The sequence below is a fragment of the Oncorhynchus nerka genome, linkage group LG25 (assembly GCF_034236695.1).
Source record: "Oncorhynchus nerka isolate Pitt River linkage group LG25, Oner_Uvic_2.0, whole genome shotgun sequence".
NCBI classification, from domain to species: Eukaryota; Metazoa; Chordata; class Actinopteri; order Salmoniformes; family Salmonidae; genus Oncorhynchus; species Oncorhynchus nerka.
Genome location: NC_088420.1, coordinates 44,671,467 through 44,786,404, shown reverse-complemented (window position 1 = coordinate 44,786,404; position 114,938 = coordinate 44,671,467). Strand labels below are relative to the sequence as shown.

The 114,938-nt window shown below is 42.6% G+C and overlaps 3 protein-coding genes and 1 long non-coding RNA gene across 8 annotated transcripts; 1 reads left to right on the top strand and 3 right to left on the bottom strand.

The window, feature by feature from the left end:
- Window positions 1–12,404: 12,404 nt before the first annotated feature.
- LOC135564542 (uncharacterized) lies at window positions 12,405–15,970 on the bottom strand. Its single transcript, XR_010461128.1, has 2 exons — window positions 13,780–15,970; window positions 12,405–13,638 (listed from the first exon to the last, which is right to left on the bottom strand). It is a non-coding gene; the product is annotated as an uncharacterized LOC135564542 (long non-coding RNA).
- Window positions 15,971–16,265: 295 nt separating this feature from the next.
- On the top strand, window positions 16,266–23,555 carry LOC115109556 (guanine nucleotide-binding protein G(s) subunit alpha-like). Its single transcript, XM_065009803.1, has 3 exons — window positions 16,266–16,354; window positions 18,073–18,888; window positions 22,242–23,555. Exon 2 carries the CDS (start codon window positions 18,077–18,079, stop codon window positions 18,875–18,877), a length of 801 nt encoding a protein of 266 aa, XP_064865875.1. The 5' UTR covers window positions 16,266–16,354; window positions 18,073–18,076; the 3' UTR covers window positions 18,878–18,888; window positions 22,242–23,555.
- LOC115109555 (liprin-beta-1-like) lies at window positions 22,887–106,687 on the bottom strand. Of its 5 annotated transcripts, XM_029634564.2 has the most exons (28): window positions 106,493–106,686; window positions 87,249–87,333; window positions 83,177–83,388; window positions 76,108–76,197; window positions 75,452–75,565; window positions 75,190–75,315; window positions 72,744–72,836; window positions 72,409–72,501; window positions 71,237–71,354; window positions 70,470–70,514; window positions 66,201–66,262; window positions 65,927–66,011; window positions 63,001–63,146; window positions 62,467–62,576; window positions 61,335–61,395; window positions 61,189–61,221; window positions 60,497–60,665; window positions 48,240–48,399; window positions 46,337–46,474; window positions 46,022–46,172; window positions 39,878–39,989; window positions 39,518–39,606; window positions 29,706–29,828; window positions 27,604–27,729; window positions 27,209–27,397; window positions 26,840–26,998; window positions 26,411–26,476; window positions 22,887–25,999 (listed from the first exon to the last, which is right to left on the bottom strand). In XM_029634564.2, exons 2-28 carry the CDS (start codon window positions 87,310–87,312, stop codon window positions 25,916–25,918), a joined length of 3,018 nt encoding a protein of 1,005 aa, XP_029490424.1. In that variant the 5' UTR covers window positions 87,313–87,333; window positions 106,493–106,686; the 3' UTR covers window positions 22,887–25,915. The 5 variants fall into 5 exon arrangements, with proteins under 5 accessions (XP_029490424.1, XP_029490425.1, XP_029490426.1 ...); XM_029634565.2 differs by lacking the exon at window positions 70,470–70,514; XM_029634566.2 differs by lacking the exon at window positions 72,409–72,501 and having other exon boundaries at window positions 106,493–106,685.
- An 874-nt stretch (window positions 106,688–107,561) lies between these two features.
- si:ch211-245j22.3 (uncharacterized protein LOC563798 homolog) lies at window positions 107,562–110,971 on the bottom strand. Its single transcript, XM_029634569.2, has 5 exons — window positions 110,875–110,971; window positions 109,324–109,456; window positions 108,810–108,959; window positions 108,364–108,469; window positions 107,562–108,132 (listed from the first exon to the last, which is right to left on the bottom strand). Exons 1-5 carry the CDS (start codon window positions 110,943–110,945, stop codon window positions 108,008–108,010), a joined length of 585 nt encoding a protein of 194 aa, XP_029490429.1. The 5' UTR covers window positions 110,946–110,971; the 3' UTR covers window positions 107,562–108,007.
- Window positions 110,972–114,938: the final 3,967 nt, after the last annotated feature.

Below are 114,938 nucleotides of genomic sequence, written 5' to 3'. Positions count from 1 at the left end.
TGTTCTTGAAGAAGAAATAGGCCTACTTAGAAGGACAATTACAGCAACTTGACTATTAGGGAAAAAAATGTTGGCCAAGAAAACACCCCAAGCTCATTTTCAGGGTGTTTAATCTCCACCAGACCAGTGGCATCTTGTCCTGAAAGGCTGAAGCCTCCACATCACTGTTTTAATGTATGTTCCTGCAGTACTATTAAAAACCACAGGGGGTCTTGGGGGTTACTGGCTTTGTCCGTGGTCCCCCCAGAAAGGCACTGCTGAGTAGGACCAATAAATCACTGCACTGGTTATTAAGGTCCCACACAGATGGTGCAGGGTTACGGGCTAGTAGACTCATTCCCAGCACCCAGTCCCCTGGCATAAGACATGGTATTACAGTCATATTCAAGTAAAGAAACAGCAGAAGCAAGAAACAGCAACGAGAGTGTGTGTGCTGATGTTGTTTGCCCTTTTTTGTGCAAAGGGGCATTCCAGAGAGCCATGATGAAGAGGGAGGGCAAGTTTCATTAGGGTGGAATGATTGGGGACAATAAATTAAGCAGTAGGCTGAATGCTTCATTGGTCTTCTCCCACACATATAGCCTGCCTTGTGAACAGAAAAGTGGGTTAATTACAACCATAACTCACCTCAACACATTCATGTCAACATACCTGATGGCTGATCTTATTAAACCACATGACACTGCTCTAGAGGAGGACCAGGATAAATGGGGACTTAGTTTAGACCTCATGAAAATTGGTTGGAGAATTTGTATAGATAATGTGATCGTATGAGCTTAATACCTGAAAATCGTTAACTAGGTCTTTCTTAACTTTAAAGAATGAGTAGCCTATCCATTCAATAGTAAAGAAAGGCCTAGTTAAGGATATGTTAAGTATGAATCTCAGAGAAAGATTATCACACTAAAACGAAAATGAACGTAAATATAATTGTGGTCAATTTCACCTTCAACTTTAGCACAGGTTAGTCTAATAAATGCTAAACTAGATCAGAAAACAACAGCTACAGTGGGAGGTTGAATGGTAATGTCCAGCTGATACATGCTCCAGAGGTCCGCTCTATTGTGAGTGAGGGGGGAGAAAGTTGTCTTGTGCTAAAGAGACTTAACTAGCCTGAACATGGGGGCTTAACTCCAAAGGGGAGGGGAAAACCAACATGGTCGCCGGGGTTGGAGGAAACCATGGTGAGGAGGTTAGCAACCGGCTGTCAGTAATGGAATGAGCAGCCCGATAGAAGCGGTAACTAGACACTGGGGGAAATACACAGAGTTGACCCAAGCGACGAGAGAGATTGGGAATAATCGGTCAGCTGTTTGTGTTGACAAATTGATTATAATTTCTTTAGCCTGGGCCTGACTGGCAGCACAAGTGCAGCAGGTGAATTCCAATTCACCGTATTCATGGGACATAACCATCCATAACACCTCTGAATATAGACCCAAACACAGAAAAAATATATGAATACCCAGTGCCTTGATACTCTCTCTAGCTAAATGGGTTAGGCTACATTGAATGGCCAGGAAGGACTCTTATTATATGTAATTATGCTACTTGATGCTGCTCTGATCCCATGATTGTTCTTTAATGACTAATAAATCCCTGTATAAATGACAAAAGGTTTAGAGAGGATTTGAGAGCCCTCGACATGGCCTATGAGTTGGGGCAGCTACCTCTCCCCAGCCTAAAGCTCAGTCTCCCCTGTCCCAATCCGCTCCCCAGTGCCCCGGTCTTGCCTCAGTGACGGGGTGGGGTGCAGGGACCACCAGGGGTGAGGTGGCCCCTCGTATGGTGGTTACAGTAATCTAATTAGAGCTGTCCTCCAAAACTGGGCGGTGCCTCAGCACTCTGCTCTGCCCCCCCCCCCCCCCAACAAAAAAAACATGTAATGTAGATCCAGCCAGAATCCCACAATAGCCTATACCCGCTACTTCACAAGAAAAGTTTGCCTTATGTGGAGAGAAAAAAGTGCCACACTAATTATGCAATATCAAAGATGTAGCTGAACATGGTGTTTTACTAAAGAGACACTGTGAGAAGTTGAGAGAGAGAGAGCGTCGCAGAATCCTGGTGTGTTTTAACGAATACTCTGCACGCTAATAAACCAGAAGACACAATCAGAGGCCAAAAGACAGGCAGTAAAAATGTTACTTAAAATCATTAATCCTCTGGTTGCTGCCAAACGTCACTTCTCCCCGGCCAACCTGTCGATCAATGCTGCCCCTCTATGGCAAGGATCGGAATTGACAGGCAGGTCAGTCACCATGGAGACCACTTGAACACTTCTGAAGAGGCAAAAGGGTCCGTCGTTGTCGTCGTCCCCCCTGCACTAATGACATATAACTTAGTGTTGCATCTGTGTTGTATTCTCAATTGGCACAAAGCAACTCATTTGTGTTGGGTATATTGTTTGCTCAAAGAGAGAGAGAGAGAGAGAGAGAAGGGAAGGGAAGGTTGGGAGGGGGAGAGCCGCGTTGCCTAGTAGTGTGATTTCTAAGTCAACACAAATGACTACCACCTCTGACTCGTTACTTCTTTTTTTTTGTTGACTCCAGTTACTTTTCTAATGAAGTTCTGCCAGCAGAATGAATAAAAGGCATGGATTTTCTTGCTCTCTGTAGTTCTAGGACAGAAAGAGCAGTAACTGGCTTGTTGGTATTTGATACATCTTCACAAAAGTAAAGCTATTGTTTTTAACAAACAAGTAATGCTTGTAGGCAAACCAAAATCAAACCAACTGAGAATGGACAGTATAATAAAGGGAGGTTCAAAGTGTAAGATTAAGCACGATGGTCATTAGTTGCCTGTTTATGCTCATCACAATTTTCAATATGGTCCACTCTGGAAAATCTTCAAAAATTTGACCACATGAATAACTCAACCACTCAACAATCAGGACTACTAGCAACTTACTTACTTACTTACTGGATACGGCTCATTGGACTGGTATGTAAACTGTGGAACTGTGAAAACTGAACTTGATGGTTCACTTATGACAGAGGCTGTTAGAATGCACTGTCATCTGCTGGCCTCCCAGGATATTACAGGTAAAGGTGCAGATATTGGATAGGAATATGATGGCTAGTGCAGATGTGATGATGGTGGCCGTATATCTATTGTTCTTGGTGTGACAGTCATTTTGCATGGTTGATGTCCAGGAGTCTTCGTATACATTTTAAGTATAACAGAAACACGCTCAATCCAACTGCAGCTTGAGGCTGCAATCTCTGCGGTATATAATTTGTAACCAGGCTCCAGAGTCAAACTCCAGGTAGGCTATCAGTAATTCCAATGATTCTCAATCCTTCCCAATACTACTAACCTGGTTACACAGATCTGTATGTACCATATATGCATTAGATTAGTTAAACTACAACTCCTCAAGATGGTGTTTATTTTGGAATAATCACTTTGAGTGTGATTTAGAATGAAGATACATAAAGTTATTGTTGCTGTGTCATAAAAAGCTAAGAACACTGAACAAACATACAGGCTAGCTACATAGAAAATATATGAAATACCAAACCCAGTGGTGTGGTGCCTGGAGAAGTGGGTATACTCTAATATTGCCCAAAATGTCCCAAACGGCAGGAAAGGCACCCCGTGTGGAAAATTCTATAAGAAACAGTTACATACACTCGGAATTAACTAACATGATAAATCCCATAATAGTCTTTCACGGTCAGGCCAAGCTTTACTGTGCAAGCAGCGGCGTAGTGCTTCAGGAGCGCGGAGGAGCAGTGCTCACTAAATGTATTTCAATTTGAGCTGGTTGAAACTATTATACTATAAACCCAGAATGATACCTATAAACCCGAAGTGATAAAAACTTATTCAGTTGATATTGTATCTGGACCAAAGAGACGGTGTTAGCCTAGACTTTGAATCTAATCTTAACAGCGAAGTAATTTATCATAAGTAGTTAGAAAGGGACCTTTCTAAATTGATAAAAAAGTAACTGTTTGAAATAAAGGATCTGATTCAGAGGGGACCTTCAGCGAAAGAGCATTTTTTAAAAAGGTAAATAATATTTTATATTATTTGAGGAAGTGTTTATGCATTAAAGTAATAAGGCATTAAAAGTGGCATAAAATAATTGCATTGCTTTAGAATATAACGCTGTAATAGAATAGGAGCCATTGAAACATTATAACCTGTAACCATTGTGATTTTATTATTGTATGTGATTATAAAGACCAAAAACAGAGTGATTTAATAAAAGCTAAAAACTGACTAGAGACCAAAGGAACAATCTGGGGAGATAACAACTCTGACACTCCCGCTGAACAGAGAGCGATTTTGGTTGAAGGTTGAATAGCTATAGCATAAAAGACAAAGCAACAGTGTGGAGTACCATTACTTTGCCTCTATATTATAATTATTCTGCACGATTCTTGTCATATTATTCTAGTGATAATAGTTGACGGACACTGTTTAGAAAATATAACTTAAACAGTTCACTAAGCAATCGCACAGTAAGAGAAAGTTAAAGGTGAGATAACTAAACAATACGGACTCTATCACTTTGAAAACGTACCCTAAAACCGAGCAATAGTAAGTGACAAGGAAAACGTCTAGTGTACCTCCGGATCACGTAAACAAGAAACACTAGCAGGGTTACACGAGCAGCCCTGATTATTGAGTAATAATCTTAAGCATCTATAGTGCCCTGTCCAATCCAGGGAACGGAGCGCTGAGCTAACAGATCACTGCTGGCCAAAGGGTGATCATAAAAATATAACAAGTTAGTTCTCGTGTCGTGACATTTGGCGCCCAACGTGGGGCACGACAAAGTGACGACGAGGTAAAAATCGTTAAACCAACAGGCTCAACGGTAAAGAACCCAGAAAAGTAGACCCAGAAAAAAAAAATGGAAAAAAAAAACCATTGAAAAATAATGGCTGGAACATTAGTAGCCTATGAGGAGGGATCTCGCGGAGCTGCAATTGGCGCCAGTGAAGAGGCGATAGCCGAAAGCGTAATGGCCTCCCAGATGTAGGGGCCTGCCTAGTGGTCCCAGGAAGGCCCTGACAGTCTCTGAAAAAAGCCACAAAAGAGGCAATTAAGCATATACTAAATTCCAAAGGAAAACAACATTGCTGGGATAATAAGCAATTCATTCCCAGGAATCTCTCCGACCACCTAATCTTAGTGAGAGAGTACAAAGGTTGGTGTCTGATAAAAGTAGATCACAGGGAAGGAGAAACCCTAGACCAGTTGAATTTAAGAATTGCCATAGTTAATCACCTAATACGACCATGGTGGATAAATTGTGTCGACATAGTCTGCCCGGGAGGCGACCAAAAGAAAAGAAAGAACATAGTTGCTTCTATGAACCTCTCGGGGGATAACCTATTGGAACCCGAGGATATTTTGGATAACGCCGCCGATTCAGACTCAGAAGAAGAAGGTGTCACAATGGTGCGGAGAACTCTCTCACCACCCCGAGGGCAAACACAGGAAACGCTAATCCCCCGCCAAGCCCCGCCCCGGGAAGGGCACCCACTCCGTTTGTGCCCCTACCAGGCCCCATACCCAGGCCAAGGGATAGGGACCCGATCAGACCCCCAGGAACCCCTTAGTATTTATACAAGATTTAAACGGGGGACTAAGAATAAAAATAGTACAGGGCAATGTGTTAAACGAGCCCTGCAAAGGGCTAACCAATGCAGCCAACGGGCGTAGAGCCCATGCCGGAGGATTGGCAAGAGCGATTGCAGACAGATCCACCCCAGAATGGGTGGTGGAGGAAAGACAAAGAGGTAGAGACCACCCCACCCCCGCAGGACAAGTAGCCAGGGGACCCACAGGATGGTGAAACCCAGAAAGGGAATACGCGGACCACATCCTACACGCGGTAGGACCAGACGGGAACGAGGGAGGAATGATTTTCACAATCTGCTAAGGCAAGTTTGCGAAAACCTATGCAACTTCCTCCCCAGCAGCCAGACAATAGCTACAGCCTGTCTTAGTTCAGGGAACTTTGCGGGACCATATGGGACCCAAGAGCTATTCGTCGAAACACTGTGTAAAGCAGCAGTAAGGTGGGACCAGAACCACTTCTTATCTGGGGCCAGAGAATTAATAATCGTTCTAGATCCAGGGTGGTACCCTCCAGACATAGGAAAATTAGATAATTGGACCTCTCCTCCGGAAGTCAAGACTAGAGCGTTCAGACCGGCCAGGGGAAGACCGGCCTACGTAGACCCCGAAGCTCGTGCAGACCAAACAGAGGCACAGGCCGACAATAGGCACCTGGGGCCCTGGTTTGGCCAGAACGTTTACCCAGTCACGGGCCCATGGAGTAGGGAAGCCAGCCTAGAGGAAGGCCCAACTAGAATGGTAATCCCGGAACAAACCCTCTAAAAAGGGCTTGGAAGAGAGTGTCCCACAGCCCCACCTCTAGGGATATTATGGAAAATAATAACCTAGGGGGGCCAGGAAAAACGACACAGTTGAGAGCAGGACCCGACAGTCACCAGAGAGAAGGACGTAGGAGAGTAAGGGTGACTCCCCCAGGGCCTCGGAGGGAAGTTGAGCACTCCCTCCTTACCCGGGAAGAGGAAGGAGAGAGCACGGATGAGGAAGAAGTACCAGAACCCTCGAGCCAAAGAGTATCCCGACCCCCGATGCCCGAGGAAGAAATAGAGGAAGACGAGCTCTTCCTCTCAGCCCCAAGGACCCCAGTTAGACCCCCTCTGCTGGAAAGAGTAGCTAGGAGAAAAAGCCACTCACCAGGCAGATGGGAAGCGCTAGGAGCAGTAACCTCTCATAGTGCTCCCCAACCCAGGACAGACACGGGAACAAGTAATTTAAAAACACTAATGACAGAACTAAAGTTCCTTAAAGAATCTGTCCCAGGTTACCAAAAAGGATCCAACATGCTGGCCTACGCGAAAAAAGTAGGAGTAAAAGGAGAAGACCTGCAGAAAAGGCTAAGCTGACATTCCTAAACAAAGAACTGGGAACTAGACTAAAAGGAACATGGGAACAATGCTTGTCTAGTTTAGGCAACCCAACTAAGAAGAGAAGGGAAACAAGAGCTAGGCTATTAGAGGAAAGGATTCAAGGACTACCCTGGAAAGTGTGCTTCCTGCATGCAGAGGAAACACTGGGAACCTACGAGGGCCTGGAACTAGTGGTAGAAAGAGCAGAAACAGACAATGACCCCTGCGCCAACCTACTGGAAAAATTGGACGCAGATGGGGGAGAGGCAGAGTGGAGTTTTCTATGGAAACAAATAGTCCAGAGAGAAACTAAAGCCCAAAAAAGGGCCCAAGACAAACCAAAAACAGTGGCCAGGGTAGAAGTAGTACACCCAGTAGCGAACGAGCAGGGAGGAGACACAGAGAACCCCAAATCCGCCTCAAACCAATCCTAGGATAAATAAACCTAACCCTAACCCTAGAGGAGCAGGGAAGACATGGCCCAAAAAAGATCAGGCAGTCAGATATACCGGGCCATCTGGACCACAAAAGCCAGCCTACCTAGACGCAGAGGCGTTCGCAGCTCTCTCGATAGAAAAGGAAGGCAGACTTTGATGCTTGGAAAGCTGCAAATCCTAAAAAATAGGACAGTGCAAACTGGACAAAGGGAACCCTGGAGAGAAATTTAATAATGGATGTTGAGAATACTAAATTCTTAGTGGACACAGGGGCCCAGTGCAGCATGACCAATCTACCAGGGACTCCAGTGGGTACTAACCCTAAAAGATGCCAAACAGCTCCACCAAGTGGGTATGGTAAAAATAAACGACTATAAACCAGTAGACATAGAGGCCCAGAAAAAAAGGATTGGAAAATAGTCTAATTTACCCAGGCACTGCGTGGATAAACTAATGGAGACATTGGACAAAATAAAGGTACAAAGATACAAAAATGACTGTGGTCAGCTGGGAGAGGATTTCGCACACACTATAGTGGGAGGAATACACAGCCCAGAAGTACAATATCAGATAAAAGGGGAACATCTTAAGGAAGCCATGATTACAATTACAGAATTGGAAGCGCAGGGAAAGATAGAAAAAAAGAAATGACCCTGTCACCAACACTAATATGTTTTGTGTGCCCAAACCCGACGGTACCAGTAGACTAGTGTTTAATTTTAAATCCCTGAACCGCTTAACCACCAGCCATAAGGGAACTTTCATAGATCCCAACATGGCCCTGACAGAAATGAAAATAAAAACGTTTAAAATCTGCATAGACCTAGCAAACGGGTTCTATGCAGTCCCCTTGGCAAAAGAGAGTAGGAGCAGGACTGCTTTTACTCCCAATAGAGCACAGGCGTACCAAAATATTTGAACTCTCCTAATGTCTTCCAGGAAGCAATGGGGAAAATCCTGATGGGAATAGAATGCGAAATATACATAGATGATGTATACCTTACACATGACGATGCGGAGGAGCACACAGCAGCTGGCATAGAGGCCCTGCACCGCTTAGACGATGCAGGCATGAAGCTTAACCTCAAAAGAAGTCAGCTAGGCCAGGAGGAAGTGAGCTTTCTCGGTTTCACAATTGGGAGTGGAATCGTTGCTAGTAAAGACTACTTAGCAAAAATACAGGACATGACTAAACCACATACTGTGAAACAAATGCAACAACAGCTAGGGAAACTAGGTTATGTGAGAAACCACATACCAGGGTACAGCAGGGTTGCTAAGCACTGTTACAGAGGAATAACAAGACAGCCGCATCAGATGCAAATGACGCACAAAGAATATGGCAGGCAGCCCCTACAATGGGATGACAAAATGGAAGAAGCCTGGTTGAAACTAAAAGCCATGGCAGCGGTAGCTCAGGAAAATGAACCCAGGAATCCAGACATACCTTTATGGTTATGCCTAAAACTAGAATGAGAAGATATAGAGAGGGATGGATACATATGGGTATCGAATGAGGGAGCTGCAAAAACAGTAAAATGTTACAGTAAACAGCTTAAAGGACCAATCATAAAATATTCAGAGGAAGGTGCAAAAATGGCGCTGCTAGAATTGTATTGGAATAAAATAGTAGCACTAGCATAAGGACAACTAATAATTATTAAAGATAATCAGCTTAATAATTTATGGGCGGCAAATAACACTAAAAAAATGGGGGCGTAACCACCACCACTTGGGACAAGTGGAGGAATGTACACGTAACCAAAGGAGTCATCTTTGGACGAGGGATGGGATCAAGAGGATCCCGGGCCTAAGTTAACTAAGATGAAATACAAAAAAATGGAGGTTGAAAAACATAGGGACATGGTTGTGTTTACAGATGGTAGCGAAAAAGGCGAAGTTACTTGCTGGGGTTTTATCGTAAAGAATAAATCCACAGGGGAAACACTCACCAAAAGAGCTAAAAAAAATAGCAAGCACATGGAAAAAAGCAGAAGTAATGGCAGTGTTAGAGGCCTTGCTCCAATCTAAGAAGCATCGAGGTAGTGACTGACAGTCACTATTGCGCGCAGGCCATGACTTCTGAGAAAAGGATTTGGCAAAACAACGGGACCCGAGGTGCCAAAAATAAACCAATCCAGTACGAAGGGGAATGGAAAAAGATCCATGAGTTAATGGATACCATGGATATTCTGATCAGTCATCAAAAGGCTCATACTGCAGACTCAGCAAGTACAGAAGCAGACTTTAACCAGTTAGGAAACAGAGAAGTAGACGAACTAGTCCAAATGGGTAGGATAGTTCTATACAAAACAGACAAAGATAAACTAAAGGCTTTACATATAGATTGGGGACATTTGGGAGCCCAAATTTTTATGAAAAGACTCAAAGCAGAGAACATAAATTACGGCCATGCAGAGGTCAAGGAGATTTGTGATCAATGCACCTCCTGTCAAGAGCAGAAAGTGAGCAATTTGGGAAGACAGGCTGGTCAACACATCAAAATCACATCACCATGGAAGCTAGTAGCATTAGACACTATGGGAACCATGCGGGTGGCCACCCAACTGGGTCATAGGTATGCTATAGTTGTGGTGTGTATGGCTACAGGTTATTCAATGGTTGTGACAGCAAAACATTGCAATGCGCTGCCTGTATTACAGATGTGTAACCTCCTTACCTTGGCTCTAGGTCCATTCCAAAGTCTGAGAACAGACAATGGAACGCAATATAAGAATAAAAAGGTGGAAGAGTGGTGTGTGGAACATGGGGTTCGGCATATTTTCTCTCCACCCTACACGCCCCAGGCAAATGGGTGTGCAGAAAGAGATTGGCAGGGATTGATGGAAATATTGGAGAGGGTGTAGCAAAAATCAAAAGAGATTTTCCAGAAACCCTGCCCCCAATAGACCAGGATAGCAAAGAGCCAGTCACAGTTGAGTCAGAAATCCAAACATGGGCATCCAACGCACCACCACTACCACAATGGGCAACGGAGGACACCGACGGATGCCATACGAGTGAACAGAGCGAAGCTCGTCCGAGAGAGAGTGGTACGAAGCACCACCACTACCCACAAACGACTTGGACTCCGAAGAACTATGGAGTGATATCATGGAAGCATTAAAAATAGAATAAGCAATGTAGCGACCATGGTCGCCATACTATGTAATTGTTGAAGCTGTCCAAGGTTTCCTCTGAAAGAAAATAGTATATATAGTGGAAGAACTCAATGCTAAGGCATGACTTCTCCACCATAGTGATTTGGACATTACTTAGAGAAATCATCCAGCAAAGAAAAGTAAATTACACTGTACTCTTTAATGCATTTACAAAGACAACGATTGAGTAGCTATTTCGTCATTTGCAAACGCCGGTTGTATTTTTTAAGTGATTTGAGGAAGGATTGTTGGTACATTGCGGGAAGTATCTGTCTATAACGATTCCAGCTGGGCTAGCCCCGCTTGATGTTATAACAGTGCTTGGCATACTACAGACAAGACGGGTCTCAAAACCCTAGAAATACTATACACCCGGTAGAAGTCTAGCAAGACGAAGTGATAAAAACTTATTCAGTTGATATTGTATCTGGACCAAAGAGACGGTGTTAGCCTAGACTTTGAATCTAATCTTAACAGCGAAGTAATTTATCATAAGTAGTTAGAAAGGGACCTTTCTAAATTTATAAAAAAGTAGCTGTTTGAAATAAAGGATCTGATTCAGAGGGGACCTTCAGCGAAAGAGCATTTTTTAAAAGGTAAATAATATTTTATATTATTTGAGGAAGTGTTTATGCATTAAAGTAATAAGGCATTAAAAGTGGCATAAAATAATTGCATTGCTTTAGAATATAACGTTGTAATAGAATAGGAGCCATTGAAACATTATAACCTGTAACCATTGTGATTTTATTATTGTATGTGATTATAAAGACCAAAAACAGAGTGATTTAATAAAAGCTAAAAACTATTGACTAGAGACCAAAGGAACAATCTGGGGAGATAACAACTCTGACACTCCCGCTAAACAGAGAGCGATTTTGGTTGAAGGTTGAATAGCTATAGCATAAAAGACAAAGCAACAGTGTGGAGTACCATTACTTTGCCTCTATATTAGTTGTGAGGTGTCCTACTTAAATCAGTTCACTTGTAACAACTTAATCATTAATAAACTTCTATTTGATCAAATACGCAACACGTAGCAAATAAGCCATTACATTTTTTGTTAACCAAATTCAACACGCTCTCATTGAACTCCATACAAGAACTGAACTTTTGAAAGCTGATGGGATGGAAGGCAAAGTTGAAGTTGTTGTGCCACTGCTACAAGGGAAGTTCTACATCAAAATGCAGATTGTGACGTCCCAACTTGTACTTGTCCAGCTCCGATGAAAGTTTACATTTATTTCTGTGTTTGTTTTGTTACTCCACTGGCGTCTATATTCTATCACGTGGCATCATTCATGGAGAAGGAAGTATGTCACTTCCAGATTTCAGTGCGGGAAAATCCCTCTCTGTGCATAGAAGGGTTGGTTGTTTTGCAACAAAACCAATGCGTGTACAACTATGGGGCAAAACATACAGGGTTGGCTTAGATTGTTGACAACGTGTAAGCTATATTTTGTCTTCAAATGTTTATTGAGGACATAAATACATTTGCACATTGAGCACTTGTTCTCTCAAATACATCGTTACAGTTGTTGGTTAGCTAGCTAGTGAATTTCAACCATATTAGCATTGACATGAAATCATTCAAAACACCACAAAACAAGACATGAGTTGTGTTTGAATACTTATACTAACCATATTATTTGTGACAAATTGTGTATGTAGTATGCTGATTGGTCATAGTGTGGATATAGTTAGTATGCCAAAAGTTCCCGGATGTCATACTACATTCGCCAAAATACAAAGGGTATTCAAGCAGTGGACACTATTTCTGTGCTTTTAAGGCCCATAATGCAATTCTTCAGAAAATCGTTTCACAACATTTTCAGATTTGAAGAAAATCTGCTGAGAGCGGATAAAAATTAATTGCTTTAATTAATTATGACAAATGTTAAGAAAATGTTGTGCAATGTAAAAAAGGAATGACTTTCAAATAAGTTACAGGTTGTTGGCTGACAATTTGTTAGCTACGCTAGCCTTACAAACCACATAGCAGTTGCTTGTATGTACCGGTATGTTAGCTAGCTACCTAACGTTAGTTGACTACTATTACATCGAAATTGCCAGTATATTAATGATATGCTATCTGACTAACTACCCAACGTTTATAAACCTGACTATTGACCTTCGGTCAACTCTGGCCTCTCCTTAGCACGGTGTCTCCGATTAAAGTCTCCAGTTTGCGTTTGTTTCAGCCGTTTGTCCCTCTCAGCGAAGGCCTTCCTGTTAGGCCCTCGGTGTTTAAGCTGAGCCGGCGAGACAAGCAATGGGGAACGCAGCCTCCTGCCCATCAGGAGCTCGGCAGGCAACGGCCCATTATGCAGTGGTGTAACTCTGTAAGCTAACAAATCAAATCAAATCAAATGTATTTATATAGCCCTTCGTACATCAGCTGATATCTCAAAGTGCTGTACAGAAACCCAGCCTAAAACCCCAAACAGCAAACAATGCAGGTGTAAAAGCACGGTGGCTAGGAAAAACTCCCTAGAAAGGCCAAAACCTAGGAAGAAACCTAGAGAGGAACCAGGCTATGTGGGGTGGCCAGTCCTCTTCTGGCTGTGCCGGGTAGAGATTATAACAGAACATGACCAAGATGTTCAAATGTTCATAAATGACCAGCATGGTCGAATAATAATAAGGCAGAACAGTTGAAACTGGAGCAGCAGCACAGTCAGGTGGACTGGGGACAGCAAGGAGTCATCATGTCAGGTAGTCCTGGGGCACGGTCCTAGGGCTCAGGTCCTCCGAGAGAGAGAGAAAGAAAGAGAGAATTAGAGAGAGCATATGTGGGGTGGCCAGTCCTCTTCTGGCTGTGCCGGGTGGAGATTATAACAGAACGTGGCCAAGATGTTCAAATGTTCATAAATGACCAGCATGGTTGAATAATAGGGGGGAGCCCTGTATGGCTCCTTGTTCTTTTTCAGCAGTCCCTTGACTGTTTTCACAGCTGTCTCTACCTCACCATTACTCTGTGCATGGTAGGGGCTACTGGTCACATGTATGAAGTCATATTCTGCGGCAAAAGCAGAAAAGGAGCTCGCAGAGAACTGGGGAGCGTTATCTGTAACCAGGACCTCAGCGACCCCTTGCCTGGAAAAAAATTGACTTTAATCCATTGATAACACTAGCTGATGTGGTTATGGGTGTCTTTGCTATTTCAATGCATCTTGAGTAGTAATCTACCACTAGCAGATAAGTGTCATTTTTCCAATAGAACATATCCACCCCTACCTTTTGCAATGGCCGTTTTGGCAGCTCCGTTGCCATCATTGGCTCCGGATGACAAGGTTGACATTTTGTACAGACCTCACACTGGGCCACTAGCTTGGCAATCTGAGTACTCAGACCAAGCCACCACACTGACTGTTGAGCCCTCAGTCTGCATTTGGTTATCCCCATGTGTCCATCATGCACTCTGTCTAGCATTTCTTGTTGTAGAGTCTCTGGGATAACTATCCGTTGTCCTTTCATGAGAAGGTCTCCATTACAGTGGAAGTCACTTTGGTGCACCCAATAGGGCTTCAGCAGTTGAGGCAGTTCCTCCTGCCTGGGCCATCCCTTTTTTTCTGTTGGCAGATATGGTCTCGTTGTTGCTCCTCTGCAATCTGCTGCAGTTTGGTCTGAGATGCAGGTAGACTGTCCCTTATTGCATTAATGGACACCTGTACCTCACCCTCTAGCCATTGCTCCTCCTCTGATAATGGACGTTTAATTGGGGCCCTGGAGAGTTCATCTGCTGTGATCAGTGCCTTCCCTGGCACATACACAATTTTGTAATCTCAGTAATCTGAGGCGGAAGCGCAGAACTCTGGGAGGCAAGTCGTCCAGTGCTTTTGTCCCTAACAGAGCCAACAGCGGTTTATGGTCAGTCTCTGCTGTAAACTGCAGGCCAATAAGGTGTTGGCTGAGCCTTTCACATGCCCATGTGATAGCCAACGCCTCCTTCTCCACTTGAGCATATCTTTGCTCTGTGTCGGATAAGCTTCGGGAGATGTAAGCTATTGGACGCCACTCCATGTTGTCCTGCATCTGTGTGAGGACCGCCCCTAGCCCAAAGGATGATGCATCTGTGTGAGGACCGCCCCTAGCCCAAAGGATGATGCATCTGTGTGAGGACCGCCCCTAGCCCAAAGGATGATGCACCTGCTGATACTTTTGTCTTAGTGTGGGGACGGTACTGGGCCAGCACTCTCTGTGAGGCCAGATCTCCTTTGATTTTGTCAAACGCTACCTGTTGCATGTGACCCCATAACCAGTCATTCTCTTTGGCTAGTAAGTCTCTCAGAGGTTTGGTTGTATCTGAGAACTGTGGGAGGAACTTACCCACATATGTGGCCATGCCTAAGAAGGTCCCGACTTCAGCCAGAATTCTGGGGTCTGGGCATATCTGTGATGGCACTGATCTTCTCTGGGTCCGGCTCTATTCCAGCTGCACTGATTTTGTGTCCCAAGAACAAGACCTCTGATTGTGCAAAAGTTCATTTTTCATTGAGTGTCAGGCCAGTCTCCTGGAGTTGGTTCAGAACTGCTGTGAGCCTTACATCATGTTCTGCTCTGTCCCTTCCGCGTGGACTATGAAGCCACTCAGCCCATCCAACAGCTGGGACATGAGTCTTTGGAAATGCTCAGGGCCGGAAGCGATTCCAAATGGCAAAACATTAAAACAGTAACGGCCAAACGGTGTTATAAATGTCGTGAGTGTCCTACTCTCTGATGACAGCAGTATCTGCCAGAAGCCTGAGCGGGCATCCAGCTTTGTGAAGACTTGTGAGCCATCCAACTGAGCCAGTGACTGCTCCACTGATGGCAAGATGTGTCTCTCTCTGCAGAGTGCCTCATTCAATTTAGTCATGTCCACACAGATCCTTATTTCCCCATTGGCTTTTGGGACCACTACCATCCCTGCACACCAGTCTGTGGGACTCTCTATTTTAGACACCGCCCCAATGTCTTCCATCCTCCCCAACTCTTCCTTTACTCTGGCCAATAAAGGGATAGGCACCCGGCGGGGGGTGGTAAGGGCATAGGGGACAGAATCCTCTTTCAGGCGGATTTTGTAGTCACCTATCCTTCCTAGACCAGAATTTCTTTTTAAAAACCTCACCTGGGTCCTCTAATTCGCTCACACTCTCAATGAGTTGCAATGCTTCAATTGCTGGCTGCCCCAGCAACGGTCTGGCTAGAGAGTCAATGACGAAGACAGGCTGGATGGCACTTTTGTCTTTACTCTCCAGTTTAATCACCAAGTGCCCTACCACTGGTAAAATCTTATTACTGGGCCCGTACAGTTATTTGTTTGTAGAGCAAAGGGCCAGCTATAGCTATACAGCCTAGTTGGGATAGCTGTCACTGCTGCCCCAGTGTCTAGTTTAAATGACACAACCTCCACATTGAGTTTAATGTCTGAATGCCAGACAGCATTGTTTCCCTTTACTTCTCCCAGAAAGATGCTGTCCTGCTGTGCCTCCTCTGAGACCTCATGCATTTGCTTTAATCGACAGACAGTTGAAAAGTGTCCTCTCCTGTGACATTTCCTGCATTCCGCATCCTTTGCTGGGCAATCTTTCCATCTGTGGAAAGGGGATTTCCCACATTTGCGACAAACACTTGAACTAGCTACTGGTGCTGTCTGTGATTGTTTTCTCCACGTCTGTCTCTGTTCCGTGTTCCCCTCCGTTTTTTTAGCTCTGAAAATGCATGTATTTCCTCACTCTCTTCGTTCTGCGAGGAGCTGCTGTCGCGCAGTATCGTCTGATGTCTTTTTACTGTCTCACTCTGCATAACCTGGTTTACAGCTTTGGACAAGGTAAATTGGGAATCCAACTAACTTTTCAGAAAATGATATATTTCTTATTCCGACTACAATCCGATCTCGGATCAGCTCTTCCTTGAGCGCGCCAAACTGACAATGTTCTGCTAGTTTGTGAACAGCTGTGATAAAACTGTCGGTGGTTTCACCCTGCTCTGTTAGCGCATATTAAACCTAGCTTTCACAAAAATAATGATGTGTCTCCCTACAAAATGCGTTTCAAAACAGTCTTTAACGGCACTGTAGTTAAGTTTCTCTTCCTCGGTCAACGTTGAAGCATTTAATATATCCTCGGCTTCATCACCCATAGAGTAGATCAGTGTATTAAACTCGAAATGCCTCATTTTTCACGTTTCAGCCTGATACTACCCTGTACCTTTCAAAGCGCCTGATCCATTTCGGACCGTTTTTAATGTCCATACAAACAAAATTATCCGGGGGACGAATGCGAAATCCGTCAGCACTAGCCACAGGGCCTGTCCGTGTTTGCGCCAGAGCCCGTTGAACTTGGGAGTCGCAAACACTGAAATCCGGCTAGCTTCTTCCTCTTGCAACATGTTGCTTAGCAGTAACTTACTCCTTGCTCGTTAGCTAGCAAAATAATGATACGCGCTGTTTTTGATCTCCAACACTGTGCCCTCCCTGCTTTGAAACAGCCTGAATGTATGATTTACTTGGTACGTCCTTCACGTTTATGTTAATTTTAAAACCACTTCTGACACCATGTAGTATGATCTAAAATAAGGACGCGCGACAACCAGGTTCTAGCTCCAGCATGTTTATTAACCTAACCCTCGCATGTCCTACATAGGTGAGGATACCCCCAAGGGACATCCTACTACAGTGCAAGTAAGAACTTTGGACCTAGGTACTCCTTGCGAAACACACATGACTCAGAGGAAGGAGTTGAATGTTATAGTAGCTAAACAGACTAAGTTTCCAGGCTACTTTGAACCATATTTGTCTCGATTCATATTCTAAAAGAATTACTGCCTTGAGACTAATCCAAAAATCAAACAACGTGACAAGAAGTGAAAATAAAAGCGTGACTAAACCAGAATAACGTGGTAAGGCTACAACAAAACACTCGGAAGAAGGTTGGTCAAAATGAGCTTTGGAACATGGCGCCACGACAACCATTGCCTCTATGTTCGTGAGAGTATGCAGCTGAACGGCGCCCTGGACTAGAGCTAGGTCTGATTCATCTGCTGTGATATTCCATTTGTTTTACCCATCAGGCTGTGGTGGAGGGAATGTCGCTTTTTAGAACTACAAATGTTTTTAAAAAGAAAAATAGTACATCTTTGATGAAAAAGTCCTATAACAGTGTTTCCCAAACAGTGTTTCGGAGTGATATTGTCGGGGAGGGTGGGGTCTTTTTTTGTGTGCCATTTTCTCAATTCCTCATAATCTGATTGAAGAACACGTTTTTCTTTTACACCTGTCACAAATCTTGAGGAAGGTGGTCTTTTCTTGGATCAGTCTAGCAATTAGCATAATTAATGTACCATTTCCCCTCCTTTTCATTTTCTCCCTGTTTGGCACTCATTAAATGGATTAGGGGGAAGGCCCTGCAATAGACTAGTGTCCTGTCCTGTGTGTACTTGTACATCAAGCTGCCTCACACTACAGAAATAGGCTCCTGCCCTATGGGCCTTTCTGGCTCAGACAAGGCTACTTATTACTTTACCTCCTTTTATTGTATTTTTTTTTAGGAAGATGGCTTGTTTTGGCATTGGTAATAAGACCAAAGGCAAATGTGGAGAAGAAGAGGAGAAGGCACGGAGAGAAGCAAACAAAAGGATTGAGAAACAGCTTAAAAAAGATAAACAGCAATACTATAAATCTCACATGCTCCTACTACTAGGAAATTGGGACTCAGGGAAAAGCACAATATTCAATCAGATGCGATTGTTGGACACAGAATTAACTGCAGAGGAGAAATACATGCAATACATGCAACACAAAAATGCTTCAGGCATTTTTGAGACATATTTCAGAGTAGGAGAATACGTTTTTTATTTGTTCAATGACAGAGGTGGATGGAGATCCATAAGGAGAGTGTTTTGGGACCAGTCGGCCTATATTTTAGTGGTGGACAGCAGCAGCTATGATATGGTGTGTCGGGGAGACAATCAGACCAACCAACTGCAGGAGGCACTAAACAACTTAGAGAACCTCTGGCGCAGAATGCGGACAATGCACCGTTCTGTCTTCCTCTTTTTGAACAAACAGGACCTGCTAGCAGAGAAGGTGTTGGCGGGGAAATCTAAAATAGAGGATTATTTTCCAGAGTTTGCACACTACACTTCGCATGAACATACAACACCAGTACAAGGGGAGGATCCAAGGGTCACCAGGGCAAAGTACTTCATACGTGACAAGTTTTTGAAGATCACAGCCAGTGGAGATGTGGATATGCACAAATGTTTTCCTTTTTTCACCTGTGCAATCGACTTGGAAAACATCCAGCGTACCTTCAGAGACTGTGGAGATAAGTTAAGCTTTTGCTCGTCATGAATGCAACAAAGGTGAGTTAGTTTGTGTTTGATAAATGTCTGAAACCCTGTAGATTATGTTTAAAAATACATTTTTTTATCTTGCATATATGAAATGACAGAACTGGTCTTCTCTCCTTTTACAAATGAATTGCTGTTTGATGTGAGGACATTCTGTTTGATTCCCTGTGAACCATGCCATATTTATTTATCCTTTCTGCACTCCTTTGATAGTATGTATTTTTAACGTTTTTAACTAGCATATTACGTTGTCACACTAAATATCTGCATGTGCCATTTCTGAAAAGAATATGTATGTCTAAATATATTGATATTTATAAACTTGGCACACCCCATACATACGGATGTTTTCCGCTTATAAATCCAACCCATCCTAACACTGTGACTGCATGAACAAGCATTTTAACTGCCTGGAAAACGCCCTTCATGCACCATTTATGTGACAATAAGCCCTTTATTTGCTGTATAACTTGCAAATATTGGAATTAGGCCACGGCAGTTTCTAAAAGAAAGAGAAATGATCAAATTTTGTAGAAGTGTGGGCAGAATGTTTTGATATTTAGCAGTAACTTATGCTGTATTTGGCAAAGGACTGACAGCTCCTGAAAGTGAAAAGAATGACACATTGTTGTGGACCTGTCAGCAGAACGTTTCAATTCAACAATGTTTCTCATGGACTTTCCCCCAACCTAAATATGCTGGACTGCCCGCGAATTCTGAAACATCGTCTAGGATACAGATATATATATATAATGAAATTACAGTAGGCTACATATGTAACGCCTGTCGTCGGAAGGAGTGGACCAAAGCGCAGCGTGAAAAGTGTTCATGATTTTTTTTATTATCAAAAAACACTCGAACAAAGTAACAAAACGAAAGCGAACAGTTCTATCAGGTAACAGAGACTAAACAGAAAATAACAACTTATATTATCCCCAATCAGAGACAACGATAAACAGCTGCCTCTTGGGAACCACACTAGGCAAAAACAAAGAAATAGAAAACAGATTCTCCCACCCGAGTCACACCCTGACCTAACCAAACATAGAGAATAAAGGATCTCTAAGGTGACAACATACAGTAGTAGCATTCATACGTCAAAGTATAAGATAAATGGTCTGCATGTTCACCTGTCTAATTCAACTGTAGGTTATAGGCCTATTATAAACTGTGCTGCCTATGGAATATCATACAGCAACATTTGAAATACGTACATAGCTTATCTATTTACTAGGCTACTATAGGCCCAATGAAATGAGAGATGAGTATGGTAATTTGTTGTATGGATACTTCGGAAATATGAATCCATCATGGCCAGAAAACATGAGGAATTTATTCTGCAATCGTTATGAAAATAAAATAAATGGGAAATAGATTCCTGTCTCATTTTATATTCCATTTATTTTAGAGAATAGATTTTCGCTGATGTGAAATCGCTACATCTTGTCATTATGTTTTCCTTTTTTATAACTCAAATACACCACTTATTCATCATATCCACCATTTGCATAAAATAATTACAGTGCCTTCCGAAAGTATTCACACCCCTTGACCTTTTACACATTTTGTTTACACACGTTACAAAGTGTGATTCAAATGATTTAATGATCCCTTTTTGGGAACGATCCACACACAATACTCTAATCTCAAAGTGGAAGAAAAATAATAGAAAAAAAGTAATGAAAAATAAAAGTGAATATATCTTCATTAGATAAGTATTCAACTCTCTGAGTCAATATATGTTAGAATCACCTTTAGCAGCGATTACAGCTGTGAGTGTTTTGGGGTAAGTCTCTAAGAGCTTTATATACCTGGATTGTATAATATTTGCCCACTATTAATTGTGACTTGACGCAAAAGTCCCAACTTTAAATATTCGTCATAGTTCTTATTCTTCTTCTTCTGCACGCTACTCCTCTTACACCGTTTAAGCTATAAACGCCATTCAAACTTTAAGGTAAAGACTGATCTGGAATAGTGTGCTTCCATTTAACTTTTTGGATAGCTTTTATACTATTACACTTGTTGCCCTCCATCCACTTTAGATTGTTTAGGAAATCCCATTAAAGGGCCCATTGTGACATCATGACTTCAACATTCAGTGTAAACAATCACTTTTGACACAAATCAGCTACTTTGACCACTTTTCCAACAAGTTACAGGATATGACATGTCTACTTCTCTGCTATTCAAATCTGAAATAGGAACACAAATATATTCATAGGATCAAACGATTCAGCTGTTTTAGTAACCACATCAACTTTTACAAACACCTGCCATTTTGACCACTTTCCCAACAAGCTAGACAAACTTAGCGGTTATGACACCTTGGTCTACTTCTCTGCTATTCACATCTGAAATAAGAACATAAATATCTAACACCAATCAGGAGGTACAGCTGTTTTAGTAACCACATCAACAAATTTAGCTAACTTCCCACTGTTGAATAACTACCATGGAACTTGAAAATTATAACAATGGGGGAGCCATTTTTTGTCAAATATTTTTTTACAACAATGCCTCCTTGTCTTCTGTACTCTTTTGTTACAGTTTGAATATACTGTGGTATTCTAGTAGGAGAGGTGTATAAAAGTGTAGTAGGCTAGTCAGAGTAGTTATTTGTAATGAAATATGTGCCCCACTATCAAAATAATAAGACCAATTATTTTACTAAATGTCACTTTGACAATATTTAACTGCTTGGCTTAAGTTAAAAAAGTTAAACTTATTCCACTACCACAAAAGTCCCAAATTCTCATTGTAAAGAAGAATTTGTTCTTAACTGACTTGCCTAGTTAAATAAAGGTTAAATAAAATACAAATAAATACATAATGTACTGTGTAAGAGTACTCTTCTTCCATTGTGTTATGAATAATATTGACAAGGCCTCCAGCATGTAGCACCAGTCACAAGTGTATTATCTGATAGGGAAACAACATGGATAGCACGTCATGCAATGCAGCCTCCACAGATCATTCTACTCTGCACGCGCACGCTGGTTTGGCGCTTGTTGACTGGGAAAACCATAGTTACCAAAAATAGCTTACAACATGAAAATTACAATGCGCAATATACTAATAATTTCACAAATGTACCTGAATGGTAAACAGCATGGATAGCACGCCATGCAATGCAGCCTTCACAGATCATTCTACTCTGTGCACGTGCGCTGTACAAAATACACAAAACACACCCAGACACAGTGAATAACCAACGAGCATTATCTGAAATTATATTAGACAAAATGCACCACAAATATTCAAAGGAAACACCACATCTCAAGTACAATATTCCAGCAATGTTTACAATTTTTTTTTTTTTTTTTTTTTAAATATAACTTGTACATTACGATCTGCACTTACAGAAAGGAAGGTCCTCAGCTGGCAGGCTGTATGAAGAGATGCCCGGGAGAAGACCTCAGACTGGATGCCCCTCTGCATCTCCTCAGTCAGCTCCTGAGAGCTTCCCAGGCCCATGTTGGCAGACATCTTCGACTGAAACCTCAAATTGAACTTAGAGCAAACTTTTTAGTCTAGCGCTATTGAAAGTTTCCCCATTAGAGACAATGGAAAATACTAAAACTCTTCACAAAATTTACAAGACCCTTAGATGAGTTCAGTGTTATTTTTCTCCTTCAATGAAACCTCTCCAGTCATTGTTCTTCATTATAGAGTTGCGGTTATATCCCTAGTTTAGCTCAGGACCACTATATCATGATGGAGGATCAAGGTGATTGCCAGACGACATCAACAGCAGCCAGCTGTGAATGAGGTAGTTTTACATAAATAACATGGCACACACAGCAGCCTATTCTACTTCTGCCTGAACAGAACCGAGGAAGCTGCAATGCTCTTGTCCTGACCCTCTATTTTGCTTTTAATATCTGTGTAAATGTGTTTTATCTGGTCATCATTCTGCAAATAGTGGCTTGTCAAACCTTTATCTTAAAGTGCACACAGAGTAGGAAACAGCAAGTAGTTCAAGTTGGGCAACTACTGTACAAATGGTCTGTGACTGTCATGTATCCCTTTATTGGCTTGGCATTAACAAAAAGAAGAGTTTGTACAAACATGGAGAGGTAATGGCTTTTAAATGGTAATGAATCTGAATTGCAAAACAAACCTATATGCTATATGTTCTAAATATCCAATTCTACTTGAGAAATTAGACAGTTTCAATGAATTTATTGACCCTAGAAATGGGTAAAAACTCAACCAGTACACAGTACAAACTTCATCCTCATGTGGTTAGGGTGTTGCATAACAGTGTCATTGCTTTATCGCTCAACTCTTTCAACATGCTACAACAGCCTGAGTTCGTCACTTTCTGTTCTCTTGCCAATCTAATTCCATAAAGGAGTTGGCAAGAGAGCAGAAACAGACTGGCACCCAGGCTAGCTACGGTATTCAAAATAACTATGCTATCTGGCTATCTGGCAATATTTATGAATAGTTCTCAGTACAAATTATAATAAACAAGAAATCCATATTCTGTTAGCAGGTTTACAACATTTTGGCAACTAGAAAGGCTTCAATAACATGCAATGACACTTTAAAAAAGGAATGATGTGCTTTGAACTGTACATTATAGGTGCAAATGCATTCAAATAAACACTGTTACTGGGAGTGTCTAGGATATTGCGAGATGTGCTGAAAGAATAAAGAAGTTGCAGCTGAAATAGTCTGGTTTTCTTTGTAAACCATAGCAGCTGTCTTGGGGAATTCATTTAACTTGGGCAAAACTGCACAGCATATAACAATGTTTTTCATCCTCTGACAGTGACTCTGTTAAAAAGCCAAACATATTCTTTAAAATTACATATTAGACTTTGCAAAAGCCCTACATTACATCTTAATGTAAAAAAAAGGGTTTATCAGATATTGATATGGCTCACTTTAATATTAAAATTCCACAGAAAGATGGCTAGTATAAAAACAATGAGTACAAACGTCTCCAGTATCCAGCTGGTAGGCAAATTATGGTGGCATATTGCTCTGAAATAATTCCTCTCCAAATAGGACAGTTAAAATGGACTTGTACTGTCAATAGTAGTTGGCTACGGCCCAGTTCTCTGACATTTTAGAGAAACATTTGCCCACACAAGAAGTTTCATTCACACACACACGAGAGAGAGAGAGAGAATAATTCATATTGAGAGAGAATTGACATTGGCTAAGGAAAATAAAATAAGTAAAATAAATTAATTGATGATTAAAGGTTAAATTTTGAAAGCATGGAGAAATGTATAGTGGCAGAGGTGATTAAAGGGTGATTAGAATCATTTAGTAAGAGGGTTAACAATGTGTGATTTAAGTAATCCAGTAAAAGAGTTCATGTGATGTTTGCTTTAAGGTATGATGCATACCTTGTTTGTTAAGTTTAGAGGAACAAGGCCTTAGGGCCTGTTGGAGATTGTTAATGGAAGGCTATAATGTTGAAATGTAATGATTAAATGTTTACATTTTTGGATATTTAAGAGGTAATGGGAGTAATTAGTTAAGTTGGAGGGGGATTAATATGGTGCCAAGTGGGGAATGGTAATGTGAAAAAAAATTCAGTTTAAGGATGTTAGCTTGATCAATCTCCAAGTTAGAACGTTTAGGGGTGAAGCGGATTGACATGCAATTTAGGTGAGAAAAAGTGGGAGTTAAGGGGGCTGAAAAAGCACCTTTTTGAACGATGGCCACATTAGGTGTTAACCACTAATGCTGTACGATGGCCACATTAGGTGTTAACCACTAATGCTGTAGCTTTATAGCCTACAATATATAAAATAAACATTGTTTACTTATCAGGCATACCCAGTTAATTTAAAGTAACATTCTAGGAGGAATCCTTAAGGTGACCTCATTGATAGAGGTGTGGTAAAGTAGCTGTTAAGAGTTTCTAGACGCCTTCTGAGGGACTGAAACACCGTTTGGGGGGCAGCCAAAAAACGGTTGAGAGAGTTGTAGAAGCTTTTTTTCTGTTATTAAATAATGTGCTTCTCATAAAATTGTAACAGACAAAACATTTTATTGGAACACCCCAACAGGGATTTAGTTAAGGGTGCTGAAGGTTGTCTATCAATTTAATTTACAGTAAATGTTTGCTTATAAATTATTTGTGATTGATTGGGGAATTTTTAATAAACTCACTTTATTTTCTAAAACCCTGTGTCATCAGTCATACAACTGCATGTCGTTTTACTCTAGGTTTATGAAATATGCTTGATTATTTGAGGATCTCTAGCTAATTTACTTGGTTAATCATTCCATAGGAAACCCGAGTTGCTGGTATAAAGGAACATGGGACCCGAACTATAGGTACTGAGTGCATTGGTAGGAGTCGTAGGAAGGGGTGTCTCTCGGCTAAAAGCCAACCCAGAGGAGGGCGACCCGTTCAGTGTGCTGAGGTTGACACTCTGGCCCGGACAATCCTGAGAAGACGCCGGGTTTACAAGGTTCAGGGTGAGGGAGCGTAGGCACTCTACTTCGGGGATAGCCCACTACTGTAAGGCCCTTACTGTTGAGCTTGAGGAACAGTCCCTTGATGTAGACTAGCTCAGAGGTAAGGCAGAGAAGGATCTATCAGATCTGTAGGGATTAATGAGGGTTGATAACTGACCTGCTATTGGGTAGACAGGGGCGAGTTGAATTGTTAATCCTGCAGAGGTGGTATTTTAGCTTTGACAGCACCTTAAAAAACAACAGCGTATCAGTTCACATGACAACAGACATGGACTTTTTAATTTCTTTAAAAATGTTTTATGCCAAAAATACTAAAAGGAGATCTGGTGCTTGTTGGGAGTTACGAAAAGTTGTTGGGGAGTATGGAGAGATGTTGGGGGGTACGGAGAGTTGGAGGGTACGGTGGAGTCGGTGTGTGCTAGTGGGCACACCTGGGTTCAGGAATACTTTGAGTGTTTGCTTTAGCCTGCCTGGTGCCACTTTTATGCATTCCATCCCAAAAGGCAAGCTCAATCAAGCACAGCTGAAGTATTTTAAATGATTCCAAATAGTATTTCAATCCTGGTCGGCTAGTCCCATGGCGCTGGCCTCAAACGTTGGAATCGTCATCTGTTACGCTGGGGTTGGGAGAGTTCGAGATCTCTTTGAAGAATTCATCATCTTTCAGCATGCTCTGGAAACAGACAGGAAATACAGGAAAATAAGAATGAATACTAGAGGAGAACTGTAAAAAAAAAAAAAAACACTGAAATATTCCCATATTTATATTTATGTCACAAAGGCCTCTTATACCCTAAAATATTGTTTAGTACAACTATTTGGATAGTCCTTAGTAGATGTTCAATACTCTGTCAACAACATTTGAACTAACCATCTACTAACCCTAAGCCTCAACTTTAACCCTTACCCTAACCTTTATTCTAAACCTAACCATAACCTTGCAATATGTTGCTTATCAACAGATAGTTTGTTGATCGCATGACCATCTGTTGATCATCTATATGGGACTACCCAAATATAGTGACATATTGTTATCCACAAACCATATCAACATAACACTAACACAAGATAGTCTCCTTCATACCGTCAAGTTTTGGATGCCCTCAGAGAAGGCTCCAATCTGCCTCACAGTTCCCTCGGAGTCCTCCATCTACAATAACAGATACGTTTTTTGACACTCAACACCACTACTAAAAACACCTGTTAGTAGACCTGTTTGTGTATTCCTTCAGAGCAGCTGAACACTAAGTAGGCACAGTGTGCCTCAGTGTTCAATACATCTCCTGTCACGGTACTGACGACCAAACTCTAAACATTTAGAGAACAATCTAAAAGGTGGAGGTTGAATGTAAGTATTGATGTGATGACTTATTTATTATTTGGAGAACTTATGTGTACTGAGCACAATGCCGCCACTACAGAGAAATGTTCGGGCCAAAATGTGTGGGCTACAATCAGCATAGGAGTTGTGCAAGACAGCAAAAACAGATCTGGGACCAAACCAGAAGTTGACCTGTTCTAGCCGGTCCAGATCGTCCTCGTAGAGCTCATAGCCTTTCTGGAAGCTACGCCCCTTTGGCATCTCCACGTCCATGGGGCAGACATACTCCTCACTCTCATCCTGCCTCTTCTTTCTCAGGCTGCCAAAGCTCCCAAACGTCATCTTCCTCAGCTGGTGGGAACAGATCAATTCTCAAATGATTATGAATTGAGACTAAAGTTAATAACCAAAACCAGTGTCAAACACATGAGAACAATATCTTACCACAGCCAAACCCACATCTTCCCCTTCATCACTCCTCACCCCTACCTACAGTAAAACCATGGCTGCATCCAAAATAGCACCATATTTCTTATATTGTGCACTACCTTTGACCCCTACCTTGACCTTGGCGGTGGCTGTAAGCAGGGTGTAGTCGGGGTTCTCTAGATAATCCTGTTTGAGCCCCTGGGCCTCAGATCCCACCAGCAGGTTGAAGTGGGTGGCCAGGTGCCTCCGCAGCAGGGTCTTGTTGGGGGGAATGTTCAGCAGCAGGGCCATGGTCTCCACATTGAACCGAGGCTCCAGCACCTGGGGGAAGAGGGAACATTATGAGATGTGGGATAGGTTGAGACTCATCCCATTCTCATTGTAAAGATAAAATGATAAATAACCAAAGTTTCATAGACGAAATAACCCATCATCATTTCTACGCAGTCTCTATCTGGTTTTAGATATTCGAGTTTAAATTATTAAGACAATTTTGGGCCACATTAAATCGGATCATTCTTTCTCACCATGAGTCCCCCGTGCACGCCGCTGCCCCTCAGGTTGGGGGCGTACTCCGCCAGGTCTACTGATCTCAGCCACTCCATTACTCTGTGATTGGTCCACTGGGAGATCTCTGCTGGTGTGATATTGTTCTGACAAATCAGGAGAACATAATGTGTTTATCAACACAACAAATGACTGAGCGACAGGATATGATAACACTTGTGTCGATTGAAGAAGTAGAGAATGAGTAAACAACAAAAAGGGGATGGTACAGTAACTATAGAAAAGGTGGACTTTATAAAGAGGTTTGACTGGTTCAGAGTTCAAAGTGCCACCATGGCACATCGATAAGAATGCAAATGAAACGAGATAAAGCAGGAATCCAAATAGTGGGGTTTTATTTCACACAAACGCAGGAGCACATGGGGAAAGGATGCAGGATAATGTTGTGGATTGATCGCATTTTTCAACTTGGTGGTTTCGGGCACAGCACCAGCATCTCTTGAGGTTCTGGATCCAGTTTACAGTCTGGTCATTGGTAATCTGTCTGATGTGTGTACATCTACTAATGTGGTGATCAGCTGAATAGCAGGTTGCACATGTGGGTATACGGGGTGATGATGGCTGACGACTCAACCTGACCAGTCTGGTATGGAAGATGCAGTGCTTTGGATGGGCCGGCGAGGGGAGTGACGCTGTTGACCTGATGCTGTTCTGTGTCGAGGCAGGCACCTCTGCCTGGAGCCAGGTGGCAAAGTCTGGTAGGTTGAAGGATACAGCACCTGTGCTAGATCTATAATCATGGACAAAAGTTTTGAGAATGACACAAATATACATTTTCAAACTCTGCCCCACACATGAATGGTCTCAGGATGGTTTACTGTTGGCATGACACAGGCCTGATGGTAGAGCTCACCTTGTCTTCTCCGGACAAGCTTTTTTCCGGATGCCCCAAACAATCGGAAAGGGGATTCATCAGAGAAAATGACTTTACCCCGGTCCTCAGCATCCCAATCCCTGTACCTTTTGCAGAATATCAGTCTGTCCCTGATGTTTTTCCTGGAGGGAAGTGGCTTCTTTGCTGCCTTTTTGACACCGGGCCATCTGAATCAACTTTAGGAGACGGTCTTGGCACATGCTGGACTTTCTTGGGCTCCCTGAAGCCTTCTTCACATCAATTGAACTGCTCTCCTTGAAGTTCTTGATGATCTGACAAATGGTTGATTTAGGTGCAATCTTACTGGCAGCAATATCCTTGCCTGTGAAGCCCTTTTTATGCAAAGAAACTATGACGGCACGTGTTTCCTGGCAGGTAACCATATTTGACACAGGAAGAACAATGATTCCAAGCACCACCCTCCTTTTGAAGCTTCCAGTCTGTTATTCAAACTCAATCAGCATGACCGAGTGATCTCCAGCCTCCAACACTCACACCTGTGTTAACGAGAGAATCACTGACATGTCAGCTGGTCCTTTGTGGCAGGGCTGAAATGCAGTGGAAATGTTTTTGGGGGATTCAGTTCATTTGCATGGCTAAGAGGGACTTTGCAATTAATTGCAATTCATATGATCACTATTCATAACATTCTGGAGTATATGCAAATTCCCATCATACAAACTGAGGCAGCAGGCGTTGTGAAAATTAATATTTGTGTCATTCTCAAAACTTTTGGCCACGACTGTACAGATGAAATGCTTGAATTCGCTAAACTGCTCAGCGGGGAGTTTCTCCAACAGAAGCTCAACATGTTTATTGTCCGTCAAGCACAACATTGAAAGGAAAATATAAGTTGGCCGCCCCATGCATTCACCAACAGGAATAAGGAAGTCTAGAGGGAGAAACTACTGCTTAAATAGTCAAGGGTGCTAATGAGCAAAGTGAAGACAGGTGAGGTGAGTGGCAATGGAGGGACGTGGCCAGAGGTTATGGGTGAGGACATGAGCCTTCACAACAGTAACAGTAGCATTGACAAGTGTTCATGTATCCCTGGAACCAGGGTTGTGTTCATTAGGGCCCACATCAGAAAACAATTTAAAACAACGGAAAGCAACAATAAGCCCTGTTTCAGTCAGTTGTCTTGCATTTGTTGCCTAATGAAAACGACCAGTGTTCCAGTGGCCTAACCTCATCGGAGGGCCGTCGGCGCAGGCAGTTGGGCTCGTAGTTGTTGAGGCGTAGCACCTGGATGGCTCTTTTGATGCTGAGGTGGTGGAGCACACTGCCCACCTTCAGAGACAACAGGGCATCCTAACAGAGGACACACAGGAACAAGAATGTTAAGAGTAATATGTCAGGTCAGACGGAAAAAGCCGGCAGGAGCCCTCATTTGAGTTAGTGATGAGTTTTTCATTAAGCAAAGAAAAAACCTACTACCCAGCAGGTAAAGTCATATAATCTGATGAGATTCTATATGGTTGTCTTGACCGAAGTAATATCAAGATAATACCGTTTTTTTCCCCAATCGCGTTGCTGCTATTTTCACAAGTATGCAGTGAATTCTCAAAAGTCTAGTACAAAATGGCAAACTGGTAACACTTGTAACGCAGTAAGTCTTATATTCAAAATATAGGTATGTGAAATACCATGAGAACAGTTTATTTTAATCACTGAAACAATATCTTCACAATTTACTTGTTTTAACAACCAGTTAATCCAATAGCAAAGAAAGTATATGCTACAGTACTGTAAATGATAGTACATTACACTGTTTTCACAGTATGCAATACACCCATCATAATTGACTGGAAATATAATTTCTATCCCATGTTTAATCAAAGGTGTGGTCATTAAAGACATCTTTCACAATCATTGATTTGAATGGTGGTGGACCATTCAAATCAAATTGTATGTCACATGCGCCAAATACAGTGAAATGCTTACTTACAAGCCCTTAACCAACAATGCTTGAATAAGTTAAGATTTTAAAATAAGTGTTAAGTAAAAAAATAGATAAGTAAAAAATAGAAAATAAAAGTAACAAATAATTAAACAGTAGCAGCAAAATAACAAGCAAGGCAAAATACAGGTGGTACCGGTACAGAGTCAATGTGCGGGGGCACCGGTTAGTCGAGGTAATATCTACATGTAGGTAGTTACTAAAGTGACTCTGCATTCATTATAAACAGAGAGTAGCAGCAGAGTAAGAGAGGCGTCTGAGTAGCCCTTGGATTAGCTGTTCAGGAGTCTTATGGCTTGGGGGTAGAAGCTGTTAAGAAGCCTTTTGGACCTAGACTTGGCGCTCCGGTACCGTTTGTCGTGTTGTAGCAGAGAGAACCGTCTATGACTAGGGTGCCAGGAGTCTGACAATTTTTAGGGCCTTCCTCTGACACAGAGGTCCTTTTGAGGATGAGGACCCATGCCGAATCGTTTCAGTCTCCTGAGGGGGAAATAGGCTTTGTTGTGCCCTCTTCATGACTGTCTGGGTGTGTTTGGACCATGATAGTTTGTTGGTAATGTGGACACCAAGGAACTTGAAGCTGTCAACCTGTTCCACGACAGCCCCGTCAATGACAAAATGGGGTGTGCTCGGTCCTCCTTTTCCTATAGTCAACAATCATCTCCTTTGTCTTGATCACATTGAGGGAGAGGATGTCCTGGCACCACAAGACCATGTCCTGACCTCCTCCTTATAGGCTCTCATCGTTGATCAGGCTGTTGTTTGCCGAAACTTGATGGTGTTGGAGTTGTGCCTGGCAATGCAGTCATGACTGAACAGGGAGTACAGGAGAGGACTGAGCACCCACCCCTGAGGGGGCCCCATGTTGAGGATCAGCATGGCGGATGTGTTGTTCTCTACTCTTACCACCTGTGACGGCCTGTCAGGAAGTCCAAGATCCAGTTGCAGAGGGAGGTGTTTAGTCCCAGGGTCCTTAGCTTAGTGATGAGCTAAGAGGGCACTATGGTGTTAAACGCTGAGCTGTAGTCAATGAGTAGCATTCTCACATACAGTTGAAGTCAGAAGTTTACATTACTCAGTTTCACAATTCCTGACATTTAATCCTCGTAAAAATTCCCTGTTTTAGGTGTTAGGATCACCACTTTATTTTGAGAATTTGAAATGTCAGAATAATAGTAGAGAGAATGACTTATTTGAGCTTTTATTTCTTTCATCACATTCCCAGTGGGTCAGACGTTTACATACACTCAATTAGTATTTGGTAGCATTGCCTTCAAAATTGTTTAACTTGGGTCAAACGTTTTGGGTAGCCTTCCACAAGCTTCCCACAATAAGTTGGGTGAATTTTGGCCCATTTCTCCTGACAAAGCTAGTGTAACGGAGTCAGGTTTGTAGGCCTCCTTGCTCGCACACACTTTTTCACTTTTCAAATGTATGGGATTGAGGTCAGGGCTTTGTGATGGCCACTCCAATACCTTGACTTTGTTGTCCTTAAGACATTTTGCTAAATCTTTGGAAGAATGCTTGGGGTCATTGTCCATTTGGAAGACCCATTTGTAACCAAGCTTAAACTTCCTGACTGATGTCTTGAGATGTTGCTTCAATATGTCCACAATTCTCCTACCTCACAATGCTATCTATTTTGTGAAGGGCACCAGTCCCTCCTGAAGCAAAGCACCCCCACAACATGATGCTGCCACCCCCGTGCTTCACGATTGGGATGGTGTTCTTCAGCTTGCAAGCATCCCCCTTTTTCCTCCAAACATAACAATGGTCATTATGGCCAAACAATTCTATTTTTGTTTCATCAGACAAGATTACATTTCTCAAAAAATAATGATAATTGTCCCCATGTGCAGTTGCAAACCGTAGTCTGGCTTTTTCATGTCGGTTTTGGAGCAGTGGCTTCTTCCTTGCTGAGCGGCCTTCCAGGTTATGTCGATATAGGACTGGTTTTACTGTGGATACAGACACTTTTGTTTGCTTTTCTGGGATTGATTTAGCACTTTTCGCACCAAAGATCGTTAATATCTAGGAGACAGAACGTGTCTCCTTCCTGAGCGGTATGAGGGCTGCATGGTTCCATGGTCTTTATACTTTTGTACTATTGTTTGTACAGATGAATGTGGTACCTTCAGGATGAACCAGACTGGTGGGGGTCTACAATGTTGTTTCTGAGGTCTTGGCTAATTTCTTTAGATTTTCCCATGATGTCAAGCAAAGATGCACTGAGTTTGAAGGTAGGCCTTGAAAATAATCCACAGGTAAACCTACAATTAATTCAAATTATGTCAATTAGCCTATCAGAAGCTTCTAAAGCCATGACATCATTTTCTGGATTTTTCCAAGCTGTTTAAAGGCACAGTCAACTTTGTGTATGTAAACTTCTGACCCACTGGAATTGTGATACAGTGAATTAATTAAGTTAAATAATCTGTCTGTAAACAATTATTAGAAAAATGACACAACCGACTTGCCAAAACTAGTTTGTTAACAAGAAATGTGTGGAGTGGTTGAAAAACAAGTTTTAATGACTCCAACCTAAGTGTATGTAAACGTCTGACAACTGTATGTGTTCCTTGCAGTGTGGAGTGCAATTGAGATTGCATCATCTGTGGATCTGTTGGGACGGTATGCAACTGGAGTGGTTCTAGGGTTTCTGCGATAATGGTGTTGATGTGAGCCATGACCTGCCTTTCAAAGCACTTCATGGCTACAGATGTGAGTGCTGCGGGTCAGTAGTCATTAGGTAGGTTACCTTAGTGTTCTTGGGCACAGGGACTACGGTGGTCTGCTTGAAACATGTTGGTATTACAGACTCTGTCAGGGACAGGTTTAAAACTGATTTGAGTTTCCCTGCATTAAAGTCCCCGGCCACTAGGAGCACCGCCTCTGGATGAGTGATTTCCTTTTTGCTTATGGCCGTATACAGCTCATTGAGTGCGGTCTTAGGGACAGTATCGGTGTGTGGTGGTATATAGACAACTACGAAAAAAATTGATGTACACTCTTGGTCGATAGTGTGGTCTACAGCTTATCATAAGATACTCTACCTCAGGTAGAGGCCTGCTGTTCTATCCTGCCGAAAAGCTTAAAACCCACCAGTTGTATGTTAATCATGCTGTCGTTCAGCCACGACTCAGTGAAATATATTACAGTTTTTAATGTCCCGTTGGTAGTATATACGTGCTCGTAGTTCATCTATTTTATTATTGATTGATTGTAAGTTGGCTAATAGAACTGATGGTAAAGGTCAATTACCCTCTCAGCGACAGATCCTTACAAGGCACCCGGACCGTCGTCCACGATTCCTCGGTCTTTTCCTCCTGCGAATGACGGGGATGAGGGCCTTGTCGGGTGTCTGGAGTAAATCCCTCCCATCAGACTCGTTGAAGAAGAAAAATGCATCCAGTACGGGGTGAGTATTCCCTGCCCTGATATCAAGAAGCTCTTTTTGGTCATAAGACACGGTGGCAGAAACAAATAACAAATAACGCGAAAAAACATACACAACAGCACAATTGGTTACGGATCGTAAAACGGCGGCCCTCTCCTTCGGCGCCATTCTTGATATACACGGGAAACTGTTGAGTGTGAAAAACCCAGCAACAAATTAAACAAATGAAAGAAACTTAACGTTTAGTAGGCACTAGTTTGCATCAAGCACTAACTCTACTCTCAGCCATAGGTTCTCATCGACATTGCAGTCAATGTCCTCATTGTTCATTCGCCTGGTGAAAAAATGGTTGGCATGGCGAATCCAAACCTAACATTGGTCTGGATTGATGTCATCGCATGCCTCACCCATGGCCTGGAGGAGAGTCGCATGCTAATACAGATGGCAATCATACACCTACCTGTATTGTAATCACGCATTGTATTGGACTCACTGTTGTCCCATTGGATAAAAGCATCTTTTAAGTAAATGGCACATTTTACAGTAATAAAGTACTGTATTGGCCAATTACATTTTAGTAAAGTAGTGTAAACCCCCCATCAAAAAGACCCCAGCAACTCCATTTTGGAAACATGTTTACTGTACACACACAGTTATTACACACACAGTACCTTCGGAAAGTATTCAGACTTGTTCCACATTTTGTTAGGTTACAGCCTTATTCTCATCAATCTACACACAATACTCCATAATGACAAATAAAAAGAGAAAATATTAATAAATATCACATTTACGTAAGTTTTCAGACCCTTTACTCAGTACTTTTTGAAGCACCTTTGGCAGCAATTACAGCCTTGAGTCTTCTTGGGTGTGACACTACAAGCTTGGCACAACTGTATTTGGGGAGTTTCTCTCATTCTTCTCTGCAGATCCTCTCAAGCTCTGTCAGGTTGGATGGGGAGCGTTGCTGCACAGCTATTTTTAGGTCTCTCCAGAGATGTTTGTTCAAGTTCAAGTCCGGAGTCTGGCTGGGCCACCCGAAGCCACTCCTTCGTTGTCTTGGCTGTGTGCTTAGGGTCGTTGTCCTGTTGGAAGGTGAACCTTGGCCCCAGCCTGAGCGCTCTGGAGCAGATTTTCATCAAGGAACTATCTGGTACTTTGCTCCGTTCATCTTTTCCTCGATCCTAACTAGTCTCCAAGTCCCTGCCACTGGAAAAAACACCACTTGGTGGTGACCAAGCTTCACCGTAGGGATGGTGACAGGTTTCCTCCAGACGTGACGCTTGGCATTCAGGCCAAAGAGTTCATTCTTGGTTTCATCAGACTAGAGAATCTTGTTTCTTTAGGTGCCTTTTGGAAAATCCCAAGCAGGCTTGTCATGTAACTTTTACTGAGGAGTTGCTACCGTCTGGCCACTCTACAATAAAGGCCTGATTGGTGAGGTCCTGCAGAGAAAGTTGTCCTTCTGGAAGGTTCTTATCTCCACAGAGGAACTATAGAGCTCTGTCAGCGTGCACATTGAGTTCTTGGTCACCTCCCTGACCAAGACCCTTCTCTCCCGATTGCTCTAGGAAGAGTCTTGGTGGTTCCAAACTGTATTGACGGTGGTGCTGGTTGTCCTTGCTCGCTGTAACTAAGAAAGTAATACATGGTACTAGGAGTGGAAATCATGTTTTTTTTCTGTGAATGTTGGAGTTTATGTAAGTGCAATGGATATAATCAAGCCACCAGAGGCTTTGAGCATGGATGGGAATGTGGATACGAATTGGAAAACATTTCGGCAGGGTTTTTTGCTGTATATGTCTGCCATTGGATTTACGAAGGAGCCGGATGAATGTAAAGTTGCTATTTTTCTTACTATAGCGGGTACCCAGGCAATCGATATATTCAATACCTTCATGTTTGCAAATGAGGAGGATAAAGACGAGTTCACGGAGGAACTGGATCAGTTTGATGCATATTGTTCACCTAATAAGAACGAGACATATGAATGTGTTTCACTGTCGTATACAACAGCAAGGTGAAAAGTTTGACGTCTTTCTTACTGATTTGAAATTAAAAGCACGGACGTAATTTTGTAGACCTAACCTCATCTATGCTTCAAGATAAGACTGTGTTTGGTATAAATGACTCCAGAGAGAAAGATTTCTGAGGGAAAGTGAGTTACATTTGGACACTGCAGTAAAAATATATGTCAGGTGAATGAGCTGGCACAATCGCATATTAAAACCTTTAGCTCCACACGAGCAAGCACTGCTATGGAGGTGGAAAGCACAGCAGTGGATATTGTAGATAAGGACACAAGGGGGCGCTATGAGCAAAGGAGCCACAAGCAATATGACTTTGATCAAAGGATTCACAAGCAATATGAATCTAACAGGAAGTGTCCTGCCTTTGTGACATTTCGCTACAAGTGCAAGGGGAAAATTTTGGGGGAAAAATGTGTATCGCAAAGGACAAGTATGGGGGACAAAATGTTCACACTATTGAAATGGAGGAGAATGAACAAAGTGATTTGTTTGTGGGCACTGTGAGGACACAAGGGGGTGCATGGAGGATGGGCAAGAACCATCACAGGTCCATACTATAGCTAGTGACCATTGGGTTGAACCACTAGTGGTCAATGGTACAATTTTGAACTTAAAGCTGGATACAGGAGCTAAAGTCAACCTAATTAATATGAGGGATGTGCATGAGTTAAAGCACAAACCAGTCATCATGCAAAAGGCTGTGGCTCTCAAAGCGTACAATGGCCACGCAATTGAGACTAAAAGTTTTGTGTCGGCTAACTGTAAAGCGAAAAACAAGAAGCCACACACTTATGTTTGTGATTGTACCAGAGGGGCATGATTCTCTCTTGGGGAATACAGCATGTGAGTCGTTGGGACTGGTTAAGCGAGTGTACACCATTAATGACTGACTGGCTGCACAGTGTTCAAAGGGTGACAAGTAATCAAAATGGTGAGGAGATTGTGCAAAGATATTCGGATGTGTTCACAGGATTTGGAGCAGTACCTCTGTTCTAACCAATGTGCCTGGGTCAACTTTAGTGGTAGCAGATGCCCTCTCAAGGGCTCCATTTGTGGTGGCCCAAATCAGCCTCAATCAGGAGTCTATGGAGGAAGAGGTTTCCTTGCATGTGGATATGGTCATGGAGTCACTTCCTGTTTCAGAGCAGCAACGACAGAGAATAGTTTTAGAGATGACAACAGATCCCATTCTTTGCAAGGTGATCCATAATCTGGAAAATGGCTATCAAAAAGGCTCTTGTAAGCAGAGCTGTCAGTGGTCAATTGTGTGCTGTTGAAGAATAACAGAATGGTGATACCTGCTCTAATGCGTCAGGAGATGCTAAAGAGAGTACATGAAGGACATCTGGGAGCTGAGAAATGTAAGCGAAGGGCCAGAGAGTCCCTTTATTGACCAAATATAAATTCTGACATTGAGCAAATGGTGGGAAATTGTGACATCTCAAATTTCATTAGACAGCCTAAGGAGCCCATGGTTATGGGAGAGGTACCCACCACAGCCTGGGAAAAGATTGGAGTCGACTTGTTTCACTGCAATGGTAAGGACTATGTGTTGACTATCGACTACTTGTCAAATTACCCTGAAATTGAACTCTTGTCCAGCAAAACAGCAAAGACTGTCATTTTGCACTTGAAATAATGTTTTGCTAGGCATGGGATTCCCCCTAGTGTTTGTTTCTGATAATGCACCTCAGTTTGCTTGCAGTGAGTTTTAGATGTTTGCAGAGCATTTTGAGTTCAGACATATAACCTCTAGTCTGCTATATCCTAAAAATAATGGGAAGGCTGAAAAAAAGGTGTGCAAATCATGAAGAGACTCTTTAAAAAAGTCAGCACACAGTGGGACTGATCAATACTTGGCTTTATTGTCTTACAAAACAGCGCCCTTGGAATGTGGCCGGTCACCTGCAGAAATCTTAAAATGGGACGCAAGTTGCGTTCCAGGTTGCCTAGTTTCTGCCTGAATGACTGTCATTAGCTGTGAATGATAGGGCCCTACATCCGAAGGCAAGACACAAATTCTACTATAACAAAACTGCTAGAGTTGTTACAGTTGGCAGCTCAGGATGTGGTTCGAATTCGGGATCCGAATTCATGGGATAGAAAGGCTACTGTATTGGAGGTTGCGCCTTGATCATATACAGTCAGGACAGAAGATGAGTCTGTGTATCGGCGCAATAGACAAAACCTTTTGAGAACACAGGAGACGTTTGAGGACACCGGCATACTGCCACTGGACTCCAAAGAATGGAGAACAAGTGGGGATATGACAGAAGGTACTAGGACAGAAGCTTCAAACACAGAGCCTTAGACCCTGCACAGGTCTGAGAGGGCCAGCAGGCCTCCAGAAAGACTGAATATTCACTGGTGATGTTTAATGGACCAAAGACTGACTCATTGAGTTGTTTAATGGACCAAAGACTGACTCATTGAGTTGTTTAATGGACCAAAGACTGACTCATTGAGTTGGGGTTTGTTTTGATATGTTCATGATTGACTATTGGAAAACAAAGAATTGATATTTGTGAATTGGCATTACTTGTTGATGAAATGTGTACGTTTGTCAATTTTTTAAAAACATATAGATGAAGATAAAAAAAAAAGGGGTTGATGGGGTTCTGAGTGATGGTTTATGACACTCTTATGACACCTGTGGTATATGTGAGGCAATGGTGGAATAACATTACAACTCGTTAACTATGATTGACGGTGCTGGTTGTCCTTGCTCGCTGTAATTAACAAAGTAATACACAAACTTCTTCCATTTAAGAATGATGGAGGCCACTGTGTTCTTGGTGACCTTCAATGCTGCAGAAATGTTTTGGTACCCTTCCCCAGATCTGTGCCTCGACACAATCCTGTCTCGGAGCTCTATGGACAATTCCTTCAACCTCATGGCTTGGTTTTTGCTCTGACATGCACTGTCAACTGTGGGACCTTATATAGACAGGTGTGTGCCTTTCCAAATCATGCCCGATCAATCAAATTTACCACAGGTGGACTCCAATGAAGTTGTAAAAGCATCTCAAGGATAATCAATGGAAACAGGATGCACCTGAGCTCAATTTTCAGTCTAATTGCAAAGGGTCCGAATACTTATGCAAATAAGGTCATTTTTGTTTATTATTCATACATTTGCAAACATTTCTAAAAACCAGTGTTTCCTCTGTCATTATGGGGTATTGGGTGTAGATTGCGGAGGATTTTTTTGATTTATTTAATCACTTTTAGGATAAGGTTGTAACGTAACAAAATATGCAAAAAGTCAATGGGTCTGAATACTTCCCGAAGGCACTGTACTTGTGAGAATTGCACGAAAGCGATGGAAAAAAACAAATAGTAGTGTGGTGCATGGCAAGTGTTTTTGTGAGCAGTCTTAAATCAAGCCATTGTGTAGTGATTGCGTCCAGAGGGTAAGCCTATGCCTTCTCCAGTGTTACTAATCCACGCTGTTCAGTCTGTTCAGCCTAATGTGAACTAGCAGTGTGATCATTATGCCCAGAGACATACGACATATATCTCTATCTGTGACTCTGATCAGACCCATGCATGGCCTGAGGACAGGAATATTGGTGGGTGTGTTTGTGCGCGAGCATCAGTCGGTCTGACTCACTACTGTCATATAGTGCAGCATGCGGCCGTCCACCCTCCCTTCATCAAACTGGGTCTTATACTGAGGCAGGCCAATGTCATCCAGCCATCCTGAGGAAGGAGACGAGAGAGGGGGAGAGAAGGCGAGAGAGGGGGAGAGAAAGAGAGTGAGATTTGCCAACCTGCCAGTCAATTTTGCCATCAGAAATCAAACAATCAAACTTGCATTTTGAGAGCACTTGAATCAAATTTATAACTAGTAAATTGGATTACAATTAATTCAAAACACCCACCATATAATTTAGACAACATGAGATGACGTAAGGCATAGTAAAACCCCAGTATAAAACCTTGACCCCATACTGGCAGTTCATCTACTCACTGGTCACCCAGTTGTAGTCCAGTTTGCCCTTATTGTCATCCTCCTCAGAGCCCAGAGCCTGCAGGGCCAGTTGGAGCTTCTTCCTGTGCAGCGGGTGTTTGATGCCCAGCTCCTAAACACACACATATGTGCAAATGCACACACAGAGATAACAACCACCCAAAGTCAGTGTATTATACGCCACACCCCCAGGGCAGAACAGAGACACAGTTAGCCTGACAACAAGGATTACTTCCATCCATTTGATTAACTGCCTACAAAGTACAGTATGTTTGGCCAGAGTGGCTACAGAGTAAAAAAAGAGGCAGGTTCAAAATAAAAGTGCTGTGAATATTTGATGGAATATATGGGATCTGAAATCTGATGCTGAGATGCACCGGGCTTCAACAATTCTGCCATAATATAGAATACTTTTATATGAATGAACAAATTACACTGAGTATACAAAACATTAAAAACATCTGCTCTTTCCATGACAGACTGACCATATGACAGCTATGATCCCTTATTGATGGCACTTGTTAAATCCACTTCAAATCAGTGTAGAAGGAAAAAAAATATTGATTTTTAAGCCTTGAGACATGGACTGTGTATGTGTGCCATTCAGAGGGTGAATGGGCAAGACTGAAGATTCACGTGCTTTTGAACGGGGTATGGTAGTAGGTGCCAGGCGCACCGGTTTGTATCAAGAAGTACAACGCTCCTAGGTTTTTCACGCTCAACAGTTTCCTGTGTGTATCAAGATTGGTCCACCATCCAAAGGACATCGAGCCAACTTGACACAACTGTGGGAAGCATTGGAGAAAATATGGGCCAGAATCCCTGTGGAACGCTTTCGACACCTTGGGCAAAAGGGGGTGCAACTCAATATTAGGAATTTCCTAAAGTTCCTAATGTTTTGTACACTCAGCGTATATTGAAAATACTGTGATTGAATAACAATTGTTGAGAGATGAAATAATGTACCGTAATTTCCGGACTATAAACCGCTACTTTATTCCCACACTTTGAACCTCGTGGTTTATACAATGACGCGGCTAATTTATGGATTTTTCCCGCTTTCACAAGATTCATGCCGCCAAAAAACTGAGCACCGTCACATAATGTGACGTAAATCGAGTGCGCTCAAACTTTCCATCATTCTGATTACGGTAGTAATTTTGTCACCCTCATCATGGCAAAGACACGGAGAAATGCATATGATGCAGCTTTCAAGTTGAAGGCGATCGATCTGGCTGTTGGAAAAGGAAATAGAGCTGCTGCATGGGAGCTTGGCCTTAATGAGTCATTTATAAGACTTTGTAAACAGCAGCGTGAGGAACTGACCCAGTGCAAAAAGACAACAAACCTTTCAGAGGGAAGAAAAGCAGATGGCCCAAAGTATTTGCAGCCACTCGACATCAGTGTAAATTGTGAATTTAAGGTGGCGCTCCGTGTTCAGTGGGAGGCTTGGATGACAAGTGGGGAGAAATCCTTCACTAAAACGGGCCGCATGCGAAGAGCAATTTATGGTCAAGTCTGCCAGTGGGTCCTGACAGCGTGGAGCATTGTCAAAAAATCCACTATCATCAACGGGTTTCGAAAGGCTGGACTGCTGTGTGTTGAAGGAGCAGCATGAGCTCAGCGGGGTATTTGCCTCCGGATGAAAGTGACGAGAGCGACAATGAAAACGATCCAACATCGGATGAAGCAATTCTGAGGCTATTCAACTCCGACACCGAAGGAGATGAATGGTGGTTTCAGTGCACAGGAGGAGGAAGATAGTGACCAATGACTTTACTGGTAGGCTACTGTTTAATTTTTGTTACAAGCCGTGTTTCGTTTAAAGGCTGTGTAAAGTTCATTTGTTTCAATGTACCGGTAGGCACCTGCGGCTTATAGACATGTGCGGCTTATTTATGTACAAAATACATATTTTTTTATAATTCAGTGGGTGCGGTTTATAGTCGGGTGCGCTTAATAGTCCAGCAATTACGGTAATCACTTTTTACCTGGTTAAAGTTGTTTACTCTAAATTCAGACTGGAGTATTATTTTAATACTCATACTTTTTACTCAAACACCCGCGACCCATTCAAAACGTACCGCGACCCATTCAAAACGTACCGCGACCCATTCAAAACGTACCGCGACCCATTCAAAATGTACCGCGACCCATTCAAAACGTACCGCGACCCATTCAAAACGTACCGCGACCCAAATTTGGGTTCTTACCCACCAGTTGAGAATCGCTGCCTTACAGGATTATTTGTCTGATTGTTAAGGTCCTTAAGTACGGTACAATAATACATAGCTTCTGGCTTTGACTTCATCAATAGGTGCTTCAACCCTGAGCCTAATGGGGCGAAAATGCCTCATAGGGGATCAATTAAGCAATAAGGCCCGAGGAGATGTGGTATATGGCCAGTATACCACGGCTAAGGGCTGTTCTTAAGCACAGCAGTAAAAATGAAGTATAGCAGTAAAAATAAACGTTTTGTCATACCCGTGGTATACGGTGTGCGTTTCTTTCGCCTATAGATTATTCTGTTACCCAGTAAACAGCACCCTACCGACAAAAATCTCTAAAACGATGCCGAATGACAATTATTTTCAAGACACTGGTCAAAGACTCAAACGAGATTACTTTGAATACAGCCAAAGGGGTGTCCCTTTTTGACACCCCGGGGGGCAATTCTGACCTCTCGAAAGAACTGTTGCATTCACGTCTGGCACTTAGATAAATGTATCTACATATAGTCACTCTTAGTGATTATGTGCGTCAAGACATTATTCCACGGGGACTCAGGTGGCAAAAAGAACCATCATTGGGACAGCGCACAGATGATTTCTGTGAGCACTGGTGTGCCATCCTGAACAAATGCTCGATTGATTTAAAGACATTAATTGTTGACATTAATTGTTGATTTGACTGAAATGGATAACACGATTGAAGAGAAACGCACAGCTCTGCAAGGAGCTGTTAATGATGATGGCATATTCAATGAACTGAGGAAAACTAACCAAGCGCTCCAGGACAAGCTGTCTACAGAAATAAATGAACTTCAAATCAGGAAATTCAACCAAGACAAAAAAGACAAGTCCAAGGACAAAGTCTACTTCTGGAGAAACACTGAAAAAACAGGTCCTGCTCCTCCTCTCCATGACAGACGCAGGAGGGCTGCCGCTTACTTCTATCCACCCCCATCTGACCAACGCTCTACAACCAGCACCTCATCTGCTTCCAGTTTTTTATCCAACGAGAGACTGGGCCGACATTAGGGCGGAGGTGGCTGCGGGCACGTGCACCGACGAGATGCAGCGCCCGACAGGGTAAGAAGAAACAACTACCAGAGGCAGAGGGGACCATTCACACGTTCCCAGATCCCATGGGACGGAGTGTTTTTAATTTATCAAGCAAGATATTGAGCCCTGCCTATGTCTCCTTGCTTAATAAAGGGTTATCTTTTGTACCTACAACTCAGTGCAACAATTTTGATGTTATGGTAGACATGTTTGAGTTTTTTTTAGAAACATCCGTTTTAAGGGGATACTTTAGCTCTCCTAATCGTGATATTTCTACTGAACATGTAGGTTGCTCACCTGCACATACTCCGACTCCTTTTAGAAGTAAGAGTTATTTTATACCTTCAGCCAATCACAAATCACTCTATTGAGATATATTGCAGACTTGTTGAAAAATATGTTGTTCATCTCCTTACGAACAAACACGAGTACATATCTTTCCATAATTTACCGAAGGATGAAAAACAAGTTTTGCTTGATTTACAATTCGATACGTCAGTCCTTACCCACCCTGCTGATAAGGGTGGGTCAGTTGTACTCATGGATAGGACAGTTTATGTAAATGAGTGTCATAGACAACACCTTTTACAAGAAACTCAGAAGTGACCCCACTGCCCAATTTCAGAACATGATCTTTACTGTCCTAGATGGTTATTTAAGTTCTGGTCAGACACCCAAAAAAGAACATGACTTTTTGGCTATTCAACACCCTAAAATTGCCACTTTTTATACTACCCGAAATTACACAAGAATGTTACAAAACCTCCAGGGCGCCCTATTGTAGCGGGCATTGATGGAGTAACGGCCCTTCTATTGACTTTTGTTGACTTTTTTACTAGACCACTCGCATAACAGCTCCCCTCCCTTGCAAAGGACACCAGCAGTATGATCTCTATTATTGAATCTCTTAATCCTCTCCCTGATAATAATTTGTTAGTTACTTTTGTTGTTGAGTCGTTATACACAAATATTCCACACGAGGGCAGTATTGAAGCTGTGGAACATTTTCTTCTGCAACGTGACCCTAATGAACTACCTTACAGTGTGTGCATTATAACATTGGCTGAAATAGTACTCACACACAACTACTTCATGTTTCTAAATGATTTCTTTATTCAGACAAAAGGTACCGCTATGGGATCCCCCATGGCTCCTAACTATGCTAATTTGTATGTGGGTTACATGGAGAAACAGTCTATTTTCAATCCTCTCAAAAATGTTTTCTTGCCTCAGGTCATTATTTGGAAACAGTATATTGATATTTTTGTTCTATGGAGGGGTGATGTAAAACAGCTCCAGGCATTCCTTAACTCTTGTTCTGAGCATCTGAGATTTACTATGCAATCTGATACACGTCAAATCAGTTTTCTTGATCTTCTGATCTTGTGTGAAGATAACGTTCTATACACTGATCTTTACAGGAAGTCTACTGATCGTAACAGTTTGTTGAGGGCTGATAGTTGTCACCCACTTCCCTTGAGAAACAGTTTGCCCGACAGCCAATTCTGTCTAATCAAAATAATTTGTAAAAAAACAAATCAGATTTCGACAGAAATAGAGCGGGTACCAAAAATGGTCAGATTAATAATGCCATTGAGAAAATTCAAAACATGACCCTTTTCAAGGTCAGTGTCGCAAAAATAAGCATTCTTGCGTTCGAACTACCCGCTATTCAAAGTGCCCTGAACAAATTAAGGGAATCATTCAAACATTGGTACATTCTAAGATCCGATGATAGTGTCGGTAGTGTGTTTTCAGACCTTCCCTTGGTCGTATTCTCGTGGGGCAGAAACCTCAGAGATCAATTGGTAAACTCTGATTTACCACCCCAAGATATCCCTGCACAGCGTGTATTTGCACCCCTACTGGATGGAAAATACAAATGTAATGGCTGTGCTCAATGCAATGGCACATATAAATGTAGATCCTTCAAACACCCCCAAACAGGGAAACAGATCCCAACCAAAGGTGTCATCACGTGCTCTACTAAGGCAGTTATTTATCTTATAACTTGTCCTTGTGGTAAAAATGATGTGGGTAAAACAAAGCGCAAATTAAAAGTACGTATCTCGGAGCACCATTAGGTGCAAAAACTCGATTTACCCAGTTGCGGCCCAATTTTTGGAAGGAAACCACTCAATTTCGTCTTTACGTTATATTGGCATCGAACATGTCACCCTCCCTAGGAGGGGGTGACCTCGACAATTTATTGTTAAAACAAGAGGCTGTCTGGATCTTTAATTTAAAGACCATTGGTCTCAACGTAGACTTCGGTCTCAACGTAGACTAATCTGAAGCCATTAATGTGATTTTGCTGTTGTAAATGTTTGTAGGCTGATGTAGCCAAATTGTACCTATGATCGTACGCTATCCATTTGTTTTTTGTATGCTGTTTTAATATGAGAATTAACCAATGATATCCGGCCACACACAGCCATGATTACAGACACCGGTGTCTCTCTTTTGGCACTACATAAATGAGTCATCCCGCAGTGTTTGTCATTATACCCTGATGAAGGCAGCTTGTCTGTCGAAACATTGGACATAACATTTTTTGCATCTGAGCTCCTAGAGTGTGCGGCTCTTCTTTATTTTTATTTTTAAGTGTTCCACTCCTCAAGCCAGCACCTCGCCTAAATAGGTGTGCGTTTCTTTCACCTCTAGATTATATGGTTTGATATACCACGGCGGTCAGCCAATCAGCATTCAGGGCTCGAACCACCCAGTTTATAATAACAAATAATATATGTTTGTACTGTAGGTGTACTGCAATGTACTGCAGGTGTTTTTTCGTTCCATTTAACCTTTATTCATACAGGTCAGTCTCATTGAGATACAATCTCTCCAGCTCAGTTCTCACCCTCTCTAGATCCTGCTGTGAGGCCTGCAGCAGAGTCTGTCCAGAAGAGATCCACACGTGGGCCATGTTCAGGTAGAGTCCCAGTCCCTGCTCCTGCAGCCAGTCACACACCTGCTCCTTGGACCAGCGGGCAAACGGGGTGTCCAGGTCACTACAAGCGAGAGAATTACAGTAGGACACACTAGCTTATATTTCTGAATGACTTGACCATTGTAGTTTCGATTTAACTTCCTCATCATCATTAAAGGGGAGTGCACTGTGCACACTAACTTGTCGTTTCAAATTAATTCAAGGTTAGTGCATATTCACACTAACGTGTTGGGTGATTGCTGTAGGTCCCGGGACCATCCCAGTCTGGGTCCTGCTGTGGCCCGGACTCCGCCCCTCTTGAACTCGACCGGCTCTGATAGGTTGTCATCCAGGTTGAACGTGGTGGACTGACTTCTCCTCAGCCTTAAAAGGAAAAAAAAAAAACACAAAAAAAAAATTAATAAATTAAGTCTGGTCATGGTTGAAAGTTGTGGAGTGGTGGAGTAACCACTGCAGAAAGCAATTTTTTATACAATAATACATCTCCAAAACATGTTTCTGTTACTTACAGTTGAAGTCGAAAGTTTACATACACTAAGGTTGGAGTCATTCAAACTCGTTTTCAACCACTCCACAAATTTCTTGTTAAACTATAGATTTGGCAAGTCGGTTAAGACATCTTCTTTGTGCATGACACAAGTCATTTTTCCAACAATTGTTTAGACAAGATCATTTCACTTTTGACAGTTGACTGTCTTTGAACAGCTTGGACAATTTCAGAAAATGTCACGGCTTTAGAAGCTTCTGATAGGCTGATTGACATCATTTGAGTCAATTGGCGGTGTACCTGTGGATGTATTTCAAGGCCTACCTTCAAACTCAGTGCCTCTTTGCTTGACATCATGGGAAAATCAAAAGAAATCAGCCAAGACCACAGAAAAAATATTGTAGACCTCCACAAGCCTGGTTCATCCTTGGGAGCAACTTCCAAACGCCTGACGGTACCACGTTCATCTGTACAACAATAGTACGCAAGTATAAACACCATGGAACCAAGCAGCCCTCATTACCGCTCAGGAAGGAGATGCGTTCTGTCTCCTAGAGATGAACGTACTTTGGTGCGAAAAGTGAAAATCAATCCCAGAACAACAGCAAAGGACCTTGTGAAGATGCTGGAGGACACAGCTGCAAAAGTATATATTTCCACAGTAAAACGAGTCCTATATCGACAAAACCTGAAAGGCCGCTCAGCAAGAAAGAAGCCACTGCTCCAAAACCGGCATAAAAAAAGCCAGACTACGGTTTGCAACTGCACATGGGGACAAAGATCGTACTATTTTGGAGCTTTGCTGCAGGAGGGACTGGTGCACTTCACAAAATAGATGGCATCATGAGGTAGGAAAATTATGTGGATATATTGAAGCAACATCTCAAGACATCAGTCAGGAAGTTAAAGCTTGGTCGCAAATGGGTCTTCCAAATGGACAATAAACCCAAGCATACTTCCAAAGTTGTGGCAAAATGGCTTAAGGACAACGAAGTTAAGGTATTGAATATGGCCATCGCATAGCTCTGACCTCAATCCTATAGAAAATGCATGGGCAGAACTGAAAAAGTGTGTGCGGGCAAGGAGGCCTACAAACCTGACTCAGTTACACCAGCTCTGTCAGGAGGAATGGGCCAAAATTCCCCCAACTTATTGTGGGAAGCTTATGGAAGGCTACTCGAAACGTTTGACCCAAGTTAAACAATTTAAAGGCAATGCTACCAAATACTATTTGAGTGTATGTAAACTTCTGACCTCTGGGAATGTGATGAAAGAAATAAAAGCTGAAATAATTCATTTCTCTCTACTATTATTCTGACATTTCACATTCTTAAAATAAAGTGGTGATCCTAACTGACCTAAAACAGGAAATTTTTACTAGGATTAAATGTCAGGAATTGTGAAAAACTGAGTTTAAATGTATTTGGCTAAGGTGTATGTAAACTTTTGACTTCAGCTATATATTGCAGGCTAAATCAGATTAAGATTAACCAGGGTTGCATTCATTAGCGCACACCGTAGAAAATTGTTTTGGAACAGAAAACGAAAACAAGCATTTTGTATTGGACAAATTCAAGTAATCACTCCCTTTCAGTTAGTGTCCTTCGTTTGGTGTTCCGTACCAATCATCTTTACACTCACTTTCCAAAGAGTGCCTTGATTCCCCTGGACTTCTTCTTGCCCTCGGGAGAGGTAGTGGAGGTCACACTGGTCAGTGTGTTGGTGCTGTCGCTGATGGCTGACCTCTGGGGTAGCCCGGCCAGGTCCAGATGGTCAGTGCCCCCCTCTCGCACGGTCTCAGCTGTACAAACAAGGCATCAGCACCGCCATGCTACCATGCTGACTGAGGTGACAGCCATGGGGCGTGTCCAAAATTGCACCCTATTTCCTATGTAGTGCATTATATTTGTCCAGGGCTCTGGTTAATAGTACACCGTATAGGGAATAGGGTGCAATTTCAGACAAAACCATGCACAGATATCTGCTTCCCAGGGTCAGAGGCTGAGGCAATCCCCAGACAATGAGATCATGGGGATGGCATCAACACTAATTCCCTGACAGTCTGGTCTGTTATAACCCGCTAATTAAAAATGTTTTAAATACCCATAAAAATCTGTCTGTTTAAGCTAGAGATCTATTCCTTGCATGTGCTACCCGATGTCGGCCTTCCGCATCTGCGGTGGAAAGTGGCAGAGCTACAGCGCTGTTGGTAAGACAAGGAGACATCTCACAAAAACATCTGTAGCGTCCGATAGGGCTGTGACAGTTCCGGAATTTCCAGTAACAGTTACTTGTCATGCAAACGTCCACGGTCACTGGTATAACGATTCAAATAGAAAAATGAAGGCACTCTGGTTTCCTCCCCTATTCTTCAAAAGAATCGATCCCTCGACTCCTTGACCGTTGACACCCATGTCTGTCTACCTGATGGCTGACATGCCTTCCTATACCTGGTTGTGCCTCTCCCATCGCTCTTTCCCTCTCTTTCTTTGCTGTGAAAGATGCGAGAGTTTGTGTTCTCGAAGTAGACTAGGGCAAATAGTTTCCTCTGTTGCAAAAATACTGAATCTTAGGAGTCGATTCCTAGCGGAGAAATGTGAGTCGACGGGCAAGGAATCGATTATTATGGAGTCAACTCCCAATCACTATCACGCAGTTGCAGAAGTGCAGCTCACCAAGAATGACATTTGGTAGTTAATTTCAGCACAGATGAAGGCTTTTAGATCATTTTTGTATCTTTGTAAACCGGATAAAATGTATAGCTAGAGATGTAGCTAGGCTGCAGATACAGATCATGCAAACGTTACAGCATCAAAGGGAGCATGTTGAAGAAGGGAGTTAAGGATGAAAAACTATTGTTTATAATAGTCATTCGTTTACACTACTGCTATTGGGAATGTTGGATATACTTTAAAAATAAAGTTAATAAATATTTTCTAAAATTCTGAACGGTTTGGTCTGCACTCTATGGGAAGATGAGGCTCTCACGAACACGACGGTGTTCTCCATTTTGTTCTACGACAAGCCCCACGGGACTCGTCTGAAGGTAACCTGCTACGGGTTAAAAACAAATAAAGGAAATAGGGATCCACGATATATCAGTGAACATATCGGAATTGGACGATATTAGCTAAAAATGCATATATGCATAACTATATAAACGTAGGTACATGACGTAATGACGCCACGTAAAATGTTACACGTGCAACACAGCATTCCTAACCTAGCCCACAATGTCTGCTGTGTGGATCGAGCAGTCAACAAATCAAGAAGTTATTTGAAAGAGTAAGAACATTTCAGCGAGACAACTCAAAAGGCGAAATCCATTAATACCAAGATAATGGAATTCATTGCCCTTGACAATGAACCGTTCTCTGTCGTGGGTGACGTGGGCTTTCACCGACTGGTCGAGCACCGGTACACACTACCAAGCGAAGTGCGTTATTTTTCAGATGTTGCCCTACCGGAGTTACACAGTAATAGAGTCACTGGTATTAGCTTCACGACATACTATGCAATGCCGTTTGAGTCTTTGCGTGTCAAAAAGATAAACGTCAAATAACACTATTTGATGTGTTAAATAAGCTTTAATTTGACATGTCAAATAACACAGTTCTGTTATAGAATGTTGTGTGTTCTGAATTTGCACGTGCAAAACAAGTGGCACCACTACTATCAGTAGCACTGTCAAAGCTGTACAAAAAAAGTCTACAAACAAGCAAACACCGGCACAAACGATGTGTTCACAAATCAAAATCTATTTGTCACATGGTCGGCAGATGTTAATGCGAGTGTAGCGAAATGCTTGTGCTTCTAGTTCCGACAGTGTAGTAATATCTAACAAGTAATCAAACAATTCCCCAACAACTACCTAATACACACAAATCTAAAAGGGGTGAATGAGAATATGTATATGTAAATATATGGATGAGCGATGGCCAAGCTTCATAGGCACAGTGCAATAGATTGTTTAAAATACAGTATTACATGTGATATGAGTAATGTAAGATATGTAAACATGATTAAAGTGGCATTATTTAGAGTGCATTGTATAAAATGACTAGTGATCCATTTATTAAAGTGGCCAGTGATTGGGTCTCAATGTAGGCAGCAGCCTCTCTGAGTTAGTGATAGCTGTTTAGCAGTCTGATGGCCTTGAGATAAAAGCTGTTTTTCAGTCTCTCGGTCCCAGCTTTGATGCATCTGTACTGACCTCGCCTTCTGGATGGTAGCGGTGTGAACAGGCAGTGGCTTGGGTGGTTGATGTCTATGATCTTTTTGGCCTTCCTGTGACATTGGGTGCTGTAGGTGTCATGGAGGGCAGGTAGTTTGCCCCTGGTGATGCGTTGTGCAGACCGCACCAACCTCTGGAGAGCCGTGCGGTTGAGGGCGGTGCAGTTGCCGTACCAAGCTGTGATACAACCCGACAGGATGCTCTCGATTGTGCATCTGTAAAATGTTGTCAGGGTTTTGGGTGTCACACAAAATTTCTTCAGCCTCCTGAGGTTGAAGAGGCGCTGTTGTGCCTTCTTCACCACACTGTCTGTGTGAGTGGACCATTTCAGTCTGTCTGTGATGTGTACGCCGAGGAACTTAAAACTTTCAACCTTCTCCACTGCTGTCGGTTGGTAATAAAGCATTATTTGTTTGACCACAACTTCTGGGGTAGCTAGCTTTAGCTTGGTACCGAGCAGGCAACAATACAACCAGCCTGAAAACAAATGGCCAGTAGAAACTGCAGTCATTTTCATTATTCTTAGCAATGATTTAGGAATCCTTGTGAGTAAGTATTAGGTAGGTAGCCACGTGTGGTTTGCTTATTGAAATTGAACTTTAGTTCATGAAAATAAATAGCTAGCCAGCTACTTAACCCTGTTGCCAGAAGCTAATGATATAAGCAGCCAGCTAGCTTCATCTGACTAGTGAGGCTCGACTGGACAGGGTTGTGTTGTGATGCTAGCCACAAAAAGGATTAGGCACAATAGCGTAATATGCGGTTCGCCTGAAAGTGATGCAGAAGGTCATAATTGGTGGAATTGTGCCATATTTAGACTAGATCATGTTAAACAAGGTTGGAATAAGAAGCAATGAAATGGGGTATATCAGTCTACTCAGTGACACCCACAGAACACAACTGTGAAGAGTTCACGCAAATATTAGCACTGTAGCACTTATCGCGGGACTGTGACTGTGTGAAAACACCTCCCCAGTCAGCCTATTGTGTGTTTTGACATTCATATTCCACTGTACAGCTTTACCTAAGGATCAATGAAATGGGGTATCAGTCTACTCAATACCCAAGATATGTTTTCCCAACGTCCTCCTCAGAGTTATCAGACTCAAACATCCACGCAGTATTGTTTTTCCTCTGGAATAGTGTTCAATACACATAGGTTGACAATAAATGTGGCTCAATTCACATCTGTTTCAGAGTCCCGCAATAAGAGCTACGATGCTAACATTCTCTGGGTGTCACTAGGTAGACTGATAACCCATGTCATTGATTCACAATCCATAGCTAAGGCTGTATAGTGAAATACGTATGCCCCCAATGCAATTCTAAAGTATAATACATCCAGTGTGATTTCAACAGATTTTTGTCAAAGTAACAAATTGTCTTTTGTCGTTTTTATTATAACATTCCAAACTCATTTAGCATGATCTATTCCATTATGGCATTCCACTAATTGTATTAATTTGCATCACTGTCAAAGACATACATTAATTTTGAAGGCTAACCGAAAAGTCCCCTATTGTGGCTAATCCTTATTGTGGCTAGCTTCACATAGATGGGTCCGACCACCATTAATCAAATAAGAACTGTCTTATAAATTAGGGTTATTTTAGATGACACCTAGCTATATAGTTAGCGAGCTAAGTATAGCTATTGAAACAGATGATCGTTTTGCTATGTTTTGGGGGAACATTGATTGCATCCATGAGCTAGCAAGATTTGTTTTTAATGACCAGCACTTTAGGTGCGCGAGAACTTTACCAGCATCATAGCACACGTATCGATGACTCATTGTGACATATGAGATACGAGTGATCGTGTAATCAATGTGCAATAACTACGTAAAACAAGAATGAACTTGTTAAATTATGTGATGTGCAGTCATATTCAGGTCCTGATTGGTCAAATAGCTGGGACAGAGACATGTCAAACAACATTATTTGACGTGTATCTTTTTTGACACGCGAAGACCCAAAAGGGGTTCCATAGTATGAGAAATCCTGGTTGAGAAAGAAACGACTGAACAAATGAACAACGAAACAGAACAGCACGTAAGTGAAAGATATGGGTTCTGATTATATGTTTCCAAGATGGCGTAGCAGTAGTTGTCCTGTCGTATCGTCTCTCTGTAAATATCGTCTCTTTTTCGTTTTAGATATTTTTTAGATATTTTTTTTCTTCGCATATCCTTAACATTTTGCTAAACCTAAGCTTCCAAATACTCTTCTGCAACCCGCCAATGTAGCTACTTTCCTAAAGTAGTTATATTTACTTCGGAACCGGACCCTCTCAACTGAAGCTAGCCAGCTAACTACCAGCTATGCTAGCGGTCATCAACTAACCTTTAGCTTGGAAAGCTCTTGCCAGTTCGAACAACGCGACGCTAACCAGAGCATAACGGACCTAATTAATTTTTTTTACCCCCGGATTCCCACCACAAACGGAACATTCTTCAGCTGGATCCTCGCAACTAGCTATCGAGCTAAACAGCAACCCTGGTTGATTACTCCTGGCTAGCGTTTCCACCCACGTAGCTTGAAGCTAGCCCGGCCAGAGCTCCTAGCATACTCCTGGGCTACAATACCTTGACTACGACCGGTCTATCGATATCACCGCATGAAGAGGAATAAACAGACTCACCCCATCGCGACGTCCTCCAAAGGCTAACTCTCTAGCCCTCGCTATCTCCTTGCTTGCTAGTTCGGCACGCTAACTGCTAGCTTGTTTAGCCCAGGTCCGCTAACTACTACCTTGTTTACCCCGGCCTGCTAATCTGTTAGCTTGTTAGCACAGGCATGCTAACCGTCCCGCCGCGTCCCAAAAACGCAGTGGCCCATATGTACTCTCTCTCTTCCCGATTTAAAAAAAAAATTGTTTATACCTTCCGGAAACTTGCCTCACCCAATGTGATACGGAATCGCTATTATCTTTATTTTTAGAACACACTCAAGAACCTCCAGAAGCTAACCAGCTAGCTAGCTACAAGCTATTTAGTCATTGTTAGTTTTCTTAACCTGGATAACACTCGCCAGCCCAGCCCCCCTGCCCCATCCACCGCTGCCCCCTGGACTCTGATCACTTGGCTACATAGCTGATGCACGCTGGACTGTCCATTAATCACGGTACTCCATTCTGCTTGTTTGTTTTATCTGTCGGCCGAGTTGCCTAGTCAATGCCATCTCACCTGCTGTTGTTATGCTAGCTGATTAGCTGTCGTCTCACCCACTGTTTTAGCTAGCTTTCCCAACTCAACACCTGTGTTCACTGTATGCATCGCTGTATGTCTCTCTCAAATGTCAATATGCCTTGTATACTATTGCTCAGGTTAGTTATCATTGTTTTAGTTCACAATGGAGCCCCTAGTCCTATTCCTCACACCCCTGATACCTCCTTTGTCCCACCTCCCACATATGCGGTGACCTCACCCATTACAACCAGCATGTCCAGAGATAAAACCTCTCTCATCATCACCCAGTGCCTGGGCTTACCTCCGCCGTACCCCACCATACCCCTGTCTGTGCATTATGCCCTGAATATATTCTACCATGCCCAGAAACCTGCTCCTCTTATTCTCTGTCCCCAACGCTCTAGGCGACCAGTTTTGATAGCCCTTAGCCGCACCCTCATACTACTCCTTCTCTGTTCCGCGGGTGATGTGGAGGTAAACCCGGGCCCTGCATGTCCCCAAGCACCCTCATTTGTTGACTTCTGTTATCGAAAAAGCCTTGGTTTCATGCATGTCAACATTAGAAGCCTCCTCCCTATGTTTGTTTTACTCACTGCTTTAGCACACTCTGCTAACCCTGATGTCCTTGCCGTGTCTGAATCCTGGCTCAAGAAGGCCACCAAAAATTCAGAGATTTCCATACCCAACTATAACATCTTCCGTCAAGATAGAACTGCCAAAGGGGGAGGAGTCGCAGTCTACTGCAGAGATAGCCTGCAAAGTAATGTCATACTTTCCAGGTCCATACCCAAACAGTTCGAGCTACTAATTCTGAAAATTACTCTCTCCAGAAATAAGTCTCTCACTGTTGCCGCCTGCTACCGACCCCCCTCAGCTCCCAGCTGTGCCCTGGACACCATTTGTGAATTGATTGCCCCCCATCTAGCTTCAGAGTTTGTTCTGTTAGGTGACCTAAACTGGGATATGCTTAACACCCCGGCAGTCCTACAATCTAAGCTAGATGCCCTCAATCTCACACAAATCATCAAGGAACCCACCAGGTACAACCCTAACTCTGTAAGCAAGGGCACCCTCATAGACGTCATCCTGACCAACTGGCCCTCCAAATACACCTCCGCTGTCTTCAACCAGGATCTCAGCGACCACTGCCTCATTGCCTGTATCCGCTACGGTGCCGCAGTCAAACGACCACCCCTCATCACTGTCAAGCGCTCCCTAAAACACTTCTGTGAGCAGGCCTTTCTAATCGACCTGGCCCGGGTATCCTGGAAGGACATTGACCTCATCCCGTCAGTTGAGGATGCCTGGTCATTCTTTAAGAGTAACTTCCTCACCATATTAGATAAGCATGCTCCGTTCAAAAATGCAGAACTAAGAACAGATACAGCCCTTGGTTCACTCCAGACCTGACTGCCCTCGACCAGCACAAAAACATCCTGTGGCGGACTGCAATAGCATCGAACAGTCCCCGCGATATGCAACTGTTCAGGGAAGTCAGGAACCAATACACGCAGTCAGTCAGGAAAGCTAAGGCCAGCTTCTTCAGGCAGAAGTTTGCATCCTGTAGCTCCAACTCCAAAAAGTTCTGGGACACTGTGAAGTCCATGGAGAACAAGAGCACCTCCTCCCAGCTGCCCACTGCACTGAGGCTAGGGAACACGGTCACCACCGACAAATCCATGATTATCGAAAACTTCAACAAGCATTTCTCAACGGCTGGCCATGCCTTCCGCCTGGCTACTCCTACCTCGGCCAACAGCTCCGGTCCCCCCGCAGCTCCTCGCCCAAGCCTCTCCAGGTTCTCCTTTACCCAAATCCAGATAGCAGATGTTCTGAAAGAGCTGCAAAACCTGGACCCGTATAAATCAGCTGGGCTTGACAATCTGGACCCTCTATTTCTGAAACTATCCGCCGCCATTGTCGCAACCCCTATTACCAGCCTGTTCAACCTCTCTTTCATATCGTCTGAGATCCCCAAGGATTGGAAAGCTGCCGCAGTCATCCCCCTCTTCAAAGGGGGAGACACCCTGGACCCAAATTGTTACAGACCTATATCCATTCTGCCCTGCCTATCTAAGGTCTTCGAAAGCCAAGTCAACAAACAGGTCACTGACCATCTCGAATCCCACCGTACCTTCTCCGCTATGCAATCTGGTTTCCGAGCCGGTCACGGGTGCACCTCAGCCACACTCAAGGTACTAAACGACATCATAACCGCCATCGATAAAAGACAGTACTGTGCAGCAGTCTTCATCGACCTTGCCAAGGCTTTCGACTCTGTCAATCACCATATTCTTATCGGCAGACTCAGTAGCCTCGGCTTTTCGGATGACTGCCTTGCCTGGTTCACCAATTACTTTGCAGACAGAGTTCAGTGTGTCAAATCGGAGGGCATGTTGTCCGGTCCTCTGGCAGTCTCTATGGGGTGCCACAGGGTTCAATTCTCGGGCCGACTCTTTTCTCTGTGTATATCAATGATGTTGCTCTTGCTGCGGGCGATTCCCTGATCCACCTCTACGCAGACGACACCATTCTATACACTTTCGGCCCGTCATTGGACACTGTGCTATCTAACCTCCAATCGAGCTTCAATGCCATACAAACACTCCTTCCGTGGCCTCCAACTGCTCTTAAACGCTAGTAAAACCAAATGCATGCTTTTCAACCGATCGCTGCCTGCACCCGCTTGCCTGACTAGCATCACCACACTGGATGGTTCCGACCTTGAATATGTGGACACCTATAAGTACCTAGGTGTCTGGCTAGACTGCAAACTCTCCTTCCAGACCCATATCAAACATCTCCAATCGAAAATCAAATCAAGAGTCGGCTTTCTATTCCGCAACAAAGCCTCCTTCACTCACGCTGCCAAGCTTACCCTAGTAAAACTGACTATCCTACCGATCCTCGACTTCGGCGATGTCATCTACAAAATGGCTTCCAACACTCTTCTCAGCAAACTGGATGCACTTTATCACAGTGCCATCCGTTTTGTCACTAAAGCACCTTATACTACCCACCACTGCGACTTGTATGCTCTAGTCGGCTGGCCCTCGCTACATATTCGTCGCCAGACCCACTGGCTCCAGGTCATCTACAAGGCCATGCTAGGCAAAGCTCCGCCTTATCTCAGCTCACTGGTCACGATGGCAACACCCATCCGTAGCACGCGCTCCAGCAGGTGTATCTCATTGAGCATCCCCAAAGCCAACACCTCATTCGGCCGCCTTTCGTTCCAGTACTCTGCTGCCTGTGACTGGAACGAATTGCAAAAATCGCTGAAGTTGGAGACTTATCTCCCTCACCAACTTCAAACATCAGCTATCTGAGCAGCTAACCGATCGCTGCAGCTGTACATAATCTATTGGTAAATAGCCCACCCATTTTCACCTACCTCATCCCCACAGTTTTTATTTATTTACTATTCTGCTCTTTTGCACACCAATATCTCTACCTGTACATGATCATCTGATCATTTATCACTCCAGTGTTAATCTGCAATATTGTAATTATTCGCCTACCTCCTCATGCCTTTTGCACACATTGTATATAGACTCCCCTTTTTTTTCTCTACTGTGTTATTGACTTGTTAATTGTTTACTCCATGTGTAACCTTGTGTTGTCTGTTCACTCTGCTATGCTTTATCTTGGCCAGGTCGCAGTTGCAAATGAGAACCTGTTCTCAACTAGCCTACCTGGTTAAATAAAGGTGAAATAAAAAAAAATAAAAAAATTCTACTGGTAATGGGGATATGCGAAAAATAACTTTTTGGTCAGTGTGTGTGTGTGTGTAACCTTTAACAAGGCAAATCAGTTAAGAACAAATTCTTATTTACAATTATTGCCTATCCCGGCCAAAACAGGACGACGCTGGGCCAAATGTGCCTCCTAAGCACGGCCGGATGTGATACAGCCTGGATTCGAACCAGGGACTGCAGTGACGCCTCTTGCACTGAGATGCAGTACCTTAGACCGCTACGTCCATGTGTGAGTTAACTATTTAACTGTACGAGAATGCTTAAAAGGCTGCTAAAAAGCGTGTTTTTTTTGGCAAGGAAAACATCAGTATCGGCCAAAAATGTCATATTGGTGCATCACTAAATGGAAGTATGGAAGTCGTTGTGTCCCCACCCCATCTAGCATTCTTATATCTCCTAGATATAGGACAGACACTCTAAAACCTTATTCCTTATGATTTACTTTGTGCCATTTATGAATGTTATTCAATGTGTTTCTTTGGGCTACAGCAGTAAAGTCCAAATTCAATCTAAAATTCCAAATCAAGTTGCTAAATGATCTACAGCAGAACCATTTTAAAACAATTCCATATGTTAGGTTAGTAGAACCCCCCTTAATGCATGCAATGGACTGGAGACTATAAAAGCACTAAAGATAACTTTAGTTATAGGCCTTACATAATTCAAAAGACTAGTTATGCACTGGTGTAAAGACAAAACAGGACTGAAATGCATACAATTCCCATTTCCTTATTAGACTTAAACAGAGGATAATTCGTGCAAACACACATTCCTAAAAGGAGACTCACCTCACTGAGCGTGTACATGGGAGAGAGGTGGTCTAACTTGAGAAACAACAGTCAGGATCTGACGGTGGTTAGTGCGTTTAAGGAAACGGCTATATGAATGTTGGCATTTCAATTCCTATGGGGTGGCATCATTGCAGATGACATCATCTGGTAATAAGACCCAGATATAGTTTGGTGCGAGGGGAGTTTGAACAGAAATAGAAAAGAGCCCATATACATGCAGAGTTTGCATACAAAACGCTGTCTCTCAGCTTTGATGCTGTCCAGCACTGGTGCTCATAAAAAGCAGTTTGGCGAGGAACAACCGCAGGTAACATGGGTGTGGTTGTATACAAGGAAGTATGGTGTAGCTACTGTAGAATTATATACTAAACGGACGACCACAATAGGAGCCACGACAGGGCCTTGCCATGGGTGCATGGTGGCCTGAGAGTAACCTCTATGTCAAATGTCTAGAGTGGAAATTCAAACCCTTTCTTCTCTATGCATGAACTCCCAAGTTATATCAACATGAGCATGTTTCATTAAGTCTGGGAATAAAAAGGTCACCGCCAAGATTTTTAAGACTTGGGTGAATCATGAGTTCTGAAATTGAATTACAAAGAATAGAAATTCCTACCCTTACTTTCTACCAACATGTCTACCAATATGTCTTGGAATATAGAAGTCACCCTCAACTCATATACCATATAAAGTGGGCACCCAAGAGAGTTCAAAACCTATAATACATTTCTAAGTGTTGGGAGACATTTAATTACAAAGGACACCTCAGCTTACACAAGTTTATGAGTTAGGTGAAAGTCGAAAGTCAACAGTTGGTTGAGTGTGTTTAGGAAGGAACGGGGTGGGGGGGAATGTTATGAGGTCAGGGGTCATATCCAGTACTGGTCATTCCTCCAGAGAGGCCATACTGCAGCCCGCCTTGCCCTGAAGACATAATGGCTCCATTATTCTGTACCTAGCATAGGGGCACTTGCAATCCAGCTGCGGTCATCACAATGCGTTACACAAAGCACAAAGAGGCCAAAGGTTACTGAAGGGAAAAACAACAGGGGATATATTCATAGTATGATGGTAGGGGCAGGAGGCAGATAACACATACATACAAAGCACACACACTAGGCTACATTTTCACAATCAGACAGGGAGAACAGTTTGTGAGACTAGTAATTATGCTGTTTGTATGTATTTTAACTATGGGTGTGGTTAAAGGGGCATACATTTAAAACAAAAAAAAGCTACATCCGAAAAACTAAGCTCTTTGGAAAGAACCGCTCAGTCTTCAGAATAAAACAAAGACTGTGCAGAGCCGGTGTGGTACCAACTCCACTGCATGTCAAATATGACTCCCTGTGTAAACCCTTCCCATTGTTTCTCCTCTAACCCTCTAACTTCCTTACTGTCTGAATTAAGTGTCAGAAACACGTGGGGTTCGAATTTATTGGCAGCCTTGATAAAGATGAGGAATGGCTGTATAAAATAAATCATTTAAAATACTAGGCTATATTCTATGCTCCAAAAAATGTGGATATTTTATTATTTTATACTAATACAATTGCTCAGAGAAAGACATTTTGCTGTATATACACTGCACATATATTTAAAAGCAAAGAATAACACTACAATCTTACTAATCATGTCATTAACAGTTCAAGTCAAAAGAGCACAAAAGAAGCAAAATAACTGTCAAAAACCATTGAGTAGCAGGGCCCTTATTTAAAAAAGCATCTCAGAGTAAGACTGCTGCTCTAGGATCGGTTTTGCCTTTAAGCTCATAATGAACAAAGTTACATGGACAGGGAGGAGCTGATCCAAGATCAGCACTCCTACTCTAAGTTGCTTTGTGAATATGGGACCTGTCCCCACAAAGCTTCCACCTGAGACCCACAGCCCATTCACACACATTAGGCCATCCATCCACCCTATCTTACCCAGGTTAGGGGTGCTGGCTGTCCTCTTGCCCCCCTTGATCTTGAAGAAGCCTCGGCCAAAGGAGGAGCGAGCCTTCTTGGTACCGAAGCTGTCGTCCTCTGGGCGAGATGAAGAGGGAGACCTGGGCGGGCGCTCGCTGATCTTACCGATGTCCTCCACAGCCTTATTCTGAACAGTAGTAAAATACAGAGTTGACACGTCAATTTGACATTTTAGTCATTTAGCGGACGCTCTTATCCAGAGTGACTTACAATCAGCGCATTCAACTAAGGCACAGTAGGTACGAATAAACATATCACAGTCATTGCAAGTAAAAACCTCCTTCAAAAATAGCCGTTATCTGCTAAATCAGTTCACACAATGCCAGAAGCAGGTCATTTCACAGACAAGTAGTAATAAATAAAAATTGCATTTGAAAATAACTGACAGTGTAGAGTTGGCTTTAAGTGTAAAGGATTGATCAATTTCAATGCAATATGATAGAAGGCAATCAAACGCATGCAATGAAACCAAGGTGAAACTCAATCACTCACTTTACTGATGCTAACCTCATAAGGAATAGGTTATCAGCCTTTTAACAAGACGGATGAGGCCAAAGAGGAAAACAATTTAAAGAATGATAAAGGGAGGAGAAGCAAAAAATAAAGTGTCTGACCCCGAAATATGGAAGGACTGTAGAGAACAGACTCACCTCTGTTGGCTTTTCGTCAATCACCAATGTAATCTGTCACAGGTATGATGACATGGGATGGAGTGTTAATGACGAAATTCAATGATCAAATCAAATCATGATAATGATGACTTTAGAACTTCAAGGGAATTCAGAAATATCTTTACCTTTTCACTGTTGCTGACATATAAGTTTTCCTGACTCGCTGACTTTGGGACACGCAGGGACCTAAAATGGCAAAGCTCATCACAGTGAACACTACAAGACTTTAATCTAGTCAATGTGCCAAGTGGTGCGGTCAAAGTGCGGTACTGAACCGCTGGCCTTCGGCAGGAAGACAATCTGACAGACAGCGGAAGCTTTAAGCAAAAGGATAACGACACGTGGCTTCACACCATGGGCATACTCACTGTGGAGTATCACATGATAGGGGAGCCTCCTGTGACACTTCCTGATCAACCTGCCTCGCTGCAGAGTGTTGGGACGCTAACACCATGCTAACACAGACAAGCTGTGAGCTGCCTGCTACACGCTATACTGTACACTGTCAAACATGGGTGTGGAGGCTATCGATATTTGTCGTAGGAAGCCTTATTTGTCAGTCAAGCAGATTTAAACACCCTTATGGGACACCTTGGACCTCGTGGTGTCCAAATGTCATGAATTATGCCCCATTTACCACGCTAAGGCATGATATCTTGCCTAGGTGTTGACCTTTTCCATAGCCGGGTCTCATTTAAGGAACTAGGTCTACACACCAGTCAAGAAATCTCTCTTTCCTAGTCAGCTCACTCTGCTCAGGGGCAAACTAAGGTACACAGGTACTTTGTTCATCCAAGGTAAGATATCACTCTAATGCAAGATATCACTCCTCATCTTGCCTTAGCGTTGACCTTTTCCACAGCCGAGTCTCATTTGAGGAACTAGGTCTACACACCATTCAAGACATCTCTCTTTCCAAGTCAGCTCTGCTCAGGGGCAAACTAAGGTACACAGGTACTTTGTTCATCTAATGTTCAAATTAAGGTACTTTGTTCATCAACAGGTGTGTACACAGTAGCAAAACATTTTGCAATGTAAACAAGAGTGTCTATTGGGGAAATTCAGGTAGGTCCGTTCCCGCTTTGTCCCGTTTGGTTCCTAGTAAAAAGAACAGCACTGGACAGACACCCAAAGCCAAACACTAACGTTGGTCTTGAAGAAAAGCAGATGTTGTTCTGGAAGAAATGTGGAAATTGTCCCACAGGTTTAGCTGAAGCCCGTTACAAAGATTATAGATAAGCATCTAGTTCAGCTCACCTCTCAGGTTCAGCTTGGTTAAGCTCTGGCACGCTCAGAGCGCAGGCTGACTGGACTGTAGGGCGGGTTGTTGCCAAAGGCACTTCAGGAGCTCCATAGTGCGTCTCCAGCTATGCATTGAGGCAGAGGACCAAAACGGGGAAAACCATGTAGTAAAATACAACCGCCATCAAAGTCAGATGTTACTTTTCTCTGTTGTGTCAAGGTGTTTTCACGATTTAGTAGACTAAGGCTAACGAGCAGTCAAGACAATGGTGTTGTCATAATTCAAAAAGACAAGTGTCACTGCAAAGCTACATTTAATGTTATCAGACTAATTTGACAAAGTGACAGCGACTCAACACCTCGTTCAGAAGTGTGAAATCTAAGGACAGCATGTGTCATCATTGACTGTTTCATTGGTTGGAGGACATCAAGGATTTTTGAGAAGGTCTAATGAGGATGACCGATGAACTCATAGAAATATAATCTGTTCCGTGATCCGAGGGCCTTAGCCTGTTTAGTCAATCTATAAATCATCACGTAATCCTGTACCTCGTCTGGGCTCTTCACTCCTACTTCCTCGACTCCAGCTAGCGCGTGCCTCTCCGACTCCAGGGCAACAGGGGTGGTTGTCGTTGACATCACAGAGAGGAAGTTGTCGCTGTTACTCTCATCACTCTCACCATCTTTGGTTTTGTCTGGAATGGAAGAGGAGTTATTTTTAGCAGTCAGCTTTGAATGTAGCCTAGAGAGAGAGTTCAGAGTTGTCCATTCTATTGGAGCCCAATGCCAGAAATGTGAAGCTTTGAAGTTTAAAGATTTGACTTCAATAACACTTCTATCAGCTCTTACAAATCACTTCTGTATCACTACTTAAACTGCATCTGACAGGTCATTCACAAGGTCAGCATCGTACTACACCGGCTCTGACGCTTGTCAGATGTGGCAGGGCTTGCAAACCATTACAGACTACAAGGGGAAGCACAGCCAAGAGCTGCCCAGGGACACGAGCCTACCAGACGAGCTAAACTACTTCAACGCTCACTTTGAAGCAAACACTGAAACATGCATGAGAGCACCAGCTATTCCGGATGACTGTGTGATCACACTCTCCACAGTCGATGCGAGTAAGACCTTTAAACAGGTCAACATTCACAAGGCCACAGGGCAAGATGGATCACCAGGACGTGTACTCCGAGCATGCACTGACCAACTGGCAAGTGTCTTCACTGACATTTTCAACCTCTCCCTGTCCGAGTCTAATACCAACATGTTTCAAGCAGACCACCATAGTCCTGTGTCCAAAAACACTAAGATAACCGGCATAAACAAATACCGACCCATAGCACTCACGTATGTAGCCATGAAGTGCCTTGAAAGGTTGGTCATGGCTCACAACATCATCATCCCAAAACCCTAGACCTACTCCAATTTGCATACCACCCCAACAGATCCACAGATGATGCAATATCCATTGCACTCCACGCTGCCCTTTCCCACCTGGACAAAAGGAACACCTAAGTGAGAATGCTATTCATTGACTAGAGCTCAGCGTTCAACAGCAAAATGCCCTCAAAGCTCATCAATAAGCTAAGGACCCTGGGACAAAACACCTCCCTCTGCAAATGGATCCTGGACTTCCTGACAGGCCGCTCCCAGGTGGTAAGAGTAGAGAACACATCCGCCAAGCTGATCCTCAACACAGGGGCCCACTCATGGGTGTATGCCCAGTTCTCTCCTGTACTCCCTGTTCAATCATGACGGCACGGCTAGGCACGACTCCAACACCATCATTAAATTTGCCACTGACACAGGCCTGATCACCGACAACGATGAGACCTCCCTATAGGCTGAGGTCAGAGACCTGGCCGTGTGGTGCCAGGACAACAACCTCTCCCTCAATGTGATCAAGACAAAGGAGATGATTGTGGACCATAGGAAAAGGAGGAGAGAGCATGCCCCCATTCTCATTGACGGGGCTGTAGTGGAGCAGGTTGAGAGCTTCAAGTTGCTTGGCGTCCACATCACCAACAAACTAAGCACACCAAGACAGTCGTGAAGAGGGCACGACAAAACTTATTCCCCCCCAGGAGACAAAAGATTTGGCATGGCTCCTCAGATCCTCAAAAGTTCTACAGCTGCACCATCGAGAGCCTCCTGACTGGTTGCATCACTCACTGGTATGGCAACTGCTTGGCCTCCGACCGCAAGGCACTACAGAGGATAGTGCGAACGTTCCAGTACATCACCGGGGCCAAGCTTCCTGCCACCCAGGACCTCTGTACCAGACTGTGTCAGAGGAAGGCCCTAAAAATTGTCAAAGACTCCAGCCACCCTAGTCATAGACTGTTCTCTCGGCTACCTCACGGCAAGCGGTACTGGAGCACCAAGTCTAGGTCCAAGAGGCTTCAAAACAGCTTCTACCCCAAGCCTCCTGAACATCTAGTCAAATGGCTACCCAGACTATTTGCACCGGTTTCCTCCAGTATCTTCACAAGGTCCTTTGCTGTTGTTCTGGGATTGATTTGCACTTTTCACACCAAAGTAAGTTCATCTCTAAGAGACAGAACGCATCTCCTTCCTGAGCGGTATGACGGCTGCGTGGTCCCATGGTCTTTATACTTGCGTGCTATTGTTTGTACAGATAAACGTGGTACTTTCAAGCATTTGGAAATTTCTCCCAAGGATGAACCAGATTTGTGGAGGTCTACAATTTTTTCCCCCCTGAGGTCTTGGCTGATTTCTTTTGATTTCCCCATGATGTCAAGCAGAGGGACTGAATTTGAAGGTAGGCCTTCAAATACATCCACAGGTAGACCTCCAATTGACTCAAATTATGTCAATTAGCCTATCAGAGATTCTAAAGCCATGCCATAATTTTCTGGAATATTCCAAGCTGTTTAAAGGCACAGTCAACTTAGTGTATGTAATCTTCTGACCCACTGGAATTGTGATACAGTGAATTATAAGTGAAATATGAATATGAATATGAAATCTGTAAACAATTGTTGGAAACATTACTTGTCATGCACAAAGTAGATGTCTTAACTGACTTGCCAAAATTATAGTTTGTTAACAAGAAATTTGTGGAGTGGTTAAAAAACAAGTTTTAATGACTCCAACCCAAGTGTATGTAAACTCCCGACTTCAGCTGTATGCATAGTCACTTTAATAACTCTACCTACACGTACATACTACCTCAAATAACCGGTGCCTCACATTGACTCTGTATTGGTGACCCCCTGTATACAGTCCCGCCATTGTTATTTCACTGCTGCTCTTTAATTACTTGTTACTTTTATCTCTTATTCTTATCTGTATTTTTTTTAAACTGCATTGTTGGTTAGGGCTCGTAAATAAGCATTGCACTGTAAGGACTACACCTGTTGTGTTTGGCGCATGTGACTAATAACATTTGATTTGATATACATCAAGGTGATCGGACATGGTTTTAGAAATAGAACATGGCTTCTCAAACCTTTCTTCTCTTGCACTGACATCACCATGTCCTGGACCTTCTTGTAGCGCTGCAGCGACTGCCTCAGCTCCTCAATCTTACGATCCTACAGGTGCAGAGGGGTCACAAAGGTCAAAGTACAAGCCAGGTGACAAGGTACAGAGAGATCATTTTTTTGAACAGAGGTTCAGAGAGGTTGTAACCTCTTCTTTGGCCTGCCACATTAAACTTGACAAGACAAACTATCCGAGAGTAATGAGATGGGGGTGAAGGGGTCAACTGTAGTTCACTGTACCTTCTCCTCATTAGCTGCCATCAGTGACTCCACCGCTTTTTTCATTCTCTGCACTTCCACATCTGGAGGGTGAAGAACTGGATTTCAGCAAGTGAATATACAGCAGTCAACCATGGTCAATTCTGGGCAAAGATATGTCTGGGGTCCTCTGACTGACTCATCCATTGTGACCCATGGTACAACAGTATATATACAGTATATATATCTATTCAGAGTGGCGTCTCTGTCCGTTGTCAATATACATCGTTATACAACAGTACTATCTAAACGGACAGGGAATGCTCCTGAGGGACATTTTGGCTCCCTGTCCATCTAGTCTAACCACTTCCTAGTCTCACAGTAAGATAAACACACCATCTAACACAGTTGGGGGAACCTTGAGGTGGATGATTTGGACTTGGTGGGTACAGCCATGTCAGTGTGCTGTTCTGTCACAAAGAAATAATGAGAGGAGACATTGTGAGGAGGACAAGGATGATTTTGATGAGGGTTAGCAGACAGCACACTGGGTGTTGATGGTGGGAGCAAGTGGTGAGAGGAGACGGGGGTAAGGAAAGGGTGAGGAGAGGCCTGTGTTAAAAGGTGATTATTGTTGTTTGTAGGCAAAAGCAGGATAGAAGCACAGACTGAACAGTGAGCTCGCATCCATGACAGGTGGCAGAAAGGGATGTTTTGTGTTTTTCTTTTTGCATGTAGACAGGTAATGATCTTATACACACTCCCCTACGTATTTATTTGGACAGTGAAGCTAAAACGTTTAATTTGGCTCTATACTCCAGCATTTTAGATTTGAGATCAAATGTTGTATATGAGACAATTAAGGGTATTTTCATACATATCTGTTCCACCGTTTAGAAATTAATGCACTTTATGTATCTAGTCCCCCAATGTCAAGGTGTCTTAAGTATTTAGACAAATTCATGAATAATTTAATACATTTTGTCAAAAGTTTAGTATTTGGTCCTATATATACACACAGTACCAGTCAACAGTTTGGACACACCTACTCATTCAAGGGTTTTTCTTTATTTTCACTATTTTCTACATTGTAGAATAATAGTGAAGACATCAAAACTATGAAATAACACATATGGAATCATGTCGTAAGCAGAAAAGTGTTCAATTAAAATATATTTTAGATTCTTCAAAGTAGCCACCTTCTGCCTTGACAACAGCTTTGCACACTCTTGGCATTCTCTCAACCAGCTTCACCTGGAAGGCTTTTCCAACAGTCTTGAAGGACTTGTGCTTAGCACTTGTTGGCTCCTTTTCCTTCACTGTGGTCCAACTCATGCCAAACCATCTTAATTGGGTTGAGGTTGGGTGATTGTAGAGGCCAGGTCATCTGATGCAGCACTCCATCACTCTCCTTCTTGGTCAAATAGCCCTTACATAGCCTGGAGGTGTGTTGGGTCATTGTCCTGTTGAAAAACAAATGATAGTCCCACAGAGTGAAGGAAAAGGAGCCAACAAGTGCTCAGCACAACTCCTTCAAGACTGTTGGAAAAACATTCCAGGTGAAGCTGGTTGAGAGAATGCCAAGAGTGTGCAAAGCTGTCATCAAGGCAAATGTTGGCTACTTTGAAGAATCTCATAAAATATATTTTAATTTGTTTAAAACTATTTTGCTTACTACATGATTCCATTTCATAGTTTTGATGTATTCACTATTATTCTACAATGTAGAAAATAGTAAAAATAAAGGAAAACCCTTGAATGAGTAGGTAGGTGTGTCCAAACTTTTGACTGGTATTGTATTTCTAGCACACAATGACGACATTAAGCTTGTGAATCGACAAACTTGTTTGATGAATTTGCAGTTGTTTGTGATATTTATGCCACTATCTTTCTCACTAATCGGTTTTCACGATTGATTCATGATTATCCGTAATCATGGTAGCATCCACATGAATGTAGAAGTGTTCAAGTACATTCTATTCTTATTTAAAATTTAAAAAAGGTGATTCCAAAATGACACAATACATTATTTACCATGAATCTATACACTATTAAGTGAATCACTACTAAGTGAATCAGACATAGTAGTACTGTGACCCTGGAGCAAATTAGAGTAAGGTGCTTTGCTCAAGGAGACAGACAGATTTTTCACCTTGTCAGCTCGGTTATTCAAAGCAGCAACCTGATGTTACTGGCTCAATGCTCTAACCACTAGGCTACCTGCCGCTCCACATGCATTGTGCTTTCATTTCTGAACGGTTAAATAGATACAGTGATGTTACTGGCTCAATGCTCTAACCACTAGGCTACCTGCCGCTCCACATGCATTGTGCTTTCATTTCTGAACGGTTAAATAGATACAGTGATGTTACTGGCTCAATGCTCTAACCACTAGGCTACCTGCCGCTCCACATGCATTGTGCTTTCATTTCTGAACGGTTAAATAGATACAGTGCATTCAGAAAGTATTCAGACCCTTTGACTTTTTACACATTTTGTTACATTGCAGCCTTATTCTAAAATTGATGACATTGTTTTACAAACAATAACCCATAATGACAAAGCAATTGTTTTTGTTTATTTTTTGCAACAAAAAAACAAAATGAAAAATCACACAAGTATTCAGACTCTTTACGAAGTACGTTGTTGAAGCACCTTTGGCAGATATTACAGCCTGGAGTCTTCTTGGGTATGACGCTACACGCTTGGCACACCTGTATTTGGGGGGTTTCCTCTCATTCTTCTCTGCAGATCCTCTCAAGCTCTGTCAGGTTGGATGGGGAGCGTCGCTGCACAGCTATTTTCAGGTCTCTTCAGAGATGTGCCACCACCATGCTTCACCGTAGGGATGGTGCCAGTTTTACTCCACATGTGACGCTTGGCATTTCAGGCTAAAGAGTTCAATCTGGGTTTCATCAGACCAGACAATCTTGTTTCTCATGGTCTGAGAGTCCTTTAGGTGCCTTTTGGCAAACTCCCAGCGGGCTGTCATGTGCCTTTTATTGAGGAGTGGCTTTCATCTGTCTACTCTACCATAAAGGCTTAATTGGTGGAGTGCTGCAGAGATGGTTGTCCTTCCGGAAGGTTATTCCATCTCCACAGAGGAACTCTGGGGCTCTGTCAGAGTGACCATCGTGTTCTTGGTCACCTCCGTGACCAAGGCCCTTCTCCCCTGATTGCTCAGTTTGGCCAGGCGGCCAGCTCTTGGAAGAGTCTTGGTGGTTCCAAACTACTTCCATTTAAGAATGGAGGCCACTGTGTTCTTGGGGACCTTCAATGCTGCAGAAATGTTTTGGTACCCTTCCCCAGATCTGTGCCTCGACACAATCCTGTCTCGGAGCTCTACGGACAATTCTTTCAACCTCATTGCTTGGTTTTTGCTCTGACATGCGCTGTCAAGTGTGGGACCTTATACAGACAGGTGTGTGCCTGTCCAAATCATGTCAAATTAATTGAATTTACCACAGGTGGACTCCAATCAATGGAAACAGGATGTACCGGAGGTCAATTTCCAGTCTCATAGCAAAGGGTCTAAATACTTATATGTAAATAAGTTTTTTTTTTTTTTTGTAATACATTTGAAAACTTTCTAAAAACCTGTTTTCACTTCATTATGGGGTATTGTGTAGACTAATGAGGGAAAAAAATATTTAATACATTGTAGGATAAGGCTGTAACGTAACAAACTGTGGAAAAGCGGTCTGAATGCACTGTATGAAAATAGGCTCAAATAAAAAGGTGAAATTCTGTACTGTCGCCTCAAAACATTTGATCTAAAATCCCAAATGCAATCTTAAAGCACAATTCGTAAGTTTGATTCCCATTGTAATCAATATGTTGTGTAGAAAGTTTTTGAGGCTGTTGAAATCACAATACCAAAGAGGCGCAGGTGAGTTAATTTGAACAGTATATATTTCTTGTTGTGTGCAGGTTGCGTTTCACACTATTTGCATTTGAACTTCATCTGGTTGCCATGGAGAACAAAAAACAAACAGATTTCATCTTTAAGATATTTCCATTAAGTAAACTTACTCTACGATTCTTAAAGTACATAAAGGCCAACCTTTCTGCAATATAAACCACTGATAATCTTTTCATTCACCTCCCTGAGTTCTAAAATACCGGTGGCTGAACTGATCTGAACTGATAATAAAACGATTTCACAGAATATACATTATATTAAATAGCTTTCCAATGGGTTATGGAGAAGCAAGGTTCAGATGGGTCATTCATGCCCATACATGCAACAGTGACAGTTGTGCAAGAGCAAATAATAATAAATACAAGCATTGATAAAACCCATAACCTTACGTTTCTCTTTCAGCCTCTTTTTAAGAGTTTCATCTGGGTGAGAGACTAAACAGGACACAGAATTACTGTATGAAACAAAAACTGGCTCCAGATTCTGAAGACTGTCCATCATGACTTCTGTCAAGACTGGATTCTTTTAAATCATGTTGATTGGTCACAAAATATGACAGATATTTCTGAGATAATATTTTTTAAGCATAATAAGACAAATGATTATACATGCTTAGAACACGTTATAATGCATTATAACTATCGGCTTTAAGTAAAGCTTTACCAAAATGTTATCATCTGGGCTTAATGGAACATGTTTGTCTTATGGGGTTGGTTTCCCAGACACATATTTAGGCTAGTCTTGAACAAAGAACCACATTTGAAAGACATAATAATAACACAGTATTATAATAATTAGGTGGGTGCTTAAATTTGTCCTATTGGGAAAATAGTTTTTTTTTTTTGCATATCCCACTACCTGAAACACCCTCGGAGAGTGGTGTCACTGCCTGGGTTCAACCATTGATCAACCCACGGCGAGCGACCCTGGAGCAATTATGGTTAAGTGCCTTGCTCAAGGGCACAGACAGATTTTTCACCTAGTCGGTTCGGGAATCGAACCAGCAACCTTTCGGTTACTGGCCGAACGCTCTTAACCGCTAGACTACCTGCCGTTGGTCATGCTTTTAGTCTAGGACTAGGCTTAATCTGTGTCCGGAAAACGACCCCATAGAGTAAAGACACAGAGGAACAGTGACTATGGTCCATGATCTCACCTCTGTCTCCACAGTCCATGCCACCCGGGGTGTTGGCTCTGAACCCAGTCTCGCCGTGTAACCTCCTCACCTCTCTGTCCCTTCCCTCCAGCTGCCTCCTCAGCGTCACCAGCTCCTCCTGCTCAACACACAACAGTTAGTCAGGGACATCCTCCCAAAAAACACTGGCTGCATTCCAGACCGACTGAATTGCAGACTTTGCATTGCCAATGGCTGTGTGCCACGTCATCGACTGTGCAGTAGAGCATCAGATTACTATATCGTGTGGTGCGGTTAACTGATATGTTAACCACCTATGCAGGTGTTGTGAGATCTGGCAGGCGTCTGCAACGTAGTCAGCCAGGAATGTGGCCACTGACTTATCACCCCCCCTATTTTACCCCCTTTCATACCCAACACCCATCACCACAAATAAACCATTCAGATGCTGACTTGGCAGGCAGAGACAATGGTCACACCTGCTCAGGGAGTATGTGTTTAAGAGGGGGAGGTGGGGATGTAGGGGTCAGTGCAAGGGTCTGGGGTGGTTGGGTCTGGGGTGGTTGATGTCTCAGCAAGTGCTGGAGGGGCCGTTTTACATGGCAGTATCAAAATAGCCTGGTCCCAGTCCTGTTTGTGCTGTCTTGCCAAGTCAATTGACGTGACAATGACAACAGATGTTGGCAAAACAGCACAAACAGATCTGGGACCAGGCTAGAGTGAAAAGGTAATTATTTCAAAACAAACTAAAAGGCAAACTGAGAAATTAAACAATCTTTCAGGTGGCATTTCATCCATGAGAAGAAGGGAGGGAGGAAAAGAAATAAACAAATGAGGGCAAAGAAAGCCAAAAAGCACATGTAAAGTGGTTTACATGTGCTACAGTATATGCTTAAACTGGTTCCTTGTGGGTGTCGCCTAAAGGAAGGTGTATTTTAGGGTTTATATTTACGTTTAAGTGCTTTGGCTTTTTCACTGGCACCAAAAAAATAATGAATTTAATCATTTGGATCAGTGTGTTTTAGATTATATTTCTGATTACACACCCCTTTAATTTCATCTAGAGATAGGTAAAAACAAAAACACAAAAAACAGCAGTTGAAACAATCTTGCTCAAAAAACAAAAACTAAACCAAAGTAAAAAGTAGAAAGACATTAGATGGCAACAAGCAGAAACCCTGGGAGAAGCCAACCTTCAGTGCCTGCAGTTTGTGCTCGTTCCTCTGTTTCTCATACTGCATCTGGCCCACTTTGATTTTCAGGCTAGAAAGCTTGGCCATTAGCGACTAGTAGCAGTGGAGAGGAAGGTAAGCCAAGGAAAAAGAGAAAAAGAGATATGTCATAAGAGAAGCGATGCCAAAAAGGTGGGGATACCCAAAGAGCTGACAAGTAGTCAAAAGAGAAGGATATAGGTGTAAAAAAATAAATGGCTAGTGAAAAGCTTTCCTATGGAACTAGATAATTATCTGCAGAATTATGCTTGCGTACTGCAGTATAGGTAGGCCAACCCTAACTCATGATAACTAACCTTAGTGGATTTCAGTTTCTTCTCATACTGTAGTCTTTCACTCTCCATCTCAGTCACTTTGTACCTCAGCTCATTAATCTCCAGACCCATGTCCTGAGAGGGGAGAGAAAGACTGACTTACACAGGGGAAGGAGGGAAGCTGTATACGTGCTTGTTAAATCAGAGAATTTCTCAGAAGTAAAAGGAGTCATAGAGCAACAGTCACCCTGATGGCTTGATAAATCAGTAAGATATGATCCCAGAGGAACAAGCAATGTAACAGAAATCTAGAGAGGAGCCAGGCTCTGAGGGGTGACCAGTCCTCTTCTGGCTGTGTCGGGTTGAGATTATGACAGTACATGGCCAAGATGTTCAAATGTTCATAGATGACCAGCAGCGTCAAATAAGAATAATAATCACAGTAGTTGTAGAGGGTGCAACAGGTGAGCACCGCAGGAGTAACCTTGATAACATGTCATCAATGACATCACTTGAATGGTTCATCTGAAAGGCATCCCAGATTACAATGCATGTTAGTAGCCTCACTGAGAATGTCTTTATTTTGACAACAAAAAATATGAAAATAAGTGCTTTTGTAAAAGGCTATCCTGTTAGAGTAACATGAACGCTAAATTGACAAAAACATTTATACTGTGCAAGGTCAGCTATGATATCTAGCCAACTAGTTCAAAAACCCAGCAAGCTCTGCTATCATTGATGAATATTTTGCTAGCTACTGTAGTGACCGAAGCAGAACAGCCTTGCTACCAGTGCAGGACTTTACAATCGATTATTATTTCCTAATTTGGCACATTTGAAGTCCCTCACCGCAAACCATATTGAATACTGTTTTATGTATAGTGTACCGGTACACAATATCTGCCTGCAGAAGTGACTATTATTGTTGGCATTACCATGAAGTTAGCTAATTTAATAAACTTGTTTGCTGTTAGCTAGCTTGCTGGCTAACAAAGCCCGATCTGATGCTCATGTCAAAACTACTGTAATGTTTAACAGCTAGACCTTGCTCGCTAAATGAACACAAAAACACATGCAAGTCGGGCTTTGACTGGACTATACAGGATTGATGACGCTAGCTACATGCTTTATGATTTTGGACGTCATGCATTTAGCGAGCTTGCTAATGTTAATGTCGGGTAACAGTTAATGTTACATTCAATGCCCCTGCCCATGTGAAAATCACTAACGTAACCTACAGCTGAATGAGCGCAAACACGTATGCAAGTGGATTTTTCACCTGACTATACAGGCTTGTTAACATGGTTTGTATTTAGTTTTTCAATCTCAATTGGTCATTTTAGCTTTAAGTTGATTAACTTCTTGATCAGTCTTAATTAAAAAGCCATGAGTAAAGTAGGTGCGCGGACGCTCTACCATTAACATGACGTTGTTCCAATATGGCTGCGGCAACATCTCTCTTAGCCTGTGCTAGGCGCTCAAAAAACATCTAATATGTTCTAAAAGCATTTTCATAACATCACGTTCAACAAGGTTACCTAACATGGACATGTAAAACAATGTTGTAGGTTGATTGGAGCATATCAGTTCCACTTTAATTCAAACTTGGCCTTGGTTTTCATTTTCATTAAAAATATGTATTTTGAACCCTGATGAAGGCAGCTAAGGTGTCGAAATGGTTTATTAAACGTATTGCATCGTGGCCATTAGAGTGCGTGGCTTTTCCTAATCAAAGTAAATGGTAACATCATTCTTTTTTTTTAATCAAAAGAAGCCTATACCGAGAACCATATTATAGTTTTCTCCGACATAGTCCAAGGCCTACTACTGATCCTCATGGAGACCATATCAGTTCTGGAGGGACTGCTTTGCAGAGACAGTAGAAATCCCAGAGCAGGTTAAGAGATGTGACAGGAAAGTGCCTCTGGTGGGGAGTACCTCTGTGTTCTGCTCTCCCAGATAGGCTGTGAAGCGGAACATACTGGACTGTTCCAGTGGACTGGAAGAGACGGCTGTGCCACAACAATAACATGACGTGTTTGAGAGCTATCCAAGAATCCACCACAGTTCATTGGAGTCCAAATACACACCCCCTTTGTTCTCCTTTCCTCCAAACTTCCACGTAAACAAGAACATCACCATTTGTTCATTGTTTGCTACCATACAACCAGAGGAAGAATACATCTTCCAATTTCCTATTATCAAAGCCCTGAAGCTTCACATTCATGTAAGAGCAACTCATTCATACCTTCAAACATAAGACAATTATAGTGCCTCTGGCCATGGCAAGGCTGACATTCCCTTGGAAGTGAATGGTCTCTATTGCCCCAACACACTATGGTTTTGAGCACATGATGATGCAAGCCTTCCCTCCCCCAAACAGGTTTCAGGCAGCATGAAAGGGTAAGTGTGTGCGTGTCAGAAAGAGAGAGGGAGAGAGAAAGACTAAGAAGAATCAGTCCTTAAACAGAGGCCTCCCATCACATACCTCACTGTCCCTGAAGTCAAAGTGCAGTATGTCCTTCTCAAATGAGTTCAGCTTCAGTTTCAAGTTGGACACCTCAGCCATTAGGTCCAGTTTCTGAGTCTCTAGAGTCGTTCTGCACAGGAGCTCCTGCGAAATAACAAAACACGCTAAATATAAACACACACACACAGCTTGCTTGCTTGCTGGGTTTTGTTGTTCAGCAGCTTTGACAAAATAACTTCAACAAAGACCCCTTTTCAGGGGCCGTCTCATCCAAACTGACCTGTTGTAGCATCTCCTCAGTGGCGTTCAGTTTCTCCCGGTGTTCATCCAGACACATTTCCAAGTCCCTTATCTTCTCCCCCTGCGCCTCCACCTGGTCTGTCAACACACTCACCTGCACAGGAACACAAGGGTAACACTAAGTAACTCTTATACCTGTGTAGTTACTCTGTCATTACAATTTAAAGATTAACATAATTATGGTGCATAGTGATTTGTATTTGCAAAGTAATGGAGTTGATTGAGTTTTTGTTATTACACCAAGTTCATTATATAGCCCCGTCCCAGATCTGTTTGTGCCGTATAGCCAACTCCTATGGTGGTTGTCATTCCCAAACAATTATGTGAGTTGGCTATATACCACAAACAGATCTGGGACCAGGCTACGTTCATTACACTTCATTGCACTAAAAAGGCCACTTAGCATATGATCGCAGACAGTTGTTACTGAAGAGGGTCACTGCAGACCCCATGGATCGTGTGCAACAGACCATCGATGCACGGATAGAGGGGTGCTGGAGATGTTCAGAACCTCCTAGATCAACTGACCGCGGCAGCCTAGACTAATCAATACTATTGTGACATTTAATGAGCCATTAATGTTGCCTGGGTAGGATAGCTACTAGCTATGACAGGTTGTGGTGTACTGTACAGTACCTGAAGCACCAGGGATTCCTTGTCACCCTCCAGTCGAGACAGTCTCTCCTGGTAGAGGTCACCACCCATGGAAATGTGGTGGCCATTGGACTGCATGCAGGCATAGAGAAGACAACGGAGTCAGTGAGAGAGTGACACATGGGATTGGTCTGTGAGTGTTAACATACAGACTCCAATTGTCCCTAGTGACAGACTTAACAAATGTTAATCAAGTTATGAGTAGCTGGCCATGGTGGATGCAATATTGGTTATGGGTTCTAAGATTAAGCCTCTACTACACTGGTAAGACTGGTGAAATGCTCAGTGCTTAAAGTTGCACTATGCAGAAATAGCTCTGGTTGGAAATTTCCTGGTTGCTAAAACCCTCGCCCAAAAGTTCACCTAATTTCAGTTTATGTGACAAAAAAAAAAAAAGGTAAAATGTAGAGAATCATTGTACCATCTAAACCGCTGTGAAATATATATTCCATAACGAAAAATACTGTTGTTCCAGCTGGCTTACAAACCGAAAGTAAAAACAAAACGGGAAGCATAGGAATAGAGCATAGCACATATAGATCAATAACTCACATTCCTATGTGAATTTGGTCAGGTCGCCCAAAAAGTAACATATTGTCACTAATGTATCAAGATAAAGTCAGATAAACCTAAAGAGTTGTGTTGTGGTACTGAAGTATTTTAAGGGTGAACAGGGCATATTTTAAGTACCTTGAATACGGACAATTATCAAACAATCGCACACGAGTCTTCGAGTGACAGCTAGCATGATTGATGTTGCATTTGCCAGCAACACCTTAAATGGTCAAAGAGAGAACAATTTCCAGAGACTAGTGTACACACAGAGAGTTACAGCATTACACAGAGGCTCTGGCATTTCCCTGGCCCAGAGCCTAAATCGCAGTGCTCTCTCCACAGCATACTGTTGGTTCTCAATTCCAACACATCAGTGGGTTGTTTCTCACAGCAGTCTGTGACAACACCTGGGTTGTATCTCACATTTCCAGGGGAACACTAACTACAGCATATTGTAAGAGTTCAGGGAGATATTTGCTTGGTACATTCAGAGATAGGGTTCTTGGACAAGGGAGCCTGATATTAGGGGCGTTTTTGAAATGCTCAAAGCGAGGACAGGCTGAAGAACTGTGAGCAGGCTGAGGATGTACCAGATGGGCTTCAACTAGTTTGTTTGAACCAAGACTTAAATCTGCCTTTACCATGGGAAATCTGCCCTTACCATCAATATTACTTGCCAACGTACAATCATTGGACAATAAATTAGCCGAGGTACGAACACGAATATCCTACCAAGGGACATAAAAAACTAACATCTTATGTTTCACCGAATTATGGCAGAATGGCGACATGGAAAACATTCAGCTAGCGGAATATACGCTGCACCGGCTAAACAGAACAGCACACTCTGGTCTGTGTATATTTGTAAACAACAGCTGGTGCACAAAATCTAAGGAAGTCTCTCGCTCGCCTGAAGTAGAATATCTCATAAGCTGTAGACCACACTATTTTCTAAGAGAGTTTTCATTAAAGAAATTGTGGCTGTTTATTTACCACCAGACAGACGCTGGCACTAAGACCGCACTGAGTCAGCTGTATAAGGAAATAAGCAAAAGGGGAACCGCTCACGGCGCTCCTAGTGGCCGGGGACTTTAATGCAGGGAAACTGAAATCAGTTTGACCTAATTTCTATCAGCATGTTAAAAGCGCAACCAGAGGGGAAAAAATTCTAGAACATCTTTACTCCACACACAGAGACATGTACAACGCTCTCCCTCGCCCTCCATTTGGCAAATCTGACCATAATTCTATCCTCCTGATTCCTGATGACAAGCATAAATGTAAGCAGGAAGCACCAGTAAATGTCGCTAATACTCGTCGGATGTGGCAGGGCCTGCAAACTATTACAGACTACAAAGCCGCGAGCTCCCCAGTGACACGGGCCTACAAGACGAGCTAAATCACTTCTATGCTCGCTTTGAGGCAAGCAACACTGAGGTGTGTGATCACGCTCTCCGTAGCCGACGTGAGTAAGACCTTTAAACAGGTCAACATTCACAAGGTCGCTGGGCCAAACAGAGTACCAGGACGTGTGCTCCGGGCATGTGCTGACCAACTGGCAGATGTCTTCACTGACATTTTCAACATGTCCCTGATTGAGTGTCAAAATATTGTCTGTGAGTATAGCAGAACTGACACTGCAGGCAAAACCCTGAGGAAAATCAAACCAGGAAGTGGCTTCTATTTTGAAAACACCATGTTCCATAGCCTGCCTTTGCTCCATTTAAAGGGATATCAACCAGATTCCTTTTCCTATCGCTTCCTCAAGGTCTTCAGACATAGTTTCAGGCTTTTATTTTGAAAAAATGAGCGAGAAAGATAACATCGCATCAGGTGTTCGCATGAGTTTTGCTCGCGCAACAGCATTTGGGCAGCTATTGCCTTTCCCTCTCTTACTGAAAAAGACCGTTGCGGTTGATTTAATATTGATTATATATTTTAAAAACAACCTGAGGATTGATTATAAAAAACGTTTGACATGTTTCTGTGGACATTACAAATACTATTTGGAATTTGTGTCTGCGTTGTGACCTCTCCTGTGGATTTCTGAACATAACGCGCCAAACAATCAGAGTTATTTTGGATATAAAAATAATATTTATGGAACAAAGGGAACATTTATTCTGTAACTAGGAGTCTCGTGAGTGAAAACATCCGAAGATCAAAGATAAACAATTCATTTGATTGCTTTTCTGATTTGAGACCAAGCTACTTGATGCTAGGTGTTCATAATGTTTTGTCGAGCGATCGATAAACTTACACAAACGCTTGGATTGCTTTCGCTGTAAAGCATATTTTCAAATTCTGACACAACAGGTGGATTAACAAAAGGCTAAGCTGTGTTTTGCTATATTGCACTTGTGATTTCATGAATATAAATATTTTTAGTAATATTAATTGAATGTGGCGCTCTACAATTCAGCGGTTGTTGATGACAATTATCCCGCTAAAGGGATGGGTAGCGTCAAGAAGTTAACACGATAGCGCCCTCAAAGCTGATCACTAAGCTAAGGATCCTGGGACTAAACACCTCCCTTTGCAACTGGATCCTGGACTTTCTGACAGGCCGCCACCAGGTGGTGAGGGTCGGTAGCAACACATCTGCCACACTGATTCTAAACACTGGAGCCCCTCAGGGGTACGTGCTCAGTCCCCTCCTGTACTCCCTGTTCACGCACGACTGCATGTCCAGGCACAACTCCAACACCATCATTAAGTTTGCAGACGACAAGTGGTAGGCTTGATCACTGATAACGACGAGACAGCCTATAGGGAGGCGGTCAGAGACCTGGCCGGGTGGTGCCAGAATAATAACCTATCCCTCAACATGATCAAGACAAAGGAGATGATTGTGGACTACAGGAAAAGGAGGACCGAGCAAGCCCCCATTCTCATCAACGGGGCTGTAGTGGAGCAGGTTGAGCGCTTCAAGTTCCTTGGTGTCCACATAAATAAACTAAAAATGGTCCGAACACACCGGACAGTCGTGAAGAGGGCACGACAAAACCTATTCCCCCACAGGAGACAAGACTTGGCATGGGTCCTCAGATCCTCAAAAGGTTTAACAGCTGCAACATTGAGAGCATCCTGACTGGCTACATCACTGCCTGGTACGGCAATTGCTCGACCTCCGACCGCAAGGCACTAGAGGGTAATGCGTACGGCCCAGTACATCACTGGTGCTAAGCTGCCTGCCATCCAGGACTTCTCCACCAGACGGTATCAGAGGAAGGCCCTAAAAGACCCCAGCCACCCCAGTCATAGACTGTTCTCTCTGCTACGGCACGGCAAGCGGTACCGGAGCGCCGAGTCTAGGTCCAAAAGGTCTTCTCAACAACCTTTACCCCCAATCAATGTCTCGCATGGAATAGCCTTCACCTCTCAGAACAAGAATAGACTGACAAGTTCCAGAAGAAAGGTCTACGTTACTGGCCCAATGCTCTAACCACTAGGGTACCTGCCTCCCCTTCAACCCCAACCAATAGGTAAAGGGTTTCTATATTACTACTCTGCTGCTAAAACTGACCAGCAAATGTCGGTGATAATGCAGCACCTAATACCATACATATCCTTTAAATAGCAGCAGAACTCATCAAGATACCATCCCAGATTCCCCACGACACAGTCTGACAGGTTGTCTGTAGTGACACCGGAGGGAATAACTCAAGACGCCACAACAAAAAGATGTCCTGTATGGTTCTAAACTTTTCTCAACCTAAATTAGGACACAGCAACAGCAGGCCTATATTTATAAACACTATGACATATCTGGACAAACACCAGCCGTAACGAGACACCGCTGTGGAGACTGCTGTGACAAGAGGGATGTAATCAGAGCTGAACATAAACTTTAACGGATAGTAACATTCGTGTCCCATGTCTGTGTACAGTACATCTGTCTTTATGACATTCTCCTAGTCCTCTTTTATCTAATCACAGATGTGTGTGTCTCACATCAGGTGAGACAAGGGATTTAAAGTTAATACACATGGCTTATAGTAGGTGCTAAATATATCAAAGTAAATGTTAGTTGACCAATGAAACCTGGAAGACTTTGCAGTCCTCACAACGCAAAAAATTAAACCACATTGACCCATTGAGATTATCATTATGATCATGAGTGGATGTATACAAAACAGCAACATAGTACCTATATATTTTTAGTTATTTCACCTTTATTTAACCAGGTAGGCTGGTTGAGAACAAGTTCTCATTTACAACTGCGACCTGGCCAAGATAAAGCAAAGCAGTGCAACACAAACAGAGTTACACATGGAACAAAAACACATAATAAAATAGAAAAAGTATATATACAGTGTGTGAAAATGAGGTAGGATAAGGGAGGTAAGGCAATAAATAGGCCATAGTGGCTAAATAATTACAATATAGCAAATAAACTGGAGTGATAGAAGTGCAGAAAATGAGTGTGCAAGTAGAGATACTGGGGTGCAAAGGAGCAAAATAACAGTATGGGGATGAGGTAGTTGGATGGGCTATTTACAGGTGGGCTACGTACAGGTGCAGTGATCTGTGAGCTGCTCTGACAACTGATGCTTAAAGATAGTGAGGGAGATATGAGTCTCCAGCTTCAGTTATTTTTGCAGTTGGTTCCAGTCATTGGCAGCAGAGAACTGGAAGGAAAGGCAGCCAAACGAGGAATTTGCTTTGGGGGTGACCAGTGAAATATACCTGCTGGATCACATGCTACGGGTGGATGCTGCTATGGTGACCATTGAGCTAAGATAAGGCAGGGCTTTACCTAGCAAAGACTTACAGATGACACGGGGGGGCATTTAGTTTTAATTTAGTTTCACTTGTATTTAAGAGCAGTTGGAGGCCACGGAAGGAGAGTTGCATGACATTGAAACTCATGTGGAAGTTAGTTAACACAGTGTCCAAACACAGTGTCCAAAGGGCCAGAAGTACCAGCAGCAGCAAGAGCAACATCATTGATGTATACAGAGAAAAGAGTCGGCCCGAGGATTGAACCCTGTGGCACCCCCATAGAGACGGCCAGAGGTCCGGACAACAGGTCCTCCGATTTGACACACTGAACTCAGGCGAGGCAGTCATTTGAGAAACCAAGGCTGTCGAGTCTGCCGATAAGAATGTGGTGATGGACAGAGTCGAAGTCCCTGGCCAGGTCGATGAATATCAGCTGCACAGTATGGTCTCTTATCGATGGCGGTTATTATATCGTTTAGGACCTTGAGCGTGGCTGAGGTGCACCCATGACCAGCTCGGAAACCAGATTGCATAGTGGAGAAGGTACGGTAGGATTCGAAATGGTCGATGATCTGTTTGTTGGCTTTCGAAGACTTTAGAAAGGCAGGGCAGGATGGCCATAGGTCTGTAACAGTTTGGGTCTAGGGTGTCTCCCCTTTGAAGAGGGGGATGACCGCAGCAGCTTTCCAATCTTTGGGGATCTCAGATGATACGAAAGGGGATGAACAGGCTAGTAATAGGGGTTGCAACAATTTCGGCAGATCATTTTAGAAAGAGAGGGTCCAGATTGTCTAGCCCGGCTGATTTGTAGGGGTCCAGATTTTGCAGCTCTTTTATAACATCAGCAATCTGGATTTGGGTGAAGGAGATATGGGGAGGTTTGGCATGTTGCTGTAGGGGGTGCAGGGCTGTTGACTGGGGTAGGGGTAACCAGATGGAAAGCATGGCCAGCTGTAGAAAAATGCTTATTGAAATTCTCAATTATCGTGGGTTTATCGGTGGTGACAGTGTTTCCTAGCCTCAGTGCAGTGGGCAGCTGGGAGGAGGTGCTCTTATTCTCCCTGGACTTTACAGTGTCCCAGAACTTTTTGGAGTTTGTGCTACAGGATGAACATTTCTGTTTGAAAATGCTTGCCTTTGCTTTCCTAACTGCCTGTGTATATTGGTTCCTAACTTTCCTGAAAAGTTGCATGTCGCGGGGGCTATTCGATGCTAATGCAGTACGCCACAGGATGTTTTTGTGCTGGTCAAGGGCAGTCAGGTCTGGAGTGAACAAAGGGCTATATTTGAGGAAAGCACTTTTAAATGATAACCAGGCATCCTCTACTGACGGAATGAGGTCAATATCCTTCCAGGATACCCGGGCCAGGTCAATTAGAAAGGCCTGCTTATGTTTTAAGATTTTGACAGTGAAACCGCAGACCCATTTTTAAATGATAACCAGGCATTCTCTCTGTTATTTCCTTATTAGGATGCTGGTGGGCAAGTTGGGAGGGTCCTACATTCCTGGGCCCGGTGTCTCCCAGGATAAATACACCACTTCCCCATTCATGGAAAGACTCTGCTCCATGCAGACACTCTCTGAAGTGTTTTTGGTGAGAGCTTTGGCACCTTTCATCACCCTGCATTATCACATTCATGCATGCAAAACACTCACTTACACTACTGATTACTGATTACCCATTGTCTATGGATAATAAATACATATTTTGCTACTCATTATCTCCTTGTCTCCCTTTGTTACGACTGCACTACTTTTGACTGCTCTTACCATCAGGTGTCCCTGCTGCAGCCAGTCCACCAGGCTGTCTGCGGTGGCATCAGGGATCTGGCAGCGGAGGCCCTCCCTCTCCTCGGTGTCCATCAGCTCCAGCACGCCCCGGAGGTCCTCCAGCAGGTGCAGTGCCCGCAGGCTTCCCAAGAAGGGAGAGGTTGGTGACTGGCAGTCAAACAGGCTGTTGGAGTAGTCCATGGACTTGGAGCCTGGGTGGGGGGGGCACACAATTAGATAGTTTCCATAGTTTAAAGATAGAGCATCTTTCTCCATTTGCAACTTGCCTCCATATGAAAGAGGGACAAAGGTTCAGTCTTTCATAAGGTCTACTGTAGGTTAATGGTATAAGTTAATCAATTGATTATTTGAGTCCAATTTCAATGATATACCCACATAACAAGGGGGAGTTTATTTTAGCCCAAGAAACAAGAGTGTATGGTACATATAATGGGTGCACGCCAGCCCTGCATTTCTAATCAATGCATGAAGCACAGGCCAAAATACCAATAGTGGAAAGTAACTCTTGGTTTGACCATTAAATCATGCTCCCTCTTACAAGAATTAGCCAACATGGCAAGTGGGGAAATCTGGCTACTTAAAGCCAAATCACTTTACACGAGAGACCATAAGGAAAACAGCTACGGGAGACCGAGAGATCGAGATGGTGAGAAAGAGAGAACTTGAATGAGGACAGTAGAAAGAGATACATGGGAAATGTGGACCTGGACTTCATGTAATCGGAAAGTTTACAAAAATGTCAGACCTATAATTAACCCAATGCAGAACAATAGGTCCACGCCGACTCTGGACATTAACATTGTTTTAGTATAATCATACAGCAGTACTGAAATGGGCTTCACATAGATTCACTCTTATCAGCTACTAAAAAAACAACCGAAGAAATGTCCACTTCCTGAAGAGAAACCTTTATGGAATTAGCCTGACAACAGTTCTGGCCTGAAAACATGATAATCATCAAAAAGAGTTCAAGAGAAACTTCACAGCTACACACTATTTGGGGTGTTTTTCCAGTCTACTTTTTTGGGGTCGCACAGCGAGAGTTCAACCAATGATGTCATCGGTTGATTGAGCCTGCTGTCTGATCTGAACATGAATGGAGTCGTGTTCTGTAGCAATGGTTGTCCTTGTTCAATAGAGCCACTGGACTTGTCTCAATGATGTTCCTATCTGCCAGGATATTGCAGGATATCTAGGATTACTTATTTTCCCTGGATTTGTAAATACTACAGCCTGACAGGAGTCCTTTTCCTTGTTCCAACTGTGTTCCCACCCTCGAAAGCTGGCTTTTCAAAATGGGGGAAATACTAGTTTATACAGGTTCATGGGAACTACGTCACAGTGCACTGTTTATCTGAGATTGCTAAATAATTACAATGGCTGCTTCTTCTTTCTATGTTATTTTACATAGGAACACACAGCCTTATTTAATTGATCGGGAATATATTGAGAAGTTGAGACAGCGAGAAAAATTATTGCAAGACCTGCAAGCAGCGGCTGCTGCAGCCGCCACCGCTCCTGGGGGAGCCATGGTTAGAAACCGACTGGTGGGCCGTCCAGCCATGTAGACCGACGAGGAATGTCTGTAATGCAACAAATTCAATCACAGACAGTTCTTACTGGAGAGGGTCAATGCAGACCACATGGATTATGTGTCTGGCAAACCATCCGTTTCAACAAACAGATAGAAGGGTGCTGGAGATGTTTATAACCTCCAAGACCAACTGGACCAAGAGGGCAAATGACAAACTAAGTTGTTTTGTAGGCATCTAGCTAGCAATATAAGCCCTCTTTCTACACGAGGCAGTGTTGTTCAGTACAATTTTGTGATCGAGTCGGCCGTGATAGAAGGCCAGTTAGCCCTAGGCAGAGTTGCAAAGAAAAATACATATCTCAGACTGGCCAATAAAACAAAAAGATTAAGATGGGCAAAAGAACACAGACACAGGAACTCTGCCTTGAAGGCCAGCATCCCGGAGTCGCCTCTTCACGTTGAGACTTGTGTTTTGCAGGTACTATTTAATGAAGCTGCCAGTTGAGGATTTGGGAGGCATCTGTTTCTCAAAGGAGACACTAATGTACTTGTCCTCTTGCTTGGTTGTTCACCGGGTCTCCCACTCCTCTTTCTATTCTGGTTAGAGCCAGTTCGCGCAGTTCTGTGAAGGGAATCGTACACAGCATTGGAACTCTGTTCTTTTCTCCGTTCATATTTTCCTCAATCGTGACTAGTCTCAGTCCCTGCCGCTGAAAAACATGCCCACACCATGATGCTGCCACCAACATGCTCCACCGTAAGGATAGTGCTAGGTTTCCTCCAGACATGACGCTTGGCATTCAGGACAAAGAGTTCAATCTTGGTTTCATCAGACCAGAGAATCTTTCTCATGGTCTGAGAGTCCTGTCATGTGGCTTTTACTGAGGAGTGGCTTCCGTATGGTCACTCTACCATAAAGGCCTGATTGGTGGAGTAATGCAGAGATGGTTTTCGTTTTGGAATGTTTTCCCATCTCCATAGAGGAACTCTGGAGCTCTGTCTGAATGACCATTGTGTTCTTGGTCACCTCCCTGACCAAGGCCCTTCTTCCCCAATTGCTCAGTTTGGCCAGGCGGCCAGCTCTAGGAAGAGTCTTGGTGGTTCCAAACTTCTTCCATTTAAGAATGATGGCCACTGTGTTTCTGGGGAGCTTCAATGCTGCAGATTTTCTGAAGCCCTTCCCCAGATCTGTGCCTCGACACAATACTGTCTCGGCGCTCTAAGACCAATTCCTTCAAACCTCATAGCTTTATTTTTACTCTGACTTGCACTGTCAACTGTGGGACCTTATATATACACAGGTGTGTACCTTTGGAAATCATGTCCAATCAATTGAATTTACCACAGGTGGACTCCAATCAAGTTGGATGATCAATGGAAACAGGATGCACCTGAGCTCAATTTCAAGTCTCATAGCAAAGGGTCTGAATATTTATGTAAATAAGGTATCTTTAATACATGTCTAACAACCAGCTCTCGCTTTGTCATTATTGGGTAGTGTGTGTAGATTAAGGATTTTGTGTTTATTTCATTCATTTTAGAATAAGTGGTCTGAATCCTTTCCGAATACACACGGTGTGCTAGAGTAGAAACGACAACACGATATACAGAAACTATATTGATAACGTAATAAGGCACTTACTTTGATAGGAACGCACACATGTCCAAAGTTATTAGTAGTAAGGAAAACAACAAAGCCAATGCCGTTGCCAGCAGGAAAATGTGCCAGGGATAAAAGTTTGCGCAGGTTCTGTTCGAACAGAACCTGGAGATGCGCAAATGTCTGCATACTCAATCTGGGAAAACATTGGGGAAGTGCTTGGCCTCTCATTGAAGAGAGAAGTTTGTACGGATCAGAAAAGCCTCAAACAGAAATTGTCCCCAACAGTGAAATGGGCTACTTCTATGTACATGAATGAGGCGGAAAACATCTTAATTCAAACGGTTGTTAAAAACTTTAAATTGTTAGAAAATAAGTTGCGATTGAGAAGTTGAAACATAGCCTATTGATAATTAGCAGGCAACGTGCCTTGGCTTGAGGGCAGTACTGGTTAACTGTCCTGTGGTGTAACGATCACATTTTGGAACAGTGAGTGCATTGTGACATCACGCGCATTTAAAAAAACTCAAGCTGGGGCGACCGTTAGAGATATTTGGAACTCATATGTGAAAAGGTTCATTTATCAGTCTAAAAATGTTAGTCCTCATGTTGAAATATATGTTGTAGAGCTACACTGGTTTGGCCAGGTATGACCAACAAGCCATCAGTGAGCATTATGACGCATATTTTACTGTAAATTAATTACTGTATTAATCAAGTGTCTCCGCGAAGGAGTGCTGATCTAGAGAGGATCAGGTACCCCCTGACCATATGAGCTTATTATGACCTAGAAGTAAAAAATGACTCACTCTGAATACAGTCCCAAGTCTTACTGACTGATAATGTGGAGCCAGTGAATGTGACATTGCGAGATCACTCCTTGTTCTTCCTCATGTCAATGCAAAAGAGACCCTTACCTGCTATTATCCCATCCATCTGCTCCAAAGCTGCTGCCAACATGTCACTGGCATCAGACATCATCTTCAACACTTAGTGGGCACGCTGGGAGAGAAAGAGAAAGGGACAATGAACCATTAAGTGTTCAATATGCTTCGGGTTAGGTTCGGCTAGACGAACGAGTGTGATCGCATACTCCCTTAAAATACCTTCATTGAACATTCTGAGAAAGGAACTATAGTACCGTTTGTCCATCTTAAGATGCAGTAGCCAGTATGTACCTTCTCAAAATACTCAGATTTTGTCTAAGAAATTCATATTTTGACAAGGAGATCTTAGTCGCACAATTTTACATCTGACTACACAGTACCAGTCAAGTTGGGAAACACCTACTGTACTCATTCAAGGGTTTTTCTTTAGTTTTAAAATGTTCTATATTGTAGAATAATAGTGAAGCATCCAAACTATGAAATCATATGGAATCATGTAGTAACCAAAAAAATTGTTAAACAAAGCTAAATATATTTTATATTTGAAATGGCCTACCCTTTGCCTTGATTACAGCTTCGCACACTGTTGGCATTCAATCAACCAGCTTCATGAGGTAGTTACCTGGAATGCATTTCAATTAACAGGTGTGCCATGTAAAAAGTTAATTTGTAGAATTTATTTTCTTAAATGCGTTTGAGCCAATCCGCTGTGTTGTAACAAAGTAGGGGTGGTATACAAAAGATATTCCTATTTGGTAAAAGACCAAGTCAATATTAATGACAAGAACATCTCAAATAAGCAAAGAGAAATGACAGTCCATCATTACTTTAAGATATGAAGGTCAGTCAATCAAGGAACATTTCAAGAACTTTTAAAGTTTCTTCAGTTGCAGTCTCAAAAACCAAACACTATGATAAAACTGGCTCCCATGAGGACCGCCACAGGAAAGGAAGACCCAAAGTTAACTCTGCTGCAGAGGATAAGATCATTAGATTTACCAGCCTCAGAAATTGCAGCCCAAATAAATGCTTCAGAGTTCAAGTAACACACACATCTCAACATCAACTGTTCAGAGGAGACTGTGTGAATCGGGCCTTGTTGCAAAGAAACCACTGCCAAAGGACACCAATAAGAAGAAGAGACTTGCTTGGGCCAATAAACACAATGGACATTAGACAGGGTGAAATCTGTCCTTTAGTTTGATGACTCCAAATGTGAGATTTTTGATTCCAACCGGCGTGTCTTTGTGAGACAGAGTAGATGAATAGATCTCCGCATGTATGTGGTTCCTACCGTGAAGCATAGACGAGGTGTGATGGTGTGGGGGTGCTTTGCTGGTGACACTGTCAGATTTGTTTTAGAATTCAAGGCACAATTAACCAGCATGGCTACTACAGCGATATTCCATCCCATCTGGTTTGCGCTTAGTGGGACTATCACAGGACAACGACCCAACACACCTCCAGGCTGTGTAAGGGCTATTTGACCAAGAAGGAGTGATGAATGCTGCATCAGATGACCTGGCCTCCACAATCCTCCGACCTCAACCAAACTGAGATGGTTTGGGATGAGTTGGACCACAGAGTGAAGGAAAAGTGCCAACAAGTGCTCAGCATACATAGGAACTCCTTCAAGACTTTTGGAAAAGCATTCCAAGTGAAGCTGGTTGAGAGAATGCCAAGAGTGTGCAAAGCTGTCAAGGCAAAGGGTGGCTACTTTGAAGAATCTAAAATATATTTAGATTTGTTTAACCCTTTTTTGCTTACTAAATGATTCCATATGTGTTATTTCATAGTTTGGATGTCTTCACTATTATTCTACAATGTAGAAAATAGTCAAATAAAGAAAAACCCTTGAAGGAGTATGTGTCCAAACTTGACTGGTACTGTATACAAAAGTATGTGGACACGCATTCAAATGAGTGGATTTGGCTTTTTCAGACACACCTGTTGCTGATAGGTGTATAAAATCAAGCACACAGCTATGCAATCTCTATAGACAAACATTGGCAGTAGAGTATGGCCTTTACTGAAGAGCTCAGGGACTTTCAACGTGGCACTGTCAAAGAATGCCACCTTTCCAACAAGTCAGTTCGTCAAATTTCTTCCCCGGTCAAATTTAAGTGCTGTTATTGTGAAGTGGAAATGTCTAGGAGCTACAACAGCTCAGGCGCAAAGTGGTAGGCCACACAAGCTCACAGAACGAGACCGCCAATTGCTGAAGCGCATGCCGCGTTAAATTCTTCTGTCCTTGGTTGCACCACTCACTACAGAGTTCCAAACTGCCTCTAGAAGCAATGTCAGCACAAGAAGTGTTCTTCGGGAGCTTCATAAAATGGGTTTCCATGGCCGAGCAGTCGCACACCAAGATCACCATGCGCAATGCCAAGCGTCGGCTGGAGAGGTGTAAATCTCGCCGCCATTGGACTCTGGAGCAGTGGAAACACCTTCCCTGGAGTGATGAATTACACTTCACCATCTGGCAGTCCGACGGGCGAATTAGGGTTTGGCGGATGTCAGGAAAACGCTACCTGCCCCAATGCATAGTGCCAATTGTACATTTTGGTGGAGGAGGAATAATGGTCTTAGGCTGTTTTTCATGGTTTGGGCCACTTAGTTCCAGTGAAGGGAACTCTTAAAGCTATGGCATACAATGACATTCTAGACGATTCTGTGCTTCCAACTTCGTGGCAACAGTTTTGGGAAGGCCCTTTCCTGTTTCAGCGTGTCAATGCCCCCATGCACAAAACCCCATCTAATACCTTTGGGATGAATTAGTATGCCGACTGCGTGCCAGGCCTCATTGTCAAACATCAGTGCCCGACCTCAATAATTCTCATGGCTGAATGGATACAAGTCCCCACAGCAATGTTTCAACATCTAGTGGAAAGCCTTACCAAAAGAGTGGAGGCTGTTATAGCATCAAAGGGGAAACCAACTCCATATTAATGCCAGCAACTTTGGAATGAGATGTTCGACGAAAAGGTGTCCACACTACATGACCAAAAGTATGTTTGGTGCAGTATTTCTCAAGAAAAAATGTGCACGAAAACAAATAGTCTATTGTTGAATGACAAACACTTAATTGAATAATCTGTTGACCAATGGCGATGAAGGGGTGTAGCCGTCAGCTCCGAACTTCAGCTTGCCTCGAGAAAAAAACCTTGCCAAAGACCAAAATGTCACAAAATGTCATTATATATATGCACAAAATGTTTTGGATGGGAAGCATGCGGCTGAAGGATACATATAATTAGGGATAGGAGTTCCCCCACTAGGGTTATGTAATACATGCCACTATTTACTTACGTTGCAGTGAGTAAAAGTTTTGTATTTGTGTGATCCCTGTGGGAATGGAACCCATGACCAGGGCATTGCTCTGTCATGCTCTTATCAACTGATCTGTCATCAGAAAAAAACTGCTGCTCATAAGTATAGGCTCGTAGACCTACTTACTTTAAAAATGAAATCACTACATCACTAGAGCAGTTAAGGAGATGTAAGCATTTTAAAAGGAAAATATAAAATAATGAAATGGAAACAAACCCTGGGGAGGCCAAGCTAGAGTCTAAAAGGGTAGGAAGTGAGTAGAGGAAACCCCTGCATAGAAATGTGACGCTTTCTTATCAACAGTCGGCTCAGTGTTTCACAGGGAAATCTCATTACTGGCTTGCTGACACAAAAGCCATTATACAAGATCGCCAAGAGCCAGAATATGCAAGGACACAGCCAAAACCTAGCCAAGAAATCTAGCTATGCAAGAAGAATAGAATAAGAACTAGTCAAACATGCCTTCTGACGTTAGCCGGTCACGAAATGACATAGTTAGGTAGAATGGTTACACTAAGTAAATATTAACTGTCTGGAATACAAGTCTCGAGGGGACAAAAATATTTAAGTGCAGACTTGCAGTTAATAATATCATGGTGGAGACATGACAAATGGAGCATCATCAAGTTAGAGAAAGGTCTGCATCTCACATGGAATTTTCTCCACAACACAGGGCTCTACAGTGCGACCATTTTACTCGCATCTGAGCCAAAATATTTTGCTCTGCGACCTGGAATTTTAATTTAGGAGCACCAGAGCGCCAAGAAAAATTAAGGATTCTAGCTTTATTACCTAAATAATTTTTTATTGAGCGCCTACATTTTAGGCCCACGCGTGAAGCCCTGCAACACTGTCAGTCGGCATAAAGAAGCTACAATACAGTACTACAGTGGCGCTGAGTGTATACAAGGGCAGAAAAACTACGTAAAGTCAAATGGACAAAAGAAGGAAATGACAATTGATTAGTGCTGAGCGATTAACCAAATGTTTTTTTTAACAACTGACCAACGTCGGTTCAATTATTTGAATCACATTTTTTCCTGTGATCTCAATATGCAGTTTCTCTAGAGATAAATCAGATCAAGCCCGAAATGTGCAATGTGAAGGGGGTTGTAGTTTCCAACAGGCCAATATTCTACATTGTTTAGCGCAGTAAACATTGTAATTAAGTACAATAACCATAATCCATTGCATGCCTACTTGTCTAGTCTGTATGGGGCAGACACGGAGAGAAGAATGCACAATTGATAGGGAGACATTTTTTAAATGATTTTGTAAAAATCTAATCAAAACCAAAACGACTTCAAAAAGCACCAATCGCTCAGCACTACAACTGAATCATTCATGATTGCGGTGTATTCATGATATGCCGATTGCCTACAAGTATACACATTATATACACAGTGCCTTCAGAAAGTATTCAGACTTTTTCCACATTTTGATACGTTACAGCCTCATCCTAAAATGGATTCATTAAAACATTTCCTCAATCTATACACAACACCCCACAACACCCCATTTTTTTTTTGAAATGTTCCCAAATTAAAAACAGGTAACTTATTTACATAAGTATTCAGGCCCTTTGCCATGAGACTCGAAATTGAGCTCAGGCGCATCCTGTTTCCACTGACATCCTTGATATGTTTCTACAACTTGATTGGAGTCTACCTGTGGTAAATGCAATTGATTGGACATGATTTGGACAGGCACACACCTGTCTGTATAAGGTCCCACAGTTGACAGTGCATGTCAGAGCAAAAACCAAGCAATGAGGTTGAAGGAATTGTCCGTAGAGCTCAGAGACAGGATTGTGTCAAGGCACAGATCTGGGGAAGGGTACCAAAACATTTCTGCAGCATTGAAGGTCCCCAACACCACAGTGGCCTCCATCATTCTTAAAATGTAAGAAGTTTGGAACCACCAAGACTGTTCCTAGAGCTGGCCGCCAGGTCAACTGAGCAAGCGGAGGAGAAGGGTCTTGGTCAGCAACGCTCCCCATCCAACCTGACATAGCTTGAGAGGATCTGCAGAATGGGAGAAACCCCCCCAAATACTGGTGTGCCAAGCTTGTAGTGTCATACCAAATTAGACTCGAGTCTGTAATCGCTGCCAAAGGTGCTTCAACAATGTACTGAGTAAAGGGTCTGAATACTTATGTAAATGTCATATCACTTTTTTAAATGTTTATAAATGAGCAAAAAAACATTTTAAAAAACCTGTTTTTGCTTTGTCATTATGGGGTACTGTCTGTAGATTGATGAGGGAGAAAAACATTTTTTAAATCAATTCTAGAATAAGGCTGTAACCTAACAAAATGAAAAAGTCAATGGGTCTGAATACTTTGAAGGCACTGTAAGTGTAGGCTTTACTGGACCAGAATCATGGTGAGAGTTTGAAGATGTGCATAGGCTATGTTCCTCTGTTGGTTAATACAAATAGCCTGAAATACTTTGATTCAGTAGCAAACTTTGAAACAACTTTTGAGCAGCAATGTAGCAAATCCAGAGCAGTCTTAAACCAAAGCCTCAGCAGCAACGCAGCAGCTCCCTACTGTACACCTTAATGAGCAGCTCTGTTGATAAGCCTGTCATTTCATAAGCTATCCACCCAGAAATTACACCCAGTCTGCACAGAGGCAATGGGATGGAAATTATTCAGTGGATGAAAGGAGAAAACATTCGCAAATGACACATTGTACACCTATTTTAGTATAGATTTAGCTGTTAGAGACTTTGGCCAGGAAGAGAAGACATGTAGTGTTGTGAGAAGTACTCCAGGTTGAATTAGACTGTACATAACAACAATCAGTAATAGGGAGTTGTTGTTTTTTTCCACGGGTACACATGTTTAAGACTCATAATTAATAAGAAAACGAAAACTCACACACCGTTTTGGCTGGAACAAGACCCTCACAGAAGGAGGATTTAACAAAAAATGTAAATGTGCGGCAGCATCACAAGTAGCCCCTTTTCTTTTCTCCCCACTCTTAAAGTAGTTGCTTCTGTTCAAACACAGTTTTAATACAGGCAGGAGGTGGGGTTCATATTCACATCCAAATGAAAAATAGGATTTCCTTGTTGTGCTTGAGGTGAAATGTTGGCCAAAGTTCAGCCCTTCCTGTGTTCCCTGGGTAACCCTGTCAGGTGTGGGTCATTGGACACATTTAGGATAAGAACTAAGACATTTACCCTACTTATTGACACTGAGTGAGCTGCCGCTATGGACACTGGACACTTTGTTTTGGAGATCAGTGAGGAAACATCTTCTGGGCCATAGATTGTACAAATGCCAAAAAAGCACAGCAGGGCCATTCTTTCAGTCTAGCTTCCCGATCAAAAGGCTGCGCACACGCACACACACACACACACACACGATATCAGCTCTGACAATCTTCATCAATGCAAGTAACAATACAGGCCTTTTCTAATGTCAAAATTACATTCAAAATGAATCAGTCCATCAGTTCAACTGTCCAGCATGTTAGGACACTGCTTTACGATTTGAGTCGATGTGGTCCTGCCCACTTCAACCATCCCACTGACCCACTCACACAGTGCAGTGTTCTCCAGAGCCTGTGAAACTCCACTCCTGAGTCAAACTCCTGAGAGCTTTCCTTCACCGGCTGTTGCCTTATTAGGGGTGTGTTGACCTGGCCATACTCATATTCGCAATTGTATCCGTAATGACAGTTGATAGTCGGATCGGATGATACTCATGATCGTAAAACACTTAAGTGTTTTAATATGCCTAACTAGGAGATTGGCAAAATATTCTTCCTGCATGTTTATAGATTGAAACAAGCTGCAGATTAATAACAGTGTGCAGAGGGGTGTGTGTGTGTGTCTGTGTCCTCAATTTGCAGTGGGCAGACAGGTTTGCCGTCACCCAGAGGCGTTCCTGATCAAGGATAATAAAATCAAATAAAAACTCTGATCATAATTGTATCAGGACAATTGCTCATATCCGTTACGATACTCGTCCTGACGACTTGGCACCAGACCGGGGCAGAAAAAAGTTGTAGTTTATTTGAAAATACAAACTTTTCAAATACTTGAGGTAGTCGAATATAGTTAATATAGTTTCAACTAAAAGGCAACTTTTTTCTTTGATATTCAAATACAGGTCTCAGAAAAACAAATAATATTTGAAGGAATTTTAATATATGCAAGTTAATTGAAATCAAACAAATATGTATTTGACGGCCGCCAAATATTTGATGGAAAACCAAAAACAAGTAAATTAAAATGAAATATATGATCATAAGCACATGGTTTGGAGGGCCCTTAGATATAAATCTTAATATAGCCTATAGCCTACAATTAAATACATTAGGGTCATGGAATCACCTCAACATGAGTAGACCACTTAGGCAGCTTCAAAAGTACTAACAAATATACTGTATTTTCATGAGTGAGACATCAGGAAATACAGTAACAATTGACATCTAGTTCTTACACGTGTTGTAACTTTGGGATTATGACAATATCACATTGTTGTCACATAAGATGTTGGAAATGGCTTTATAATTGCATAATAGTGGAGTTATTACATAAGTGGTATAAGAAAGTCACTATTACTCATGTACAGTAGTAACAACTCTCAGCTCATTACTAGGGTATTAAAATGCAATTAGCAAAGTCTTGTAACATGCACAAGAACAGATTCATGTTAAGTTTTACTCAGAATCCTAACAGTAACAAAACAAATGTCTTAAGTATCGAAAATAAACTAAATATCACAAAACTGCCTTCTTGAATCAACTACACCCGAGGTTGGTGGAATATCATGTTCGTTTGTATTATTAAAAAACTATCCCTTCAAAGATGGTAAAGTATGTGTTTGAAACAAGAACACGTACCCTCAGATGGATATTCAAAGTTGTTTTTGCAAAGCATCCAACTTGTTATTTGCAAATGGCTTTAAATTACTCTGCAGTATTGTCAGGTGTAATACAATTAATTGTAGCTTTCAACCGTTTCAGTTGCATGTTGAAAGAGTCATACAGTAGTTGAGCGTCAACTTATTTATAATTACACAGTTGGAGTCGGAAGTTTACATACACCTTAGCCAAATACATTTAAACTCCGTTTTTCACAATTCCTAACATTTAATCCTAGTAAAAATTTCCTGTTTTAGGTCAGTTAGGATCACCACTTTATTTTGAGAATGTGAAATGTCAGAATAATAGTAGAGAGAATTATTGATTATTCATTGATTATTATTCAGCTTTTATTTCTTTCATCACATTCCCAGTGGGTCAGAAGTTTACATACACTCAATTAGTATTCAGTAGCATTGCCTTTAAATAGTTTAACTTGGGTCAAATGTTCTGGGTAGCCTTCCACAAGCTTCCCACAATAAGTTGGGTGAATTTCGGCCCATTCCTCCTGACAGAGCTGGTGTAACTGAGTCAGGTTTGTAGACCTCCTTGCTCACACACAATTTTTCAGTTCTGCTAATATTCTTCACATTGAATAGCAAAGGGAAAGAACATTCACCTAGCTTCCGGCGCCGACAGAGATGGCCGCCTCGCTTCGCGTTCCTAGGAAACTATGCAGTTTTTTGTTTTTTTTACGTGTTATTTCTTACATTGGTACCCCAGGTCATCTTAGGTTTCATTACATACAGTCGAGAAGAACTACTGAACATAAGAGCAGCGTCAACTCACCATCAGTACGACCAAGAATATGACATTCGCGAAGCGGACCCTGTGTTCTGCCTTTCACCCAGGACAACGGAATGGATCCCAGCCGGTGACCCCAAAAAACGACTTCGAAAAAGGGGAAAACGAAGCGGTCTTCTGGTCAGACTCCGGAGACGGGCACATCGTGCACCACTCCCTAGCATTCTCCTCGCCAATGTCCAGTCTCTCGACAACAAGGTTGATGAAATCGGAGCAAGGGTAGCATTCCAGAGGGACATCAGAGACTGTAACGTTCTTTGCTTCACGGAAACATGGCTCACTGGAGAGACGCTATCGGAGACGGTGCAGCCAGCTGGTTTCTCCACGCATCGCGCCGACAGAAACAAACATCTTTCTGGTAAGAAGAGGGGCGGGGGCGTATGCTTTATGGTTAACGTGACGTGGTGTGGCCAAAACAACATACAGGAACTCAAGTCCTTCTGTTCACCTGATTTAGAATTCCTCACAATCAAATGTAGACCGCATTATCTACCAAGGGAAATCTCTTCGATTATAATCACAGCCCTATATATTCCCCCCCAAGCAGACACGTCGATGGCTCTGAACGAACTTTATTTGACTCTTTGCAAACTGGAATCCATATATCCGGAGGCTGCATTCATTGTAACTGGGGATTTTAACAAGGCTAATCTGAAAACAAGACTCCCTAAATTGTATCAGCACATCGATTGCGCAACCAGGGCTGGAAAAACCTTGGATCATTGCTATTCCAACTTCCGCGACGCATATAAGGCCCTGCCCCGCCCTCCTTTCGGAAAAGCTGACCACGACTCCATTTTGTTGATCCCTGCCTACAGACAGAAACTAAAACAAGAAGCTCCCGCGCTGAGGTCTGTTCAACGCTGGTCCGACCAATCTGATTCCACACTCCAAGACTGCTTCCATCACGTGGACTGGGATATGTTCCGTATTGCGTCAGACGACAACATTGACGAATACGCTGATTCGGTGTGCGAGTTCATTAGAACGTCTGTTGAAGATGTTGCTATGGGAACGACGACTAAAACATTCCCAAACCAGAAACCGTGGATCGATGGCAGCATTCGCGTGAAACTGAAAACGCGAACCACTGCTTTTAATCAGGGCAAGGTGACTGGAAACACGACCGAATACAAACCGTGTAACTATTCCCTCCGCAAGGCAATCAAACAAGCTAAGCGTCAGTATAGAGACAAAGTAGAATCTCAATTCAACGGCTCAGACACACGAGGTATGTGGCAGGGTCTACAGTCAATCACGGATTACAAAAAGAAAACCAGCACCGTCACGGACCAGGATGTCTTGCTCCCAGGCAGACTAAATAACTTTTTTGCCCGCTTTGAGGACAATACAGTGCCACTGACACTGCCCGCAACTAAAACATGCGGACTCTCCTTCACTGCAGCCGACGTGAGGAAAACATTTAAACGTGTCAACCCTTGCAAGGCTGCAGGCCCAGACGGCATCCCCAGCCGTGCCCTCAGAGCATGCGCAGACCAGCTGGCTGGTGTGTTTACGGACATATTCAATCAATCCCTATCCCAGTCTGTTGTTCCCACATGCTTCAAGAGGGCCACCATTGTTCCTGTTCCCAAGAAAGCGAAGGTAACTGAGATAAACGACTACCGCCCCGTAGCACTCACTTCCGTCATCATGAAGTGCTTTGAGAGACTAGTCAAGGACCATATCACCTCCACCCTACCTGACACCCTAGACCCACTCCAATTTGCTTACCGCCCAAATAGGTCCACAGACGATGCAATCTCAACCACACTGCCCTAACCCATCTGGACAAGAAGAATACCTATGTGAGAATGCTGTTCATCGACTACAGCTCGGCATTTAACACCATTGCGCCCTCCAAGCTCGTCATCAAGCTCGAGACCCTGGGTCTCGACCCCGCCCTGTGCAACTGGGTACTGGACTTCCTGACGGGCCGCCCCCAGGTGGTGAGGGTAGGCAACAACATCTCCACCCCGCTGATCCCCAACACTGGGGCCCCACAAGGGTGCGTTTTGAGCCCTCTCCTGTACTCCCTGTTCACCCACGACTGTGTGGCCACGCACGCCTCCAACTCAATCATCAAGTTTGCGGACGACACAACAGTGGTAGGCTTGATTACCAACAACGATGAGACGGCCTACAGGGAGGAGGTGAGGGCCCTCGGAGTGTGGTGTCAGGAAAATAACCTCACACTCAACGTCAACAAAACTAAGGAGATGATTGTGGACTTCAGGAAACAGTAGAGGGAACACCCCCCTATCCACATCGATGGAACAGTAGTGGAGAGGATACTAAGTTAAGTTCCTCGGCGTACACATCACAGACAAACTAAATTGGTCCACCCACACAGACAGCATCGTGAAGAAGGCGCAGCAGCGCCTCTTCAACCTCAGGAGGCTGAAGAAATTCGGCTTGTCGCCAAAAGCACTCACAAACTTCTACAGATGCACAATCGAGAGCATCCTGTCGGGCTGTATCACCGCCTGGTACGGCAACTGCTCCGCCCACAACCGTAAGGCTCTCCAGAGGGTAGTGAGGTCTGCACAACGCATCACCGGGGGCAAACTACCTGCCCTCCAGGACACCTACACCACCCGATGTCACAGGAAGGCCATAAAGATCATCAAGGACAGCAACCACCCGAGCCACTGCCTGTTCACCCCGCTATCATCCAGAAGGCGAGGTCAGTACAGGTGCATCAAAGCTGGGACCGAGAGACTGAAAAACAGCTTCTATCTCAAGGCCTTCAGACTGTTAAACAGCCACCACTAACATTGAGTGGCTGCTGCCAACACACTGACTCAACTCCAGCCACTTTAATAATGGGAATTGATGGGAAATTATGTAAAATATATCACTAGCCACTTTAAACAATGCTACCTAATATAATGTTTACATACCCTACATTATTCATCTCATATGTATACGTATATACTGTACTCTATATCATCTACTGCATCCTTATGTAATACATGTATCACTAGCCACTTTAACTATGCCACTTTGTTTACATACTCATCTCATATGTATATACTGCACTCAATACCATCTACTGTATCTTGCCTATGCCGCTCTGTACCATCACTCATTAATATCTTTATGTAAATATTCTTTATCCCCTTACACTTGTGTCTATAAGGTAGTAGTTTTTGAATTGTTAGCTAGATTACTTGTTGGTTATTACTGCATTGTCGGAACTAGAAGCACAAGCATTTCGCTACACTCGCACTAACATCTGCTAACCATGTGTATGTGACAAATAAAATTTGATTTGATACATTTAAGGGATTGAGGTCAGGGCTTTGTGATGGCCACTCCAATACCTTGACTTTGTTGTCAGGCCATTTTGCCACAACTTTGGCAGTATGCTTGGAGTCATTGTCCATTTAGAAGACCCATTTGCGACCAAGCTTTAACTTCCTGACTGACGTCTTGAGATGTTGCTTCAATATATCCACATCAATTTCTTCCTTCATGATGCAATCTATTTTGCGAAGTGCAGCAATCCCTCCTGCAGCAAAGCACCCCCACAACACGATGCTGCCACCCCCATGCTTCATGGTTGGGATGGTGTTCTTCAGCTTGCAAGCCTCCCTCTTTTTCCTCCAAACATAACGATGGTCATGATGGCCAAACAGTTCTATATTTGTTTCATCAGACCAGAGGACATTTCTCCAAAAAGTACAATCTTTGTTCCCATGTACAGTTTCAAACCGTAGTCTAGGTTTTTTTAGGATCTGAGGACCCATGACAAATCTTTTCAGTCTCCTGTTTTGTCGTGCCCTCTCAACCTGCTCCACTACAGCCCTGTCAATGAGAATGGGGGCGTGCTTGGTCTTCCTTTTCCTGTAGTCCATAATCATCTCATTTGTCTTGATCACGTTGAGGGAGAGGTTGTTGTCCTGGCACCACACGGCCAGGTCTCTGTCTAGTCGTTGTCGATGATCAGGCCTGATTGGAAAGGTCCCACAGTTGACAGTGCATGTCAGAGCAAAAACCAAGCCATGAAGTCGAAAGAACTGTCCGTAGACCTCCGAGACTGTCAAGGCACAGATCTAGGCAAGGGTACCACAAAATGTCTGCAGCATTGAAGGTCCCCAAGAACACAGTGCCCTCCACCATTCTTAAATGGAAGAAGTTTGAAACCACCTAGACTCTTTCTAGAGCTGGCCTCCAGGCCAAACTGGGCATTCGGGGGAGAACGGCCTTGGTCAGGGAGGTGACCAAAAACCCGATGTTCACTCTGACTGATCTCCAGAATTCCTCTGTGGAGATGAGGGAACCTTCCAGAAGGACAACCATCTCTACAGGACTCCAATAATCAGGCCTTAATGGCCGAGTGGCCAGACTGAAGCCACTCCTCAGTAAAAGGCACATGACAGCCCGCTTGGGGTTTGCCACAAGGCACCTAAAGGACTCTCAGACCATGAGAAACAAGATAATCTGGTCTGATGAAACCCAGATTGAACTCTTTAGCCTGAAAGCCAAGCGTCACGTCTGGAGGAAAACTGGCACTATCCCTACGGTGAAGCATGGTGGTGGCAGCATCATGCTGTGGGGATGTTTCAGCGGCAGGGACTGGGAGACTAGTCAGGATCGAGGGAAAGAGATATCCTTGATGAAATCCTGCTCCAGAACACTCAGGACCTCAGACTGGGGCAAAGGCTCAGCTTCCAATAGGACAACAACCCTAAGCACACAGCCAAGACAACGCACGAGTGGCTTCGGGACAAGGTGTGCCAAGCTAATAGCATCATACCCAAGAAGACTTGAGGCTGTAATCACTGCCAAAGGTGAATACTTTCTGAATGCACTGTAGGCTTGCCATAATGTGGTTGAATACTTAATGATGAAAGACCTTTCAGTTAAAAAAAAAATTTTTTAAACTTTGACATGGATGGGGTATTGGGTGTAGGTCAGTGACAGAAAATCTCAATTTAATCCATTTTAAATTCAGGCTCTAACAACAAAATGTGATAAATGTCAAGGGGTGAGAATACTTCTGAAGGCACTGTAATTTGGGGCTAATCAGCAAGTTTGACAGAAATCCTTTGAATGACTTTAAATACTTCCAAGAGCCTAAAACCCTTTAATCTCCCCCTGAAATGTAATTCCAGAGTTTCTGGTAACTCTAAAATAATTAACTTTCAGAAGCATATGCATTTCTAAATATTTGGGATTTGTATTAGGCCCATGGTTGAAGTAATTTCAAAAGCAATAATCCAAAACTCAGGTGGCCAAAAATAGGACTAAATCATTTCACAGAGCCAAAGACAATCAACATCATTGACACAAACTGTCAATAAAGCATATAACAAAAGTCAGTCCTGTTTATTTGTAAAAAGTTGCATCTTCACTGATTTAGCCTAAGCTGCAGACATTCAAAGCTTCAGAGAATCACAGAGGGCAAGTGGAGAATTAACTTGACTTGTCTCAAGGTGGAATTTGTCCACAAGTCTGCTTTTATTTTGTCTCTTCACATGTCAGACAAACAGAATTAGATGGTAGACTGCACTCGACTCAGCACAATCCAGAAAGACCATGAAAGGTTGAGGCAAATATGCTATTAGTGATAGCAGTGCTCTCACTGAGCATTGGAGGAACCATGGAAAAACTAGAATCAGGACAATTAACAGTAAGGCTAAGATCTAATAAGCCACAACGTCACAGAACCAACAGCCGTAACAATCCACAGCTAAGACTGCACATGTCCTGCATCCTTTCTGCGGGAGCAATTTGTTTACAATGTCTCATGATGCTATTCAATCAAAGTCAAAGACACAATCTGTGATGTAGCCCAACTCAAACCCCCTATTTCAGCACATCCCTGAAGACAAATAGAGGCCTGCCTGGCTGACACCTGCCAAACACTTGGCCCCTCACACTTCAAACAGACAGGCATCTCCACACCAGATGTGCTCACTGCTCTGAAGCCTGCTGCCCACTTGTCATCCACTTTAAGTTCACAAGTTCAGGAATCATGTCTGAACACTTCCATCTGAGCGGTTCTGACATTAAATCATCCTCCAAGGCCTCTATGCATTCAATGTGTTAGTGCTGTGTACGCAACAGCTCGACAAGACTTCCTAACAAAGCATGCTTAATGGCGGTAATGCTTACTCTGCAGCTATGTTCCACTCATCGCTCATGAACAACTGTCTGCAGCCAGCCTGTACAAGACATGGGTTCAAATACTATTTGAAATCATTTTAAAGTCGTCTAGGCCTCAGCGGGTGTTTCTCAAAATGCATACTGCCATTCTCCAAACACGCAAATTGGAGCACGGAATGGTCCAAATGAAAGTATGCGAAATAGAACACGGCGGGCACTTCTCGAATGCGTACTCAGTTTGTACATATTTTGAAGCATGCATCAATGCAAGCTTCAACTGAAAGTATGCCCAGAAATGTTCCCCAACCACAAAGAATTACACAACATTTCTTGAAATCAATGGCAGACATTATTTGAGCTTAAGCGAGACAGTATACACTCCAACTTTGGAATTAAATGTTGCCTATTCACATCTCATATGTTGCCCGACTACAATATTTGATCTTGATATGTTAATAAATACATGCCATTTAAATTTTGACATCTTTACCTGCCTACAATACCCACCGTAGTGTGCGTAGATCGAAGGCCATAGTAAGTCAATGGGGCTAACTGGCTAGCTACTACTGTTAGCTTGCCAGATAGCCACAAATAATTGTTAGTTAGCTAGCTACCCACAAATAATTGACATCTACCTTACATAACATTAGTTTTAGGTCATTTTGTCCTGTTAAACTATCTGGTTAGCTACTTTATTACGTTTCACATCTTGCTAGCTGATAGTTGTGTAGTAAAACATTTGCTTTGTGTATATCTTATTTTGACTATTGTTGCCATTGTCCTGGCTGGAAGAAGGTTCAGTGAATGGGTAAGTCCATAGCAAGTCAATAGGGCTGGCTGGCTACAAATAATTGCTATCTTGCGACCCAGTGAATGGGGAGGTGCAGAGTGAGGTAATAGAGTAGGAGGAGTGCGAGTGCTTCTCAAATGTAATGTTTTATGCGTTCTCCACACAAGAACGTACTCAAGAGAACATCCTCGGAGAATGCACTAGGAGCATGAGCGTATGGTGCACGGTAGCATGCATATTGAGAACCACCTAGTGTGTTCCATAACTACTAAGTGCAAGAAGACACACAATCAACTGTTGTTGATGCTGAAGGGGGTTTGAACTGACAAACAAAGACTGTAGGGACGGTTGCAAAGAAATCACAATGACAATACCAAGTGACAACACTGCACTGTAATGGCAGTTGTCTGATTGAATATGCTTTTCAGACCTACTGTACTGAGTAAAAACATTGCTCAACAGTCACTCACAAACACTATTGTCCTCAAGAAGCAACTTCAGGCATGTAATCCTCTCACTAATGGCTTTTCAGATCCAGCTTTGGGCCCTTCAGGCTGAGAAAGCATCACAACCCATCCTCTGCACACCACAGAGCACCAAGCTCATCCTGGGTCGTATTCATTTGTCACCAAATGGAAGAAAATGGACTAAAACAAGAAGGGATAACCTGGACAATAAGAAATGCTCATATTCATTTCAGTGGCGAAGTGTTTTAAAGCGATTTCCCCCGCGTTCCCTGATGAGCACAGCATACAAACCCCATGTCCTATGCTGAACTCTGCCTGTCTGACTAACAGAGAGAAAACCCTCTCTTGGCACATGCTTCAGAAAAACACTAGCCTGAGGGCCACTTGTCTGGGAAGAAAATAAGCATTTATGGCAGCCATGCAACTCTGGGAGCTGGCTCTGAATCCCAAGAGACTAAGCTGAAATGCATTGCTATGCGTTGTTTCTCTGGCAATAAAGAGCTCCGCATGGGTGAGAGGAATTTACGATCTTGGCACCGATCCCCATGTGTGCTGCACAGTATTCTGCCAGACAGCCAGGGAGGGAGGGACAGTACTGCTGACCCAGTCAATGTTAAAATAATAGAAAATCTAACAATACTCAATCATAAACATTTGATTCAGCCAGAGCTGGATCCACCAAAGACATTCTTCATAGATACGCTTGGCTTTCCTCATAGGATTTCATTTCTTGAGACATATGCCTTGAATAAACCACTTTTACACATTTACAACCCAGAACTGAGTCTGTTTGACCCATTTGAGCCTAGCTTTCTTACCCTATGATCTTCTCCTCTTAGCTCAAAGAAGGAATGTACTCCCCAGCACAGGAAATAGCTGTATAGGAAATAGCTGTCTGTACTGAGGATGAATGACAGAGAAGGTAATCACAATATTATGTGACAGCGCACTAGAGGTTACCTGGATCTTGACTGTCAGAAAAGTAGTTTTTTCACTTCATGCCATGCTCTTGCTATTCAGCACCTTATTTTAGTACGCAGTATTAGCTGTGGTCTAGCTGTGTCTTTACTGTACACTTGGTTCCCCAATCAATCAACATGTGATTTTCTTTAGTATATTTCTCTATTGTAAAATGCCCCATTTATATATGTCAATGTACTTGCCACACAGACAGTGCCAGTATGGCAACAAGATGCTATTTACACCTGTGATGTCCTCAAGTTCAGAGCTGTCCAGAGTTATTCCCACCTGCATGTGATCATGGCATTTCTATTCTCCACAGGCAGCAGATGCAGTCGAGCCATCCAGGGCAGGCAGCCTCTAGGACACTGGCTGATCTGAAATAAACTCCCAGCTATTTCAAACCTGGTCTGGGTGAGGGGGCAAAATATATCACACATTTTATACCCCACACAACTATATGAATGGTTAAAAGCTAATTATCAAAAGGGGCCTTCCCCTATGTCTATATATAGCTTAGTTTACTGTAAAAATACTGCATCTCTATGGCATTTTTATGTGCACATGGTGCAAGACAAGAGCTACAACAACAAAAAAGTATGAAGTTTCAGAGAAAATCAGAGACAGCTGTGAGCTAAAATAAATAGTTTGAATGTGATGACAAGCATCTGAATACGTTTTGTTTTTACAGAGTTCTGAAGTGTCTATGTTTCGCCACATGCATGCCTTGTTCAGTTGGTTGGAGGACTTATAGCTACTCTTTTAGGTAGCATGAATGACATTATTTTAACATTACTCAGCAGTTGTTCAAGTTTGGAATAAAAAAATAGCATTCCAATTTGGCCCGCTCTAGAACAGGTCATACTCAAAAGCCAAGTAACCTTTGCCTGATAAGAAGAGAACATACCAAGGATGCCATTGAACTGATTGATTTTACCATCGACTTCTATTTGCTATTGTGCAGTGTAGAGGAGAACAACCTGACATGAAGGGGTTCCCTGACTTTTGAACCAGGGTTGGACATCTGTGGAAAAAGACAGGAGGAGACCAGTGCTCTGAACATGGGGCAAACAAATCATTACCTCAATTTGCCCAACATCCGTGAGTGACAACAAAAATTGTGTTGTCTTTGACTAGTTGGCTATTAGCTGCAGTAGACTCCTTTTGAGATGCATTCTCTACCCGAAAAGCCAATTCAGAAATATTAAGTAACACATTTAAAAATATATATATAACAGAATAGAACATGTCAATATCACAGTTGACTTGACTACTGTCTGGATTGGAAGCAATGAGCAATCAACCAAAACAAACCACGAAAAGCATTAGTTACAGTTGAGATTGTGTCTAGGTCTATAAACTCTACCCTGTAAGGTTAGAGGAAACTATTTATCAAGCTGAATCTGGGTGAGAACATTCGTGGCAATCTGTAAAAACACTGCTGTCTGTGTTGCGAAATCGTTAACATGCTATTGATGAATGGCAGCAAGTGTTTGAAAGCATCTCAAAGCTGTCTGTCGTGAAATGTTATAATACTTCAAACCTAACAAAAGAAATGTAGGGACAAGCCACGTTGCTGACTACATTGTATCTTAGATTTTAATTATTAAAACTTTTCACTGGAACAAACTCCTTTGACGTAGGCTAAATGCATTCACTGGATCAAAATAAATGCTGTCTGAAGGCAAATAACTGTAGAAGCAATTACTCGAAAATGATTAAGACAAGTTCCCTGGCAAATAAATCAACGTGCAAAGGTAATATTGAAACAAGGGCCATTATTAAAATGGCAAAGATTAGAACGAGACGGATAACAATAACATTACAACGTCTGTCAACGTTGTTGCCAACTTCTGCGTTGAATCACAGCAGACGCTACGCAATAAGACAAAGTTTGATGGATACAAAACTGCGTAAATGTCGCACTTACCTAAACTCTGCTTGACTCTTAGTTACAACTTGCAAATGTATATCAACCTACTGAAATAAAAACATAGAAATTCCTCTACTTTATCAACTGATCACGGTTTTCCCGCTACAATGCCTGCCCGCTGCGTTGCCTCTTCCCTACGCCATGTCAAAAATGGGAGTTGAGTGGAAAGTTGGAAAGTGGAAACGTCATTGAATGTACATCCCGCCCCCCGCTCCCGATTGGATTGGTTTGGTAAGAGTCATTTCTCTGGGATCTTTTCCGTGTTTGGGAGGTGCCTGCCAATCAACTTTGAAAAAGCAAGATGTTCCCATGTGGTCTGAAGGGGGCACAGAATTAGCCTAAGTGAAATTGTCTGTAAATGTATTTCATCGTTACTTTACAAATGTCAGTGTTTTATCGTCCTCCTTTCTGCTCATAAATATAAGGGATAACTAAGATGCCATTTCCCGCACATTTTATTTGGCTTGTATTATGTCTCAGACACAGACACTGCTAAAATAAGTGTTGTTATTACAAGAGGACAGAGTAAAACTACATAATGTGAAATAAATGTCAGCTAGAAAACACTAATGAGCCTTTTTAAATAGTGTGAGGACAGAATAAAAACAGCAAAAAAATCAAATAAATATGTATAGCTTACACAAAGTAAGAAAAAAATCACATCTTAGACCTAATTAATAGAATGGCATTTTGTTCAGAAATGGTAGTAGGCTATAGAAATGTGCTCAAGACCTGTAACACCATGTAAACACTTTGATCTAGTTTTGGCTTTTGGAAACAGTTGAAGCATTACAAATATAGCTAGGTTACATATATTGTCTCAGCCCAGTTCAGTTCATCAGCTGACATCCAAGGTAGAATGAAACGAAACTCTGGATCCACATCACCTCTCTGTCTGTCCTTACTAAAGCAAGATGTGGCCCTTGGGGGGAGGCACAGAATTAGCTTAAGTGAAATTGTCTGTAAATGTATTTCATCGTTACTTTACAAATGTCAGTGTTTTATCGTCCTCCTTTCTGCTCATAAATATAAGGGATAACTAAGATGCCATTTCCCGCACATTTTATTTGGCTTGTATTATGTCTCAGACACAGACACTGCTAAAATAAGTGTTGTTATTACAAGAGGACAGAGTAAAACTACATAATGTGAAATAAATGTCAGCTAGAAAACACTAATGAGCCTTTTTAAATAGTGTGAGGACAGAATAAAAACAGCAAAACAATCAAATAAATATGTATAGCTTACACAAAGTAAGAAAAAAATCACATCTTAGACCTAATTAATAGAATGGCATTTTGTTCAGAAATGGTAGTAGGCTATAGAAATGTGCTCAAGACCTGTAACACCATGTAAACACTTTGATCTAGTTTTGGCTTTTGGAAACAGTTGAAGCATTACAAATATAGCTAGGTTACATATATTGTCTCAGCCCAGTTCAGTTCATCAGCTGACATCCAAGGTAGAATGAAACGAAACTCTGGATCCACATCACCTCTCTGTCTGTCCTTACTAAAGCAAGATGTGGCCCTTGGGGGGCCTCTCAACCTTCACAGTGTTGGGGTCACACTCCAGCATTTCCCTTATCCACTCATCATCCAGGGCCCCCTCGATGAACTCCTCCAGGCTGATGATGGCTGAATAGAATAGAATAATAAAAAATATGTTTACAGCCTTGTATTGGCTGCACACTCACAAGACTAAGATACAATCACAAGTCCCAGAACATAAAGTTCAAGGCAGGGCTGGATGATTACAGTAGAAGCAGAATAATGGCAGCCATAGGTAACCAGCTGAGGATGCTAAAAGTTTTATAACCGTAAATTAGGATTATGTGTGTTTTGGAATGGTTTCTGTGCAGTCCTCACCATTGTTGTCTTTATCCAATCTTGCAAATATCCTGTTGGTGCACTCCTCAGCTGTAAGCGGGTTAGGCTTGGTGAGTGAGACTGCCACGCTCATCTTGTACACAGCCTGTAAACAGAGACCATACACATTGTTGTGAAATTGGACATCTAGCGCCATCTAGTGAATAACAACAAGCACAGTTATGTCTGCTATGAATGCAGCTAGGGCAAGTGCCACTGCCAGTGCAATGCAGTGCCAGTAGGCTCCCACAGCAGCCACACAAATTCCAGTCATGAATTATCCTGAGAGGTAATCTGAATTTGAGCAAATATTTTTGAATAAAGGTAAAGAACAGTAACATTGTTCAATTTGCATCCTCCCACTGTGTCCTAGCATTGCACCTTCCAGTTGGAACCACAAAATGAAATATAATGTATTATGTTATATATCTATGGTTAGGACCTACCTGCATGATCTCCAGCATCTCCCTGCGTGATATGGCTCCATCTTTGTTTTTATCGTAGAGTTTAAAGGACCAGCGTAGTTTCTCCACTGGGGTACCTTCAATCAGCATACTGATGGCTTTCACATACTCCCGGAAGTCAACAACCCCATCCTGTGGAGAACCACAGAACCTCAGTTTCACACACAGTATTCCACTTGTGCAATAACCAAATCATGTTTAATTCCACTACTATGCAATTACCAGGAAATGATTTGCAGTACATTTCTAACATACTAGCAACATATTAATACAATATTGTTATAGAATAGTTAGTGTGATACTACACAGGTACACAATGTAAATTATTTCCAGTATTTTGTAAAGAAATATGTCAATAGCAGTGCACCTATACAGAGCTGATATGCAGTCTGTTTTAAGGATGGCTAACACTTTTCAGATTTTCAGACGGGAAAGAATTAAAGATAAGAAATGTAAAAAGACGTAAAGATGAGAAAAGTTTGTTTTTGGTGCCTACCCCATTATTATCCAAGGTACGGAATATCTGCTCCGCATACTCAGCTGACTCATTGCCCACAGTACCCTTACAGAAGTGTCTCCGGAACTCATGCAGAGTGATCAGTCCACTAGGGCACTCATTCATAAATGTTCTATCACAAATAAACACAACCAAAGAAAGAACACAGACAAAAATGTTTTAAAATGAAAATATTTACTCCTCTTAATTATAAAAGTAGATCTCATCAATCAACAGTGTAAAATTATATAGACTCAACTGTATCGTGAATAATGGATTTACATGTATTATTATTTATTTATTTAACTTGGCAAGTCAGTTCACAAATTATTATTTATAATGACGGCCTACACAGGCCAAACCCGAACGATGCTGGGACAATTGTGCGCCGTCCAATGGGACTCCCAATCACGGCCTGATGGGATGCAGCCTGGATTCAAACCAGGTACTTTAGTGACGCCTCTTGCACTGAGATGCAGTGCCTTAGACAGCTAAGTCAAAAAAAACAGCTTCAACAGTGGCTCTTTAATAACCTGGAGTGGTTTAATATGGCTGAAAGCTTCTTTACATCCTGGCAGGTGAGTGTTAGGGTAATTAGGCTAAACTATCACTGATAACCCACTGGGCACAGACGTCAATTCAGCGTCTATTCCAGGTTGGTTCAAACTCATGTTATTGTAATGATGTGGAAACAACGTTGAGTCAACCAGTGTGTGCCCAGTGGGAAGCCATTTCAGGACACTTCTATTTAAGCCGTCCAGCAAAAGATTGATGGAAAATTGCAATTGTAGCTATTAGAAAAAACAATTGTAGCTATTTGAGACTTAACAGAAGTGTACAATTTGACTTCACTGTCCTTTTCTGAAATAGACTTGTAATTTTAAATACTTTTGTCATTAAAATGTTCAAAGGATTTCTAAATCTACATGAGGTTCAATGTGTAATACAGTAGATTGCTTTTCTTGCCTTTAGTTGAATGGGCTTTGGTTTTTTATGGTCACTTTTCTAAGTGGTTATCTATAAACGATGTGAACACTTCAATGGGGCAGAAGTCTGTGTGATGTTGTGATTCTGGATGGCCCGATAGCTAGCAACAATGACAAGAAGCTGCCATGTGGAGAATCGTAGGTAGCTCGTGTTAGCTATTTTTATGTTGTTGATACCATGTCTTGTTTATGACTAGGGTGTTTTGACTGATTTCAAGTCTATGCTAATATGGCAAAACATTTGCTAGCTAGCTAAAAAAAACTGTACAATGTATTTGAGACAACAAGTGCTCACTGTGCACATTTATGTTTTCAATAAACATTGAAGACAAAATAGTTTACATGTTGTCAACAATCAAATCCAACCCCGTCTGTGTTGCCCCATAGTTGAGCACGCATCAGTTTTTTTGCTAAACAACCAACCCATCTATAGTTGATTCCCATCATTCATGAACCAGACAAAATCAATATTTAACTTCAGAAGTCCTTAAAATAACAATCAATTAAGATCTTTAAAACACAAATTGATATTTTGAATGTAGATAAAATTAGATACAAGTCTTACCTTAACCACTCATAGAGCTCTGTGACATAGGTGGTTCCTCTCCTGCAGGGTAGAGAGGCAGCTCGTCCCATCCTCAACAGAATGGATCCTCCACAGTGCTGACTTTATATACACCTGGGCCTGTATTCACAAAGCATCTTACAGTAGTAGTGCTGACCTAGGATCAGGTCCCTCCCATCTATGTCATTTTATTTGTCATGATTTGGAAGGCAAAACTAGTCCTAGATCAGCACTCCTACTCTGAGGTGCTTTATGAATACGGGACTATCCCAGCTTACCCTGGGCACACTTAATCACACTTACCAGTGCCCTATCATCACATTTGAGAAATTAGGGAAATGTAATCCCTCTAGTACGGAGGCAAAAAGGAGGAGTGGGAAGGAGTGAGGTTGAGATAAAAGTAATTACCCAAAAAGCAGCTGTAGTCATGAGTGACCTAGTTTTTAGCCTTACAGGGATGTTGACGAAGTAAGTCTATGGATTGAAAGAGTACATTTGTACAGACAGGAAACAACAACATTGATTTCATATGTAGTGTGCACATGTGCATGTGTACCAAAGGACAACTGTAGTAAAAGGAAAATAATGTTTATTAAAAACCTGTTTTACAAGACAGCTTGGAGAGATGCATTCTCTGCCACAAACCAGAACTGTTGAAGCATCAATAATGCCTTGAACATTTAAGTGCCTCATAAGCCCACCAATAAAACAAACAAAACAGATATATAAAAAAACAAAGGTGATTGTGAATCAAATCAAATCAAATGTGTTTATATAGCCCTTTGTACATCAGCTGATATCTCAAAGTGATGTACAGAAACCCAGCCTAAAACCCCAAACAGCAAGCAATGCAGGTGTTGAAGCATGTTGGCTAGGAAAAACTCCCTAGAAAGGCTGAAACCTAGAGAGGAACCAAGCTATGAGGGGTGGCCAGTCCTCTTCTGGCTGTGCCAGGTGCAGATTACAACAGAACATCGCCAAGATGTTCAAATGTTCATAAATGACCAGCATGGTCAAACAATAGGTCTGGGACAGGTAGCACGTCCGGTGAACAGGTCAGGATTCCATAGCCGTAGGCAGAACAGTTGAAACTGGAGTAGCAGCACAGCCAGGTGGACTGGGGACAGCAAGGAGTCATCATGCCAGGTAGTCCTGAGGCATGGTCCTAGGGATCAGGTCCTCCAAGAGAGAGAGAGAGAATGAGAGAGAGCATACTTAAATTCACACAGGACACTGGTTAAGACAGGAGAAGTACTCCAGATATAACAAACTGACCCTAGCCCCCGACACAAACTACTGCAGCATAAATACTGGAGGCTGAGACAGGAGGGGTCAGGAGACACTGTGGCCCCATCCGATGATACCCCCGGACAGGGCCAAACAGGAAGGATATAACCCCACCCACTTTGCCAAAGCACAGCCCCCACACCACTAGAGGGATATCTTCAACCACCAACTTACCATCCTGAGACAAGGCCGAGTATGGCCCACAAAGATCTCCGCCACGACACAACCCAAGGGGGGGTGCCAACCCAGACAGGAAGATCAAATCAGTGACTCAACCCACTCAAGTGATGCACCCCTCCTAGGGACGGCATGAAAGAGCACCAGTAAGCCAGTGACTCAGCCCCTGTAATATGTTTAGAGGCAGAGAATCCCAGTGGAAAGGGGGGAACCGGCCAGGCAGAGACAGCAAGGGAGGTTCGTTGCTCCAGAGCCTTTCCGTTCACCTTCACACTCCTGGGACAGACTACACTCAATCATATGACCCACTGAAGAGATGAGTTTTCAGTAAAGACTTAAGGGTTGAGACCGAGTCTGCGTCTTTCACATGGGTAGGCAGACCATTCCATAAAAATGGAGCTCTATAGGAAAAAGCCCTGCCTCCAGCTGTTTGCTTAGAAATTCTAGGGAAAATTAGGAGGCCTGCGTCTTGTGACCGTAGCGTATGTGTAGGTATGTACGGCAGGACCAAATCAGAGAGATGGGTAGGAGCAAGCCCATGCAATGCTTTGTGGGTTAGCAGTAAAACCTTGAAATCAGCCCTTGCCTTGACAGGAAGCCAGTGTAGGGAGGCTAGCACTGGAGTAATATGATCAAATCTTTTGGTTCTATCCAGGATTCTAGCAGCAGTATTTAGCACTAACTGAAATGTATTTAGTGCTTTATCCGGGTAGCCGGATATTACATTTTGAAGCTGTAGATGAATGTGTGAATGTGTCACTAACTAGCCTCTCTTCCTAACAAATAGCGCTTCTCAGAGCCCACAGCTACTGTAAATGGCCTTGCTTAATACCTCTTAAGGATACACCCCATTTTTTTCCAATTTTCGTCTAAAATGACATACCCAAATCTAACTGCCTGTAGCTCAGGACCTGAAGCAAGGATATGTATATTCTTGGTAACATTTGAAAGGAAACACTTTGACCTTTGTGGAAATGTGAAAGGAATGTAGGAGAATATAACAGAATAGATCTGGTAAAAGAGAAAGAGAAAGTCCATAATGTATTATTCCAGCCCAAGTGCAATTTAGATTTTGTCCACTAGATGGCATCAGTGTATGTGCAACGTTTTAGACTGATCCAATGAACCATTGCATTTCTGTTTAAACTGTTGTATCAAGACTGCCAAATTGTGCCCAATATGTTTATTAATAACATTTAATGTTAAAAATTTTGCTCTGTCCCCAAACAATAGCATGGTATTATTTCACTGTAACAGCTACTGTAAATTGGACAGTGCAGTTAGATTAACAATAATTTTAGCTTTCTGACAATATCAGATATGTCTATGCACTGTGAAATGTTCTTGTTACTTACAACCTCACGCTATTCGCATTAGCCTACGTTATCTCACCCATCCCATGGAATGGATACTGATCCCAAAGAAGTTAAGTGTGGCTAGACTAACAGGTGACACTTTTTATGTTTAATGTTTAGGCTTCTCATTCACACGCTTACACACACCTGTCTTTCTTAAAGGCAAAAACCACCTGAGTCATTAACCCCCCAAAAGTTGAAAAACAAACTACTAAAAGGATATGAAAGCTGCATGCAATGTGATAGCTGAGCAGGACAGAAATGGAAAGAAAAAATGACTAAAACCTAAAAATCTACCCTTGATAAGACTTGATATTTTATACTGGGACAGGAGCAATGGAGGTTGACTCGAACCAAAGAACAGAACATTATTTCACTTCCACTCAATGCCACCACACAACAACAATAAGGTGGGCTTTAGGCCTACTGTACAAACTCACACTTTAACAGTCTCAATTCAGGGCATTCACAAAAATAGTACAATTAATTTAGTAAAAAACTCATCTTTAAATCGAAAACAGATATAATCAGATGTTTGTCTTTCTTAGGACCAGCCTGTATTTATGGCACATGTTTTCACACCTCACGGTTTGTTTGCTTGTTGAGAATGAGCTGTGTTGAATAAGGCTCTACCATGGCTCTACTGTCCGTGCCATAATCTTTGATCATGCTCGAGATTGGCCGGATTTGACATGCAAGTGGCAACCAATCGTGTGACATCCCCGCTTGATCCCATGATTCAGTCGATAGGGAAAATTCCCTTCTATTCAATGTGTTGAGAAGTGAGGTGGGATTTACGGTTTGTGAGTTTACGTCTCAGGAAGTGGATGGCTATGTCACGATCTTCCTCCTCTTCATCTGAAGAGGAGAGGCGAGAAGGATCAGAGGACCAAAATGCGGCGTGGTATGTGTTCATGATGAATGTTTAATTAAAGAAAGAACTGAACACAAAAACAATAAACACCGTGAAGCTATCATAAGGACTGTGCTGACACAAGCAACTAACATAGACAATCACCGACAAACAAACAGTGCAACCCAGGCCACCTAAGTATGATTCTCAATCAGAGACAACTAATGACACCTGCCTTTGATTGAGAACCATACTAGGCCAAAACATAGAAATCCCCAAATCATAGAAAATCAAACAGACTGCCCACCCCAACTCACGCCCTGACCATACTAAATAATGAATACAAAACAAAGGAAATAAAGGTCAGAACGTGACAGGCGACAAATTATTTC

Bases quoted from the DNA above. Each gene is read 5' to 3' on its own strand.
- LOC115109556 (XM_065009803.1), top strand. From the start codon at position 18,077: ATGGCTTGTTTTGGCATTGGTAATAAGACCAAAGGCAAATGTGGAGAA.
- LOC115109555 (XM_029634564.2), bottom strand. From the start codon at position 87,312: ATGATGTCTGATGCCAGTGACATGTTGGCAGCAGCTTTGGAGCAGATG. The intron at 75,316-75,451 runs GTCAGTTTGGAT...GTTATTTCGCAG, and splicing joins CTGAGGAGATGCTACAACAG to GAGCTCCTGTGCAGAACGAC. The intron at 26,000-26,410 runs GTATGAAGGAGA...GTCTGTTTCCAG, and splicing joins AGGGCATCCAAAACTTGACG to AGCATGCTGAAAGATGATGA.
- si:ch211-245j22.3 (XM_029634569.2), bottom strand. From the start codon at position 110,945: ATGGGACGAGCTGCCTCTCTACCCTGCAGGAGAGGAACCACCTATGTC. The intron at 109,457-110,874 runs GTAAGACTTGTA...TATTTGTGATAG, and splicing joins GAGCTCTATGAGTGGTTAAG to AACATTTATGAATGAGTGCC. The intron at 108,960-109,323 runs GTAGGCACCAAA...GGTTCTCCACAG, and splicing joins GTACCTTGGATAATAATGGG to GATGGGGTTGTTGACTTCCG.